At 49.7% G+C, this 143,241-nt stretch overlaps 1 protein-coding gene across 3 annotated transcripts; it reads right to left on the bottom strand.

Moving 5' to 3' along the window:
* Nucleotides 1–65,199: 65,199 nt before the first annotated feature.
* Nucleotides 65,200–137,887, bottom strand: LRFN5 (leucine rich repeat and fibronectin type III domain containing 5). Of its 3 annotated transcripts, none has more exons than XM_079989637.1 (4): nt 137,730–137,887; nt 86,570–87,989; nt 71,091–72,106; nt 65,200–65,696 (listed from the first exon to the last, which is right to left on the bottom strand). In XM_079989637.1, the coding sequence occupies exons 2-3, from the start codon at nt 87,967–87,969 to the stop codon at nt 71,101–71,103; spliced, it is 2,406 nt and encodes an 801-aa protein (XP_079845763.1). In that variant the 5' UTR covers nt 87,970–87,989; nt 137,730–137,887; the 3' UTR covers nt 65,200–65,696; nt 71,091–71,100. The 3 variants fall into 3 exon arrangements, with proteins under 3 accessions (XP_079845763.1, XP_079845764.1, XP_079845762.1); XM_079989638.1 differs by having other exon boundaries at nt 71,331–72,106; XM_079989636.1 differs by lacking the exon at nt 65,200–65,696 and having other exon boundaries at nt 70,478–72,106.
* Nucleotides 137,888–143,241: the final 5,354 nt, after the last annotated feature.

The following is a 143,241-nucleotide window of genomic DNA, read 5'->3' as shown; positions in this document are numbered from 1 at the left end:
ACCCCAACATCACCAGTATTCTACAAAACCTGACTCCTTTTTTGCACACTCACAATGCATAGGGAAGGAGCCTCCATTTTGTTCCTGACATATCCAACTCTTGCCCTTCTCTTCCACATATATTTTCACGGTATTCCATGCTGTGAGCTTTCTTCCGTGCCATCGGAAACCAGTTCTAATGCTAATGCAATTCTAGGCTGCATCAACAGAAGTCAAGAGTGGGGATGAACGGAGATGATAGTCCCACTCTATTCCACCTTGGACAGACCCCACCTGGAGCCCTGTGTCCAGTTCTGGGCACCCCAGTTTAAGGGACATATTGACAAGCTGGAAGGTGTGCAGAGGAGGGTGAGCAAGATGATCAAGGGTATAGAAACCAAGCCTTATGAGGAACGGTTGAAGGACATGGGTATGCTTAGCTTGGAGAAGAGAAGACAGAGAGGTGACTTGGTTGGTAGACATCTTCAAATATCTGAAGGACTGTCATGTGGGAAATGGAGCAAGTTAGTTTTCTGCTTCTGCAGAGGAGAAGACCTGAATCAGCCAACTCCAATGACAAAGAAGGAGATTTCACCTGAACTTTAGGAAGAACTTTCTGAGAGTAAGAGCTGTTTGACAGTGGAAAAGACTCCCTTGGGAAGTGGTGGACTCTCCTTCCTTGGAGGTTTTTAAGCAGAGACTGGATGGCCATCTCTCAGGGATTCTTGAGCTGTGCTTCCTGCAATGCAGGGGTTGGACTAGATGACCCTGGGGTTCCTTCCTTTTTTTCTTTTTTTTAATAAATATTTATTAGAATTTTCAATTTAATACAAAAAGCCAACAAAAAACAAAAAATACACAAGAAATAACAAAAATACAGAAATACACAATTAAAAACAAACAAACAAATATAATTCCCATTACTTATTTCCATTACCTTGCTTCTCGGACCTCCTCTCACCTCCCCCTTTTGTATTCCAATTCACATTCTTAACTCAGCAAATCCTTATTGTAACTTATTATAACTTATTTTAACTTATTGCTCAACCTTTGCATTACAGCTGGTAACCACTTAATTTCTGTCCAACATCATTCTAACATTCATTAATTTTACAATATTTCTGCAAGTAGTCTTTAAATTTCCTCCAGTCCTCTTCCCTGGTCTCGGATTCTGCCGGTCATTTCTGCCAATCCCATATAATCGATCATCTTCATCTGCCATTCTTCCAGAGTGGGTAAATCTTGTGTCTTCCAATATTTTGCGATAAGTATTCTTGCTGCTGTTGTCGCATACATAAAAAAAGTTCTGTCCTTCTTTGGCACCAATTGGCCAACCATGCCTAGGAGAAAGGCCTCTGGTTTCTTCAAGAAGGTATATTTAAATATCTTTTTCATTTCATTATAAATCATTTCCCAGAAAGCCTTAATCCTTGGGCATGTCCACCAAAGGTGAAAAAATGTACCTTCAGTCTCTTTGCATTTCCAACATTTATTATTGGGCAAATGATAAATTTTTGCAAGCTTGACTGGGGTCATGTACCACCTGTAAATCATTTTCATAATATTCTCTCTTAAGGCATTACATGCCGTAAATTTCAAACCGGTGGTCCATAATTGTTCCCAGTCAGCAAACATGATATTATGTCCAACATCCTGTGCCCATTTAATCATAGCAGACTTCACCGTTTCATCCTGGGTGTTCTATTTCAGCAGCAAGTTATACATCTTTGACAAAATCTTAGTTTTAGGTTCTAACAATTCTGTTTCTAATTTCGATTTTTCCACCTGGAATCCAATTTTCTTGTCCAATTTATAAGCCTCCATTATCTGATAATAATGAAGCCAGTCACGCACTTTGTTTTTTAGTTTCTCAAAACTCTGCAATTTCAATTTGTCTCCCTCTTGTTCTAAAATTTCCCAATATTTTGGCCATTTGGACTCCATATTAAGTCTTTTGAAAGCTTTCGTTTCCATCTTTTGAAAGCTTTCACTTCCATTGGTGACAACCACCTTGGGGTTTTATTTTCCAATAAATCTTTGTATCTTATCCTTTATGTACTTATCTTATGCTTTATGTACTTTAACCTTGTCGTACCACAAATATGCATGCCACCCAAAAGCATTATTAAATCCTTCTAAGTCCAAAATGTCTGTGTTCTCAAGAAGTAGCCAGTCTTTCAACCAGCAGAATGCTGCTGATTCATAATAGAGTTTAAGGTCTGGCAGGGCAAATCCACCCCTTTCCTTTACATCAGTTAATATCTTAAATTTTATTCTGGGCTTCTTGCCCTGCCAGACAAATCTAGAAATATCTTTCTGCCACTTCTTGAAACAGTCCATCTTGTCCACAATCTGCAAAGTTTGAAACAAAAACAGCATTCTAGGCAATACATTCATCTTTATGACTGCAATTTGGCCCAACAAGGAAAGCTTCAAGACCCTGGGGTTCCTTCCAGCTCTACAATTCGATGAGTCTATGAACACAGCTTGAACCGGACTATCTTCTCCCTAAATTGGCAGAGATCTGGGCTTGGGGACTCGCTGGTCCAGATCTGTGCTCACTGGAGCACCATTGCTGGAGAGATGTGCTAAAGGCAATGAACAAAGTCCACAGCTGGAGGTTGTTCCCTTTCCAGCAAATGGAACTCCCCAAGTGTGATCTCAGCTGCAGTTTGGGTTCCTCAGTCATTCTCTAATTCTCCAATTTGCTTTGGATCCAGACACTATTTGGGGGTGGGGGAGGGGAGAGATTTGGAACTGGCTTGGAACCAATTCCTATCAGTGCCAGATTGGATGGGGGGGGGGTGTCAAATGAGGGCAGTAATTGCTGGCACACACCTAAGGAGAATTCTCTCCTGCTGTCTCTGCTTTGCCCTGCCTCACCGAACTTGAAACCAAGCCAAACCTTTGTTCCTAGCCTCAGGCACATGTTGGGATTCTGATTTCTTTCAAAACACCAGAATCCATGAGTGTAGTCAGGGAGGGACAGCTGCCCCCATCAATAAAAATACACAGCTAACTGAGGTCCTGCCCCCCCCAACTAAAGGCCTACCTCCCTTAACAAAAGGCCTGCCCCCCCCCCCGCCTCAAATCCTGGCTACACACATGCCAGAATCCAGTGAGATTTCTTGGGGGGGATTTGAAAAGGTGATGCTGAGTCCTCCAGGGTTAAAACTGGGGATGGGGGAAAATAATTTGGGCACAGGAGTTTCCAAAATACCTGGTTTCTTAGGTGAAGAGGGGTGTGGGCTTGATAAGAGTGGCAGGTTTTTGGCAGCGTTTGGGAGCTCCTGGCTTCTTAACACCGTCAGCAGAACGTGGATCAGGGAAGATTGGCTTTTCCTCTTCTGTATATTGAAAGAGCATCTTGTCTGCTGGGAATAGTTCTCTCTGCCCTGACACATTTGGAAGAGTTTTGAACAAAATCACTTTGCATTTGAATGTATTCCAATACATATATATTTGTCATGTCTCCTAAGGAAACAGAAATGACGTGATTTTTGAGTAATATGTACTGCTTTTGTAGAGGCACGGGGGGGGGGGAGAGAAAAATGAAGCTCCACCCTCTGGCATCTGATATCTCCTCAGACATCATTGCCCTGTCTTGCACTCTTCCTCCTCCTTTCTCTTCTTCTTATCATGGAATCATAGAATGGGAGAGTTGGAAGGACTCTGGGGGTCTTCTGGTCTGACCCCCTGAAACTGAGGAGTGTGTACAGAGGAGGGTGACCAAGATGCTCAAGGGTCTGGAAACCAAGCCTTATGAGGAACAGTTGAGGGAGTTGGGTGTGTTTAGCCTGGAAAAGAGGAGAGGAGATAGGAGAGCCATCTTCAGATCTCCAGGGCTGCCACATGGAAGAGGGAGCAAGCTTGTTTTCTCCTGCTCTGGAGGATAGGACTCGAAGCCATGGCTTCAAGTTACAAGAAAGGAAATTCCGACTAACTATCAGGAGGAACTTCCAGGCAGTAAGAGCAGTTCAGCCGTGGAACAGACGTCTTTGGGAGGTGGTGGACTCTCCTTCCTTGGAGGTTTTCAAGCAAAGGTTGGGTGGCCATCTGTCATGGATGCTTGAGTTGAGATTCCTGCATTTCAGGGGGCTGGACTAGATGACTCTTAGGGACTTTCTAAACTCTACAATTTTATGATTCTGTGATCCATGACAGATGGCCATCCAACCTCTGCTTAATATCCTCTTCTTCTTGCCTTCTCCTCCTCTTCTTCCTCCCCTCCAAAGGTGTGTGTTTGTGTGTGGGAGATGTTTCAGAGAAACTCTCCATCTTCCTCTGAGAGATGCTGCTGGGATCCCCTTGTGCTGCTGGACCTCTGTGGCCCCTTGGAGTCCCCACTCCTGCTCACATCCTGATGCTCATTCAAAGAGGAAGGAAAGGTGCAGCTCCTGGGGGCAGAAGGAACAGAAGCCACCAACACCTGCCTGGTGCTAAAGCCTGGGCACACACACACACACACACACACCTTCTTGTCCATCCCTCAGTCCCAGATTACTTCCTGAATTGGCTTGGGAAAATTCACTCCTTGCTAAATGTGTCCAGTTTAGGACATCTCCATAGAAATGTGTGTAAAAATATGTTTGTGAAAGCAGATAATAATACCTATCAATGTTCACAGCAGGAATCACTGTCATAAAAATGCACATCTAGTTAGCAAATTGTTAAGAGGTGTGTTTTTTTTACTTATTCCTGCTAAAAGCAATAACCCAGAATGTCTCTGTGAATTGCATTACCCATGTTATCATGGCCTTAGCTTAGTGCTAATAAAAACCACATATAACAGCTCCTCTTTTTTCTAATCTGTTCGGATGCTCAGGACCTCCTTTGGCAGAACTTCTTTAAATATGAAATCCAGCATCCTGATCTCAGTGCCCAGATGCCTACAGGGAACTCGCAAGCAGGACCTGAGAGCAAGAGCAACGCTCCTCCGTTGTGATTCCCATCAACTGTATTGGGAGGCACTGAGAAGGTCCAACGTGGCCACAGTTGGCCACAGTTGGCCATCCATAGCTGTCTCCTCCTCCATGAAATGGTCTAATCCACTTTTAATATGTGACATTTTAGTGTACTTTTCATCTTTGTTGGAAGCCGCCCAGAGTGGCTGGGGAAACCCAGCCAGATGGGCGGGGTACAAATAATAAATTATTATTATTATTATTATTATTATTATTATTATTATTATTATTAAAGCCATCTAGGTGGGAGGCCAGATCCAGCACTCTTCTTAGGAAGAACCAGGAACCCCCTCCCACAGGAGGCACAGATGCCAAACATCACCTGGGAGGGCTTAAGAAGAGGATTCAACAATTTCATGTTGGAAGCAGCAGTGCTTTCGAATCTCAGTTGCTGGAAACCACAGGAGGGGACAGGTCTCTTTGTGGGAATGTGGAGGGTCTCAGGAAAGGATATACAGTGGTACCTTGGGTTAAGTACTTAATTTGTTCCAGAGGTCCGTTCTTAACCTGAAACTGTTCTTAACCTGAAGCATCACTTTAGCTAATGGGGCCTCCTGCTGCCGCCGCGCCGCCGCAGCACAATTTCTGTTCTCACCCTGAAGCAAAGTTCTGAACCTGAGGTACTATTTCTGGGTTAGCGAAGTCTGTAACCTGAGGTGTATGTAACCTGAAGTGTACGTAACCCAAGGTACCACTGTATTGTTTATTAATACCCTTCCTAACTTGCATTAGTAAGTTCCTTTACTTAGCAGAGTGCATTCCCCTTTACACAGCACAGCAGATAGCTGGTTGCAGGCTCGTGTGAGTCTCTCACTATTGTACAATTCAGCCTGTCTCAGACTGAATTGTACATTCCTGGTAAGTTCCCTTGAATCCCTCTTAAAATAATAAAGGCTTCACAATCTTATTCAAAGTCAATAAAAGAAGTTTACTTACATTGTACTATTTTATTGTTGTTAGCCGCCCTGAGCCTGGCTTCGGCTGGGGAGGGCGGGATATAAATAAAATTTATTATTATTATTATTATTATTATTATTATTATTATTATTATTATGGCAGCGCACAGTGTGACCCCTGAAGGCAGACTTAGTTACAAATATGTACATGTGGATCTGTCCCATATGAGGGATAGTCCCAGTGCTTCTGCTAGCTGAGAAGCCTTGCTAGAAGCTGGTCAAATGAAGAAGGAAGTCAAAAAGAGAGAGGTGCGCTGCGTGACTCATCCTTTTGTTACCTGGACAGGTAAGGTCACGCCCACCTTCTAGTCCCATGCAAGAGGAAGGATGCTCCAGGCCAGGAGGAACAGGAAGTTTTGACTGGCTGGACCAAACGTTCCCTCGCACGTCCACTCTAGCAAAACAAGGAATCTTGTACTTGACTGCCTCTCATGGATCACACCCCACACTCTTGTGCTCAGATCCTACTTGTGGGTTTCTCCTAATGGGCATCTGGTCGGCCACTGTGAAAACAGGTTGCGGAACTAGACACTTCTTATGTTCTTATGCACGAAAGTCAGAAGTTGGGCAAAAATCTTCTCGTGGCAAAGCTGCAAAAGATGGGGCTTGCGCAGTGAGCAAGCGAGGCCTCCTTGATCGCAGCTTGCCTTGGCAAAAAGCTCTGCCCGTCTCCTCTTGTTCCTCGGCCGTCTTCTGTTGCAGAGGCACCTGTGAAACCAATTAGGAGAAGGGGGCCTTTCAGCTGGCACAGCCAGTTCTGCAAGAGGCACTGATAGGCTTTGCATCTCGGAAAGCTCTGCTGGAGACGCTTCCCTGCAGAAGGGCAGATGGCAGCCACGCTCCCCTCTCCTCCCTTCAGCACCCCCTCCCCAGCCAGGGAGGCCCTCCCCTCCCAGGCTCTGCTACCTCCTGGGGGGAAGGTTGGCCTCTGCATCAATGCGCTCCCTTCCCCCCAGACAGCTCCAGCATCTACTTGCACCCGATGGTGCCTGTTCTTAAACATCTCTCCTTGTCCTTGAATTGCTGACTTTGTCCTTGTGTGACACCGGCTCTCAAATCATCCGCTTCCCCTGAGACCAAGAAGTTGGTCTTTTCTGAAAGGGGGGGGGGACACACATTTTTCATAGCATTTGCAGCATCTGAGCAGGAACAGGTGATGCTGGCAGGTCAGAGCCTGTCAGAGCCGCAGGTGCGGATTCCGAAAGACAGAGGGCATAAGGGGGAAGCCCACTCCCACCTCCCTTCTGTCTCCATCCCTCAATGGTGCGGGGGGGGGGGATCTGTTTCTTTCCCTTCTGTTTGCCATTTAGCACAGGTACAGGCAGATGAAAGGAATGACTTTTTCATGCAGCGCAGGCTCAAACTATGGAACTCCCTCCCACAGGAGGAGACTGTGGCTATCAGCCTTGTTGTTGTTTAGTCATAGAATCATAGAATCATAGAGTTGGAAGAGACCACAAGGGCCATCGAGTCCAACCCCCTGCCAAGCAGGAAACACCATCAGAGCACTCCTGACATATGGTTGTCAAGCCTCTGCTTAAAGACCTCCAAAGAAGGAGACTCCACCACACTCCTGGGCAGCAAATTCCACTGTCAAACAGCTCTTACTGTCAGGAAGTTCTTCCTAATGTTTAGGTGGAATCTTCTTTCTTGTAGTTTGGAGCCATTGCTCCGTGTCCGCTTCTCTGGAGCAGCAGAAAACAACCTTTCTCCCTCCTCTATGTGACATCCTTTTATATATTTGAACATGGCTATCATATCACCCCTTAACCTCCTCTTCTCCAGGCTAAACATGCCCAGCTCCCTTAGCCGTTCCTCATAAGGCATAGTTTCCAGGCCTTTGACCATTTTGGTTGCCCTCCTCTGGACACATTCCAGTTTGTCAGTGTCCTTCTTGAACTGTGGTGCCCAGAACTGGACACAGTACTCCAGGTGAGGTCTGACCAGAGCAGAATACAGTGGCACTATTACTTCCCTTGATCTAGATGCTATACTCCTATTGATGCAGCCCAGAATTGCATTGGTTTTTAAGCTGCCGCTAAAAAAGATTGATGTTTTAATGTATTTTTAACCTTATGTGGGAAGCCGCCCAGAGTGGCTGGGGAAACCCAGCCAGATGGGCAGGGTCAAAATAATAAAGGTAAAGGTAAAGGGACCCCTGACCATTAGGTCCAGTCGTGGACGACTCTGGGGTTGTGGCACGCATCTCACTTTACTGGCTGAGGGAGCCGGCGTACAGCTTCCGAGTCATGTGGCCAGCATGACTAAGCCACTTCTGGCCAACCAGAGCAGCACACGGAAATGCCATTTACCTTCCCACCAGAGTGGTACCTCTTTATCTGCTTGCATTTTGACGTGCTTTCGAACTGCTAGGTTGGCAGGAGCAGGGACCGAACAACAGGAGCTCACCCCGTCGCGGGGATTCGAACCGCCGACCTTCTGATCGGCAAGTCCTAGGCTCTGTGGTTTAAAACACAGCGCCACCTGCGTCCCTCGAAATAATAAATGATGATGATGATGCAAGTAGGAGTTGCCAAGTTCCAATTCTGGTGGGGCTCCTGTGCCTTTATGACAAGCATAGGCGCAAGAGCTAAGTGGAAAAATGCTCCGTTTTCTCCTGCCATGTGGCACTCAGGCAAGCTGCCCTTTCTGACCCCCCTCCTCAAGAAGACCTTTGCTCTGATCGTCTAAAGACTCCGCAAAGCTCAAGGCTAGGTTGTTCTTCTGAGCTTCACAGCTTGGCAAGGATTCTGGCTGTTGGAAAGCCCAGAAGAGGTTGGCTTGAGAGCCTGGCCAGACCAAAGTGTTTTTCATGCTGAGGAGCAAAAAGGGCATTGCTGACCTCCTCCTGGCAGGCAGGTGTCCCCCCCCCCCCCCCCGATCCCGCCAGCTGGGCCTTGACTTGCAATCATGGAATCAGACATTTGGAAGGGACCCCAAAGGGGCATCTAGTCCAGCCCACTTGGTCGCCAGTCCTCCTCAGTCCAGTGGTGGGTAAACGGGAGGCAGAGCAACTTCCCTCAAAGGGGTGTTTTTCTCTGCTCTGGAACACAGAAGAGGGTTTATGGGCTGTAACAAGGAATGAAAGAATCTGACATTTTTGGATTCTCCTGGTTTCTCTTTTTTCCCAGACTCCACCCCCCAAAAAACAAAAAAACACCATTTGCAGATCAATTTGTGATTATTAGTATTATTAAGTCCTCATGAAAATTCATCAGCATTTTCATAGAATTGTATTTTAGTCTGCATTTCTTCTAATATATGCATACATGGATGCAATACAGCCTATTTGTAAAGCAATGTCCACTGATATAATTATTTTATTTTAATTTTTTGGATGCAATATTGCCTATTAAACACATTTTGGCAAAGCAACTTCCACTGATACAATTATTTTATTATTATGAGATATCTTTACCTGCCACGTAATACTTCTAACTGTCTGTAAATCACTTACAAGACAACAATAATGTCTTTTTTGTGTGTTATTTGGACTAATATTTACATTCTGATGCACATTCTCCCCCTGCACACGCAGACCTGTACACGTCGCTTGGCTGGAGAAACTTCTTAGCGAAGTGGGAGGCGTGTGGCAGACTTTGGAGGGTGGTTCTGTGTTTAGGTTCTCCCTTCATTTCCGGAAAACGGGAATTAAGTAGGTGTGCCTTTGAATGTGAAGTGAATCGACTTTCTCCCCCGTCTCTCATCGTAACCTGTAATTTCAGAACTATTATCCGGAGACATGAAACTCGTCCCTGCCTCACAATTACGGACTTGCACAGGAAAATTCTGAATAGCGTGTTATTGATTAGAGGATGGCGATTATACTAACAACAACATTTCACTGGCATCCGATTAAAAGCAGGTTAAAACTTCAGTCTTCCGACGGAACAAGTGGTCCTCTGATGTCCACCTGTCTTTTTTTCTTTTTCTTTCTTGATTTACAGAAGTCTGTGTAATGTCTCTCTCTTGTATTTTTTCCATGTAACATTTTTACAAACCAGTTTCATTTGTTGAGACATTAGGAAGAAAAGGGGGAAGATGGGTGGGGTTGGGGTTGGGGTTGGGTGGCGATGTTTCGATTTTGCTTAATGTATGTGGGGTTTGGTGTCAGCGTTGCTTGTGCAGGTTCTCTGCTGTTCACTTGTGTTCCTTTCGTGGTGAGAGAGGTTGGGGCTGGCCTAGGGTGTGGTTATTCATTTGTGGTTGGCTGTGGTGATCTTTGTTTTCGTGTGTGAGTGGGGTGGGTGGGTGTTTTGGATCAGGTTAGCCATATTGATTTCTATGCTGTTGGTGGATTATTGTCTTTGTCTTATTGGGCTGTGTATGTGATAAAGGGAAGCCATACCGGGGTGTGTGGGATGTAAACACAGGAGCAGTCAATGACAACATTCCTAGAGTGTACATGTTAGAACATGGGGAGGGATGTCTGTCCAGCAAGCAGGTAAACTTCCTGGGGACGGACTTCCTCCGCATGTGACCAGAGGTGGGTATGGCCTCACCTGTGCAGGTAAATGATAAAAGCACAGGGCAGGCAGCCACTCTCTCTCTTCTCTCTGCCATCTTCCTTCGATGAGGAAACATCTAAGGATGCCCTCTTGGCTCTCAGCCAAGAGACGACAGTACTATCTTCCTATAAGATAGTTTCTAAATGTATGTAACCTTTTTAAGCCTGCCTACCTTCTGGGATCATATTGTGAACAGAACGTGAGTAAACTCTTTTATACTTTTATAAAGACTGTGTCGTGTCTTGCATTTTAAGAGGGAACAAAGGGGAAATTACCAGAGTAATTATTATAGAGGTTCTAGCGAACCTGTGCACACGTTACCGTTGCGAACTTAAAGGGGAATGTCTATAAACTCTGCTGATATTTTGGGAACTTGTTAGCACAAGTTGGATAAGGATATAATTAGCCAATATATCCTCTCCTGCACCCCAGAACATTCCCACAAAGGGTTATTGGCCCCAGTATTGCATATTTCTGCGTATTTTTGAAGGATTGCATTGGATTGTGATTTTAAGTTGAGTAGTATTTTTCTGAGTTAACTTCCTGGTAAGCACATGGTCCTTTGTTCCATTGTGCAGTGGGGATTAAGCAACCCCCCCCCTTCCCTCAGAGTTCACAGTGACCCAAGGCAGTGAAGAATTGTTTTGAATTTTGAGATTTTTGAGATTTTGATTTTAAAATTTTGAGAAATTTTCAAATTTTGAAGAATTTTCAAATTTTTGGATTTTATGATGGCTAGAGCAGCTTTTGATAGTGATGCAAAGCTAGGAATGCCTGTGCTGAATGAACACAATTTCATACACTGGAAGCAGCGCTTGATAGCATGTTTAGATTATAAGCACATTTTGGAAGCTTTAAACCCTCAGCCTACAGGATCGTCTGAGGTGGATTTAGCCAAGATAAATGCTTGGAAACGCATGAACAGCGAAGCTAGACACATAATTTTGAGTGGACTTCGTGATGAGCAGCTATCATTAATAAATAGTACAGATGATGCATCTCAAATCTTAAGAGATATTGAGCGCGTGTATGGAGAATCTAGCATAAACTGCTTCAGAAACTTGGTGTGTAAATTAACCAGAGTGAGGATGAATTCAAAAGAGGAATTCACAGAGCACATCAACAAGTTTACTGAGATTATTCAAAGAATTGATTTGACTCCCAAAGCTTTTGATGAAGATACAAAGATAGCATTTTTGTTATCATCACTTGGACCACGCTTTAGCGCATTTGTAAGTTTGATGGATCATAGACAAGTTCTGACTTTTAAAGACTTGATTGGTTATTTAAAAGAAGAATGTAGAGATAGAGCTGAATCTCCAGTGAGAAATGCTAGAAGCAAAGACAGCAGTTATGCATCTAGGCAATTTACAAAGTCGAAAGAGATGCCTAAGAAAGTGATTTGTTTCAATTGTAACAAAGAAGGACACATTGCAAAGAATTGCAGGGCTCCTAAAGCCAAGAAACCCCACCCCTTTCAGCCAAAAGGAGAAAAGAAGGGGAAATGTGAATGCACATGGCTACTGCAAGAAAGGAATTTAACTGTCCAGAATCGTGAAAATAGACGTAATAAATGGATAATTGATTCTGGAGCGAGTTCACATTTTTCATATAAAAAGGACTATTTTAATGAGATAAATGATGAAGAAGGATCTGAAATTGAGATTGCAGATGGCAACATTGTTAAAGCAAAAGGTGCAGGTTCCATGAGTCTGAAATGCAATATAAACAATGAATGCATTGAGAACACAATCTCTAGAGTTTTGTATGTTCCAGAGCTGAGCTGCAATTTAATCAGTGTGTCCACATTGGACAAGAAAGGTTTCCAGATCACATTTGGAAATGGAGAATGTAAAGTGACTAGAAATGGCAAAGTGTTTGCTCAAGCAAAGCTAATCGATGGTGTATATGAGCTTGATCTTTCAGAGAAACAGTCTGCAAAAGTGGCACATTCCAGCCAGAAGGATGAAGCAGATCTGGACCTGTGGCACAGAAGGCTTGGACATAGAGATACCAACGTCATTCTGGATCTACAGAAAAGAGATCTTGTAAGAGGTTTGCAGGTAAAGCAGAGCAACAAAGCTCCAGCAAAGTGCATAAGCTGTATTACTGAGAAGGCTGTAAAACCTTCATTTCCACGTTGTGCAGAACAAAGAAGCAACAAAGTGCTTGACATAGTGCACACTGACATATGTGGACCCATGAATGTTCCCTCACTGGGAAAGAATAGATACATTTTAATATTTCTGGATGACTTTTCAAGATTTTGTGTTGTATATTTCCTCAAAGAGAAGAGTGAGACAGTGGACAAGCTCCAAGAATACATTGCCATGGTCAAGAACAAATTCCAGAGAGCTCCAGCTGTGCTAATGAGCGACAATGGAGGTGAGTACTGCTCAAATGAAATGCAGGCTCTCCTGGCCAAGGAAGGAATTGCACACGTAACCACAATTCCTTACACTCCACAGCAGAATGCCATAGCTGAGAGAAAGTTTAGGTCCATTATGGACATGACAAGGTGCATGCTAAAGGATGCATGTTTGCCACAGAAGCTGTGGGCCGAAGGAGTGTACACGTCAGTCTATTTGCAGAATAGACTGCCAACTAAAGGTGCAGAGCGCACACCATTTGAACTTTGGCATGGGAAAGCTCCCAATCTGTCGCACATACGTGTGTTTGGAAGTCCGTGTTACTTCCACGTGCCCAAGGAACACAGACACAAGCTTGACTCCAGGGCAAAAGCAGGTATCCTTGTGGGATATGCCTCTGGAGGCAAAGGATACAGAATTATGGACTTACAAACTGGTAAGACAAATGCATACCATGCGGTTTATGTTGATGAATATGGAAAAGTAGACACTAAGAACACTGTTGTGGATTCTTCCGGTGAGTCAGAAAGGACTCAAGAGTTCGTATATTTCCCTTTTGAGACCCCACAAAGTAATAATCTGCCTTCAAGTGTTACAGCGCCCCCTACAGGCGACGCACCAGAAGACGCAGAGGACCAGAACCCTGGCGGCACCAGAGACGAAGATGAGGACTCAGATGGGGACATGCCTGCATTGGAGGAGGATGAGGAAGCTGATGAGGTCCCAGAACCAGAGGTCAGACGCTCGTCCAGAACCAACAGAGGTGTCCCACCATTACGGTTGTCCTACTTTGCAGGGTCGGCGTTTCCACAGGAACCTTCCACTTGGGAAGAGATACAGGAGATGCCAGCTGCAGAAGCCAGTCTCTGGAGGAAGGCCGCACAGGAGGAGATGGATGCACTGCATCAGAACAAGACCTGGACACTCACTGAGCTGCCTCCTGGTAAGAAGGCCATTGGCAGTAAATGGGTTTTCAAGGTTAAGAAGGGGTCAGAAGGAGAAGTGCAGCGCTACAAAGCTAGACTTGTAGCACAGGGATTTTCACAGCGTTTTGGTGAAGACTATGATGAAGTTTTTGCACCAACCGTGAGGTACAGCAGCGTAAGAATGCTTTTAAGCATTGCAGCCTCCAAGAAAATGAGAGTGAAACACATAGACATTGCATCCGCTTTTCTACATGGGCAGATTTCTGAGGAAATTTATATGAAACAGCCTAAAGGTTTTGTGAAACCACATGAGGCACATCTAGTGTGCAAACTCGAGAAAGGACTTTATGGACTTAAACAGGCTGCTAGAGCCTGGAACCAGAAGTTGCATAAAATGCTGACGCAACTTGGGTACAAGCAAGGCGACGCTGACAAGTGCTTGTACAGTAAGTCAAATAATGGACAATTCTCATATATCTTAGCATTTGTTGATGACCTGATTATTGCCACAGCAAGTGAGAAAGACTATACACAGATAGTAAAACACCTTAGCAAAGAGGTGGAGGTCAAGGAGCTAGGAGATGTCCAGTACTACCTCGGGATCCAGGTGGAAAGAGAAGAGGACGGCTCATTTCTTCTCAGCCAAAGACAGAAGATCCACGAGCTGATTGAGCACATGCAGATGCAAGACGCACATCCAGTTGCTACACCGATGGCTACTGACTTCCTGAAGAATCAGCAGGATTCGAAGCAGTTGCCAGACAACAATGACTACAGGTCGGCGATTGGTAAACTTTTGTATTTAGTTACCACATGTAGACCTGACTTAGCTAATGCTGTGGGGATTCTTAGCAGAAAAGTGAATTCTCCCACTGAGCATGATTGGGCAGGTGTAAAGAGGGTGGTGCGATATTTGAAGGGTACCATGAATTGTAAATTAAGGTTACCAGCCGTCAGAGACCCTAAGTTGGTTGGGTATACTGATGCGGATTGGGCTGGGGATAACGCTGATTATAAATCAACAAGTGGTCATGTTTTCATGTTTGGTGATGGACCTGTTTCATGGGGCAGTTATAAACAGAGCTGTGTAGCATTATCTTCCACAGAATCAGAATACGTTGCAGCAACAGAAGCCTGCAGAGAGATCGCCTGGCTTGATCAACTCATAAAGGACTTTGGGTTGGTGAGAAAAGGGCCTGTCAGCTTGCTAGAGGACAATCAAAGTTGCCTGAAGCTGACGCAGAGTGAGAAGTTCCTGGCCAGAACAAAGCACATTGGGGTTAAATACCACTACATACGCCAGATGATCCAGGATGGACTTGTGGAACTATCCTACTGCAGCACCCAAGAGATGACTGCTGACATCCTGACGAAACCCCTACCAAGAGAGAGTTTCCAGAATCTACGTGTCAAGCTGGGACTCTGGGTGGTTGAATAAAAGTTGTTTATGTTTTGTGTATGTTGTATTGCCTGAGAAGGGGTATGTGGGATGTAAACACAGGAGCAGTCAATGACAACATTCCTAGAGTGTACATGTTAGAACATGGGGAGGGATGTCTGTCCAGCAAGCAGGTAAACTTCCTGGGGACGGACTTCCTCCGCATGTGACCAGAGGTGGGTGTGGCCTCACCTGTGCAGGTAATGATAAAAGCACAGGGCAGGCAGCCACTCTCTCTCTTCTCTCTGCCATCTTCCTTCGATGAGGAAACATCTAAGGATGCCCTCTTGGCTCTCAGCCAAGAGACGACAGTACTATCTTCCTATAAGATAGTTTCTAAGTGCATGTAACCTTTTTAAGCCTGCCTACCTTCTGGGATCATATTGTGAACAGAACGTGAGTAAACTCTTTTATACTTTTATAAAGACTGTGTCGTGTCTTGCATTTTAAGAGGGAACAAAGGGGAAATTACCAGAGTAATTATTATAGAGGTTCTAGCGAACCTGTGCACACGTTACCGTTGCGAACTTAAAGGGGAATGTCTATAAACTCTGCTGATATTTTGGGAACTTGTTAGCACAAGTTGGATAAGGATATAATTAGCCAATATATCCTCTCCTGCACCCCAGAACATTCCCACAGGGTGAAGGCATCTTCTTCTGTTTGAGGTCCACCTTTCTGATGGTGAGAGCTGCTCATTCGACAGTGCAATGGGGCTCAGTGAAAACATCGTGGACTCTCCTTCCTTGGAGGTTTTTAAGCAGAGGTCGGGTGGCCATCTGGCATGGATGATCTTGTTGAGATTCCTGCATTGCGGGGGGGTTGGTCCCATCCAAGTCTGCAATTGTACGATTCTATGATTTTGTTTCATGGGAGGTTTTTAAGCATAAGTTGTTTGACTGCCTGTCAGGGATATACCTTAGCTGTGGTTCCTGAATCTGCTCACCCCCTCTGCCCCCCCATCTTGTTGTTCTTTAGTCATTTAGTCATGTCCGCCTCTTTGTGACCCCCTGGACCAGAGCACGCCAGGCCCTCCTGTCTTCCACTGCCTCCCGCAGCTTGGTCAAACTCATGCTGGTAGCTTTGAGAACACTGTCCAAGCATCTTGTCCTCTGTCGTCCCCTTCTCCTTGTGCCCTCTATCTTTCCCAACATCAGGGTCTTTTCCAGGGAGTCTTCTCTTCTCATGAGGTGGCCAAAGTCTTGGAGCCTCAGCTTCAGGATCTGTCCTTCCAGTGAGCATTCAGGGCTCATTTCCTTCAGAATGGAGAGGTTTGATCTTCTTGCAGTCCATGGGACTCTCCAGAGTCTCCTGCAGCACCAGAATTCAAAAGCATCCATTCTTCGGCGATCAGCCTTCTTTATGGTCCAGCTCTCACTTCCATACATCACTACTGGGAAAACCATGGCTTTAACTACACAGACCTTTGTCGGCAAGGTGATGTCTCTGCTTTTTAAGATGCCTCCCATCTTAGCGACCTTGTTTTGCATGAAGGAAGGAAAATGGGGTGCAGAATGAGGGCTCTGCCTCCAGCCACCCCCTCGGCTGCCCCGCCAGGCTCATCCTTCACTAGCCCCCCCCCCCATAAATAAATACTCAGCCCCACCACCTTGACAAGACTCAGCCAGGAGACTCTCTCTAGACTCACCGCAAAGTATTCCAAACACTTTGAAAGCAGTGCAAATTATTATGGATTATTGCAGATATTTCAAGTGCTGCGGGCGCTGATTTCCCGGGGGGGAAAGCTCTTCCAAGGAGGGGGAGGGAGGGGGAGAAACTCCTGGGAAATCCTGGACTGAGCTTCCTTCATCACCTTCTCTCCCCCCCCCCCCCCCCGCCGCGCCGCTTCTTGAAAAGGGGAAACACTGAGGGAAGCAGAAAAAGGATGAAAGGCGCCCCTTGTGACATAAAAAAAACCCGCTATTTCAGGGAAAATTTGAATAACAAAAGCATCCACAAATAGCTCTGGTGCTGAACTCCTTGCAGGTTAAAAGAATATCTGTTAATTGATTATCACTTTCTCTGCCCCAATTATCACTCTCTCCACCAGCACCCCTTGACTGGGGGGGGGGAGGCAGGGGGGGCAATGCGCTCGCTCTCCCTTCTCCTGAGTCATCTTCAGCTTCCCGGCTGGCTGCTCTTGGCTACCCGAAGCTGAAATGGAAAATGTGTTCCACGCAAAACGTTGTTGATGATGATGACGTGCGGCTTTGCCACTCGTGGCCCCATGCCTGCCCCATACGCGAAGCCATTTGGGTCGTCTGCCTCTGCCTGCAGCGGGTTGGACTAGATGACCCTTGGGGTTCCCCCCAACTCTACAATTCTATGCTCCTGAGACTCTTGAAGGTGGTGGACTCCCCTCATATGGATAGCTCAGCTGGTTGCAGCATGGGGCCGGTGATGCCAAGGCCGCTGTTGGATCCAGCTGCATATTCCTGCCCATAGCTGTCAACTTTTCCTTTTTCTTGCGAGGAATCCTATTTGGAATAAGGGAATTTCCTGTAAAAAGGGGGGGGGAAGAGTTAACAACTATGTTCCTGCCTTGCAGGCAGTTGGAGTGGGTGATTCCCAGGGCCCCTTCCAACTCTACAATCTATGATTCACTGGCAGTTTTTTCCCCATAGGCTGGGTGACTGCTCCCTCCAGAAGTGTTTGCACCAAAGATGCAAGGACATAAGAACACAGGAAGAGCAAGGCGGCTGGATCAGACCAAAGGGGACTCATCTCCACCCCCATCGTTCTGCCCGGACACCAAGGTCCAGCTCCGAGAACCTCCTGGCGGTTCCCTCACTGAGAGAAACGAGGTTACAGGGAACCAGGCAGAGGGCCTTCTTGGTGGTGGCGCCTGCCCTGTGGAACTCCCTCCCACCAGATGTCAAGGAAATAAACAACTATCTTACTTTTAAAAGACACCTGAAGGTGGCCCTGTTTAGGGAAGTTTTTAATGTTTGATGTTTTACCGTGCTTTTAATATTCTGTTGGGAGCCACCCAGAGTGGCTGGGGAAACCCAGCCAGATGGGCGGGGTATAAATATTATCATCATCATCATCCAGTCCTGCCTCCTTTTCCCACAGTGGCCAACCAGATGCCCCCAAGTAGCTGCCCTGCTCCCCCTCCCTGAACCTGAGTCCACATCCCACCTTGCAAGGCTGTCACAAGAAGAACCAAACGAATGGCACCTTCTTCAACCATTCACCTCCATGGGAGCCCACAAGCAGGAGCTGAGCCCCAAGCAGCCCTCCCCTCCTGAGATGCCCAGCATTGCTGCCTCCAATGGCACCAGCGACATACACCCGTCTTGGCTGTAATCTTGGCCATTGATAGCCTTATTCTCCACGGATTTGTCACCTAAATACCATTTTTATATATCATTTTGCCTTGTACACATTTTTGCAAGGGCTTCACCCTAACCCCAATCCTTTTTAAAAGACATCCAAGCAGGTGGCGCTCAGTTTGCTCTGCATGAAGAAGGATTTCCTTTTGCCTGGCCTGAATCTCCCAACATGCAGCTTCAGCACAGAATCCTCTGACTTAGAGATCTGCAGATTTGTTACTGGGCCAAGTTCAAAGCGTTACTGTTGCCACATAAAATCCTGGACAGTTGGCAAGATTGCTTCATCCCACATACTGTAAGACGGCTTCGATCTGTGGAACGGCCACCATCCTGGGTGCTGCATCAAGCATGTTTGGCGCTTGGAAGAAATCATTCTTTGAGTCTGGCAGCATCTAAATAAACACTTTGAAACTCCTTGCCTATTGACACCAGGCCGGTGCCTTCGCTGTATTCTTCCCAGTGCCTGCTTAAAACGCTTTTTGTTTCTGCAAGCATATCCAGACATGTGGTTTGTATGTGTTTTAATCCAGTTTTAATTTATTATGGACTCTTAATTCGTTCTTGAATATTTTTCCATGCCTGCTTTTAACTATCTTTTATTGATAATGCCAAGGTCTGGGTTTGTAAAGCAGTTTGAGGTTTTATGGCAATCATAAGGAAACAATAAAATCTATTTGCTTATAGATTTACTTATATACTTATAGACAGACCCAGGCAAATGGCAAGGGAGGAGATTCTTACTAAAGTGCAGGAAGAAATTTGTGACAGTCAGAGCTACTCGAAAGTGGAACCGTCTCCCTCAGGGGGTTGTGGACTCTCCTTCCTTGGGAGCTTTCAAGCAGAGGTTGGATAGTCATCAGTCAGGGATGCCTGAGCTGAGATTCCTGCATCGCAGGGGGCTGGACTAGATGACCCTCGGGGTCCCTTCCAGCTCTACAATTCTATGATTCTATAACAGCCCTCCTGCCCACCTAGCAGTTCGAAAGCACGTCAAAGTGCAAGTAGATAAACAGGAAGAAGAAGAAGAAGAAGAAGAAGAAGAAGAAGAAGAAGAAGAAGAAGAAGAAGAATAGTAGTAGTAGTAGTAGTAGTTTGGATTTGATATCCTGCCTTTCACTCCCTTTAAGGAGTCTCAAAGCGGCTCACATTCTCCTTTCCCTTCCTCCCTCTTTGAGGTGAGTGGGGCTGAGAGACTTCAGAGAAGTGTGTCTGGCCCAAGGTCACCCAGGAGCCGCATGTGGAGGAGCGGAGATGTGAATCCGGTTCACCAGATTACGAGTCCACCGCTCTTAACCACTACACTGTTGGGATTCGCAGGATACTGGATAAGTCTGCAGGCTTCAACAGGATGATGCAATACTCTGCTGGGTCGGAGTGACTCAGCAGGAGTGTGATTAGTGGGATTGGCTATCACCTGTTTTAAAAAGGAAAGCCTGTTTAACAGTGGGCGTGGTTGGTGTGGTGGTTGTGCTGTAGTGTAGTGGTGCTGTGGTGGAGAGTATTCGTTTGTAAGTACTCTGTATGGACTGTTTCTTTTGTAAATGCCTGTATATAGCTCACATTAAAAAGACTGCACTGGAAAAACCTGGAACTCTTAGTGTTTCGCTGAAAGCGCCGCGTGGAATATGCGACATACACCATACTGGCTCTCTGTGGTACCGCTCCGGCAGGAAGGTAAATGGCATTTCCGCGTGCTGCTCTGGTTTTTCCAGAAGCGGTTTAGTCCTGCTGGCCACATGACCCGGAAAAACTGTCTGCGGACAAACGCCGGCTCCCTCGGCCAGTAAAGCGAGATGAGCACCGCAACCCCAGAGTCGTCCACGACTGCACTTAACTGTCAGAGGTCCTTTACCTTTTTTACAATAGCCCTAAGAGGCAGATCATCAGCATTTCCTCTTTGCAGAGGGGAAGCTGAACATTTGAAGCCCCAGCAAAGCCATTTACACCAGAATATGGACGGTTGCAGCTCTCTATAAAAAGCAACACGAGGAACCATCCCAGCAGATATGAAGATGTTTCGGATTTGGAGGCAAGACGCCGTGAAGATGGAGGAAGCCAACTTCCTTTCACAATAAATTGATAAATAGGAGCAAGGTGAGGTATCGGTTAATAACCGGGAGAAAACAAATGTTAGGCAGATGAGAGGTGCTAAAGCTTCATTTGATGATGATGTGAGGCGCCTGACACACGCCAGCTTCCCAGAGAAGCATCAAGGAACAGATGGTCTTTGCAAGGGAGTCGGGCACGGCATTGATCTTCATTTAAGTGCTCAGGTTTAACAACCAGTTCTGCAAAGTCCATTAAAAGACCATCTTTTCCAGAAGCCCCCCCTCCCTCCCTCTCCACTTCACAGCACTATAATTAAACCTAATTCTCTATTAAGTTGGCAAAGAAATTGTTTATAAAGCATTTGAGGTACAGTTCTTGGTGAGATCTGCGGAGCTGTCCCAGTGGATGTTTGGGGCTGGGGATCCTGGTTCAAGGCCCGCCGGTTGCCTTACGTGGCCTTGGGAAATGCAGAAAGCACTCTTCGCATGCTCAAAAGAACATTTGGACTGTTTGCACGTGCGGAATGTGTGCAGAGGGAGGCAAGTTCAAGGCCTGGGAAGCAAGCCTCATGAGCAAGAGTTGAGGGAGTTGGGGATGCTTAGCCCGGGAAAGAGGAGACTGAGATATGAGAGCCATCTTCAAATATCTCAAGGGCTGTACCGTAGAAGAGGGAACAAGGTTTGGTTTCTCCTGCTCTGGAGGTTGGGACTCAAACCCATGGCTTCAAGTAACAAGAAAGAGATTCCAACTAAACATCAGGAAGAACTTCGTGACAGTAAAAGCCACTCAAGAGCGGAACGGAATCCTTTGGAAGGTAAGAGACTCTCCTTCCTAGGAGGTTTTTCTGCAAACCTTGGGTTGCTCTCTTTCAGGGATCCTGCAACTGAGATCCCTCTTTTGCAGGGGGTTGGACTCAATGACCCTTGGGATCCATTCCAAAACTACAGTTCTATGATTCTATGTGCTTGAGCCAAGCCCAGTCCCTGGAAATGAATTGGAAGGCTCTGCGTACATTCTCATTTCCCCTGCTTTCTACAAAACGTTTGTCTCCTTTGCCTGCTGCTGCTGTATGATTTTTAGGGTTTTTATTTCTGGCCCTGGAATCAAGACTTGAGGCCCTCGCTAAGCAGCTCAGAGACCTGGGAAAGTGGCCTGACATGGCAATTAAAACTTCCTTGCCTCAGAGGGCTGTGGCTGAGCTCAGTTTGGCAAGAGGCTCCGAGGGGAAGAGGCAGAGTGGAGCTTTGCAAGAACTCGGAAGGAGAGGAAAACTGCCCAGAAGGCACTGGCTTCCTCCAGCAGAGACATCAGGACATCAGAAGAGCCTGCTGGATGAGGCCAGTGGTCCACCTGCTCCAGCCTCCTGTTCTCACCGGGGCCAGCCAGATGCCCCCATGGGAACCCAGCAAGCAGAACAGGAACACCAGAGCAACTCTTCTTCCTGGCCCTTCCAGAGCCTTTTCCTCCTCCAAGAATTCCCTTTTCTCTAGTTCTCTTTTCAAGCCATCCAAGCTGGCAGCCCTCACGGCCTCCTGTGGCAGGGAGTTCCACAGTCTAACTCCACACCGCATGGAGGACTTTATCCGTCCTGCATCTTCCAACCTTCAGCCTCCTTGGATGTCCTCAAGTTCTAGTGTTGTGTGAGAGAGAAGGGAACTTTCTCTGCGCCAAGCATGAGTTTACAAACTCCTGTCACGCTCCCTCTTGCTTGCCTTTCCTCTCACAAAGCAGCCCCAAATGCTGCCACCTTTCCTCATAGGGGATTCACTTCACCCCCTGAACCATTTTAGAGGCCCATTCTGAACCTTTCCCCACGTACCTAAGGGACCGCCTCTCCTGGTCTGCCCCGCAGAGGACCTTAAGGTCCACAAATGACAACATTTTGGAGGTCCCAGGTCGCAAGGTGGTTAGATTGGTCTCAACTAGGGCCAGGGCCTTTTGAGTACTGGCCCCGACTTGGTGGAACGCTCTGTCACAAGAGAGTAGGGCCCTGCGGGACTTGACATCTTTCCACAGGGCCTGCAAGACAGAGCAGTTCTGCCTGGCCTTTGGTTTGGACTCAGTTTGACCCTTATGTTTCCCTCCCCTTAGGGTTTTGACTTTTAAAATGAGGCATTTTAACCTGTATTTTCCTATTATGTTTTTACTGTGATTTTACTGGTGTTAGCTGCCCTGACCCCAGTTCTGGCCGGGGAGGGCGGGTTATAAATAAATTATTATTATTATTATTATTATTATTATTATTATTATTATTATTATTATTATTATTATTATTCTGACTCTACAATATCCTTTTTGAGGTGAGTCAACCCAAACCGCACACGGTATTCTAAACGTGGTTGCCCCATCAGTTTGTATAATGACATTGCGATACCAGAATCAATACCAGGGAAGATTCTGGAGCAGATCATTAAGCAAACAGTCTGTGAGCACCTAGAAAGGAATGCTGTGATCACCAATAGTCAGCATGGATTTCTGAAAAATAAGTCATGTCAGACTAACCTGATCTCGTTTTTTGACAGAATTACAAGCCTGGTAGATGAAGGGAACACAGTGGATGTAGCCTACCTTGATTTCAGCAAGGCATTTGACAAGGTGCCCCATGATATTCTTGTAAAGAAGCTGGTAAAATGCAGACTTGACTATGCTACCACTCAGTGGATTTGTAACTGGCTGACTGACCGAACCCAAAGGGTGCTCATCAATGGTTCCTCTTCATCCTGGAGAAGAGTGACTAGTGGGGTGCCACAGGGTTCTGTCTTGGGCCCGGTCTTATTCAAGATCTTTATCAACGACTTGGATGATGGACTCAAGGGCATCCTGATCAAATTTGCAGATGACACCAAACTGGGAGGGGTGGCTAACACCCCAGAGGACAGGATCACACTTCAAAACGACCTTGACAGATTAGAGAACTGGGCCAAAACAAACAAGATGAATTTTAACAGGGAGAAATGTAAAGTATTGCACTTGGGCAAAAAAATGAGAGGCACAAATACAAGATGGGTGACACCTGGCTTGAGAGCAGTACATGTGAAAAGGATCTAGGAGTCTTGGTTGACCACAAACTTGACATGAGCCAACAGTGTGATGTGGCAGCTAAAAAAGCCAATGCAATTCTGGGCTGCATCAATAGGAGTATAGCATCTAGATCAAGGGAAGTAATAGTGCCACTGTATTCTGCTCTGGTCAGACCTCACCTGGAGTACTGTGTCCAGTTCTGGGCACCACAGTTCAAGAAGGACACTGACAAACTGGAATGTGTCCAGAGGAGGGCAACCAAAATGGTCAAAGGCCTGGAAACGATGCCTTATGAGGAACGGCTAAGGGAGGTGGGCATGTTTAGCCTGGAGAAGAGGAGGTTAAGGGGTGATATGATAGCCATCTTCAAATATATAAAAGGATGTCACATAGAGGAGGGAGAAAGGTTGTTTTCTGCTGCTCCAGAGAAGCGGACATGGAGCAATGGTTCCAAACTACAAGAAAGAAGATTCCACCTAAACATTAGGAAGAACTTCTTGACAGTAAGAGCTGTTTGACAGTGGAATTTGCTGCCAAGGAGTGTGGTGGAGTCTCCTTCTTTGGAGGTCTTTAAGCAGAGGCTTGACAACCATATGTCAGGAGTGCTTTGAGGGTGTTTCCTGCTTGGCAGGGGGTTGGACTCGATGGCCCTTGTGGTCTCTTCCAACTCTATGATTCTATGATTCTATGATTTTCAATTCCTTTCCCAATGATCCCTGGCGTGGAGCTGGCCTTTTCCGCCCCACACGATGGGGTGGGCCTGGTGGGCTGGAGACCCACGTTGGAGGCTGAGGAGGCTGTAGAGTGACAAGGCCGAGCCCAAGACTGCAGGCCACCCTCTCAGCTTCACAGGTTGTCATTCCAAATAGTGTCTTTCGTGGAGAGATTTGACAGGGACCCTGGAGACGATCTGAATGGATGTCGCAAGTGCAGATTAATACATTCGCTCGGCCAAATCCACCTGGGGATCTGAAACAGCTGCTCCAAGAGGCTTTGGTGAGTTGGCACTTTCCTGGAACAACTGCGGATGTGGCGTCTCTCTCCGCAGAAATGAAAGAGCAAGTCTGCAGCTGTCACAATGATGGAGAAAACCCCCCAAAGGCTGAGCAAAAGCAGGGAGTTCAGCTGGAAGATGCGGAGAGGGGGGAGCACGGTGGAAAAGGGGAGGGAAGCCCACCCCGCTTCATCATGGGGTCTTAGCTGCATCTCGAAGTGGGGAGGCAATAGGGGAAAGCTGTGGCCCCACATAGTCCATCAAGGAGGCTCCAGGAGCCGGCCAGCCAACATCTCTCCTGCATGCAAATGAAATTTGTTGGGAGGGAAGAGTCTGGGGTAATCTCTTTGGGCTGCATGCAAAGCGGCGAAGATTCCTCACCAAGGAAGAACCAGCATCTTCCTGGGGTGAATCTGGAGGAGAGAAGGTACAGAAAGGGGAGCGGATCGGGAGACTGGACCACACAGTTTAGACCTCTTGGCTTATTGAGTGCTGTGTGGCTTGGACACCAGGTCATAAACGCGCATCAAGCACTCAGATGGTCACCAACTTGGGTGGCTTTTAAAAGGGAGTAGACATATAGGAGGATAAGGCCATTGCTGACCCCCAGCCAGGATGGCTCTGCTCCGCTCTCCACAGATGGGACAGAAATTCTTCTGAGTCCCAGCTGCTGGAAACTGTAGGAGGGGAGAGTTGCTGCTGGGCTCAGATCCTGGCTGCAGGTTTGCCATCATGGTCTTCTGGTTGGCCACTGTGAGAACAGGATGCTGAGCAAAATAGGCCATGGGCCTGATTCAGGAGGCGGTTCCTCTGTTCCAGGGCCATGCATTCAGCCACACAAGCTCTCAGGGACCACCATTGCTTATGCCCTCTTCCCTTGCAGTGACCCTCCTGCTCTGGGCCTCCTCCTCCTCCTCCCTGCACCCCTCACCTGCAACTGCACAAAGTCCTTTCCCGTGAGCTCTAGCGCTTCATATCTCTCTCTCTCTCCCTCTCTCTCTCTCTCTCTCTCTCTCTCTCTCATTTGAGGAGAAGTGGCATCATGATGGTCCCCCTGCAGCTGCTATTTGTGTTCTTCACGCTACACCTGTGGCTCATTTGTCAAGGTGTTTTGCAAATGAAATTTCTGAGGGCAAGAGCTGTTTGGCAGTGGAACAGGTAACCTCCGAAGGCGGTCGGCTCTCCTTCCTTGGAGGTTTTCAGCGGGGATCAAACCTGTGACCATCGGCATAGCCAAGTTGGCTCAGGGAGGGGCAGCTGCCCTCCTAATCAATAAAAATCAATACAAATACATAGCAAACTGAGCTTCTGCCCCCCCCCCAGCAAAGATCCTGGTTATGCCTATGCCTGTGACCGTGGCATTATCAGCATCGTACTTGTCAGGGGTTCAGGAGCAGAGGCACAGGGAAGAGAGGAGATGGAGAGCGAAGGGGAAGAATCCGAGGGGAGCGTAGGAGGACAGTGGACCGAGGGATTCCATGAGCCTCTCCAGTGAATCGGAAGATTCACAGAAGGGGGCGCCAGTGGCCAGGGGTAGGGGGTTCCCAAGGGGAACGCCCCAGGAGCAAGGGGGCAGCAGGGACTCCCAGAGCAGTAGTTGGAAATCAGGACCAGCTTCCCCACCAGAGCAGAGTGGGGGGGGAAGAGTCCCAAGGATCGGGGCCAGTGCATTCCCCACCAGGGAGAGAAGATAAGGCAGGGCTGACCACACCTCCATCGGAGAGTCAGACAACGGAGGGGAGGTCAGATCCGGCCAGTATCCCGGAAGAGGGAAGCAGTGACAGAAGTAGTGTAACGGTCAGGAGGAAGGTCACTGGGTTGGCGCGAGAGGCAAGTTCAAATGTACAGGAGCGCGGGACAGCAGAGAATGAGGATTGGGAACCGGGTCCTAAAGCCCGCCGGAGGGAGGGGGAGGAGCTAAGCGACTCAGCGTCGGAAGAGTCCAGAAAGGGCAATGCCCCAGCGGGCAGGAGGACCCAGAGGAGGAGAGAGCAGCGTAAAAGGTGGAGCAGGGCTAGGATCTTAAACTGGTGTCAGAGGGGAGGAGATTCAGACGGTACTTCGCCGGTCTAGGGTGTAAGACGTAGAGCTGCGCGCTGCGGCTTTGAAATGGAAACTGAACCTCAATAAAGACTTTTGTACATAACGACAGCCTCGCGTTGGTCCTCTGTGAGCTGGGACCTAGGGGCAGCTCTGACAGTACTCTAACCAACCAAGTTGTCTATGAGAGGAGAGACTCTCTCTCTCTCTCCCTCTCTCTCTCTCTCTCTCTCTCTCTCTCTCTCTCTCTCTCTCTCACACACACACACACACACACACACACACTCTTCTCCATCAAGCTATTTCTCCAGCCCTCTTAGAAGTGGTGCTCTTCATTTCCATTTGCATACAGAAGCAACAATAGTGAGGTGCTTTTTCCTGCTAGAAGCACATACCCTGAAAGCAAATATTAAGGCCGTTCCTAGGCTCACTCCCTGACAAGGTGGCCAAGCAAGGAGCTCTGCTGATCATCTGACAGCCCTGAGACTTTCTTCTCAGCTGACACATCAACTGTCTCCAATACTTCTTCCTCTTTTTCCTCCTCTTCCTCACAGAGCAATAAGCTGTCATTGACAGCGAGACGTGAATGCTTTGCATTTAAAAGTCTTGCCAGCCAGCTGTTTCAATTCTTCCAGCAATTAAACGGATTACAGTGGGAAATTAGATGTAATATTTGTTCGAGGCAAAATAAGCCAGAAATTGGCAGGCTGTGCATTGCTGTGAAGCTGAAGTTGGCAGCGCAGAAGAACACGACGACGAAAGAAGGAAGTGCTCTTTCTGTGGAGAGGGAGAAAAGGGCCAGAATGAAGACTTGGCTTTTTCTTAACCAGCCCAAGAGCAGGACAGACCTTACTTAAGGCAAGTCCTCCTAAGCACATCAGAAGAGCACCTGCTGGATCCGGCCAATGGCCCACCTAGTCTAGCATCCTGTTCTCACAGTGGTCAGCCTGTGAGAAACCCACAACCGTGGGCTGGTGGATGACGGTATTGGGAATTGGGGTGAGGGACTGCATAGAATGCAGCATGGCCTCCGTGCCTCTTGTGCTGGACTCCGACAGGTTAAGGCTCTTTGTAAGCGATTGCGCCAGGCCATTTAAGCATCATAAATCCTGTTTATCTGGAGGTCGTCGTCCTGGTGTCGTTTTGGTGTCGAAGCAGCCGGCTCTGTTTCCGCGGGAGAGTGAGCTGCATACTGATGGGAAGAACACAAACAGGGAGGCAGGCAGGCATGGAGCGTCGCTCGTCTGCAGTGGATGTTTAATGGTTTGCTGACAAGAATTAAATATGGAAATTGTAATTAGTCACTTAGCCAAACAGAGCGGGGGCCAGGCTCTCCTCCCCAATAGGCCAGGAGGTCAGGAGGGCAGGCCCACTGAAGCTGGTGGGGAATGAATTAGCCAGGAGAGAACCCAAAAAACCTCAGCATGGCTGTCTCCGACTGTGGTGCCAGGGCAGAGCCATCCTGCCTGGGAGCCATCGGTAGCTCTCTCCTCCTCCAGGAATTTGTGCTTTATGTTTAATGTGTCTCCAATTAAAGGCGTACTGTCTCAAGTGTTCAGGTGAAGTGTGAGGTTATCAGAAAGGCTATACTGTATGTCTGCACTTTAGTTAGGAAGTATGGAGAAGGTTATGGCTCGTACACCCCAGGTAGTGTGGTTGCTGACCTTGAGCCAGACATCCTGGAGAGTGAAGTCAAATGGGCCTTAGAAAGCACTGCTAATAACAAGGGCAGTGATGGTATTCCAGCTGAACTATTTAAAATTTTAAACGATGATGCTGTTAAGGTGCTACACTCAATATGCCAGCAAATTTGGAAAACTCAGCAATGGCCAGAGGATTGGAGAAGATCAATCTACATCCCAGTTCCAAAGAAGGGCAATGCCAAAGGATGCTCCAACTACCGCACAATTGCACTCGTTTCACACGCTAGCAAGGTTATGCTTAAAATTCTACAAGGCAGACTTAAGCAGTATGTGGAACAAGAACTCCCAGAAGTGCAACAACAATATACAAATGGAGAGGGTCTTGGCTGAAGAAGCGCTCTGCTCCTTAGAGAACATGTCTGCGCATGTGCCGCTGTGCTAAGGCCAGGAGAACTTAGTGAAATGTGCCTGCTTCCACAGTGTTGTGTTTTCAAGAGAAACATGACATTATAGTGAAAGATAGGCTGGCACCGGAATATACGTATAGCTACAAAAATGAATAATTACGTTTGGCATTTTAAGATGGAATGTTTCAACGCTGCAATTGGGCTTACAGCTTGCTGGTCAAGGAAGAAACTGGCCCTAACTGTTTCTCTATGAAAAATTTCACTACATGCCACTGAAAGAGCTTCTTGGTGCCATTATGACTACTTTTAAGGGCGTATCTTAACGTTTTCCAACCCCTGCTGCTCCCTTCCTGAGGTTTTGGGACAGAAATTCAAATGAAAAGCTCCTCCTGGCCCCCCTGAGTGCTGCTGGCCTGGACTTTCTAGGCCATGAGTGAGCAAACTTTTTCAGTCCACTGTCCCTCAGACCTTGTGGGGGGCCAGACTATATTTTGGAAAATAAATATGAACGAATTCTTATGCCCCGCAAATAACCCAGAGATGCATTTTAAATAAAAGGGCACATTCTACTCATGTAAAAACAGGCTGATTCCCGGACCATCCACAGGCCGGATTGAGAAGGCGATTGGGCCGGATCCTGCCCCCGAGCCTTAGTTTGCCTACCCATGTTCTGAGCTCAGGACAGGCACTTTTTGCAAACCTCCCACCTTCTGGGAACAGAGATGCTGTTACGTCTCTTCTTCCAGCCCCTCGGAGGGGATTCCCCACACCATTTTGGCTTCTGCTGCTCCCTTTGTGGCAACTGCTCTGCTGTCACCTATAAACCATCGTTGCTCTGGGTGTGCAATTCACCTCCCCCTTCACTTTCTCAGAGAGAGAGAGAGAGAGAAAGAGAGATGGAAAAGGGTTCAATTAGTTCCTCCTGGCAATCGCTCTCTCGCTGGCTCCTTCTTCCTTAAGTGCTCTGCTCCCACTTTGCTTCCGTAATGGCACTTCAGATTCTCCACCAGCCTTTAGTCTTTCTAATGTATTTTCAAAATAAATTCTTGTTATTGGCTCTCATTGCTTTAGCTTCTCACTCCTCGCGTTCTCTCTCAGGCAGCTGCCTTATTGCATTTCACTCGCTGGAATTTATACTCTGGGATTGACTTTCTGCTATTTGGATCACCTTTCTAATTTTTCCTTTTTCGTTTTAATAGCTTTTCAAATCACTGCGCTTTAGTTTAGCACAATCCCTGGAAGATTCCTCTCCCTTCCTCTTTCTCCATTGGTGGGTTCACTAGAGAGTTCATTTGAATTTTCATAACATGCTTCTGCAAACACCTTATACACCCCACCACACCCCAAAAACCTGAGGTGGTTTACTGTGTCGTGGATGTGGGGGAAAGAGAAGAGACCTGTCTGATGCAGTATCTCAGCCCTTCTAACAAAGTGACAGGCAGGTGAGTTAGACCATTGTTTCCCAACCCTGGGTCTCCGGCAATTTTTGGACTACAAATACCATCACCCCTGACCATTGGTCCTTCTAGCTAGGGATGATGGGAGTTGTAGTCCAACAACAGCTGGAGACCCAAGTCTGGGTAACACTGAGTTAGACAGCTGGGTGAGTTCGGCAGCAGGATGGAAAGACCAGAGCAGGCAAAACCTTTCTCTTTGTGACCTCTAGACAAGGATAACAAGTATCTAGGTAGAGAGTCAGTCAGGGTATGGGGGGTCTGTCCAGTGTACTGTTGGGAGTTGGGGGGGTCAGTCTGTATAACTTCCTAAGTCTCTTTCAATTACTGGATTCCTGTACTTGTGGGGGTAGAAGGTTCTAGAGCAAGACTGCTCAACCAGCCCCTCTCTCGTGGCAAAGGTCTCTCACAGCTAGTCAAGCACCATGATTAGCATGACGAAAGAAGTTGGGAGAGGCAGAGACAGAGGCAGAGAGAGGAAGGAAGGAAGGAAGAAAGGAAGGAAGGAAGGAAGGAAGGAAGGAAGGAAGGAAGGAAGGAAGGAATAGGTGAGCTGGAAATAGGCTGGGAGTTGGAGCTGCAGAGACCTTGCTCTGTTCTGCATCCAAAGCTGTGTCTAATGGAGAAGCAAGATCTGTTGGGGGTCTTGATGCTGTGAGCCCCTCCATCTCTTGCTCAGGTTATACATATGTACAAATAATAATAATAATAATAATAATAATAATAATAATAATAATAATTTTTATTTATACCCCGCCCTCCCCGGCCAGAGCCAGGCTCAGGGCAGCCAACAACAGTAAAATTACAGTAAAAACATAATAGGAAAAGAAACCAATTTAAAATACAGGTTAAAATGCAATTTAAAATGCAGCCTCATCAAAACCGTAAGGGGAGGGAAACATAAGGGTCAGACCGAGTCCAAACCAAAGGCCAGGTGGGACAGCTCTGTCTTACAGGCCGTGCGGAAAGATGTCAAGTCCTGCAGGGCCCTAGTCTCTTGTGACAGAGCGTTCCACCAAGTCGGGGCCAGTACTGAGAAGGCCCTGGCCCTAGTTGAGAGCAACGTAGCCACCTTGTGACCTGGGACCTCCAAAATGTTGTCATTTGTGGACCTTAAGGTTCTCCACGGGACATACCAGGAGAGGAATGTTTTTTCCTGGCACATTTTTGAAGCTTTCCCAACTCTACATTGCCCTTTTTAAGGTGAAGCGGCCAGCAGGAGTGCAGTGCTGCTCATTGGTGCCCAGGGGGGTGCGCAGCACATTTGCCCTGGCCAACACCGCTGGGCAGGCGCTCACACACCGGGCAGGGGGCAGGGAGAGGTGAGTACTCTTCACCCTCTGCTCTCACCAAGGCCAGGCTGGGGGGGCTGGAGGGACTTGGTTCACCCCCCCCCCAAGATTCTGCGCCCAGAGACACAGCCCCCTTGCCCCCCATGCTATGCCACTAGTCACCAGAACTGTACACACTACTCCAAATGCGGCCACACCATAGATTTGTGCCATGGCATTATGATATCAGAAGTTTTATTTTCAATCGCTTTCTGGATGACCCTTAGAATGCATTTTGCCTTTTCCGCAGCAGCCGAACGCTGGGTTGACATCTTCACTGAGCTATCCAAAACCCTGAGGTCTTGCTCCTGGTCAGTCTCATCCAGTTCACCAGAATCAGGATGGAATCATACTTCCACTGCTTAATTATTATCATTTTTTAAAGGGTGTGGGTAGAAGAGTTTTTTTAATGCATTGCAAGGGGGAAGCTAAGAGGAGCTGAGTCTGCCTTGGGATCGAGGCCCCCTCCTCCAAAGGAGGAAAGAATCTGTCATGTTAGAAGTCACATTAAGTCTGAAACACTTTAAAGCTTCAACTTTCACAACGTTGCGTTTAATGACAGGGAAGAAAAAAAGAGGCGAAAGAGGTTGTCTGTCAATGGCTTAAAATTTGTGAAGAGCAATAAAAAGAAAATGAAGAGTTAGACTTCTCTGGCCAGAACAAGCGAGGCTGAGAGAGAGATGGGGGGGGGAGGGGTTGTTTCCTGGGAATTTGAAAAACAGTAATAGTATTCTTTTCCTCTGCTGCTGCAGACATTTTGCTCAGTTAGGGTTATTCCTCCCATCATGCTGGTTATTTTAAAACAAACCCATGCATATAAGTAAATTGGTGGAATGGACAGCACTTTCTATCGCACGAACATCTGGTCTTAATCTGAAGAGCTTCCACATCAGAGGCATGTCATTAAAACTGTTTTCACATTTAAAAATCAGCATAATTTTTTGGGTACAATCCAGCCAACGCAAAACACTTTTAAAACAGTTGAGGGATTTGGGTATGTTTAGCAAGGAGAAAAGGAGACTGAAAAGAGACATGGTAGCCGCCTTCCAATATCGGAAGGGCTGCCACATGGAGGATGGAGAAAGCTTGTTTTCTCCGGCTCCAGAGGGCAGGATCCAAACCCGTGGAGTCAAGTTACAAGGAGATCCCAATTACTTTCTGGTGGTTTGACAGTGGAAGGGTCTCTCTCAGAAGGTGGTGAACTCTCCTTCCTTGGAGGAATTTAAACAGAGCTCAGGGGAGCACCTGTCAAGGATTCTCCAGCTGTGATTCCTGCAGGGGGCTGGATGGCTTTTGGGGTCCCTCCCAATGCTAAAATTGTATGATTCTTTGGATGCTTTTAAAAAGAGGCTGGATGGCTGTCAGAGATTCTTTTGCTGCAATTCCTGCATTCCAAAATATGGGACTAGATGACCTTGATGGTCCCTTCCAGCTCTTCCATTCCATGATTCTATGATCTCACAGAAGCTGAGTTTCTGAGCCTTCATGAAATGTTGGGAGTGCATGTGTGGGCGGCGGGGGGGGGGGGGGGGCCTGCTTTCTCCCTCCCGGTAGAAAAGGGGCCACCAAGCATTTGCTTCTTCATTGGCAATTCCAAGAGACGAGGATGCGGAATCACAGTTTGAGTTTCACTTACTAATGCAAGTTTTGTGTTTTTTGGATGTTTTTATTGTTCTGCACAGAGAGGCTGGTGGGTCTCCAGTGTGCTGTTTGAGCAATGTAAAATGTGAACATTTATTAAAGACGACAATAAAAGCAATCCATGCAAAGAGAAGAACAGGCTTAAACAACACGCCAAGAGGACTCGGCTGCAAGTCATGGCAGTCTGCTCAGACAGCTCTACCACGGGGAGAACCCCCCCCCAAAAAAAACCCACACACCCTGCCCCCCAGAGGAGAGACAAGCAGGACGGCCCTTCCCCCCACCCAGTCACCCAGTGACTTGCACACAGACATATCTTCAAGAGGCCCAGAGCCCTGCCACCAAAATCTTAGAATCATAGAATGGAAGATTTGGAAGGGACCTTGAGGGTCATCCAGTCCAACCCCCCGCAATGCAGGAATCTCAGCTAAAGCATTCAGGACAGATGGCCACCCAACCTCTGCTAAAAACCTCCAAGGAAGGAGTGTCCACCATCTCCTGAGGGAGCCTGTTCCACCGTCAAACAGCTCTTACTGTCAGAAAGGTCTTCCTGATGTTGAGTCAGAATCTCCTTTCTTGAATCCTAGATTTTCAGATGCTCCTTGGATGTGAAAACACTGATTCTTACAGGTACAGTGGTACCTCGGGTTAAGAACTTAATTCGTTCCAGAGGTCCATTCTTAACCTGAAACCATTCTTAACCTGAGGTACCACTTTAGCTAATGGGGCCTCCCGCTGCTACCGTGCTGCCACCACCGCATGATTTCTGTTCTCATCCTGGGGCAAAGTTTTTAACCCAAGGTGTTGACTACTTCCAGGTTAGCGGAGTCTGTAACCCAAAGTGTTTGTAACCCGAGGTACCACTGTACTGGGTAGAGAATACTCCATAGATTGTTGAAAGGCGTCAGCAAGGTGGAATATTTAAAAGGTAAAAGGTAAAGGTAAAGGACCTCTGGATGGTTAGGTCCAGTCAAAGGCGACTGTGGGGTTGCGGCACTCATCTCACTTTCAGGCCAAGGGAGCCGGCGTTTGTCCGCAGATGGCTTTCCAGGTCATGTGGCCAGCAGGACTAAACTGCTTCTGATGCAACAGGTCACAGTGACAGAAACCAAAGTACACAGAAAGACCTTCCCGCCGCAGTGGTACCTATTTATCTACTTGCACTGGCATGCTTTCGAACTGCTAGGCTGGCAGGAGTTGGGACAGAGCAACAGGAGCTCATTCCTTCGCAGGGATTCGAACTGCCGACCCTCCGACTGGCAAGCCCAAGAGGCTCAGTGGTTGAGACCACAGCAGCACCCGCTTAGAATATTTAAAGTACAGTCAAACCAACAATTCCTGTTTTGCTAGACAGGCACATGATAGGGGCTGAAGCTCACAGAGTTTTCGTATAAACTTGCTAGAGAGATTTCTGAGAGAGACACTCCCACTGTGCCTTGACAAGGGGAGGGCAGAGCTATGTACTCTTCTGCCTGCCTGGGCACATCATGTCTTTTCGGCACTTTCCACCAAGCCAACAATGTGAGGACATTTGCATCTCTGATCTCCAGTGCTCAGACACCATTTTAAGCTAGACTTAGTATGTCTTTAGTATTGCCATTTTAAGCCTGGCTGAACAAAACTGCTGTATCTGTTACTCTTCAACAAGTATTCCAAGTGAGTAAATGTTTTTGTTTTACCTTTTAGAGGACTGTGTGGTTGTTGTTTTGAGGGGGAGAAAAGGGTAACATGCCAGGAGAATCCTGTCTGCCTTAAAGCATCCTGGATTACTTAAACCAGGGGTCAGCAAACTTTTTCTGCAGGGGGCCGGTCCACTATCCCTCAGACCTGTGGGGGGCCAGACTATATTTTATGGTGGGGGATCTCCCCCCGACTCTCCCCTCTCTTCTCCACAGCACTGGATGAGCCCCAGTGGTTGCTTACCTAGGCCTTGTGAGGTGTAGGGGCTGGTGGTGGCAGCGGCGGAGGGACGATGAGCGGTGCGAAAGGGCTGGCTCTGGAGATGGGCTGCTTAAAATGGCACTCAGCCAGCTCAGCCCAGCCCCCTTCCTCCTCTAGGCAGGACAGGGAGAAACCAGGAGGAGGGAGGGAGGAGGAGCCGCCAAGGTGTGTGTGAGGGAGAGGGGGGGAAATGGTGCAGCCCGAATGATCAGAATCCCCACGCCGATCCACGTGTGATTCCTGGACTGTCCATGGGCCAGATCCAGAAAGCAATTGGGTCGGATCCGGCCCCCGGGCCTTCGTTTGCCTACCCATGACTTAAACTAAATACAGTGGTATCTTGGGTTACATACGCTTCAGGTTACATACGCTTCAGGTTACTCCACTAACCCAGAAATAGTAGCTCGGGTTAAGAACTTTGCTTCAGGATAAGAACAGAAATCGTGCTCCGGCGGCGCGGCAGCAGCGGGAGGCCCCATTAGCTAAAGTGGTGCTTCAGGTTAAGAACAGTTTCAGGTTAAGAATGGACCTCCGGAACAAATTAAGTACTTAACCTGAGGTACCACTGTAGCTAAAACTAGCCATTCACATTCCACCAAGTACAGCATCCTCGTTCTGGTGCTGCCTGTTGAGTGGCCCCCTTCAGCACCCCTCCAGCATCAGTTCACCTTCGCTGTGGGTCCTTGCTCCTCTGAGACCTCCTGCTTGCTTAGAGCCCTGGGATGAAGAATGGGATGTAAGTACCAGGAGGGAACGAACCGAGCACCCAGGCAGCGTCACACGGCCCACCAGAAGTCCAGGTGCGCAGGTAGTGACAGACATGACCGGGAGGATGCAAAGAGTGGGACCAGGCCAGAAGAGGAGTGGCCACCTGTGTCATCTCCAGAATCTGAAGCACTTAGGAGTTGCTGCCTCGATCTCAATGGATAGCTGGCAACCAAATTCCATGCTAGCATCTCCAAATGGAATACCTTGCTCTTTGCTGTAACCCTGAATGCTGCTGCAGCTCTGGGTATTTCTGCAGGGAATATCCCTGCTTGCTTGTAGGCCCGTTACATCAAACTTTTGCAAAGTTATTGCATGGCTTTATTCAAAAAGTAAAGTCTCTTCTATGGACAACTGCCTCACATTTTTATATCCTTGTGTCTGTTATTACATTAATGTATGCTGGTTTTTTGGGGGGGTTTTGTGAGGTTGCCCTGGGAGGGGAAGCATATAACAAATAATAATGGTGGTGGTGTCAAAATTCATGGGATTGTTTTGGGCAGCAGATTAATTGAGCTCTAGAGCTTGTGGGCATTCAGTGAAGCTGAATGTTGGAAGAGTCAGCCCAGATAAAAAGGAAGGCCTTCTTTGTGCAGCACAGGAGGCAGTGATGTCCACCAAGCAAGATGGATTTAAAAGAGGGTTGGACGAATTCATGGAGGAGGAGAGGACTATTGATGGCTGCCCTGGGCGTCTCTGCTCTGCTCTCCACCGCTGGAAGCAGCCATGCTTCTGAGTACCAGTTCTTTGATGCCACAATGGGCTCCTGTTTGGCCCCTGTCAGAACAAGATGCTGGATTAGCTGGGCCATGGTCCTGATCCAGCCTTGCCTTTGGTCCTCACACCTGCCCTGCTCCCACAATGGGCTCCTGTTTGGCCCCTGTCAGAACAAGATGCTGGATTAGCTGGGCCATGGTCCTGATCCAGCCTTGCCTTTGGTCCTCACACCTGCCTGCCAAGGAAGTCTCAACCCCCAAGTCCACAACACCACTTGCTGTCTGCTTGGATCCTGCCCTGACCCTTGCCTGCCAGGACACCACCTTTTTCCTTTGACTACTGTACCCCCCCCCCAGAACTGCCACAGGGCACCGCAAGGAATATCTGTTTTTTGAGGGTGGGTAAAGAGATTGGAGGAGGCAGTGAGGTGGAGCCTAGAAATGCATTCGCGCAGATTATTCATTTCCCCTTTTACGGTCACTCCGATCTTTGCAGATGATGGACTGGGAACATAGAAGTGATATCATGAAATGCAAATGACTATTAACGGGAGTAAATCAGGCTGGAATTATGCACAGCGCTGGCTTGATAATTTAAACAAGAACCTGTGGTTCTCTTTGAGAAGACAAATGTTTTACATGCCCTTCTTCCATGGTGCAATTTGAGGGGAATGGCAGGATCCGGAATGCAAAATATTTACACTTACTTGAAACAAGAACCAAAAGGATGTTCGAAAGTGTTAACATGGCAAAGCCCTGCCTAAGGTGATTAACTTTGCAGTGCCCGCATAATTAACATGGGTCTCCACTGATTCAAATTTAAATTTATTTCCACAATATATTGAAGTTGTTGGCTCATGTATTAAAATGGAGCTGCCTTTGAGAATCACAGTTTTTGCTATCAATGCTAAAAGAGGGCTGGGGTGTGTTTGTGTTCTGTGCTATGTGGTGTCACCAATGCTTCCCATGCTCCAAACAGCTGATTATGGATCTGCCTGTGCCTGTGCCAAACCTCTGCCCACCCCAAAATAGCATGCCCAGAGAGGGGCATTCATGTGTGTCATGAACCACCCAAGATGCCTGCAGGGTCACCAAGGCCATTTTGAGAAGACAGGTGTCCATCACAAAATCCCTAACAAAAACAAGTACTCACAGGAATATGCTGAATGTCATGACTGTCATCTGACACGTCAAGAAGGATCATCTGACACTTCAAGAAGGAATTTATTCAAGAAGGAATAAATTCATTTGTTTGGAAATTGTTTTGCACCTGAAAACACAGGTTGCTTCCTATTGGAGCCCAGCCATCTAGACTAGCCCAAACCAAGACCTTGGATTTTGGACATCTTGATCTCCCTAGATGTGTGCCATGCAGGGGTGGGGAACAGTTGTGCCTCCCCCCCAGATCCTATGGGACTCAATTCCCAGCAGTCTCAACAGATGGAGATCAGCCACGGATACTGATGGGGTTTATAAGCAGCCCAGAAACATCTGAAGGGACACAGATGCACCCCACCGTTGGAGACACCTGGACACCATCTCTGTCCTTCTCTGCCCTTCCTCATTCTGCTCCCCAGGGCAACAGGGATGCCCTCCTGCTTCGCAGTTTGAGGACGAAAATGTAGGTAAGGATGGGAGTTCATAAAGCAGGAATCACAGCTAAAGAATCCCAATAGACAGTGATCCAGCCTCTATTTAGAAACCTCAAGTGAAGGAGAGTCCACAACCTCCCAAGGGAGACCATTCCGCTGTCAAATGGCTCTTACTGTCAGAAAGCTCTTCCTGATGTTTAGTAGGAATCTCCTTTCCTGTCACTGGAAGTCATGGGTTTGGTGTGGGAATGCTGAGGGTGGCAGGAGGAGATATATTGATTATTAATATCCTTCCTAACTTGCACTAGCAAGTTCCTTCACTTAGCAGAGTGCATTCCCCTTTTACGCAGCAGAAAACTGGTTGCAGACTTGTGTGAGTTTCTTAAGACAATAAGCAATTCACTCTGGCTTGTCCAGATTGAGATATGCTCTAATATTCCTGGTAAGACCCCTTTTGAATCCCTCCTAAAAGAATAAAGAGACCACAGTCTTTTTCATAAGTAACAAAAAGGAGTTTTACTCCCGATCAGGCAGATCGCAGTGTGATCCCTGAAGGCAGGCTTAAGGCTTAAAGTTACAAACATGTACAAACAGGTTTACCCCATACGGGAGACAACCTGGGGGACTGCTTGGCTGGCAGCCAGCAGTACAGGAAGTTTGCAGGACGAAAGGAAGACGGAAAAAAGAGAAAGTGGCTGCATGCCTTGGCCTTTTAGCAGGTCTGGAAAGATCACGCCCACCCCTTAGTCCCATGCAAGGAAGGATGCTCCAGGCCAGGAGAAACAGGAAGTTTCACCTGGCTGGACCAAACATTCCCTCGCATGTCCACTCTAGCAAAACAAGGAATGTTGTATTTGACTGCTCCCAGTGGATTACATCCCACATTTGGGTCGTACCCTCCAGAGAAGGAGAAAACAAGTATGTTCCCTCTTCCATGTGACAGCCCTTGAGATATCTGAAGATGGCTCTCATATGTCCTCTCGCTCTCCTCTTTTCCAGGCTAAGCGTCTCCAACTCCCTCAACTGCTCTTCACAAGGCTTGCTTCCCAGACCCTTGAGCATCTTGGTTGCCCTCCTCTGCACACCTTCCAGCTTCTCCATATCCTCCTCCAAGTGGGGTGCCCAGAGCTGGATGTAGGAATCCAGGAGGGGGCTGAGCAAGGCACCGTACTGTGGGGTCTTTTCTCTCACTCTGTGACCTCACAAATCCTGTGCCAGAACTGCATTGCAGGAGGTTGGACTAAATGAAGCTTTGGGTCCCTTCCAGCTCTGCCATTCTACGATTAATGCCTTCCTGGCTGGGGGCCACGGCAGACCCTTCTGTGAAGATGAAGCTGCGGCTTGTGGCAGACCGGCCACCCTCTCTAGCAAGTGCTCCTTCCATCTCCTGCCTTTCCGACTCCAAACCACTCAGAATGCCTGAACAGAATTGTGAGTGACTCTTTTTGAAATCTGAGGTCCCAGCTGAGCTTGGCTTAGAAAATTCAGTGACCCCCAGCTGTGTGAGAGTGTGTGACAGAGAGGACAGAGAGACAGCTCCTGAAAAACAAAACCAGGAATCAGCACACCCTCAAGGACTGGCTTACAGTTAATAAGGTGCGAGGATATTGTGAGAAAACAGAAAGGGTTTTCATTTTGCAACTCCCAAGTCTGAAAAGTTAAGCGGGATCCGTGCGTCTTTTGGCAGGACATGAAGGGACAAAACTCTTCAAAGCCCCTTTGCCTCCAGGCTGTTTTGCCCTTTGAATAGTGACATTATTTGGCAAGCCAGGAGGATACACAAAGACAACCTTTTCTGGGATGCTTCAGAAACCCACGGCACATTTCCAGCTGCATGCAGTTTTGCGCTCCAAAGAGACTGCGGTGCTTATTAAGTCAAATGGGCCCAGAAACCTGCCTGCCTTGGCAGAAATATGAACTTGGTCTTACTCTAGGAAATGAGCAAGATCCTGACTGCATCACCCTCCAGAGGGTCTAGCCTACAGATGGAGTGGGCCTCTGGGTGTCCATTGCTGAGCCAAAGCAGGGCAGAACTTAGAATCATGGAATCATAGCATTGCAGAGTTGGAAGGCCCAAGGGGTCCTCTAGCTGGAGCCCAAACTGGGGCCAGGGTCCCCTCTCCTTTCCCAGCTAGGAGTTTCTCTCCCTTGTCTGGGCTGCTAAGGAGGCAGCAATGCTTCTGAATTGGAAACTGGAAGAGCAGAGAGGACTCTTGTGCTTGGATCCTGCTTGTGGGTTTCTCGCAGGCATCTGGTTGGCCACTGTGAGGACAACATGCTAGACCAGATGGGGCCATTGGCCTGATCCAGCAGGCTCTTCTTGGGTCCACCACTCTTTCGACACACACCCAATCCTGTGTGAATTTGATGTTCGTTTGCCATTGAGCCAGGGCTGGATTTAGGTTTGATGCGGCCCTCAGCTACTGAAGGTAATGGGGCCCTTTATCTGTCCAGCTGTCCTTTGTCTACAACAAATGGTCACTGTTTGTTCTGTTGAATATATGCTATATGGTAATTGATGGACCTCATAGGTATCTCAAGCCATTTGCACATGTTGTCCTGCAACCAGTCCATGCAGAATATAGGCACCCTATATATAGAAAGGAGCAAACCAGTGGTATTTTAGGGAGCAGGCTAGTAGGGGGGCCCATTACTGACATCATAGGAGCCAACACAACACAAAACACTGTTGCTATATGTACCGTATTTTTCGCCCCATAAGACACACTTTTTCCCCTCCAAAAATGAAGGGGAAATCTGGGTGCGTCCTATGGGGCGAATGCAGGCTTTCGCTGAAGCTTGGAGAGCGAGAGGGGTCGGTGCACACCGACCCCTCTCGCTCTCCAGGCTTCAGGAAGACATCCGCAGCCTGGGCAGCCCTGCAGGAGGTCTGGCAGGGATGTCTAGGCTGCGGATAGCAGCCTGCTTCCCGCTGCGTCGGGCGCCCTGAAAGCAGAGCGCCCAGCGCTTTGGGAGCACATCCGCAGCCTGGGCAGCCCTGTGGGAGTTCCCCGCAGGGTTCCCCATGCTGCGGATAGCAGCCTGCCGCCCGGCGGGCGGGGCGCCCTGAAGCAGAGCGCCCCGCACGCGGGGCAGACATCCGCAGCGTGGGGAGCCCTGCAGGGGTTCCCCGCAGGGCTCCCCACGCTGCGGATAGCAGCCTGCCGCCTGAGGCAGACATTGGCCAGCCCCACAAGCTCAGGGAGGCGCAGCGCCATTCCTCGACCTGGTTTGGTTTCCCCGACCTGCTTTTGGGGGGGAAATAAAGGGAAAAAAATTTCCTTTATTTCCCCCCCAAAAAACTAGGTGCGTCCTATGGGATGGAGCGTCCTATGGGACAAAAAATACGGTAGGTTTTATTTTATTTGTTTTTTATCTTATATTTTGGAAATGTAAATCCAGGGTTTTCTTCTTTGAATTTCTTTGGGGGGGGCAAGAGAGTGGGGCCCTAAGCTATAGCTTATTTAGCTTATACGTAAATCTGGCACTGCATTGAGCAAAAAATGAGGGCTTCAAAGAATGGCAAGGAAGTGCCCTCTCCCCTGCCCAGTGACCTCCACCCAACCTATTCCCACTAGGTCCCCCGGGAGCCTCTCTCCCCTTCTTCGCATCCAAAACTTTCCCAACTCCTCGGGCTGATCTTACTATATAATTTTTTCTTCGCCCACCCTTTCAGGAGCATCACACCTCCGTGCTAGACTTCTATCAGACACTTAAAGGGCAATCTTGTTATTTCAGGCTCTGTAAGGCAAGGAAGGATTGCAGTGATAACAACCTCATTTAATGGTATTTATTTCTTAATACACCCGCGAAAGGAGTCACGGCCAGGCGGCAACAATGCAAAGGGCTGTAATCAGGGCTCTGGGTGAGGCTCGTGCTGTTTTGCAACCAAACTGTCTCCTGGAACTGGAAAGGTTTTGTGCAGGAGGAAAATCTTCCCTGGTGGAAATAAATGCACCTGATCTGCTCAGGATTCTTCCAGGCCAACACCACGATCCAGAAAGCAGTGCAACTCAGCTCCACCTCTCCAGTGGCAATTTAGCAGTGAAAATAAAAACAGATGGATCAGGCCAAAGGAGGCCCACCCAGTCCAGCCTCCTGCTCTCACCGTGGCCACGCAGATGCCCCAAACGGGAGACCCAAAGCAGGACCTTATAGCAAGAGTGGTTCTCCTCTCCTGTGGTTTCCAGCAACTGGGATAAAAACCACAACAACCTCACCTCAGAACCCTCAACCATCCTGATCTGAGCAGGACAGCCCAGAATTACAGAAGCCATCCTGGCTTCCAGCTGGATCCTGGAATGTCCCGGTTTTGGGACTGGCACTCTGGCATGAGTTTTCTGGATCACGCCAGAGTGCCAGACCAAAAGACGCCCCTTTTTTGTCTCGTGCTCTTGCAAAAGTAGGCTAGCTCCTGCGAGAGCTCAGGACCAAAAAGAAAGTGTCCTGATTTTGATCAGCGGGATGTTGGAGAACACACAACCTCCAAGAGTGGCAGTAGAACACAGCCATTGTGGCTAGGAGCCTTCTCCTCCACGAATGTGTCTGAATCCCTTTTGAAGCCATCCAAGTTGGTGGTGAAGCAAGGGAGACAAAAGGGAAATGGAGGGGATGAGGGAGAGAGGGAAAATGTGTGTTGATGAAAGGGGGAGGAATGGAGAAGGGAAAGGGAGGTGAGAGAGGGGAAGCATCGCTTGCTTTCCCTCTCCTCCTTCTCCACTTCTTCTCTCTCCTCCGCATTTCATGGCATCTTCCTTTCCCTTTCTTTCCACACCTCTATCAAACCCCTCGCCCACAGAGTCCTGCTCAAGTTCTGAGCTGTGCATGCAGCTGGCTCCTGAAGGGCAGCTGCCCAGCTTTGCAAGAGAGTAACTGCAGCCTCCAGACAGTAAGCCCGGGTACAAATAACAACAATAACAACAATAACAACAACAATAATAACAATAATAACAACAATAACAACAACAATAATAACAATAATAACAATAATAACAATAACAACAATAACAATAATAACAATAATAACAATAATAACAATAATAACAATTTATTATTTGTACCCCGCCCATCTGGCTGGGTTTCCCCAGCCACTCTGGGTGGCTTCCAACAAAGACCAAAATACACTAAAATGTCACGCATTAAAAACTTCCCTGAACATGGCTGCCTTCAGATGTCTTCTGATTGTCAGGTAGTTGTTTTTCTCTTTGACATCTGATGGGAGGGCATTCCACAGGGTGGGCGCCACTATTGAGAAGGCCCTCTGCCTGGTTCCCAGTAGCTTTGGTTCTTGCAAACTGCCAGAAGGCCCTCAGTAGTGGACCTCAAGGTCCGGGCAGAACAATGGGGGTGGAGAAGCTCCTTCAGGTATACAAAGGCGAGAGAGGATGGGTTTGAATGACAAGAAAGGAGATTACAGCGAAACATTAAGAAGAATTTTCTGGGGCTAAGAGGTGTTGGACAATGGAACAGACTGTTTGGAAAGGTGGTGGGCTCTCTCGACTTTGGGTGGCCATCTGTCAGGGATGCTTCAGCTGGGAATCCTGCACTGCAGGGGGTTGGACTAGATGACCCTCGGGGTCCCAACTCTACCATTCTATGAGTGCAGCTGAAGGGGAGAGGGAGACTGGAGGGAAAGGGGAGAGCGTTTTGGTGATGAGGCAGGCCCATTTCTCTCAATCTCTTGTCATAACTGAGTTTCCTCGTGTCCTAACAATGCAAAATTAGTTTAGAAGCCCACAAAAGAGATTCAGCCAGATGGAATAATTCCATCTCCTGCCCTTTGTGTGTTTCTGTCTTACCAGCTCACCAGGGGCTTGTTTGCTTCCCCAGATTTGAGCTCCGGCTCATTCATGCAAAAACAAAAATGACCTCGCAAAAACCTGGGGAGGGGGTGGGTTGTGTTGGAAGGAAGCCAGATCCGCTTCCGGTTGTTACAGTGAAACTGGGAGGCCGGGAGGAGGAATCTGTGGTTGTTGGCAGTGGGTTGCTGGGTCTCTCTTCGCTTGTTTTTCTCAATATCCGAAAGCTGCACTTTTACATAAAATAGCACAAGGCAGTCGGTACACAACCTGACAAGACAATACTGTAATAAGAACAATAAAACTGAGTTGATGGGGCTGTGGGGTGTGTGTGTGTGTGTGTGTGTGTGTGTGTGTGTGTGTGTGCCCATCCATCAACACTGGTTGCATAGCCAAGGAGAGAGAGGTTTTGCTCCCTCTCTCATGGCTCTGGGACTCCTTGACATCTCAGGAAGCTGAATGTTGGAAGGTTCAGGACAGACAAAGGACGTCCTTCTTCACACAGCATAGTCAAACCATGGGGTGTGGGGTTTGTGTCTGCACAGTTGGTATTCCTCAGGGAACATCTAGGAAGGAACTTGGAAAGCATACATTTGGGGGTCCCCCCTCTTTCCAGGTAACAGGCACACCTGTGATGCTAAAGGATGCTGAACTTGGACATTGAGGTCCACTTCCGAGGGTCTTTTGGTGGTTCCCTCAATGAGGGAAGCAAAGTTACAGGGAACTGGGCAGAGGGCCTTCTCATGGAGGTGCCCTCCCTGGGGAACGTCCTCCCTCAGATGTCAAGGAGATAGAGAACTACACAGCTTTTAGAAGACATCTGAAGGTAGCCCTGTATCAGGAAGTTTCTAATGTTTTATTATTTGTTTATATTTTGCTGGAAGCTTCACAGAGTGGTTGGGGAAATCCTGATGGGTGGGGTACAAATAATAAAAAACATTATTATTATTATTATTACTATTATTATTATTATTATTATTATTATTATTAAACATCTGAAGTTTATTCCTGCATTGCAGGGGTTGGACTAGATGAGCCTTGGGTTCCCTTCCAACTCTATGATTCTGTGATTCAGACCATTGGTGCCTTCAGTCTCTGAGTGATGAGAGATGCCAGGGGTTCCAGCACTTAGCCAGGGCAGATAAAATAAAGCTCTTTTTTGCACAGTGCATACTATGGAACTCCCTGCCACAGGAGGCAGTGGTGACCACCAACCTTGATGGCTTTAAAACAGGATTAGACAAATCCCTGGAGGAGGAGAGGGCTATTGAAGGCCACTAGCCCCAATAGCTATGCTTTGCCTCCATGGTGGTCAGAGGCAGCAGTGTTTCTGAATACCAGCTAGTGGAAACCCTGGGAGGAAAGAGGGCTCTTATGCTCAAATCCTGATTGCTGTTTCACATGAGATGCATTTTGTTGGCTCTGTGGGAACAGGATCCTAGATAGATCACTGAGCTTGATTCAGCAGGACTCTTCTTATGCTCTTATTCCCCTGTGCTCAGATCCTGCTCGTGGACTTCTTCCCATTGGGGTGCCTGGTTGGCAACTGGGAGGAGACAATAATGGACAGGCCATTGGCCCTGATCCAGCACAGTTCCTCTTATTTCCTGAAGGCAGCTGCCCTGCTCAGCCCTCTTCCAGGCTCTCTTCTGCCAGGGGGCGCAGGGATACTGGATGGTCAAAGGAGGCGCTCCAGGAAGACGTCTTCCTTTCCCTCCTGCCGGAGGAGGCGTCCACAACAGAGGCAGCCGCACCTGGGAACGTCTCCCAACACAATCACGCCTGACGCACGGAAGTTAAATATTTTCAAAACACTTATTTTTGGAAGCCACAAATGCTTCTGCTCTGCCTTGGAAAGGTTTTATCATAATTAATGAGGGAGGAACATTTGGAAGAATAGGCCAGGTGTACGATGAGCAAACAGGAAATCACGGAGCCCCGCTCAGACTGACATTTCGCTCTCGTCTCCTTCTCCGCTTCAATCTGCTCCTAATTGTTGGGTAATTAACGACTCCTTGTGCCGCCGAGAACTTTTTTCTCTCTCCCAGCGAGGCCCTGGTATTCTTGGCAAAGAGCCCTCCGCGCTGGCACACGCCTTTGTGCTTCGCCTTGTTGTCAAGCGCGATCCTTGCTCCACGCAAAGTGGCTCCTTTTCAAAGGGCTCCAGGCGCCCTTGAGGAAGCGGGGCGGGCGCGCAGGAGAAAGAGACAGGCCTCTTCCCCACTCTGGGAAAGGGATGGAAGGGGGCACGATCCAGCAGAGCTCTCATGGAGAGATGGGGGTACGGGGAGGGAGGGGAAAGAAAGAAAGAAAGAAAGAAAGAAAGAAAGAAAGAAAGAAAGAAAGAAAGAAAGAAAGAAAGAAAGAAAGAGGCTTTTCTCTATCGTTTGTCTGTGTTCAAAGGTATCATGGGTTTTGAAGACGCTCACACTCAGGACGAAAAGGAGAAACGTGCTAAGAGGAAGGCACGCTTGGCAAACCCTCGCCGTGATCAACTCCCGGCCAGGAACCAATGTCCCCACTGTGGAAGGACGTGTGGATCCAGAATTGGCCTCCACAGTCACTTATGGAATCACTGTTAAAACCGTGTTTATGGGAGACAATCTTACTCGGCTATGAGGGATCGCCAAAGAAGAAGAGTTTTCTGTGTGCAAAGAGGAGGTCACCTTTCTTGCCCTTAAGAACATAAGCTATGGTTTTCCACTAGTGACGTATGGAAGTGAGAGCTGGACCATCAAGAAGGCTGATAGCTGCAGAATTGATGCTTTTGAATTATGGTGCTGGAGGAGACTCTTGAGAGTCCCATGGACTGCGAGAAGATCAAACCTCTCCATTCGGAAGGAAACCAGCCCTGAGTGCTCACTGGAAGGACAGATTGTGAAGCTGAGGCTCCAAGACTTTGGCCACCTCATGAGAAGAGAAGACTCCCTGGAAAAGACCCTGATGCTGGGAAAGAAGGAGGGCACAAGGAGAAGGGGACGACAGAGGACGAGATGGTTGGACAGTGTTCTCGAAGCTACCAGCATGAGGGAGACAGTGGAAGACAGGAGTGCCTGGCGTGCTCTGGTCCAGGGGGTCACGAAGAGTCGGACACGACTAAACAACAACAACCAAGAACATCACATCACAAGGAGAGCCTGTTGGATCATGGTTGCTAGAAAACACAGGAGGAGACGAGATGGACCATTGACTGGCCTGGTCCAGGGGGCTCTTTGGGTGCCTTTATGGAGACCACAGGAGCAGAGAGTCCTCTTGTCTTCAGCTCCTGCTTGTCGGCTTCTCACGAGCTTACCCACCGTCAGAACAGGATGCTGCGCTAGATGGGCCGTTGAGCCTGATCCATCAACTCTTCTGATCTTCTTATGACTGGCAGGCGTCTGAGGACCCTGAGCGAATCTTCCCGGCTTCTGAGTGTCAGCGAAGCAAAGCCTCTTCCTCTCCCCAACAGATTCCCTGCAGGGGAGGAGTGCGGAGCTCCTTTTTCGGCATCAGCGCCCCCTCCCCCCCCCTCAATTCAGTGTGTGTGGATTCGCTCTCCCTCCGGAACTGCCCCAGTTTAGCTGACAAGGCGAGCAGATGTTGGTCTCTGCTTTGCAGCCCTTTCCCCGCCCACCTCCCCCGACAGATCCCAGCCTCCAAAATGGCACAGGCAAGCGGGCACTTTGCTGCGGGAATCCCCAGGAAAGCCCCCAACCCCCGCCCAGGGCCTGCTGAGGGTTAATGTGCAGACGCAGCAGGTTAACCCTTGCAACCCTAGCAGGAAACGAGCAGAGGCTCTTTTCTCTCTTCCTGGAACTCTAGGCTTCATTTACTGTGCCCCCCCCCGCCAGCATCCTCCAGCGACCCAGATGCTGCAGCCTCTGCTTCTGCTCCCTCTGGCAATCTTCGTCCTCTGCTGTGTGTGTAAAAGAGGGGGGGGGGCAGAGAGGCAGGTTCTGGGAGGGGGAGGGGAACCGAAAGAGAAATTGGCACCGCTTGCTGGTTTGCTAGAGGGCCCAGTTTAAGGAGTCACTATTAGTATGGAGTCACAGTTAGTATGGAGTTACAGTTTAAGGAGTCACCACTATTAGTATTAGGGACGCGGGTGGCGCTGTGGGTTAAACCACAGAGCCTAGGACTTGCCGATCAGAAGGGCGACAGGGTGAGCTCCCCTTGCTCGGTCCCTGCTCCTGCCAACCTAGCAGTATGAAAGCACGTCAAAGTGCAAGTAGATAAATAGGCACCGCTCTGGCGGGAAGGTAAATGGAGTTTCCGTGCGCTGCTCTGGTTCGCCAGAAGCGGCTTAGTCATGCTGGCCACATGACCCGGAAGCTGTATGCCGGCTCCCTCAGCCAATAAAGCGAGATGAGCGCCGCAACCCCAGAGTCGGCCACGACTGGACCTAATGGTCAGGGGTCCCTTTACCTTTTATTAGTATATAAAGCCCATAAACACTTGAGACCACTTCGCCTGAACCCACTGTGACCACTTTGATCAGCAGAATCAGCACTGTTACAAGAGCCACATAATAGCTGTACCATATTCGAAAGGATCGACCATTCAGTGTGGCAGCACCAACACTTTGCACCCTTTGCCTGTTGAGATCCAGCCAAAAGAAAAAAGAAAAGTCACAGTCCCACTCTCTTCTGCCTTGGTCAGACCCCACCCGGAGTCCTGTGTTCAGTCCTGGGCACCACAGTTTAAGAAGGATGTGGACAAGCTGGAAGGTTTGCAGAGGAGGGTGACCAAGATGATCCAGGGTCTGGAAACTAAGCCTGATGAGGAATGGTTGAAGGAGCTGAGTATGTTTAGTCTGGAAAAGAGGCTGAGAGGCAGGCCCCTCTTAAGCATATCTGGCGCCGTGGTGCAAGGATCCCTCCGGTGCCCCCCACCTCCACGTTCCCCTCTGGGCGGGCAGTGGCTGGAGGACAGCTCCTCTAGCGGCGAGGAGGCTCTGGGCGCAGCGCAGCATGGCGGAGGCGGGCAAGGGAGGCGAGCTGATGCCGGGAAGCGCCACATCCAGCCTCCGCCTCTTCCCTGGTGCCCTCCAGAACTTGGTGCCATTGCGCCCTGCACCACTTGCCCCTATGGGCAAGACGCCCCTGCTCAGAGGAACCACAAGAGCCAGATATCTCAAGGACTGTCACATGGAAGAGGGAAGAAGCTTGATTTCTCTTGTTCTGGAAGGGAGGACCTAAACCAGGACTCAGCAACCTTTTTCAGCAGGGGGCTGGTCCACTGTCCCTCAGACCTTGTGGGGGGGTAGACTATATTTGGGGGGGGGGATGAATGAATTCCTATGCCCCACAAATAACCCAGAGATGCATATTAAATAAAATGATGCATTCTACTCATGTAAAATCACGCTGATTCCTGGACCATCCGTGGGCCTCATTGAGGAGGCGATTGGGCTGGATCCGGCCCCCGGGCCTTAGGTTGCCTACCCCAGACCTAAACCAATGGCTTCAAGTTTCAAGAAAGGGGATTCCAACTGGATATCAGGAAGAACTTTCTGACAGTAAAAGCTGTTTGGCAGTGGAACTGATTCCCCCAGGAGGTTGTGGACTCTCCTTCCTTGGAGAGGAGAGGTTGGGTGGCCTTCTGTTATGGATGCTTTAGTTGAGATTCTTGCATTGCAGACGGTTGGACTAGATGACCATTGGGTCCCCTTCCAACTCTACAATCCCATCATTCTATAAGCAGTCCTCTCCCCTCCTGCGGTTTCCAGCAACTGGCATTTGGAAGCACTGCTGCTTCCAGCCATGTCTATGAGCCACCGACAGGCCTCTCTTCCCCCATGAACTTGTCTAACCCTCTTTTAAAGCCGTCCAGGTTGGTGGCCATCACAGCCTCCTGTAGCAGTGAGATCCAAAGCTTAGCTATGCATGGAGAAGGACTTCCTTCCACATCCTCATTCTCATCCCTGACCATTGGCTCTTCTGGCTGATGGGAGCTGGAGTCCAGCAACACCCAGAAGCAATCGTGTGTGTGTCTGTGTGTGTGTGTGTGTGTGTGTGTGTAGGCTGTCCTATGAACTATCAAATAACTTGAGCGCAGCTTGCATTTTCTCATGCAACGTGAATACCATCTGGCCTCAGCGGCTCATTATTTTTTCATTTGTCAGCTAAGTTCTGAAATGTCATCCTTTTGTCACCTCCACTTGAGAGGCCCTCTCCAAAAATAACGTTCCAAGCATGGGTCTCCTTTCAACGTCTTCTTCTTCCATGGCTGAAACCACAATTCGGCTTCCCTGCCGTGTTCCCCTCAATTATTCCTTCACTTCTCGGCTTTTTCCTTCCTTCTCTAATGGCCCCGCAGACCCTGTGGCTGGTTTCCTTCTCTGGCTGGTTTCAATTAACCTCTATTATTAGCTGTGGCGTATCAAGCAACCCCTGGCCAGGGCTCCCACGAGGCTCTCTGAGGCAGCTGCCTCAAGCGACACTCTGGGTTGGGTGGCAGATTTGCATCTGGGTTCAGCACCCCCCCTCCCTGCCACCTGTCTGCATGGAGACGCGTGTTGCCATATTTCAAAAACTAAAAACAAGGACACCCCAAAAGTTGTTATGCATTTTAGGAAGTCCCCTATTTTTCCTCCCACCAAAATTGTTGGAATTGTTTTCTTTAGGAAACCACCAAATAAGTGCATCCCCCCCCCCAACTGACTTGCCCAAGATCCAGGACAAAGTGCCACCTTTCTGGCATAGGGCAGCCCTAGAGAAGACTGAGAGGGGATAGGAGAGGCCTCTTCAAATATCTGAAGGGATCCCATATGGAAGATGAAGCCAGCTTTCCTTCTGCTGCTACAGAGGGGTGGGCCCAAACCAATTGAACTATAGCATTAGAAGAAGAAGAGTTTGGATTTGATATCCCGCCTTTCACTCCCCTTCAGGAGCCTCAAAGCGGCTAACAGTCTCCTTTCCCTCCCTCCCCCACAACAAACACTCTGTGAGGTGAGTGGGGCTGAGAGACTTCAGAGAAGTGTGACTGGCCCAAGGTCACCCAGCAGCTGCATGTGGAGGAGCGGAGACATGAACCCGGTTCCCCAGACTACGAGACTACCGCTCTTCACCACTACACCACACTGGCTCTCGTGGGACCTTGAGGGTCTTCTAGTCCAACCCCTCACAATGCAGGAATCTTTTTTCCCTGCAGCCTAGGGCTCAAACCCACAACCTTGAGATCAAGAGTGTCATGCTCTACCCACTGAGCTAACTAAAGCTTCCATGACAGATGGAAGTTCTACCTGATGTTTGCTCAGAATCTCCTTTCTTGAAGCTTGAATCCATTGGTTCAGATCCTAACCTCCAGAGGTTAGGGGAAAAACAAGTTTGTTCCATCTTCAAATTGTGGTGCCCAGAACTGGACACAGTATTCCAGATGTGGTCTGACCAAGCCAGAATACAGCGGCACTTTGACTTCCCTTGATGGCCCCTATACCTCTGTTGATGACAGTATACTTCTGTTGAGTCAAATGACAAGGAAGAAGATTCCCACAAAGTATTAGGAAGAACTGTCTGATGGTAAGAGGGGCTGGATGATGGAACTGACTCCCTTGGAAGTTGGTGGGCTTGACTTCCTTGGAGGTTTTTCAGCAGAGGTTGGATGGCCATCTAGCAGAGATTCTTTAGCTGTGATTCCTGCATTGCAGGGGGTTGGGCTAAAATGCAAGAAGGGCACTTGAAAGATGGACAGTTGGCCACAGGGTGGCAACTCCTCATATCCAGAGGTTGAAGAAGGCAAGATGGCTGGTTGGCATCTGTCTGTCTCAGGAGACAAGGGAGGAGTGTGCCTTTGGGGGTGAAATCAAAATGGTGGAGCATGGCAGTGCCTGCTGTGGCTGTAGAGACTGATATTGGAGAGACATGTTTCATTGCAGCTGGTGCAAATGAAGGCATCCAGTTGTGCTGCTGCAAAAGCACCACGGTGTTGTTTATCTGCACTCCTCCCAGTGGTCATTTTTCCTGTTCGCTGCCATAGATGCACAACCTGACTGTGTCTCCAGGCGCTGCGATCATCTGCAAGGGATCCCCACATGGCGGGGGTGATGCTACCAGGCTTCATGTCACGGTTGCACACATCTCTGCAACGCATTGCAACAAGAGACTGAGCTAACGCAAAGTGGCTGAGTGGCCGAGCTCCTCCCATGCCCAATCTTATTTAAATAAGCAGAAGCAGGGAGCCTCTCTGGATATATTGTTTATTAATATCCTTCCTAACTTGTGCTAGCAAGTTTCTTTACTTAGCAGAGTTTTACATTCCCCTTTTAAACGCACAACAGGTAGCTGGTTGCAGGCTTGTGTAAGCCTCTCACTATCAGGTTCCTGGTAAGTTCCCTTATATCCCTCTTAAAAGAATAAACACGCCACAATCTTGTGTAAAGTATATAAAAGTAGTTTACTCACATTCTGTTCACAGTTGGATCCCTGAAGGCAGACTTAGTTATAACGTATATACATGTGGATCTATTCCATATGGGGATAATCCCAGTGTCCTCTGCTGGATGGAAGCTAAAAAGCTGCTCCAATGACGGAGGAAGTCAAAGAGAGAGAGTGTGCTGCATGCCTTGACCTTTTGTTACCTGGACAGGTAAGGTCACGCCCACCTCTAGTCACATGCAAAGGAAGTATGTCCCAGCCAGAAGGAAACTGGAAGTTTTTGACTGGCTGGACCAAACATTCCCCCGCATGTCCACTCTAGGAAAACAAGGAATGTTGTACTTGACTGCTACTTATGTATCACATCCCACAAGCACCACCCTAAGGAAACGGGTGTCTGATGTCCGTGGGATGGGAGGAAGCAGACATCAAGGTGAGGAAGACCCTGCACAAAGTGAAAGTCCTTCACACGGTGCATAGTTAAACTATGGAACTCCCTCCCTCAATGGCTTTAAAAGAGAACTCAGTGGCTACTGATTCCGATGACTATGGTCTGCCTCCACAGGGCAATGCTTCTGAACCCCAGTTGCTGGAAGCCACAGGAGGGGAGAGCGGCTCTTGTGTTCAAATCCTGCCTGAAGATTTCCCACAGGCGTCTGGTGGGCCACTGTGAGAATGCTGGACTTGATGGGCCCCCATTGGCCAGATCCGGCAGGCTCTTCTTGTATTCTTCTTGCTTTTCAGCCATTCACTGTGAGCAAGAGAGGGCACTTCAGCGAGGTCACCTGTCCACATTTCTGCAAAGGGTGCAAAGATGTGCAAAAAGACTTTTTCAGCTCTGTTAGTGAAAACTGTCCCCAGTTTTAGTTCGCCTTTCAACAATCCAGTGTTGGGAGCTGAAAAAGCAAAGCTGAGAGTTCTTGTCTGACCTCCTGCCAAATCTCCTGGCCCCTCCCAGGGCCTCCCCCCCCCCACCCAGGAGAAACCTGGTCCACACCTCTGACTGGGAGAAGGATCCCAGGGAGCCCACACAGGCGCTCGGTCTCTGAGCTCCTCAGGGGTGGCAAAAACACATTTTAGAAGGTTCACAAGACCTTCAATAATGGTCCCCACAAGAGGCCATTAAGGACTCTTAATTCAGATGCTCTGTAATGAAGGGAGCGGAGCGAGTGGAAAGATTAAGCAGGAAGGAAACATTTAGCAGGGCAAGGATGCAATTATGTGTGGAGTTGAAGGACGGCAAGAGGGGCAGGAGGTGTTTGGGTTTTGCCATGGAAAGAGGCTATTAAGGGAAGGAGAATTTGCTAGGAAATGTTAACAAGCTCTGCGGGGGCCAGGCGGTGAAAGAGAGAGCCAAGTTTTCGGTAGGGAGCCCAGTTGATTTCCCCCCTCTCAGTGGCGTAGCGTGGGTTGTCAGCACCCGGGGCAAGGCAAGTAATTTGCGCCCCCTAACCCGTGGATTTGCGCCCCCTGACCCTAACCCCCAGATGTTGTGCCCGGTGCGGCCGGCCCCCTCTGCACCCCCCACGCTACGCCACTGCCCCCTCTCACTCACCTCTTGGTTGCCCTGGCAAAGGTTTCATTTAAAACTCTAGCGCTGCCTGTTATGACACACAGAAGAATTAGTCCTGTGTGTGCATCTCACTCAAGGGAAGGGAGGCAAATCTTTGCTTCTGAACACTGGTGGCTGGAAACCGCAGGGGGGGAACCCTGCTTCCTGGTTCCCTACAGAAACCTCCCTAAGTGTGAGCAGGAGACACCCCTTACTCCTGGGAGGAAGACATCCTCTGCAGATGAAAGGGTGGTCCAGGGAATCTCCAGCCCTGGGAATTGCCCCCCAAGGCAGTGTGGGTGGGGCATCAGAACACAGACTCCCCACTGCTCAGCAGCAGGCAAAAGATGTGCGCTTTCATTTTCAAAAGCTGAGTATGGAGGTCTCCTCCCCCTCCCCTGTGGCTCTCAGGCTCCTGACACCCCCTCAGGATGCCTGGATAAAGGAGAGGGTGAACATAAGAACATCAGAAGCTGGATCAGGCCAGGATCCTGTTCTCACAGAGGCCAACCAGATGCCCATATGGGGAATCCTCAAGCAGGATTTGAGCCCAAGAGCCCTCTTCCCTCTTTGGGTTTTCAGCCACTGGGGTTCGGAAGCATTGCTGCCCCATCTATAGGCCTCTCCTCCATTAGTTTGTCCATTGGCCAAAGCATCTGCAGCTGCCTAAGGAATTTCCCTCCACTGAGTGTCATGCAATCTCCAGGCCCTTCTGAAGGTCACCTGGAACAAGGGCCTCCTCTCCTCGCCGACAGGAAACCAACCTGCTCTTCCTGCCCGGTCACATCTGACCGTCTGGATGAAGGTGGCAAGTTCTCCCTCTGCTCTCCCTGCCATATCAGGAAGGAGAGAATCCGGAAGCACCTCTGCATAGTAAGCAGCAGCAACACACTCTCTCTCCCTCCTCAGACATGGCTCCAAAGGGGGCAGCTCCCACTGAAGGGGGCAAGGCTACATCCTGGGGTGGGCAGGATCCCTCTTCTCCCATGCCTTGAGCTGCACTCACAATGCCAGCCCTACTTCCTTGGATGCCAGGGAACTTGCACTGCGTTCTTCTAAAGCCAGTTCTGTCCTCACAGTGGCCAGCTAGATGCCCCAGTGGAAAACCAGCAGAACCAGTTGCTGGAAGCCACAGGGGTGGAGAGGAGACTCCCACTCGAATCCTGCCTGCAGGTTTCCCACAGTGAGAACTGGCTGGCAACTGTGATCACGGATCAGTATTTGGGGAGCTCATTCTCCTAGGTTCACAGAGTCACACCCCAGCAGCTGCCTCTGTGTGTGTCTCTGGTCCCTTCAGACATGCAAGGGCAACACACACACACACACACACACACACTTTACTCCTGTCTCTCATATCAAATGTGCTGTGTATGTGTGCAGAAGTGAGCAACACGGAGCCCAGTATCCCTTCTGCCACCCCTTCTCCTGCTAACTGGCAAAATGTTCAAATACCACACGCGAGTGCTGTGAAAATAACGTTGGGGGTATTTATAGATCCAGAGATAATGAAATGCAAATAGCAGTAGCTGCAATTTGGCAGGGACCGAGCCGCCTTTTCCACACACGCTCCGTGAGCAGGGATGACTTTGCAGTTGTGAATGGCTGCAGATATCCAGGGCTTCACGGCAGCCTCCTTCTGGCCGTGTGGTTTGCCAGGCAGAGCTTCTGCTTGGCATGCAGGAGGTCCCAGCTTCAACCTCTGCATGGACCAGCAATGGTCTAACTGGGCACTGGGCACTTCCCTACGTCCCTGAGCCCTCAAGCCTGGGAGAGTTTCCAGGCCTCTTGGAAAAGATGCTCTTAAGAACACAGGAAGCACCTCCTGGATCAGGCCAATGGCCCACCCAGCCCAGCATCCTTTTCCCACAGAGGCCAACCAGATGTCCCAGTGGGAAGTCCAAAAGCAGGACTCAAACACAAGAGCAGCCAGAGCAGAGCCATGGTGACCAGCAGCCACCGATACCTCTCTATGAAGATATCTGCCCATCATCTTATGACATTCAGCTTCCTTGGGTGAGCTCTAGTGTCATGAAAGAGGGAGGAAATCTTCCTGCTGTCCACTTTCTCCAGGCCATGCATAATTCTATAAATTTCAAAGATGGCACCTCTTAGCCTCCTTTTCTCTAAACTGAAAAGTCTCAAGCACTGCAGCCTTTCTTCAGAGGGGAGTCTCTCCACCCCCTTGGTCATTTTGGTGGCCCTTTCCTAAACCTTCTCCAACTCCACATTCTTCTTTATGAGGTGAGGCCACCAGAACTGGACACAGTGGATTCCCAAAGTTCCTGGGTGGTTCTTGCCCCGGAGATGCTCTTTTCTATTTCTAGAGAGGTATTTGTGTTCTTCAGAGACAGACGAGGAAAGACGTCAACCTGGAATCCAGAAAACACTTCTGGCAGAAATGCAAGATGAGAAGCATTGCTCTCCCCACCCCACTGGGTGTGTTGCTCTTAACCCCATGACCTCCCACTTGACACCCCCACACACGCACACCCCACAGCTCTACAGATCCCCAAGCACCATCTAAGGCCACCAGTTTCCTTGTGACGCTTACTGGTATGATTGGCAGCCTTCCTGCTCAGCTTCTCCCCCCGAGGTGTGGAGAAGTTCCAGCTGCCTTCACAACACGGATCTTGAATATTTACCAACAGCGGGTGACATCATCCTCTGCGGAGACACATCCCTCCCTCCCCCATTCCTCGCTAAACCTCTTCCCAGGGCAGAAAGCTGGTAGATAACACGTTTAATTAAACTTGTGAATTTGCCCGAAACCATCTTGTCTTGTTCTTGTGCTTCACTTGTCATTACATCCTTTCAGAGTGTGGAGAGATCAGCCAGCACCACAGACAGCTCCAGGCCCCACTTCCAGGCTGCCCTTTCAGATCCACAGCACTGGAGTCCCCACTGCACACAGATGGGTTACTGGGGGCGGAGGGAGGATAGCTCCTGACATTTATGTTCCCAGGACTGTTTCAAAGCAGAGGTAGAATCATAGAATTGTAGTGTTAGAAGGGACCACGAGGGTCTTCTAGTCCAACCCCCCTGCAATTCAGAAATCTTTTCCCCCTGCAACATAGGGCTCAAACCCACAACTTGGGATTAAGAGTCTCATGCTCTACCCACCGAGCTATCTCAGATTTTGCTACAGCACTGGGATGGCCTTCAAAGACATCCATGGGAAGAGGGTCCTGAGATGGAAAGGTATTGTTGCAACCTAGGGTAGAATCATCAAATTGTTGAGTTGGAAGGGACCCCAAGTGCCATCTAGTCCAACTCCCGAAGTGCAGGAATCACAGCTAGAGAATCATGGAGAAATGGCCACCCATCCTCTGTTGAAAAACATCCCATGAAGAAGAGTCCATCACCTTCTGAGGAAGTCCATTCCACTGTCCAACACCTCACCATCAGAAAGTTCTTCCAAAGGTTGAGCTGGAAACTCATTTCTTGTCACTTGAATCTAATGGTTCGGGTCCTACCCTGCAGAGCACGAGACAAGCTTGTTCCCTCTTCCATGTGACAGCCCTGTTGATATTTGAAGATGGCTATCATGCCCCCTCTCAGTCATTGCACAGCGTTGGACTAGATGACCATTGGGTTCCCTTCCAATTCTATGGTTCTATAATTCTATTTTCCAGGCTAAACAGACCTAACTCCTGCAACCATTCCTCATGACTTGGTTTCCAGACCCTTGATCATCTCAGTCACCCTCTTCTACACACCTTCCTGCTTGTCCTTATCCATAAATTGTGGTGTCCAGAAGTGGACACAGGACTCCAAGGCCAAAGAGAGCCTGGCCCTCTGAAGGCTTCAGGTCCCCACATGGCCACAAAGCTCACCAGTTGACCTTGGGGGCCAGTCACCACCTCTTCTCAGCCTAACCCTGCCTCACAGGGTTGTTGTGAAGATGAAACGGGATAAGCAGAGAACCACGGGTGCCACTCTGAGCTTCTGGGAGAAAAAGGTGGGCTATAAATGCCCAGCACCCAACAGGGCCTCCCCTCCCCTGCCCCAGTCAAGGTGCCCACAGGGGATCCCTCAAGGCCAGCCAAGTTATTTTGGCATCTAGGTGGAAAATCCCCAAAGTGCCTTCCCCACCCCCACCCCCAGCAATACAGAAAAGACCAGTCCTATTCCGTTCATTGTTGCTGTTGCTGTTTTCCAATGCTGTGCATCTTGTGCATTGTTCTCGTTTGAATTCTTTGCATTTAAATATATTCCTTATTGTAGTACGGTTTTAGAATTATTTTAAGCCTCCCTAATGCACCAGGAGGCGGGAGAGGGGGAGATGCAGGGGGGGGGGGATGAACCAAGATTAATAAACTGAATAACTGTTTGCTAGACAATTTCTGCCCTTTCTGGACATTTCTGAACAGATGGCTGGGGGCCTGCCTCCCTCTGCCTTATGGTGGGGCCAGCTCTGGCTCAGGGCAAGTCCCCCCCCCCAAGAGCCCACATCAGGAAGCAGAGGGGCAGAGCAGCTTCTCTGCAAAAGAAAAGCCCCTGATGCTTGCAGACCAGGTCCTGTCCCTGCATCAATAGGAGTATAGCATCTAGATCAAGGGAAGTAATAGTGCCACTGTACTCTGCTCTGGTCAGACCTCACCTGGAGTACTGTGTCCAGTTCTGGGCACCACAGTTCAAGAAGGACACGGACAAACTGGAACGTGTCCAGAGGAGGGCAACCAAAATGGTCAAAGGCCTGGAAACGATGCCTTATGAGGAACGGCTAAGGGAGCTGGGCATGTTTAGCCTGGAGAAGAGGAGGTTAAGGGGTGATATGATAGCCATGTTCAAATATATAAAAGGATGTCACATAGAGGAGGGAGAAAGGTTGTTTTCTGCTGCTCCAGAGAAGCAGACACGGAGCAATGGTTCCAAACTACAAGAAAAAAGATTCCACCTAAACATTAGGAAGAACCTCCTGACAGTAAGAGCTGTTCGACAGTGGAATTTGCTGCCAAGGTGTGTGGTGGAGTCTCCTTCTTTGGAGGTCTTTAAGCAGAGGCTTGACAACCATATGTCAGGAGTGCTCTGATGGTGTTTCCTGCTTGGCAGGGGGTTGGACTCGATGGCCCTTGTGGTCTCTTCCAACTCTATGATTCTATGATTCTATGATTCTTTGAAACACCTCCCTCCCTCCTTCTCTGTTTCCCAAGGAGCCACAGAATAGGGCTGCCAATAGTCCAGATTTTCCTGGATATCATTAGGATTTCAAAGGCAGAATTGACATGGGGGGGGGGGATTTGTCCTGGATATTAGGTAAGTCAATCAAAAAACTGCATGGTTTTTGGGGAGGTGTTTTTGTAAATAAAAGTTCAACAATTTTTTGGGGGGTCCTATTAAAAAGCTCAAGAATTCTGGGGTGCCCTGGCTTTTACTTTTTGAAACATGGCAGCCCTAACATAGAATGATAGAGCTGCAAGGCACCTCAGGGACATCTAGTCCAACCCCTGCAGTGCAGGACTCGGGGCTAAAGAATTCCTGAGCAATGGCCATCCAGCCGCTGCTTTAAAACCTCCCAGGGAGGAGAGTCCACCACCTTCTGATGGAGTTTGTTCCACTGCTGACCATCTCTTGTTGTCAGAAAGTTCTTCCTGATGTTCACTTGGAATCTCCTTCCCTGGAATTTGGATCCATTGAATCATCATACAATCACAGAATTAGCAGGGGCCCAAAGGGTCATCTTCTCCACCCCCTGCAGTGTAGGAATCCTTGATCTGGGTCCTCACCTTTGCAGCGGCGAAAACCAAGTTTGCTCCATCTTCCAGGTGACAGTCCTTCAGATATTTGGAGATGTTTATCCTTTCTCTTCTCCGTCTCCTCTTCTGCAGGCTGAGATTGAGAAAAAGGCACCAGATTTCACAGAATTAAAGAACTGCCTCCCTCTGCCTTGCAGTTGGGCCAGCTCTGGCTCAGAGGAAGCCTGCCCCACCATCAAAGTATTGAGGCACAGCAGCTTCTCTGCAAAAATAACATGAAATAAATGGAAGCCCTGCTGCTTGCAAATCTTCCCGGGGAGCTTTCTGGCTTGAAATGTCTCTCTGCAATCTCTCCAAGGCTGCCAGGGTGCAAGTGGGAGCATATGGCCTGATCCAGGCTCTGGGGAAGCCAGGTTTGGCAAGGAGACGTCTGCAGGGCAGAGAGAGCTCTGTCTGGCTGCCAAGGTGTTCAGGAGAAGCAGCTGGGCAGGAGAGGAGCATCTTCAGAGGCAAGGCTGGCTCTTGGCTGGCTCCCGTGAGGGGAAAGGCTCTTTCATTTCCCCTCATGGTTTGAGGTCCAACCAAATCACCCTTGTGGGGCACACCCATCATTGGGGTCGAGGGAAGTCTCGGGAGAGAGCCTGCGCACACCTGGTGCTGTCCTGACAGGCCAGCAGGAACCCGGGAAACCCCCCAATTGCAAGCTGTCTGTGATGGCCTGGGATTCGGACTCGGATGCTGAACCTGAGGGATCCCAGCCTGCACAGGAGTCCCCGCCTCCAGAACCAGCTGAGCTGGGGCTGGGGCCTGAGCCTGAAGGGTCCTCACCTGTGCTGGGTCCTCAGGTGCAGGCACCAGCTGAGTCTGCTCTGGCTCCTGAGGTGATGGAGGACCCATTGCCTGCAGGTGCTCCACTCTCAGCCCCGTCAGGGGAAGCAGAGGTTGCCTCTGGGTCCAATAACCCTCCAGCCTCTCCTGAGCTGCAGAGGCTCATGGTAGAGAGGCGGAGGGAACTGAGTTCCCACAGGAGGAGTGCTCGCCTCCAGGCCAGGAGAGGAGAGTCACCTGAGGATCAGGGCCGCCCTATGCCTCAGGGCAGATAAAAGCCGGCCAGCCCCAGTCCCAAGTTGCGGGAGCAACTTTGTTGGTTGACAGTTCTTGCCTGAACCCTGTCCTGCTCTTCTGCCAGAGTTCCTGACCTCCCTCAACACCCTGCCTTGGACCCCGCTTCAGCTTTGACAGACAGCCTCCATACCACACCCTCGACCTTGGACTGGACTCAGACCTCACCGCACGGTTAACCCTTGGGACCAGCACACTGTCCCTCTCCCAGGCCATGATGGGAAGGGGGGCTGGGATGGAGAGGCAGTCAGGAAAATGGGATTGTGTGTCCTTCCTCGCAGGGCTGTTGGGTTAGGCAGCCAAGGTGATGCAGGAAGATTCAGAACAGTTGAGGGAGTTGGGTATGTTTAGCTTGGAAAAGAGGAGACTGAGAGGAGAAATGAGAGCCATCTTCAAATATCCCAAGGGCTGTCAGATGCAAAATGGAGCAAGCAAGTTCTCCCCTGTTACTCCTAGAAGCTGTCAACAGGCAACAGATCAAGGGAAGTATTTGGTTCCACTTTCTTCTGCCTTGGTCAGACCACACTTGGAATACTGTGTCCAATTCCAGGCACCACAATTTAAGAAGGATGTTGAAAAGCTGGAAGGTTTGCAGAGCAGGGTACACAAGATGATCCAGGGTCTGGAAACTAAGCCTTATGAAGAATGGTTGAAGGAGCTGGCTATGTTTAACATGGAAAAGAGGAGATATGAAAGCCATCTTCAAATATCTCAAGGGCTGTCCCATGGAAGATGGAGCAAGCTTGTTTTCTGCTGCTCTGGAGGGGAGGATTCCAACCAATTGCTTCAAGTTTCAAGAGGTTCCAACTAAACATTGGGAATAATTTTCTGATGGCAAGAGCTGTCTGACAGCAGAACAGACTCCCTCTGAAGCTGGTGGACTCTCCTTCATCGGAGGGTTTTTAAGCAGAAGTTGGTTTCTTTCGCTTTGGTTCTTGCATTGCAGGGACTAGATGACCCTTAGGATCCCTCGCAACCCTTCGATCCTATGATTATATGCGAAGAACATTTTCTTTGCAAATTAAAAGAGCTCTCAAATGTAGCAGGAGCTTGTATCACTTTTAATTAAGGTTGTGAGGGATAATGCTGCCTTGGCTCACTAATGGAGGAGGGCAAATGAACTGAAGCTCAGTCCAGATAAGATGGAGGCACTGCTAGAGGGTGGTTCCCTGGAGCAGATGGCTGGGAGGTGGCCTGTTCTGGGTGGGGCTACACTCCCTCTGAAGGAGCAGGTACATAGCTTGGGGGTCTTCTTGGATCCTTTGCTGTCGTTTGAGGCTCAGGTGGCCTCAGTGGTGGTGAGGATCTTCCATCAGTTTTAACAGGGATAGCCTAACTTCTGTCATCTATGCTCTAATAACATCCAGGTTAGATTACCACAACACATTATACAGGGGGCTGCCTCTGAAGACAGCTGTGCAGAATTTGGCGGCCAAGTTCCTCTCCCGGACAAGATGGTTTGGTGGATTAAACAGTCTATGGTCTTCAAAACTGAGCAAGAAGGCTCATTGTTGTGTTTGTTATGATGTTACATTATTGTGCTTTCATGTTGTAAACTGCCCTATGATCTTTGGAGAAAAGTGGTGGTATATAACTTAAACTTTTATCATAAATAATGTTAACTGTTCTCTGGCTCAAGGGCAAAAGGGAAAGCAGCTCTTCTTGGGACCTTCTTCAAAGGAGGCTACGAAGGCTACTCTGGAAAGGCCCAACCCTGTGGGGAACCAGCAAGCAGGATCCAAGCAGAAGAGCAGCCCTCCCCTCTGGTGGGTTCCAGCAACTGGGATTCAGAAGAAGCTTAGCTGCCTCCCGTTGAGAAGGTGGTGATACAAGGACGACTGCAATCGACACAAGGTAATATCCCCAAGGCAACTATCTGTAAACAAACAATAAATGTCCATAAAAATGGCAAAAGTAGTTTCTTTCCCAAATAGGTTTTATCTTAAACCATTGCAAACGCAGTAAATAAAGAGATCGCTTGTAATATGTCAGTGGTTCAGTGCTCATTGCTTCTCTTTCCAAAATAGATTTTATCTTGAACAATTGCAAACACAATAATAAAGAGCCCGCTTGTGATATTCCAGGGGTTCAGTGCTCGGACGTCATTCCAGTTATCTGACGTTTCATCGCTAAAGATCTTAGTCACCAAGCTGTCAAAATCAACTGTAATAGAATTGCACTGAATTAAGAAGTAGAATAGAATAAGGAAAATTAAAATTAAAAATACATTGAGAATGCATAATTAAGACACGCCTTTAATTTTCCTTATTCTACTTGTTTCCCATTGAGAAAGGCAGACCATAACTATCTTGGCCAGCAGCCATGAAGGAGCTCTGCTCCTGGAATTTGCCTAAACTTCCTTTATAGCCATTCAAGCTAGTTCCCCCCAGCGGGAGTGAGCTCCAGAGTTGGCCTATGCATGAAGCACTTTCTTTTCTCTGTCCTGGATCTTCCACTGTTCAGCTTCACTGGCTGACCATGAGTGTTCCAGTGTTAGGAGAGAGGGAGAAGAATGTCTCTCTGTCCTCTTGCCCCTGGCCTTGTGCTTCCTTCCCTCATAGCCATGGCTTCTGAGAGGTCCACAAGGTGCCCCCAAGGACTCAGAGAGAGGCCTGCCTGCCTTTGGCCGGATCCTCAAAGGCGCCTCCCATTTGGGCAGGATGGAGCAGGTGTGGCCCCAGCAGCCAATCCCTTGGGGAGGGCGCAAGGCACACTCTCTTCCTTTTTACCAAGCACAAACACACCTTTTGCGCCCCTGCAAAATGCTTGGCAGAAACCCAGAAGATGCGTCTCCAGCGCCATCCTCTCTCTGTGACCTGGCATCTAGGAAGGCAGGCCCACCCCCCCAAAATGGTGGTAACATCCCAAGAGGAGGCCACCCCCGGGCAGTGCCAAAGAACGGCCCCGTCTGATTCACGAGGCAGATTGCTGAACTGAATAGGCCAAAGCAAAAGGCTCCTTAGTCACGCTCCAGTGTGGAGTCCAGAATCCTGATGTCCTTCTTGCCCACTGGGCTGCCTGCCTGCAACTTTCTCTGTGCCATTCCAGAGAGCCAGTGTGCGGCAGCGGATGTGCTGGACGGTTGTTGTAGCTCAGTAAGAGACTGGATCAGAGCCAACAAACTGAGGCTCAATCTGGATAAAACAGAGGCACTCTAGTGGCCAGTTCCCTTAGACTGGAGTGATGGGGGGGGGGTTGCCTGCTCTACATGGGGTTACACTTCCTCTGGAGGAGCAGGAGCGTAACTCAGGGTTCCTTCTGAATCCCTTGCTGTCACTTGTGGCTCAGGTGGCCTCGATGGCACGGAGTACCTTCCATCACCATCAGCTGGTGGCCCAGCTGTGCCCCTATCTGGACAGGGACAGCCTAACGTCTGTTGTCTATGATCTGGTAACCTCTGGGTTAGATTGCTGCAAAGCATTATATGTGGGGCTGCCTCTGAAGATGGTTCGGAAGCTTCAGCTGGTGCAGAATTTGGTGGTCAGGCAAGACGGGCAAGATAGTTTGAGAATATTACACTAATCCTGGCCCAACTGCACTGGCTTCCCATTCATTTCCTGGCCCAATTAAAGGGCTGGTTTTGACCTATAAAGCCTTAAAACACCTCAGGACCACAATACCTCAAGGACCATATGAACCTACCCAGACCCTGAGATAATCTTCTGAGGTCCTTCTTCGTGTGCCTCCGGAGGGTGGCAATACAAAAACAGGGCCTGCTCTGCAGTGGCTCCCCATTTGTGGGATGATCTCCCCAGGGAAATTTGCCTGGCGCCTTCATTATATACCTTTAGGCACCAGGTGAAAACGTTCCTCTTTAACGAGGCCTTTGGCTGATTGACATCCTTTGTCCTTTCAAATGTGTTTGTAGAAGGGCGAGGGTTATTGTTCTGTTTCTGTTTCAGTTCTTGTTTTATTATGTATGTTGTCTTTTTAACTTGTATTTTTTATGGTGTGAACCACCCTGAGATCCACAAGTGAAGAGTTGTAAACAAATTTAAATAATAATAATAATAATAATAATAATAATAATAATAATAAAAAAAAAAAAATAGTTCTTAGCATTGGACTAGAACCTGGGAAAACAGGGTTTAATCTCCCTACTCAGCCATGCAGTTCACTGGCTGTAACTTTGGGGAGCAATTGGTGCCTCTTAGCCTGCCTACCTCACACGGTTGTTGTGAGGATGAAGTGGGGAGAAGGGAGAGTCATGAACCCCTCCCCCCTTGAGCTCCTTTGAGGAAAAGGTGGGGTGTGCATGATGGTCACCAGACTTTCCACACCACTGTGTTCCCTCCCGAAATCTGCCCCGCTGACTCAACATGATCCTCCTGGATAGGGTCTCGTGACCCCCTGGCCCTCCAGGCTGCCAGACCCTTTTACAGAACAAGGCAAGAGCTTCGTTTACAGCTGGGAAGGAGCTGGATTCAGAAGACGACACACTTAATTCTGTTCCAGTCTCGGTCAGCAGGGAGTGAGCTGGACCTCCTCCCAGCCCCCCGGAAGCTTCTCCAAGATGTTGCAGGATGTGTCTCAAAGACGCCCCCCACCCGCCCGCCCGCCCACCCGCCTGCCCTCCCCACTCCTGTCAATGAACCAGTGGGGAAACGCTCATATTAAAACATTTATTTCCAGGGGTGGTGTGACATAATGGAGAATCAGTCATACAGTCTGTGAATTCAACCACCACCAACCAGGAACCATGAAGAGGAAGAGTGGAGGTCACGCTGGGCCCAGATCCCTCTCCCTGTTAATTCTTTGCTGTACAAAAGAAAAATAAAGTCCTGAAGGCCAGAAGAAGACACTTGCAATGCCTGGGCAGGGTTTCCTGGGGGTGGGGTGGGGCGAAAGGGGGGTGGAGGAGGGGAGACAGGGGAGACCATCCATCCCTCCAGCATCTCCAGTCTCCGTGGGTTCCCAACACAGGCCTGAGGCACCGGGGGTGTGACGTCCCTGCTGGTGGCGCAGAATTTGGCCCTATTCTCAGTCTCCGGTGAGTTGGAACCGAATGGATTTTTGTCGGGTGCAAACGTGGGCAGCCACGTTTTCAGGAGGAGGAAGAGGAGGAGAAGGAGGGTGGCAAGCACTCTTCAGGCTGCTGCCAGCTTCTGTGTGGGGGAAAGAGAAACAGAAAGAGAGAGAGAGAGAGATCTATAACGCCCGGCTTGGCTCAGCTCCTCAACAAAAGCAGAACCAACCTGGAAGGGGAGAACTTCCACCAGATCCCTCCCTCCCTGCCGCCCACCTGCCCATCTAAGCATCTTCCACTCAGGAGAGATGGAGCCAGGTCTGCACAACGCCACACCCCCAGGGACTCCAGACCCAGGAAAGAAAAGGCTTCGACACACAGTGCCTGGCTGAACTGTGGAACTCACTGCCACCAGAGGCAGAGATGGCCAGAAACCTAGATGGCCTTCTAAGAGGATGAGACAAATTCCTGGGAGAGGAGAGGGCTTTCCATGGGCGCAAGACATGTGGCTCTGCTCTGTCTTCACAGCTGGAGGCCAGTTGCTGGGAACCAGAGGAGGGGAGAAAGTGCTCTTGCGCTTGAATCTTCCATGAATGTGCCTTATTGTCTTTTCAAGCCATCTCTGCCTCCTGCTGGATGAGGCCAGTGGTCCATCTGCTCCAGCCTCCTGTTCTCACCGGGGCCAGCCAGATGCCCGCATGGGAACCCAGCAAGCAGAACAGGAGCACCACAGCAACTCTCCCTTCCTGGCCCTTCCAGAGCCTTTTCCTCCTCCAAGAATTCCCTTTTCTCTAGTTCTCTTTTCAAGCCATCCAAGCTGGCAGCCCTCACGGCCTCCTGTGGCAGGGAGTTCCACAGTCTAACTCCACACTGCATGGAGGACTTTATCTGTCCTGCATCTTCCAACCTTCAGCCTCCTTGGATGTCCTCAAGTTCTAGTGTTGTGTGAGAGAGAAGGGAACTTCTCTCTACCTCCTTTCTCTGCGCCAAGCATGAGTTTACAAACTCCTGTCACGCTCCCTCTTGCTTGCCTTTCCTCTCACAAAGCAGCCCCAAATGCTGCCACCTTTCCTCATAGGGGGTTCACTCATGGGGGGTTCCCCATTGGCACTTGTTTGGCCGCTACAAGAAGATTTCAGTGATGGTGGCCTGACTGGCATTCTCTTCCCGGGGAGACACATAAGAAAATTCAAAGAGTCCTGCTGGATCAGGCCCATGCTCCATCTGGTCCAGCCTCCGGTTCTCACATAGGCCAGCCAGATGCCTCCATGGGAAACTGGATCCAATCCCCGCCACAACTCTTCCCTCCTTCCCTTCCAGCAACTGGGGTTCAGAAGCACCACTGCTCCCGACTGTGGAGGAAAGGCATCAGCCCCTGGGGCGAGGAGCCATCGACAGAGCCTGGTGCTCTTCCATGAATGTGCCTCATCCTCTTTTCAAACCATCTCTCCCTCCTGTGGCAGGGAGTTCCGCCGTTCATCCTTGCACTGCATGAAGAACTAGATGTCTTTCCAGCTATGGTGAGCTGGAAGCCAAGGCGTTCTATAATTAGCCTTTTAGTTATAGCTGCTAAAAAAAACCCAGGTCCTGTTATGTGTGGTTTTCTATTGATTCTTAAATGTTTTCTCCTTCCCGGGCTGTTTGCACCTAGTTCTGCACCGGCCCTTTTATCATGTTGGCTCCAGCCAGATTTATCGCCTCCCTGCATTTCATTCTTGGAAGCTGCCTTGAAGGCAGGCTGGCGAAGAACAGGAAAAGTCAAGCATTAGGACACAAGAAAGGACTGCTGCTGCTGCTGCTGCTGCTGCTCAACAGAGAGGGCTCCTTTTTGAAGATAGTTTATATTTTTTATCTTTGCCATTTTAAATTGTTATTGAGATTAATGTTGTATTTTTAGTTTTAGATTGTATGATTTATGTGGAAATGGTTTTCCATTTGGTTGTGTACCTTTTGATGTGTTTTATTGATTGTTTATGACTTTTGTTATGTTATGTAATTACGCACCGTATTTTTCGCTCCATAAGACGCACCCGACCATAAGACGCATCTAGTTTTTAGAGGAGGAAAACAAGAAAAATAATAATATTCTGAATCAAATGTTGCTGAAGAGGCTTTGTGCGGCTATCCCTGAAGCCAGAACAGCAAGAGGGATAGCTGCGCAGCCTACATTCGCTCCATAAGACGCACACACACTTCCCCTTACTTTTTAGGAGGGAAAAAGTGTGTCTTATAGAGTGAAAAATACGGTAAATCTTGTCGTGATGTAAGCCGCCTTGAGCATTGTTTTAACTATGGAAAGGCGCCATACAAATAAAATGATGATGATGATGATGAATAACCCAGTTTGGTTGTAATGACAAACCATTGCTTAGCAGAATGGGATCCAGGAAGCATTGAGTCGGTCCCTGCCTGTCCCCTGTCCGCCAAATGAGTTTGGAAGCATCTGCCTCATGCTTTGAACTCACCACAGTTTATTGTGATGCATGAAAATGACAAACCACAGTTTGCTAGGAAAGTTCAGCACCAAACCATTGTTTTTGTTTCCAACCCGCCAGCCCCAAGCAGCATGGGCCAGAAGGCGGAAGAGAAAGGGAAGCTCTCGTCCCTGTGGAGAAACGTCCGGCACCTGAGGTGGGGGTGGGGTGGAGAGAGCATCACAAAATATATGGCCCACCATGGGCTCAGGGTAAACGGTGACCTAAAGAACATATGTGCATTTTGCAAAGTTGATGCATTTTTAAAAATCTGCCTATTTAGCTTAGAATGTATACTTTTAACTGTGAATTTTATTCCTTCTGCTTTTCTACAAACTTAAGAATTGTGGAGTTGGAAGGGACAGTGGTGGAGGAACCCTCTCCGGCACCTGGGGCGGTGCAGCCCATATGGACTGCGCATGTGTGGCATCCCACACATGCGCACTCTGTACGGAATGTCGCACATGTGCTGTGCGTATGGGCTGCCGCTCATGCGCGGTGGCTGTATGGGCGTCGTGCGTGAGCGGCACCCCTATGGACGCCATGCAAGCAGCAGCCCATATGGACTGCGCATGTGCAGTGACTGTATGGGATGCCACACATGCGCAGTCCATACGGGATGCCGCTGGCGAGCATTGGCTGTATGTGCTGCCGCTTTCACGGTGACCATACAGGCTGCCGTGCAAGTGGCATCCCGTATGGACAGCATGTGAGTGGTGCCCATATGGACTGCGCACACCCTCTACAGCTGGGGGGAGGCAGGGGCCATCTTGTCACCCCTCCCAAAGTGGTACCCGGGGAGGCCCGCCCCCTCCGCTGCCCCCTTCCTACGCCCCTGGGAAGGGACATCTAGCCCAACCCCCACTTGCTTTTAATGTTGCTTTTTTATTTTAATGTATCTTTTGCATTCTTTTAAAGCATATTTTATGTGCTTTGCAAACAGCTAGTACTTTTGTTTTCAGGAAAGCTGCACGTACATTTTGCTAAAAATAACAGTGGCGCACATTCACACACGTTGTTCTTTGTGCGCAGAGTAAGGCAGCCTTTAGTCTAGCAAAACGGGATCAACGTCTCCTCGGGAGAGTTACTTACTACGAGAATTACTTTTCAACTATTGTCTTTGTGACATTTTTAGCTTTCTGCATTCCCTCTGTGTCGTTCAAATTTGCATGTGGGAATAATAATAATAATAATAATAATAATAATAATAATAATAATGTTGCAAGCTGCCTTGGATGGACTTGGCCAGAGAAGTGACTTTTTAAAATGCCATTCACGGAGCCTTGAGTACATATCAGGGGGAATAATAAATATCATGGGGGGGGGAATAAATAAAATATAGAATTAATAGATAAATGAAAGAGAGTTGGGGGGAGGGGAGGCCTTACAAACAAGAGGAGCAGACTCCGGAGGGAGAAAATGCAAGAGGCATTTTGGGGCTCATTGAGGCCCCAAAGTAACCCCAAAGGGAGGACCCAGAAACCAGGCAAGACCAAGGGAAGCACCCAAGGGTGGGGGGGGGGTGATGTGATTAGTTGGGGGCATTCATCTCTGAATTGGCACGGGCACACTTTGAGTTTCAGTTGTTGGATTTTTTCTTTTCCCCACACAAGTTCTCAAAACGGAGAAGCCAACCGAGCCCATTTTTGCATATGCATTAATTCTATCACAGAAGAAATGAAGAAGGGATCTTAACGCAATTGTGAAATCACGCCGAGATCCCTCTTTGCACCGCGACTGAGTGCATGCAATTCCTTCCCTGGGATCCATCGGCAACCTGGGGCGAAAAGCATGCAGCCAAACAGTGAGCAGCTTCTAGGATTCGTCCAGGAGAACAAGGGATTGATCCAGCACCGGGGCATCTCCAGAAACAAGATTAAGCCATTTGGAACCCCTTGAAGGAATTTGCAGGAGCCTCGAGAGATCTCCCGGGCGAACATGGCAGAGGTCTTACAGCTGCTCTGTTTCAGGGTGTTATAACTGCTTTTTATCAGTAATATGGCATTGCAACAGGCCGTCTTTTCTGCCTGGAAAGCTGACTCATAGCCTTGCACAAATAGAAGGAACAAAAGAGCGAAATTGGCACAAATATAAATGCTGCTGACTCAGCCTGGAGAAATCTCCCTGCTGCCAACAAGACCCACGGAAAGCAAGGCTGGCCGGCCTGCAGCACCGCTGACCCACTTTCTCTGGTGCGAGAGACCCCAGGCTCCTGCTCACGGCTACCAAGAGAGAGATGGACAGGCTCTCTGACCAGACACACTTCCAGCCCGGCTCTGTCCTGCCTCCTACAGCAGACGAGCTCCGCCCATTGGGCAGCCTGGCCAGGGGGCAGGGGCAGAGACCTCCTCCTTCCCCCTCTCCCCATTGGCCATCCGGATAGGGCGCCCCCAGCACCCCTGAACCAAGGAGGGTCATTCCAAGGGCATCGCCCGGCCACACCGGCTGAAGGTATTGAAGGAATATTTTATTTTACACAACGTAGCAACACAGAGTTGATGGGTTTTGTACAGCATTGGCCCAGAAAGGAAGGCAGGGCCAAAGTCACAGGGGGAAAGAGGGCAGAGAAGACACTCGGCTCGATTTAGAAATGCTCCCTCTCCCTTTTTTTGTCTACTGATCCATCAGAAAAGCAGCCTTCCGTTGGCACAGAGGAAAGAGCAACGAGGCCCTTCTACAAGCGGCTCTTTCTTTCCCCCAGGCCAAGGCTCCTTCTCTCTTTCCTGGGTCCTCGATCGCCTAAGGTGGGACCCGGGTGCCGATCCTAGCAGAGGCGGAGACCCCGCTCGACTTTTGTGCTTTCCCCTTAAATCTTAGTTTCCTCGCCAATATTTCCCTCCGGTTGTTAGATTAAACGGAAACCCCAAGAGAGGAAAGGTGGTGTGAAGGGGTGCTCCACGGTGGTCCACGCCTTGCTCTGGGCGGAGAGGCGAGAGGGGCAGGAAAAAGCCAGCCACTGCCCCCACCCGGAGACGAGTTCTCGGACAGTGTTTGGAGGGCGGGGGAACCCTCCGTCCTTTTTTAGGCCTGGCAAAATAAAAAAAAGAAAAGCCACACACCCCCAGCGGCTCACACCGTGCTTTCCAATATCCACTCCGAACTGGAGAAAGTTGCTTGACCACTATCCGCCTCGGAGGAGTCTGTCTGCAAGAGCATCCCGTTCATGGACAGGCTCCGCTTAGACCAAAATCCGCCCGGGTTCGGGGAGTTAAGGTAACAGTGGTATTCCATGATCTCTCCGTTCAGGGAGTACCTGCGCTTGGCGCGGGACGGGTCGGCGGGCAAGGTGAGGAACTTACTTGGCTTGGCTGGCGCTCTCTTGTAGGCGGGGGCCGCCCCCGGGGAAGAGTCCGCCGGCCGGGTGGCCAGCTGCAGCGCCGTGGAGTTGTTGCGGTTCGTGTTCTGTGACTCGAGGCCGCCGGACGCGGAGGAGCAGGAGGCGCCTTCGCCGGGGACGGCGTCGTGGCTGCTGGACTTTGGCGTGGGCTTGCGCTTCAGCTTTTGGGAAGCGGGGGGCCCCGGAGTCCACGTGGGCGGCAGAGCGGAGGTAGCGCCGGCCCCGGCGGAAGCGGAGCAGGAGTCCTGGCCGGGAAAGGCGTCCGCCGGCCGCGCTGAGCCCTCGCCGCCCACCTTGCAGCACTGCAGGCTCTCCTCGCGCCCCATGGCCTGCTTGGAGCCCGACGGCGGCAGGGCAGCGCCGGCGCCGCCAAACCCTGGCTGCTGGGCCTGCTGGGCCCCGTTGGTCTGGGAGTAAACGTTGCTGACCTTGGCGGCCTTTGGGTGCCCGCCGTTGTTGCACACCTTGTAGCGGATCATGAGGATGATGATGAAGACCAGCACGGAGGCCACGATGATGCCCCCGATGATGATGATCATGGTGCCCCCCAGGAACTGGGACTGCATGAAGTGGCAGCGCACGTAGTCCTGCTCCGTCGTGAACTGGATGCAGCCCACCACGCGGGTGGCCGTCAGGGAGGTGATGCCGTCATCGTAGATGGCCAGGACGCACAGGTCGTAGACCGTCCCCGCCGCCAGGTTGTTGACCAGGAAGGTCTTGCTCGTGGGGGGAATCATTCTGCGGAGGGACAGAAAGAAAAAAGGCGTCACTGGGCTGGACCGGGAGGACCAACCTCAGAATCTTAGAAGAGCTATATAAAGGTAAAGGGACCCCTGACCATTAGGTCCATTTGCGGACGACTCTGGGGTTGCGGAGCTCATCTCACTCTATAGGCCGAGGGAGCCGGCGTACAGCTTCTGGGTCATGTGGCCAGCATGACTAAGCCACTTCTGGCGAACCAGAGCAGTGCATGGAAATGCCGTTTACCTTCCCGCTGGAGTGGTACCTATTTATCTACTTGCACTTGATGTGCTTTTGAATTGCTAGGTGGGCAGGAGCTGGGACCGAACAACTAGAGCTCACCCTGTCATGGGGATTCAAACCACTGACCTTCTGACTGGCAAGCCCTAGGCTCTGTGGACCACAGTGCCACCCGCGTCCCAGAAGAGCTATGTGGGTGGTTGAGATAGATAGATATATACACACATATACACATATATATACATATACATACATATATATATATAGTCCAGTAGCACCTTAGAGACCAACTAAGTTTGTTCTTGGTATACGCTTTCGTGTGCATGCACACTTCTTCAGATACATTCATATGCACACGGAAGAATATAACAAGAACAAACTTAGTTGGTCTCTAAGGTGCTACTGGAGAATTTTTAATTTTTTTCTGATATATTTCAACTGCATCAGACCAACACGGCTACCTACCTGAATCTATATAGGTGGTATTTAACACCAACTAAACTTGCCAAAATGTATAAGGTAAAAAATAAGGAATTTTGGAAATGTAAAGAAAAGGAAGGAAATTTCTATCATATGTGGTGGACTTGCAGTAAAGTCAAAGTCTTCTGGGAAATGATATATAATGAGTTAAAGAAAATGTACAAAAGTACATTTGCTAAAAAACCAGAAGCCTCTTTACTGGGCATAGTAGGGGAAGAAATTACAAAGAGACCAAGAATAGTTTATGCATGCAACAACAACAGCAAGGACTCTATTAGCCCCAAAATGGAAACAACTGGAATGAGCAACGATTGAAGACTGGCAGGTGAAGATGATGGAATATGCACAACTGGCAAAGCTGAAAATCCGAAACCAGCGTGATGAAGCTTTCCCAAAAGAAAGTAAATTTATACAATATTTGAAGGATGATTGCAGACAATTAACAACATTGGCAGGATTGACTTAAGAAGACTTGTAATGTTTATGATTTATACCTTTTTATATTTATTTAAAATGTAAAAAATGGAAATGGATGAAATGTAGGGAGGAAGAGGTACAAATGCGATGAAATAGATAGGAATTATGGTAACCACAAATCAAGCCATTGGCCCATCTTGCCCAGAACCCTGTTCTCACAGCCAGGTGCCTGTTGTGGGCAGCCCCAAAGCAGGATTCGAACACAAGACCCCTCTCCCCTCCTGAGGTTTACAGTAACTGGGATTCAGAAGCATGGCTGCCTCTGACCGTGGAGGCAGAGCTGAGCAGGGTAGATCACAATCAGGATTTTAAATAAATAAATTTAAAAAATTGGATATTTTTTATTTAAATAGTTTTGTAAAAAAATTAAATTGGATTATTTATTTTTTTTTAAAAAAAAAGCTTTTGGAGGAAAAATATTTCTAAAGATTTTCTATTTAAGTTACATTGGAGTCCAAAGGCTATTCATCAGGAAATAAGGATTTGTTTAAGTTTTTCATGTGTGCTAAAACTCAGTCTAAGGTTTTTTAATAAAAAAAAAAATGTTGAACCACATCAGTTAACAAACATGGATACATATGCTATAATGTTATTGTTTTAGTTAAATAAATGGTTTAAATTGTTATGAAGGAAATGGTTATTTTAATCCTTCCAATAAAGTACAGCAGAAAAGTTCTCCAAATATAAACAGTTCACTTATTAAACCTCACAATAATTTCATAATTATCGGTCTTTGTATTTCTGATAGTAGAACCAAATTCGTAATTTTTGGTAGAACTGTAGAAACTACTCTGAAAATTTGTTAGTCCAAAAACGAAACCTTCATCTGGTTGTAAATATTAAGATGATACCAGCAAGAATGAGTCTTTCTGTAAAAAAAAATGATTTAAATCAAGTCTTACTGACTAGTGATTTAAATTGTGATTTAAATCGGTTTTGGTCTGAAGCTAAAGAAGAGAAGGCTGAGTTTAAGGCAGAAGCAAGGCCTTCTCTCATCTGTACTGGACAAGGGCAAGGAAATGGGCGCAATGAAGACCTGATATTGCAGCCGAGACCCTGAAGGATATTGCCCTATTGCGAAAACTAAGGAAAAGGGACATGAGAAGCTAAGAAGAACCTGCTGGATCAGGCCATCTAGTCCAGCCTCCTCTTCTCATGGTGGCCAGAAGAAGCCTCTTCTGGGAAGCCAGCAAGCAGATTTCAAGGACAAGAGCAACTCTCCCCTCCCTGTGGTTTCTGGAAAGTGGAAATCGGAAGAGTTGCTGCCTTTGACCATGGAGGAACAGCACCGTCTAGCCATCCTGGCTGGGAGTCACTGATCGTCTTTTATCCCTCATTAAAAGCCATCTAGGCTGGTGGCCAGGGCCGTCTTTACCCGGGGGTGCAAGGGGTGCGGGGCAGCCGGGCGCCAAATTCTGGGGGGCGCCAAAGGTATACCTAGCGTCAAATATTCCCGACAATTCAAGAAACAAAAGCAGTTATTTCCGCTGCCTTGTTGTTACAGGCGAGCGATTTTCCTCCCCCAAAAAAGCTCAATAACTTTGAGTTCGCCCCCCCTAAAAAATATGGGGGTGGCTAAACTTGGGGGCGCTGGGCGGATCTTTGCACCCCGGCAAAGCATATGCTAAAGATGGCCCTGTTGGTGGCCATTGCTCCTTCCCTCTTGTGGCAGTGAGTTCCATAGTTTAACTATGCACTGCATGAAGGAGGATCGAATCTCCCCACATTCATTCATTCATTGAATGTCCACGAGGTCTAGTGTCTCCTCAAAACTAAAAAGTCCCAAACGCAATCACCTTTCTTTGTAGAGAAGCTGCTCCAGCCCCTCAATCATTTCAGGGGCCCTTTTCTCATCCCTTTCATTTTTATCCAAGTAGGACCAATTCAGCCAGCTAGCCCGGGTGATTATCTAATGTTTATTAGATGGATTTCCCCTAAATTGATTTCTGAACTTTGAATTTTATTGTTATTCATGTTTTTATACTTTATTTTATGCTGCTTTTACCATTAAGTGTTTTAAATTTGTTGCTAGTTGCCCCGAGCCTGGTTTATGAACTGGGAAGGGCGGGGTATAAATATATTATTATTATTATTATTATTATTATTATTATCATCATCATCATCATCATCCTTCTTGACGTGAGGCACCCAAAACTGCACGCAGGACTCTAGATGCAGTTGCGCCATAGATCTGGGCAGAGGCATTCGGATACTGGCAGTTTTGCTTCCCATTTCTTTCCTAATTATCCCTAGCATGGAATTTGCCTTTTCCCTGGCTGCTGCACACAGGGGCAGCAATTTCATTACCTGTTTGGCTTGGTTTTATTTCATTTGCAAGCAGGAAGGAGCCTGACCTGGAAGCCCCCTCAGTCCACGAGCGAATAAGACCAGTACAGTGACTCAGGGCCTCCAAATACTTTCAGTCACTTTCCCTGGACGTTTTCCAACCCTGTTTGGTCTAACCTCAATATCTATGCCAGAAATAGTTCCAGTTGTGTGTTTTTTTATACATAATATTTATTGAAATTTTAAAGGTTACAAAAAGAAAGAATAGAAACACCATATCAAACAAAAACAAAACAAGGCATCACAATAAGGAAGAAGAAGAAAAAGAGGAAAAAACAAAAAAACCACAAAAAACTACAGCTAATCTTCCCATAACTTGTCTTTCATTTGCTTGTTTCCTTGACCTCCTCACACCTCCCTTTTTTGTATTCTAGTTCAGTTGACTATTTCAGCAAATCCTTTCCATCTTTTCCACTTTTTGTTCTGTACAGAAATAGTTCCAGTTGCTGCATTTGACGCATCCATGCACCTGTGGTTTATTTCCTTTGGTTTTGTTTCTCGTCTGACCTTGCTCAACAGTGATCCATCATTCTATTTATTTAGTTATTAAAAATATGTGTATACCCCTGCATCGTAAAAATCGTAGCAGAGCAGTTTACAGCAATATAAAACCGTGCAGCTGGTGCTTGCACAGGGACTATGCGAATTGTCAGCCGATCCTGTCTGATCAGGCCACATTTTGCAGAATTTGGTATAACCTTTGCAGAAACAATTCAACAGACTTTAAGAAGAAGACAAAGGAAAGAAACAAACGCTTCTCGCTGTGCCAAGGAGAGTCAAACAACGGACAAGAAAGACTCAGAAGCAGCACCAGGGGACACAGAAAGGGGCGTCCCCAAACTCAGAGAGGAAGCTGTGAGCAAAGAGATATGGCCTGTCCTGCTCCCAGCATAACGTGGGATTTGTTCTCTTTTTGAACGTAAGCCGTTGAACCTCCAGCATACCCTCCAACACTCCTCAAATGAAAATAGGGACATTTCTCACTTCCCTCCAACTGACCCTCCTGCCCCCCCTTTATTCCCCACCATCACAGAGCATTTCCACCACCAACGGGACGCAGCACTCGTGCCCTCCCTACTCCTGAGAAAAGCCCTGAATCCCAATTTTATTTTATTGCATTCTTTGGTAGATTTACAAAAAGAAAAACACACACCAATATATATACTTTAAAGAGGGGTGAGATTAGATGCACAATGCATATATTTTTTAAAAAAATCAAGAGTCCTCCTGCTCCGCTCTTTCCCCCCTTTCTTCTTGCCCAGGGTGGCCCTGCCCTCTGCCTGCCCCCCAGAGCCAGGGGGTCATGTGGGGCTGGGCCTTGCCAGCCACAGCCTCTCCTCGCCCGCTCTCCAGCCGCCGCCAAGAGATGCCCAAGAGATGCTCCTTTTCAGCTGCTGCTCAGGACAAACGCCCTTTCAGCCTCCCCCCCCCCCAAGTTCAGGGGTGGCAGCACCAGCTGGTGGCGGGCAAAATGACATTTCAGGATCCAATCCAAAGCCAGGAGGGCTTTCATAATTCCTGGAAAATCGGGAGACTTGGAGGGTATGCTAAAGGCAGAGCCTCGTAAGACAAGGCCAACGTTCTCAATGTTTAAAGTTACATTGTAAACCAGAGGTTCCCAAATGTTTGGGGGCCATCATTGCTGCCCCATCCCCAAGTTCCATAAATTCATCCCCAGTTCCCCCTTCCTTATAAAAACCATTATCCAGAAGAGCAGTTTGCAGGACTCACTAAGGAAGATGGTACAGCAATGCAATTCAAATCAGCAGCCAAATAACTACACATTTGTTCAAACCCCAATTAAAACTACTCACTTCAATGAAGTCTACAAAGCAGATGAACTGCATCTGGTGCTGACGGACACCTCCAGCGTGCCCCCCCCCCGTGCCCCCTCACCTCTTGGCATCCCCCTAGGGAATCCCTTTCCCCACCCACTTTGGGAACCACTGTTGTTATCCAGCTTGGAGGCTCCATGATGCTTGTCCCTAGCAAAAGATGAAGCCATTTTCTGCCTCCCACCTGGAGAGAAGCCTCATGGGGTGGGGGTGGGGCGCATAATAATAATAATAATAATAATAATAATAATAATAATAATATCTATTTATAACCCACCCATCTGGGCGGCTTTCAACAGAATATTAAAAACAGAATAAAACTTCAAATGTTAGAAACTTCCCTAAACAGGGCTGCCTTCAGATGTCTTCTAAATGTCAGATACAGTGGTACCTTGGGTTACAGATGCTTCAGGTTACGACTCCGCTAACCCAGAAATAGTACCTCGGGTTAAGAACTTTGCTTCAGGATGAGAACAGAAATCCTGATCCAGCAGCAGCGGGAGGCCCCATTAGCTAAAGTGGTGCTTCTGGTTAAGAACAGTTTCAGGTTAAGAACGGACCTCCGGAACGAATTAAGTTCTTAACCTGAGTAGTAACCACTGTAGTTGTTATTTCCTGGACATCTGATGGGAGGGCGGTCCACGGGGCGGGTGCCACTACCGAGAAGGCCCTCTGCCTGGTTCCCTGTAACCTCACTTCTTGCAGGGAAGGAACCGCCAAAAGGCCCTCAGGAGAGGGACCCTGGTGTCTGGGCTGAGCAATGGGGGGGGGGGTATACTGGGCCGAGGTCATTGAGGGCACCCAGCCGCCTCTTTCTCAGTAGTGCAGAAGCCAGAGGAGAAGGGGGCTTTGTTGCAAATACCCCATGGCAAAAAGACAGGCTCCCCAACACACAGAGGGGTGGGTAAAGGAATCATACCCCCATGTCCTCTTCTGGTGGGGGCTGCTCCTTAGTCTCAAGTCTTCTTCTTTCTTTATTTCCTGCATTTATACCCCAGATTTTTCTCCCCAAGGAGCTCAAGGACCCTTACATGGTTCTCACCCCCTCCTCTTTTAATCCCCTGTCCTGCAGGCGGGCCGGTCTGAGAGAAGGCAGCGACCGGCCCAAGGCCTCTTTTCACAGATGAGAATGGAGAAGAGACCAAAATTTGGCTTTTCCAGAACAGCATGTGAACTGAAACACACGGCCACCCTTCAGAAACCCGCAGTTCTCCAGATTTTGCAATGTGGTTCTGCAAAGCGGCTCTTGCAAGGGCAAATGCTCACATCAAGGCAAGAATGGAGGAAAATGGCAAAGAAAGAGGCATCTTATTATGGAAAGTTGTTTTGCAAAAAAATGTCTTTATCAAGCAAAATTGCAAACAGGTGTGTCCATTTGGAGGAAATCACACTAAAATGTTGTGGGGTAACAGCAACAATAATGGTGGCAAACTGCTGTGAAAATGGGGAGCCGTGAGCTTAGGACTGCTGTGGGGTTGTAGCTCAGTGGTTAGAGCAGGCATCCCCAGACTCGGCCCTCCAGATGTTTTGGGACTACAATTCCCATCATCCCTGACCACCAGTCCTGTTAGCTAGGGATGATGGGAGTAGTTGTCCCAAAACATCTGGAGGGCCAAGTTTGGGGGTGCCTGGCTTAGAGCATCTCCCTGCCCGAACCCCTGGAAAGTGTGTGCTAGCTAGACCAGCAGGTCTGACTTTGTATCGAGGAACCTTGCTGGCTGCCTAAGGCTGCAGAAAGAAGCAAATAATTTTATTTATGACGCTCCCTTCATCCGAAGGTCCCAAGGAAGACGGCAGCAGGAAAGCAACGTCATAAACCACAGTCACGAAAATAGGGTGGGTTGTAAATCTAGGGGAAACGAGAAAGCAAAGTGGAGAGGCGAGCCAGCCAGCTGCCCACCACAAGTTGGCCTCAATTGGCCTGGAATTGGGGACAAGGAGTCCAAGGGCCCAGACACAACCTGAGACGCCTCCGAAGACCCAGGACTGCCCTGGCTGAGCATCCTCTCTCGGGACGGACTCCGTCCTGCCGCATCCTCTCCACCTCAGGCTTCTAGTCCCTGTGAGCAGCCCCAAAACCACAGACACACACAGCCCTCCCCACAGCCCCCAAGGGGAGTCCCCGGCAAACGCTCTCTCGCCCGATGCAGTAACGGCAAGGAAACCTGCCGGCATCCTGGGAGAGTCCGTGGGTGGCTTTGATCTGCAGGATCCTGCTCCCTCCCCAAGGAGGTGGCTTTGAAAAGTGGGGGAGAAAAAGGGAATAATTTATGACAAATGGGTTTGGAAAGGTGTGACTGCTCCATTAGGAGGCTTCAAAGCAAATCCACTTAGCAAATCCACCACCTTGTCCACACGCTCTTCCGTCATTCATCCATGGGTATATATAAATAAAAAATAATTTATGGATATCCTTTTCCCCTGTCGTTCCCTCCCCCAAACAGAGGGTGTTAGTGTCTCCTGAGCAGGGCTAACTTTCCAATCCTTGCACTAATCAGATTACCTCAAAGGATTAAAGGTCAGCGGGGATGAGCCAAAAATAAAGCACAAATCAAACCTGATGGCTGCAAAAGGCCTTTGCTTTCCTCCTGCCTGGAGGCTGGTTGGTGCTGGTGGAGAATCAAAGAGCTGCAGAGTTGGAAGGGAACCCCAAAGGTCCTCTAGTCCAGCCCCCTGCAATGCAGGCATCACGGCTCAAGGGTCCCTGACAGGCGACTGCCCAACCTGTGTTTGAAAACCTCCAAGGAAAGAGAGTCCACCACCTGCCAAGGGATTCCGTCCCGCCATCGAACAGCTCTCACCAGTGCCGGATTCACGTATAAGCTGAACAAGCTCTAGCTTAGGGCCCCACTCTCTTGGGGGCCCCAAAAAACTTAAGGAAAAAAGCCTGGATGCACATTTCCAAAATACAGTGGTACCTCAGGTTAAGAACTTAATTGAGTCTGGAGGTCCGTTCTTAACCTGAAACTGTTCTTAATCTGAAGCACCACTTTAGCTACTTAGCTGTTCTCATCCTGAAGCAAAGTTCTTAACCCGAGGTATTATTTCTGGCTTAGCGGAGTCTGTAACCTGAAGTGTCCGTAACCTGAAGCATCTGTAACCCAAGGTACCACTGAGGCATCTGATCAAGGCCTGTATTTTAAAATGAGCTTAAAGATATATTTGCAAATGTTTGTATGTTTCATGCCAGGCAGAAACCAGCTGGCTAAGTACTTTGGCAGTTGTTTATCTTCCTGCTCTCCTGAACAAGGGCCCCCCTGATTTATAGCAGTAGCAGGAGACAAGTTTCTCAAAGTTGTAAAAGGGAATTACATGCTGGGAGCAAAGGTTACACTGACCCTACATATTACAGAATACAATCAAGCTGCAAAAATACTAATTAAGAGTTGGTAAATAGTAAGATTTATTGTTTAACAGAAAATAATACCATGTGCCTCCCATCAGACTCTAGCCATATTTTCCTAAGGTTTAAGGTATTCTGAGAGAGTTAAAGGGCAATAAATTTTGGGAAGAGCTAATGGGAAAAGCAGCTGGCTGGGAAAGGGGGGTGTAAACTGAAGAGGCTTCTTTTGAAGCTGTTTTTTACTGAGTTCCTTTTTTACTTTGCAAAGGCCTTTTCTTCTAAAAAGCTGTCTATGTTATGTATGAGATTTGTTGGCTTAATGTCATTAGGCAAAGGATTTAGAAAGTAAGAAATGTTAGATTCTTATGTTAGATTCTTATTTCATTGATGGTGTGTGAGAATGTGAACCCAAGATCTCTGTTTAGATAGAATTTAATACCACGAGCCATTTGTTTTAGCCATTTGTTTTGGAATGCAGGGGCAACAGGGGCAAAAGGTGATCTGGTAATTAAGGTGCCTTGTCGAGGCAAATGTAAGATATATGGCTACTTGTCTGCCATTTATGGATAGAAGGAAATATAGCTCTTTGTCTCCCATAAAAGGTAATAGGAAATGGGTGTATCTTTTATGATTGGTTCTAGCAAACAGCCAATAGGAATTTCAACCAGGCTGATTGGACAGAGGCAGCCAAAGGAGGAGCAAGGGGGATGAGCTGAGGAAATATAAGTGCTGACCATCAGGGCTGGAAGGGGCAGAGCTTTGATAACCATATACCATTGTGCCTATCATTTGTTTGTCTGACAAATAAATTATTATTTTAATTTCTCTATTGCTGCGTTGAATATTTCATTCCAGCTAAGCGTTAACCACAAGCAGGGTGCTACACCACTGTATAAGATATAAAACAAATAAAATAAAACCGACCTACAGCAACAATGTTTTGTATTGTGTAGGCTCCTATGAAGTAAGAAATGAGCTCCGCCTGCTCCCTCAAATATCCCTGGTTTGCTCCTTTCTATATACAGTGGTACCTCGGGTTAAGTACTTAATTCGTTCCGGAGGTCCGTTCTTAACCTGAAACTGTTCTTAACCTGAAGCACCACTTTAGCCAATGGGGCCTCCTGCTGCCACCGCGCTGCTGGAGCACGATTTCTGTTCTTATCCTGAAGCAGAGTTCTTAACCCAAGGTACTATTTCTGGGTTAGCGGAGTCTGTAACCTGAAGCGTCTGTAACCTGAAGCATATGTAACCCGAGGTACCACTGTAGACGGTGCCTACATTCTGCATGTGCAAATGGTTTTAGATACCTATTAGTTCCATCAATTACCATATAGCAGGGGTGGCGAACTCCCAAGAGGCTGCGATCTACTCACTGGCAGTGATCTACCCCCTTTTTGGGGCTTCAGGTCAAAATTGTTGAGCTTTGTTTTAGGGAGGAGGAAAGCCCTGTTTTTTAGGTTGGTGAGCTTCTTTGCGGGGAGCCAGTGAACTACCAGTGATCTACCACAGTCATCCAGTGATCTACGTGTTGGACATGCCATATAGCAGTTACAGATAGGTAGCCGTGTTGGTCTGCCATGGTCAAAACAAAATAAAAAAATTCCTTCCAGTAGCACCTGGTATCTGAAGAAGTGTGCATGCACACGAAAGCTCATACCAAGAACTAACTTAGTTGGTCTTTAAGGTGCTACTGGAAGGATTTTTTTTATTTTGTTTTATGCCATATAGCATATATTCAACACACAAGAACAGCAACAATTTGCTGTTGACAAAGGACAGCTGGACATATCAAGGGCCCCATTAGCTTCAGGAGCTGAGGGCCTCATCCAACCTCAATCCGGTCCTGGCTCTCTATGTCGGAAAGGTCTACCTAGTGTTTTGTCGGAATCTAACCCTGGGAGAGCTCGTGATTTCTATCATTCCTGAATTTACTGACCTGCTCTGCACTTCCTATAAGATGTTTTGAACGGTGATCGCCAGCCTCTTTGGCCACAGGCTCATTGTGGCAAAGGGACTTCTGCACAATTAATTCAAACCAATTCTAGAAGTTTATCTGACTCCCTCAGCCCTCACCTCTCTGATTTTGTACATTACATATTTATTCAGACTCAGCCTTTTCCCCTGATGGGACTCAAGGCAACGTACAAATAGCCATTCCCCTCTTTGAGGCCTGCCAGATGTTGATGGTGTGTTTTTTAAAAAAATATATAAGCTATTTGACTTTGTTGATCAATTCAGCCCTTTTATATTTTTTCTGTATTGTGGCATTTTATATATTCTGACTCACTGTTATTTTTATTGATTATAATCTAGTAATGATTTATTGCAATTGTTGAGGGTGAATTTCTATTTCATTATTAGGTGCTATTACATTCTAAATGCATTATTTGCTAATTCTTTATTTGATATAGGTTGTTTATGTGAAGGCCATATTCTTATCTGCATTGGATCAGATTGCTTTGATGTCACATAGAGGAGGGGAAAAGGTTGTTTTCTGCTGCTCCAGAGAAGCGGACACGGAGCAATGGATCCAAACTACAAGAAAGAAGATTCCACCTAAACATTAGGAAGAACTTCCTGACAGTAAGAGCTGTTTGACAGTGGAATTTGCTGCCAAGGAGTGTGGTGGAGTCTCCTTCTTTGGAGGTCTTTAAGCAGAGGCTTGACAACCATATGTCAGGAGTGCTCTGAAGGTGTTTCCTGCTTGGCAGGGGGTTGGACTCGATGGCCCTTGTGGTCTCTTCCAACTCTAGGATTCTATGATTCTACTCTATTCTATGATTCTATGCTTTGAGATGTCTGATCTTTGCTGCTTATTTTGTTTCTTTCTGCTGCTTGCAAGCATCTCGTGTGCAGAGATACAGAAAGGCAGTATGCAAATAAAAATTGAAATGAACTACGTTTCCCACCATCAGACATCTTATTTATGAAGAATATTTGTACTGCTGTGTCATACAAAATATCAAAGTGGTTTACACCAATAAAACCATAAAACCGCCCCATAAAAACCACAACAAAATAAAAGAAAAAGTCAGACATCAACAAAATATTGTGGAAGGTTGCAGTTTTAATGGCCTGCAGAGGCCTAGAGGAATAGAATAGGAAGGTTTTCAGCAGGCTTTTAGAAGTTGGCACAGAAGGTCCCTGCTGAGTCTCCAGTGGCAGAGAGTCCCAGAGGACTGGGCTGAGAACATGGAACATATTTCAGGTATGTGCATATTTGGCTTCTCTTTCACCTCACTTTCCTAACTCCCCACAAAACTCCCTGAAATGCAACAAGACTTGGACCAGCAGTGGAGACTTCCAGAAGGCTGATCCCCAGAGAGAACTTGTTGCAAGACAGACCCAAAAGAGAAAATAACAGAACACCACTAGTTACCATATACAGCTCCCAAGTTAAAACAGTTCAACGCATCATCAGAGATCTACAACCTCTCCTAGACAACGACAGTTCTCTTTCTCAAGCTCTGGGAGGAAGACCTTTCGTTGCCTACAGACAGCCACCCAATCTTAAACAACTCCTCACCCACAATAATACAGCAACCAAACTTAACATGGACACTGGTCCCAGAGCCTGCAATAAACCCAGATGCCAACTTTGCTGCCACAGACACCCAGACAACACCATCACTGAACCCAACAACATCCAACATACCATCTCAGGCCTATTGAATGGCTCATCTCCTAACATTCTGTATGCCATCAAATGCCAACAGTGCCCCTCAGTTCTCTATATTGGACAAACAGGCCAAACCCTATGCCAAAGGATAAATGGACATAAATCTGACATCAGGAATCACAAGACAGAGAAGCCAGTAGGAGAAGACTTCAGTCTCCCAGGACATTCAATACAGGATCTCCAAGCAGCTGTCTTATTACAAAAGAATTTCAGAAATAGACTTGAAAGAGAAGTTGCTGAATTACAACTTATCACTAAACTGAAAACTATGGAGAGACCTGGTCTTAATAGAGATACTGGATTCCTGTCTCATTATATATGCTAATCATCTGCATAGTATCCCTTGCTTTTTCCTGTAGGACTAATTGCAGTCATTAACAGTCACAGGTTTACCACACCCATTGAGTCAATCACCCATCTCCTACTGCCCTCCTGAGAAAAACCCCTCCCCACCCTCCCACTATAGAAGTCTAGTGACTTCTGTTTCAGTGTATCTGAAGAAGTGTGCATGCTGCCAGCCTCCTCGGGAGTAAGGCTATGGGAGCCAGCTGCAGAGCAGCTACCTCTCCCTTGCCTTGAAGCCAGGCTCCTCGGAGGGCAGCTAAACCAGGGCCAGAAACGTTACTGTTGGTTAACTCCTGTCTTGCCGTGTCTCCATGTACCTACGCCCAGATTGCCTTTTCGGAATGGTAATATTGACTTTATTCTCCATTTGCTCAGACTGCCTTCTGTCATTTTTTAATCAACTTCCATAAACTGCATTTTGTATACTTGCACTTCCAGTGCTCTGCACTTCGACGTTTTCAGGTGGCATACAGATAAAAATAAAGACTTCTAAAAGCACAAGGTGGAAAGCAATCCTTAAAAAACAATTAAACACTGCTAGCGTTAAAACTAAGCGCATAGATAACACCGATGGAAGCCATAGCAGTAATTACAATTAAACTGGCACAGCACCAGCCTTTTTGTTAAAAGCAGTCTGTTCCCAAATGCCTGTGGGGAGAAGTCTTGCAAGACCGGGGTAGACTTGGGCAGAGGTGCAGCGGGCGGGGGGGGGGAGATGCTCTGGGTCATGCATCTCTCCTGGGGGTGACGAAGGGCTTGAGTGCCTGCAGGCTCCATTCTGCCCCAGACGGCACTGTGGGGCTTGTGTCTGCTCACCACCTCCCCCTCAGCCACCCTACAGCTGAGGGGGAGCTGGGGGGCAGAGCCCAGGGAGGTTCCGTGCAGCACACCCTGCTGTAGCTCATCCCACCCCAGGCACAGGGCCCCTGAGTGGCTAGCTATGCCACTGGACTTTGGTAATCTTTTGTAATATGGCTCTCTTGTGTGAGGCCAAAATTTGCCCCCTCCACCAATGGATCCTCTCAGTTATGGATCTTCTGGATTTTGTGTCCCCTTGGCTCAGCGCCCTGTGCAGGGAAGCCACCTGCTGCCAGGCGTCAAGGAATCTGATCCCCCACGGCAGGCTGGCAGGAAAAGATAAAACCAGGAAGCTCTTACCAATGTCTTTTATTCAATATTCACAGAGGGAGGCTTAGAAATGATATCTCTTGGAGCAATGGTGTTGCTCTGAGCAATCTCCACCCCCCCCCTTCTCTCCTCAGTTGGCAACAGCACCACCCACCTTACAGTTGCCACTTAAGGCCATTTGGTTACCAGCTTTTGCTCTCCTACTTTCACTGCCCGCCGGGTTCTGGAAGAAGGGGGGCGTGGAATGCTGTCTAGTGATAATGTGTCATCCAGCCTCTCCCATTATTTCCTAACCTTGCTCTTCGTCTCCCCCTGAGCCATGACCTTCCTCAAACTACTGCTGTAAATCTATACTGTCTTCCTCTTCTCTGGAAGACTCAGGAGGGCGAGGCCGTCTCCATCATCCCTCCTTTGTCCAGTCCCACACTGTCCTGTATTTGGCGCTGGCAAGACCTGAATTAAGAGGGTTTCTCCCCATCTCCTGCTGAGCCCACCTGGCCCCCCAAGAGCCAAGAAGAGGGGAAAGGAAAAGGGTTCCCCTAGTGAAGGGAGCAGGTGACGGGCCAAACTTGTCTGGGGCTCCTTACCTGTAAACAAGTGAGTCGTCATACGTCCCATTGTACTGGATTTGGAACATGCGTATTCCGGGGATATTCCTTTGGAAGTTGAACTTGAGGAGGGCGGTGGAGGACGTGGCCTCGGCCACCACCACCTTCTTGTCGGGGCTGACCTTGGCCTCCCCGTTGCTGCTGCTGCTGCTGCTGCTGGCGTTGGAGCCGGACTTGGTGGAGGTGGAGATGTCCGAGGACCCGGGGTCCGGCTCGTGGATGTGGTTGGTGCTGTTGACGATGTGGGGCAGCTTGATGATGTGCAGGTCCACCGACTGCGTGGCCTCCCCGGCCGGGTTGGAGGCAATGCAGGTGAAGGACCCCGTGTCCTTCATGGTGGTGATGTGGATGTCGAGGGTCCCGTTGTCGTAGACCAGCGAGCGCGTGGCGTTGGAGATCAGCTTGCCCTCGGGCGAGATCCAGTGGATGGCCGGCTCGGGGTCCCCACGGGCCTTGCACCTCAGGATGGCCCTCTGCCCCTCCAGCACCCTCAGCTCATGGGTGTGCCTCGTGATGAGCGGCGGCTCGCACAGAAACTCCTCCTCGGGGACCGACCAGAAATAGCGGCCCGAGAGGAGCGGCGGGGAGGCGCAGGTCTCCAGGTCGTCCTCCCTGGAGAGGCGCCGCAGCCATAGCAGCTCGCAGTTGCAGTGCAAGGGGTTCCCGCCAAAGCTGAGGGCGAAGGTGGAGGGGCTGATGATCCCTGAGGTGGCCAAGACCTGGGCCCTCTGGAAGAGGGGGTCGGGGGGCAGCTTGTGCAGCTTGTTGGAGGTGACGTCCAGGCGGGTCATCTTGTGGAGGTGGGAGAAGGTCCCCTTGGGGATGCTGTCGATCATGTTGTGGTCCAGGCTGAGGGTATGCAAGCTGACCATCTTCTCCACGGCGTCCCAGGGGATGGTCTCCAGGTTGTTGTAGGAAAGGTCCAGCTCCTCGAGCGCCAGGACGTCGTCGAAGGCCGTGGCGGAGATCAGCGTCAGCTGGTTGTTGTTGAGGATCAGGTGGTGCAGGTTGAGGAGCCCGCTCAGCATGTCGTGGGTGATCTTGGTCAGCCGGTTGCTGTTCAGGTGCAGGGCCCTCAGGTTGCGCAGGTCAGCGAAGGCGTGCGGGGTGACGAAGCTGATGGTGTTCCGCGAGAGGGTCAGGTCCACCAGGCTGGTCATGTTGGCAAAATCCTTGCGCTTGATGCTGGTGACAAAGTTGTCGGCCAGCCGCAGCTCCACGGTCCTCCGGTCGATGTTGGGGGGCACAAAGAGGAGGCCCTTCTTGGCGCAAAGGGTGGCGAGGTTGGGGGACAAGATCTGGCAGACGCAGCGCTTGGGACAGATCTGAGCCTTCGCCGCTATGCCAATGAAGAGCAGATACAGAAGCAGTTTTTCCATTGTAGAGCGGGGTCAGGATGCTGAGAGAGGGGGAGAGAGAGAGGGGGGGTTACATGGGGAGCACCGGCTTCAAGTCCCACACACAGCCCCACCGATGCAATTCATTTCGTAGAGGTGTGGAATTGTTGGAAGCGAACCCCCAGGGCCATCTGGACCTCCCCCCTGAACACAGCTAAAGAATCCATATCAGGGGGTCGTCTGACCGCTGCATAAAAACCTCCGGCAAAGGAGAGTCCAAGGTGGTCTCTTCCACTATGGAACAGCTATTTGTGTATTTATTATTTCATAAATTGTATACACCACTTAATTGCAACCCCCCCCCAAAAAAAAACTACAATGACCTCATACTGGTTTACAAGCTGAATACGACAATAACATTATCAGGGTTTTTTAAAAAACACCTCTTTAAAACTTTCAAGAAATAAGATCAGAACTTGGGTTGCCACATTTTGAAGAGCAAAAAAGAGGCTGCTATGACAACTCTCCTTTTATATGTAGGCTATAGAAGCTGTGAAATATTGCTGAGGGGGCAGGAGAAGGGAAGAGGAAAGCAAGCCTTCAGCCACCAGTTGTGTCTATGTCTCCTCCAGAAAGTATAGCCAGAGACACTTTGGTAAATTTTAAAAATCCACCCAGGCAGAGATTTTACTCCTTAAAAGGGGACATGTCCTGGAAAAAGAGGACACATGGCAACCCCCACTAGAATCTCCTTTCTTGCCACTGAAATCCAGTGTGTCCTCCCGTGTGGAGCAGCAGAAAACAAGCTGGCTCCCCCTTCCCTGCGCAAAAGGTCCCAGCTTCACCCCCCCCCCACAGCATCTCCAGCCAAGACCCCCACCTGAACCCCCGGAAAGGTCCTGCCAGTCCAGTTTTCCGGGTGCCCTCTTGCATTATTGCAGCCCCACTTCACCCCAAGGTGGGAGGGACACCTGTCAGGGATGCTTGAGCTGAGATGCCAGCATTGCAGGGGTTGGACTAGAGGACCTTCAAGGTCCCTTCCAACTCTACAGTGCTATGATTCTTTGATGTTTTATTGTATTTTTACTATTTTGTTGGGAGCCGCCCAGAGTGGCTGAGGAGGCCCAGCCGGATGGGCCGAGTATAAATCAATCAATCAATCAATCAATCAATCAATCAATCATCATCTTCATATAACTCTGCCCATCCCATTGTCTGTGTCCCATCCACAAATCCCACCTTCCCCTGCGGCAAAAGTTAGTTGCATTATGACACCAGCCAGGCCACCATAATGTCCTCCCCCCCCCCATAGAATCATAGAATTTAACGCTTTTGTGTTAGGGCTGTGATTGCTGTTCTAGACCACTGCTTAAATCCACGCACAAAGTCACAACAGGAACGCAGGCATTAGGGCATCTGCAGAACCAAAGAAGGCAAGCACAGCTCTGCAGGATCAGGCCAAAGGGGACCATCCAGCCCAGCAACCTGTTCTCACAAAGGTCTACCAGATGCCCATTATGGGAAACCAGCTCCCCTCCTGAGGTTTCCAGCAACGGGAAATTGGGGGTGGCTCCATCGCAAAGAATCTGTGTGTTTTGCAAAGGTGCTCTTGTGCTGTAGCACATTAAAAGCAGGACGACCAAGAACACCAAAAGAACTGGAGCATTTGCAGCAGGAAAGTTTCAGGAGTTTAGCAGGAAACTAGGAGGCAGGCACGAGTGGCAGCTGAAGAAATATTGTGGCAGTGGCCCAAAGGGCCAGCATAAATGTGATAATGTGTACCCCTGTTGCTTTATGAAACTGGTGATTTTGCAAGTTGTCTCCCCCCAATATTGGGGCAGGAATACAGCTAATTCAGGCATCAGCAACCTTTTTCAGCAGGAGGCTGGTCCACTGTCCCTCAGACTTTGTGGGGGGCCAGACTATATTTTGAAGAAGAAAAATGAATGAATTCCTATGCCCCACAAATAACCCAGAGATGCATTTTAAATAAAAGGACACATTCTACTCATGTAAAAACATGCTGATTCCCAGACCATCCGTGGGCCGGATTGAGAAGGTGATTGGGCCAGATCAGGCCCCCAGGCCTTAGTTTGCCTACCCATGTAATATGTGAATCAAAAAGATACAGCTCAAAGCTAGAACATAAGTTGTTACATTGTGCAAATGTCTGCACGTAACACGGATTCCCAACATGCGTATTAACACAATGTAACAGATCCTGGTGGGAATCAACACTGAATCAGCAAAATTTCCAGTGTTTACTGTGCATGTGTATTAACCCTGAAATGAGGTAATGATGTACATGATTGGTGAAAATTGAAATGCTTTGTCTGAAACTTTATAAATACCACTGCCTGGACCACTGGCGAGGTTGCAGTTTTGCGGAACAATCCGACTGTAACCTATTGCTTTGCAATAAACCACGATGGACTCCTAACTCCTCATGTTTCTGGGTTTTATTGGCATAAATTCAGGAGATAAGCCATTTCTGGCTTACAACAATATGACCACCCAAAACCCTTTGAGGTGCACAGGCTGAGGAAAGTGCCACCGAAGGCCCTATACAACCACCCCAGTGGCATCACCAATCACAAAGACGGCACAATGGAAAGGATGCCAGGGAATGCTAAGAAATACCAAACGCCGCAACATTTCTTCATGCCGAAGTGACTGCCCTCAAGGTCATAGAATCATAGAATCATAGAGTTGGAAGAGACCATAAGGGCCATCGAGTCCAACCCCCTGCCAAGCAGGAAACACCATCAGAGCACTCCTGACATATGGTTGTCAAGCCTCTGCTTAAAGACCTCCAAAGAAGGAGACTCCACCACACTCCTTGGCAGCAAATTCCACTGTCGAACAGCTCTTACTGTCAGGAAGTTCTTCCTAATGTTTAGGTGGAATCTTCTTTCTTGTAGTTTGGAACCATTGCTCCGTGTCCGCTTCTCTGGAGCAGCAGAAAACAACCTTTCTCCCTCCTCTATGTGACATCCTTTTATATATTTGAACATGGCTATCATATCACCCCTTAACCTCCTCTTCTCCAGGCTAAACATGCCCAGCTCCCTTAGCCGTTCTTCTTCAAGGTCACCCCTTGAAGAAGTGGGTATTTGAACCCAAGTCTCCCAGGCCCTAGTCTGACACTCTAACCAGTGCACCACACTGTCCCACAATGCAAGGTGTCATAGGACAGCATTAGGATGTCAGAAGTTTTATTTTTGACCCCTTTCCCAATGATTCCTCGCATGAACTTTTGCCTTTGGGGAGCTGGTGTCTCCATGGCCTCTGACAGGGAACTGCGATCATAAACTCAAAGTCTCCTTCTGGTCCGTCACCACCAGCTCAGACCACATCAGAGTAGATATGTGAAATTCAGTTTATTTGCCCCAATGGCTCACCGCTTGGCCCAGGCTGGCACTGAACCGTGCTTTGGGGCTTCCATACGTTCAGGATTTGTCCATTGGAAATAACGTCTTGGTGAAATTTCAAAAAATCAGTAAAAATGTCCTTATAGACCCAGACATATGGCAACCCATGTCAGAAGGGTTGAATTTTTTGGCAACTTTCCTTAAAAATAGCTCAACAACTTTGCCTCCCCCCCCCAAAAAAAAAGTTCAACTTCTGTGTCCGGATTTGTGTTCAGCAACCCTTCCATTTTTGCTGGTTTATTTGCTGGTTTATTGCCCATTCCTCAATTTTGGAGAGGCCCCTGTGGAGTTCAGTCCTTTTTTTCTTTTCATAGAATCATAGAATTGAAGATTTAGAAGGGACCCTCAGGACCATTGAGATGACCCCCTGCAATGTTTTTGCCATCATCCCAAACTCGTGTCTCCCGGCAGCTCCTGGCTCCCCCTCAACCATCCGCAGAGGTGAAACAGCTTTGACCCCCGCCTTCCAGGGGGTTGGACTAGATGACCGTTGGGGTCCCTCCCAATTCTGCAATCCTAGGAGCACATGTCTGAAACCACAGGCAAGATGAAGATCCAAGCCGTGCAATCGCCCTTCCCCCCCAGATAAATTTCCTTGGCTCCAACTTCACTTTCCTTCCAAGTTAAAACTATTTTATTGGAAGGAGATTGTGCTTTTTTCTTTACGATGGCTGAAGATTACTTTGCTGCTGATTTTCTTCTGCCTCCGTTTAATTATTTCCATCCCGCATGGTTCTGTGCACTTAACATTAGCCACCTTGCAAACTGTTTTGTTGAAAAGGCAGGATATAAAACATATTAAAATGCTCTCTGTGGTTTAGGAAATGTCAGCCCCCAGACAAGGACCCCCATGGCCTGCCCTGATGGGGGACAGTCTGCCCCTGCCCCACATCCTGAGGGTGTCAGGAGCCCAGAGGCCGAGCAATGCCACTGATGGGTCTTTTGCTGCCTCCATCACAGACGCCCAGGAGACTCTTATGTCCACTGGACAAAGGGAAAAAGCTTACAGAAACAAATTCATTTTTATAGGCAGCTGAGAGGGTAATCTCTTCTCTGCAGAATCCAATATTGCTCCAATTTATACGTTGCGTTGGAAAGAAAGTGGCTGGGCTCCTTCGCGGAGAGCCAGGCAGTCCAGGACTATAAATGTACCAATTAAACTTGTTCCCTTTCCCCAGCAGCCCTGAACATTGAGGGAGGCAGGTCGTTCTGGGAAGGAACCATAAATTTTTGGAATAAAACCATTTACGCCTTTCCGCGGAGAATATTCTTTTGCATTAATTCGGACTTCCAAGGGTGATGTTGAAGCGCATGCTTGAGGAAAAGGCCCCCAATTTCTCTGACCCTGGGGAAGGCGGGCCATTGGCAGCGAGGCTCCAGACACAGAAACAGGAGGCTGGACTGGACGGGCACTGGCCGGATCCAGGAAACTCTTCTTACATTCATAAATGCTTTTGTCCTCAGGAAGAGTATTGTGTGCATTTGGGAAGAGTGACCTTATTTTACCGGGGGGGGGGGGGAGAGAGAGATGTTCGGATTTTACCCCAGATTTCTATAAGCTGCATTCTATAAGCTGCCTTGGGAGTCCTTTCTGGCCAGAAGGTGGCATGGAAATAAAGTCCAGCTAACTATCCTTTTCCTGTTCCCTACACAACTCCTTGCAAGCAGATTCCAGACAGGAGCACTTGCTCTTCCTCCCAGCAGCAGATGGGAGAGAGTCCCCCCCCCACCCAGTGGCCCCTGAGGAACAGACGCCACATGCCAGGGACAGGAGGCCAGGCTGGCTCAGGGAATGCGAGCGCAGGACCATCACGTCAGGCAACTGGCACCAGGAAATGCGCAGGAAAGAATCTCACTTGTGCATGACGCTGCCTCTGAATGCCAAGAGGCTAAAGCAATGGCCCGTCTAGTCCGCCATGCTGCTCTTGCAGCAGCAGAGAAGATCTCCCAGAGGGAAATCTGCAAGCAGGATCCCAGCCCAAGGGACCTGCCCCCCCCCCCCCCGGATTCAGAAGCACTGCTGTCTCCGACTGTGGAGGCAGAGCTTAGCCCTCTCCTCCAGGGATCGTGGCCAGGGATAATATTATTATGAATAATAATACAGTGGTACCTTGGTTCCCAAACACCAAAAACCCAGAAGGAAGTGTTCTGGTTTTCAAACCTTTTTCAGAAGCCAAACATCCGATGGCTATTGGGCACCTGCACCAATCAAAAGCTGCCCCTTGGTTTTCGAACATTTCGGAAGTCAAACGGACTTCCAGAACGGATTACGTTCGAGAACCAAGGTACCACTGTATTTGGCGCTTTTGGTTTTTCTATTTATTTTGCGTTTTTCTTTTTGAGGCTTTTTCGGTTAATTTGTTTTTGTGACGGTGTGGAACCCAGTTCAGCTGATTGACAGATTGTGTGACTGCGGAAATAGATAAAAGTCCCCCCTCCAAACAATAACTATCATCAGAGCAAGGAAGAAAATAATAATAATTTAATTTTCATCGTCTACAATACTGTCTTATTTATTTTATAGTTCAGTACATTGATTATTGCTTTTATTTATGAATCAATGGTCTCTTTAGGTAGTAAAATTCATGTTAAATTGCTGTTTTAGTGGTTGTTTCTAAAAGTCTGGAACGGATTAATCCATTTTGCATTACTTTATATGGGAAAACGGGCCTCGGTTTTGGAACGCTTTGGTTTTGGAACAGACTTGTGGAACGGATTAAGTTTGAGAACCAAGGTACCACTGTAACCAAGAAAAACCTGTTGCCTGTTCCCCCCCTTTGATGAGGTTCCTGCTTCCTGCTAGCAGCTCAACTCCTCTGCAAGATTGTTTGCATTTCTAATTGAAACCTAAAGGTTTAGTTGCTTGATTCGTTTATTTGCACAACTCATTAATTGCTTCGTATTAGAAAGGTCAAAGTGGTGTACAAAAGGGAGGAGGGGAATACTTAAAATAACAATTAGAACACGTTAGTTAGGGGAATTTGAGACATCTGAGGACAGCAGAGCGGACAGGCGTCTCCTGTCAGGCAGCCAGAAGAAGAGGAGGAAACTCTCCTGAAACAGATGACTGAACTTTTGCAGATAAGAACTGTAGTGATGGGGGCTTTCAGCTATCCTGGCATCTGCTGGAAATCTAACTCTGCCGGGAGCAGATCACCCCATAAATCCATAACTTGCTGACAACCTCATCTCTCAAGCTGAGGAGGAAAGAATGAACACTTGGAACTCTGCTATCCTGCACTTGCATCCACGGAGGAAGTGGCGGGTGAAGGGTCAGGCGCAGAATCATAGACCATAGAGTTGGAAGGGACACGAAGGGTCATCCAGTCCAACCCCCTGCAAGGCAGCGAAAGCATCCCTGACAGGTGACCATCCAGCCTCTGCTTAGAAACCTCCAAGGAAGGAGTCCACAACCTCCCGAGGGAAACCCTTCCACTATAGAACAGCTCCTGCTGTCAGAAGGTTCTTCCTGATGTTTAGTCAGAATCTCTGTTCTTGGAACTTAAATCCATTCCCTCAAGTCCTACCCTCCAGAGCAGGAGATAGTTGAAGATGGCTCTCCTATCTCCTTTCAGTCTCCTCTTTTCCAGGCAAAACATACCCAGCTCATTCAACCATTCCTCATCAGGCTTGGTTTCCAGACCCTTGATCTTCTTGGTCGCCCTCCTCTGCACACCTTCCAGCTTCTTAGATTCTGGTGCCCAGAACTGGACACAGTATCCCAGGTGTGGCCTGACCAGGGCAGAATAGAGCGGTACTATTGCTTCTGTTGATCGGGACACTAGAATCATAGAATTGTATTGTTTGAAGGAAGCCTGGGGGTTATCTATTCCAACCTCCTGCTGATGAAGCCTAGAATAGCAGATGTCAGGGGCTCAGGAGCAGAGGCACAGGGGAGACAGGAAATGGAGAGCGAAGGGGAAGAATCTGAGGGCAGCGTAGGGGAGTATGACAGTGGCACGAGAGATTCCATGAGCTTCTCCAGTGAATCAGAAGATTCCCAGAGGGGGGCGCCGAGGGCCAGGGCAAGGGGGGTCAAAGGGGGGATGCACCAGAAGCAAGGGGCCAGCGGGAACTCCCAAAGCAGCAGCGGGAGATCAGGACCAGCTCCCCCACCAGAGCATAGTGGGGGGGAAGAGTCCCATGTATCAGGGCCAGCGTCTCCTCCAGCAGGGAGAGAAGATGAGTCAGGACTGACCACGCCTCTATCGGAGAGTGAGGGAACGGAGGGGAAGTCAGGTCCAGCTAGCCTCCCCGAAGGGGGAAGCAGTGACAGGAGCAGTGTAACGGTCAGGAGAAAGGTTGCCGGCTGGGCGCGCGCGCCAAGATCAGTGCTCACACCCTACAAGGAACCCCACAGGTTTCAGGCGCCAGGGAACGCACCAGACCCACTCAGCAAATCGCCAACAAGGGGGGGGTCACCGAGGGCGGCGCCACTCAACGAGGTCACGGAGATTTTAGACTCGAGATGGGGGGAAGAGGGGGTTGAATATCTCCTCGCCAGGGAAGGTACCACGGCCAGCGCCAACAGGTGGGTACCGTACTATGCCGTGGAGGAGCACTACCTCAAAGACGAGTTCCATGCACTCTTCCCACACAGACCTATGCCGGCAGATTATTTCGACGACTATCTTTTCACACCCACACTTTCAGCCAGCACATTCCAGGGGTTCTCATCAGCTGAGGAAACGGCGCCAGAAACAAGCTCCCCAGAGGGATCACTCTCAGGGTTTGTCACAGACCGCTCTTATTGGTGGGACAATCAACCGGAGGTGGGGTGGAGCAGGGAACTGCTGAGGGGGCCCTTACACGCAGCATCACCCGAGGCAACAGGGGGAGAGAGGGACATGGACGTGTTGGGGGAGGATCCTGGGTTCGAGCACAGCTGCAGAGAGATGGAAGCAGAGGAGATCGACGTCGACGAGCCCATTACGGACTGGCCAGATCCAGCGGGCCGGCTGCACACCAGGGGGGAAGAACTGTATCCCGCACTCACCCCCACAGCACTGGAGCACCCGGACCCAGAGGAGGAAAGAGCAAAGGAAGAAGTGGAGCAAGGCTAGAGTCTTAAACTGGTGTCTGGGGGGAGGAGATTCAGACGGAGCTTCAGCGGTCTAGAGTTTGAGACGTAGAGCTGCGCGCCGCGGCTTTGAAATCGAAACTGAACTTCAATAAAGACTTGTATATAACAACGAACTGGCGTTGGTCCTTTGTGAGCGGGGACCTCGGGCAGCTCTGACAGCAGACTACAATGTCCAGCCTGAGGCTCTCACAGAGACCTACCAGAAGCCCCCACGGAGAACCCAAAAGCAAGGAGGGCCCGAGTGCGAGAGCAGCAGCAGCCCTGTCTTCCCAGAAGGAACTGAGATTGGCAAGGGGCATAGAAAACAATAGAAATGGGTTTCCCCAGCTCTGTGTGGAGTAAGGAGGAGGATGTCAATGGAAGGTGAAGTTTGACGCTTATGGGAAAACGGCAAAATGTTAACGGATGACAGGAAAAAGTCAGAAACGCTTACAGATTTGACAGAGATCGAAAATGATGTTGACAGGCTGGAAGGCTGGGCCAACACTAGGGAGATGACATCCTCCCTTTAAAATAAACTCTGGACCTCGGTCCCAAGAGCCAAAGGCCCCATTGCTGGAAGCAGAAGCTGCGAGCTCAGCAAGCAGGAGGTGCCAGGAGGGTCTTTGACCTGAGCAGGTCACCAGGAGGTGGCTGAAAGGACAAAGGCAACCCAAGGCTGCTTGGGTGGGAATAGAGTCTCCAGCAGACAGACACACACAGTCTTCTACGCTGACCAGGCTGGTCTGGAGTCCGAGACACACAGAAATCCACATTATAAGGAGCAGGCAGACCAGGACGGAGGCTGGAGGAGCTGGGGAGGTCCAGAGTGGAGAAGATTCTTGACCCCCAGTCCTGCCTTGCGAGCCTCTTGAGATACCTGGCAAGGGAGGGCTCTGGGGCCCTGACAGATGGTGGCTGGACCGACAGACGGACTGATTCCAGCTAGAGGAGCTGAGGCTTCCACAGAGGCCCTCTTACTTGTGAGCCCGGAACGACCTTCTTCTCAGGATGCCTGCAGACTCTTGGGGTGGGGTGTTGTTTAGGGTGTTTTCTTGGGGTCAAGACTGAACTCTGGAGATGTTAATTTCACTGCTATTGGTATTATTATTTTTTGCATCTGTATTTTTCAATCCTTTTACGACTTACGTGGGGAGTGTTTTAATTTTGCTGTGTTTGTTTTGATTCATTTGTTTTGAATCTCTCCATTTTGAAAGGATTTAGCTATGGAAAGGCAGCTCACAAATAAACAATGGTGATGATTCAGGTGAAGGTGAAAAGGGGACCTGGCAGCTGCCCTGGAAGAGCTGAAGAGGGAGCAGGATCCTGCTCTCCATTGCTCCAAAGGTCAGGCCTGACCCCAAACCGGTGGGTCTTGCAACAGGGAAGCAAATGTCAACTCCTCCCAATACGAGATGCTCAGCTATGGAAGAGCCTGTCCCAATAATAATAATAATAATAAATTTTATTTATATCCTGCCCTCCCCAGCCGAAGCCAGGCTCAGGGCGGCTAACAACAATAAAACAGTACAACACAACACAACACTCTAAAATCATTCATTATAAAATTGATTCAAATCAAACCAATGGCAACCATTGAGCCAGAGCTCCGGAAGACTGCCGAAGGAGGGAGTCAGGCTGCGCCCTGACCAAAGGCCAGGTGGAACAACTCTGTCTTGCAGGGCCCTAGTCTCTTGTGGCAGAGCATTCCACCAGATCGGAGCCACAGCCGAAAAATCCCTGGCTCTGGTTGAGGCCAGCCTAACCTCTCTATGGCCTGAGGCCTTCACGGTGTTTTTATTTGAAGACTGTAAGTTCCTCTGTGGGACATACCAGGAGAGGCGGTCCCCTAGGTATGAGGGTCCTAGGCCATATAGGGCTTTAAAGGTTAAAACTAGACCTTGAACCTGATCCTGTACTCCACCGGGAGCCAGCGCAGCTGGTATAGCACCGGGTGAATGTGATCTCGCAGCGAGGACCCCGTAAGGACAAGACCCCAAGAACAAGAGGCTGGCCAATCTCTTGCCAGGGATAAGAAGTGCCTGCAGGATCAGGCCCACGGCTCACTTAGTCTAGCATCCTGTTCTTACAGCGGCCAGCCAGTTGCCTCAAGCCACAAGCAGGACTTGAACCCAAGAGCAGCTCTCCCCTCCTCTGGCTTCCAGCAACTGGTATTTAGAGCATTGCTGCCTCCAGTTGTGAGCCAAAGCAGAACATCCTGGCTGGTGGCCATCAATAGCCCTCTCCTTCTCCTCCATGAATTTGCCCAATGTTCTTTCCAAGCCACCCAGGTTGGTGGCCACCCGTCTCCTGTGGGAGGGAGTTCCACAGTTGAACTCTGTGAAGAAGGACTTCCCTTCCTCTCTCCTGAATCTTCCAATGTTCAGCTTCATTGGGCTCTCTCCCTCCTTCGCACCCTCACAGCTAAGACACGGGAATTGAACTGTACAGTACAACTCCTCAATGCTACTTGCTCCTTTCAGCTTTTTCATTTTATTTTCACCTTGTAAGCTTAATTAAAATGTTGAGCAGCCAGTTGCTCTCATTACTGCAGCCAAGACAGCTCAAAAGGATGGCAGGCGCCAATTTGCTTGGAGGCCCCCCTCCTGGTCTGCCCTTTCAGAGCCACAAGTCGGGGAGCAAAGGAAAAGGCAGGTGAGGCTGACAGGGTGAGCTGCCTGCGACCACAGAATAGCCTGTCTTCGGGGGGGGGGGGAGGCTTAATTAAAATGGAAAGGGATTCTGAGAATGAACCTAAGAGCACCAGAAGAGCCTGTTGGATCAGGCCAAAGGGGGCCCATCCAGTCCAGGGTCCTGGGCTCACAGTAGCCATCCAGATGCCCCAAGGGAAACCTGCAAGCGGAATCCGAGCCCATGAGAATCCCTCTCCCCTCCGGTGGTTTCCTCTAACCCGTGTACAGTGGTCCCTTGGTTCTCAAATGCCTTGGTACTCAAACAACTTGGAACCCCAAAACTGCAAACCCAGAAGTAAGTGTTTCAGTTTGCAAACTTTTTTGGGAAGCTGAATGTGCTCCATTTTGAATGTTACGCTTCCATTTTGAGTGTTACGCTGAGGTTTGTCTGTTTTTGCTATTTATTTTGTGTTTTTGTTTTTTGTGCCCCCCCCTTCTTTTTTTGTTCTTGTGACTGTGTGGAACCCAGTTCAGCTACTGACTGGTTGATTGTGTGGCTGCAGTACATTGTTTATTGCTTTCATTTTATGGATCAATGGTCTCGTTAGATAGTAAAATTCATGTTAAATTGCTGTTTTAGGGGTTGTTTTTAAAAGTCTGGCGTTACTTTCTATGGGAAAGTGCACCTTGGTTTTGGAATGCTTTGGTTTTGGAACGGACTTCCAGAACAGATTAAGTTTGAGAAGCAAGGTGCCACTGTATTCAGAACCATTGACTTGTCTCCAACTGCAGAGCAGAGCTATCCTGGATCGGGGCCACTGTTAGCCCTCTCCTCCTCCTCTTCCTCCTCCTCTTCCTCCATGAATCTGTCCACACCTGGGAGCACATTCCAGGGTTTAACCCTGCACCATGGGAATCACAGCACTGCAGAGTTGGAAGGTACCCCACGAGTCATCTAGTCCACCCCCCCCCCCCATCACAACTCAAGCATCCCTTACAGAGGACTCTGGCCATCGTTGGGATCTGGAGTGAGGAGAGAGCCTTGGTGCTTCTTTTAGCTCCCTCTGCATCTCAGTGAAGCCAGACTCCTTTACTCTGTGGAGACCTTGAGGAGAATCGCTGCTCAGAGTCTCTTCTTGGAGGGGTTTGTATGTGAGAGAGGAGAAAGAGCAGATCATTCCTTCCCCGTCTCCGGAAAAGACATCTTTGTTTCAGAAGAGGGGTGGGCGGCTCTCTCCCTGGACCTCCACGTATATTTATCCTGCTGCTTGTGTATTGTTTTAATTATCCAGTGTTAATATTTTATGGACACTTATCATGAGCTGCCTTGAGAATCCTTTAGTAGCAAGACCAAAGATGGAAGAGATCAATAGGCACACAAGTTCCATGCAAGCTTGGAAGCAAAGTGGCTCAGAGATGCCACCCCCACCTTTCCTGGAAAGCTCCGAGAAAAGTTGCAAGCCATCCATCAACTCCTGAATTGCTCCACGTTGGATTAACCCCTGCACTGCCGTCCCTTCTTACGCCGCACCATCAATGCACAGGGCCTCTCCCTCTAAGGCTCACCCCAGGCTTCACTGAGAAGATATGTCTGTGTTTGTTTGCCCAGCCCAGCCTCCATTCTCCCAAGGGAGAAGCCCAGAGGAAGAGACCAGAGCTCAGTGGCAGAAGGCATGGTTGGCTTGCGGATCCAAAGGGGGACAGGTGATGGAAAGAATTCTGTAGCTGTGATTCCTGCATTGCAGGTGCTTGGAAGAGATGAGCATTGGGGTCCCTTCCAACTCCTCCCCCCCCCCAAGAGCCTGTGTCAGGGAGCTGGACCCAGAGCCTGGTCTGGTCTGATAAGGCAGATTCCCACAGGCCTAATCTAAATCATATTGGGAGGGGGCGATCCAGGGAACAGAGACCAAGGCAAGTCTCACAGGGGTTGAAGGTGGGCTCCCTCTCTTTGCAAGGGCATTGGGGGGGGGGTGAGAGAGAGAGAAGAGAGGGGAAGAAGAAACATTTCCAGAAAGCTCTGAAGGACAGCTTGGTAGGAGCCGAGTCACAAGGAGTGGGGAAAGGGAAGTGTCCTCCCTCTCTCCAAACACGGAGAACTCCTGGACATCCCATGAAGCTGAACATTGGAGGAGTCAGGGCAAATAAAAGGAGGGACTTCTTCATGCAGCACAGAATTAAACTGTGGCACTTGCCCCCACAGGGAATACTAGTTGGAATGGCTTAAAAGAGGACTGGACAAATTCACAGAGGAGGAGAGGGCTCTGCAAGGCTACCAGGCTCCAGCTCCAGCCTTCTGGTCGGCCACTGCAAGAACAGGATGCTGGACAAGCTGGGCCATTGGCCTGATCCAGCAGGCTCTTCAATCTTCTTCTGCGGGTGCAAAAGTCACGCTTCCTCCTGCATCAACGCCTCTCGAAGCTCTGCCTTTTTATCGGGCTCTCCAAGCTCCAAGCCCATATGCTTCCAGCGAAGCCTCCCAAGGCTGGGGTGCAAATGAAGAGGAGACCCCCGTGGCAACATGTGGAGGCTGGAAGGGAGGAGAGCAGAAGCCGCAGCCTTTCCTTTTGCCAGAGAGAGAGAGAAGCGCCAGGTCAGCTGCTTCGCAGGAGCCGCTGCAGCACCTCCAGGATGCGGCTCTCGGGTTCCTGACATCTCTCCTCTCTCCTCTAATGGATGCAGCCGGAGAGTCTTGGTGGAGCCACAGCAGCAGCAGCAGCCTGTGAATTATTGATGGGGGAGCAATAATGCGCAGGGAGCAGGTGGGGGGAGAGGACCCCACCCACCCCTCTCCTCTCAGCAAGCCTCCCCAGCCGGTGCAAGGAGGAAGAGGCCAGGCCTGCACCTCCCCTTCTCTCCCTGCTCCAAGGAGAGCTCAGTTCAACCGTGGAACTCTCCCCCACAGAAGGCAAAGATGGTGCAGAAGAGGATTGGACAAATTCACAGAGGAGGAGGGTAAGGCCAGGGTTGCTCTGCTCTGTCTCCACAGCAGGAGGCAGCAGTCCTTCTGAATGCCAGTTGCCGGAAATCCAGAAAGAGGAGAGCGCAGAGATGGACAAGCTGACTTTGCAGATAAGAGAAAGAATTTTTTTGAAAAAGATTGTAACATATTCAAACAATATTTGAAAGACCGTGATGGGGAAATCGAAATTTTGACCGGTTTAGAAAAACTTCTGTAAGAAAAACAATACTAAAATATAGTAGAAAAAACAGGAAAACAAACTCTCAGATGTGTTAAGAGAGGCATTCAAAGAAGTAAAACTGAGGACCCAAGTAAGAAGGGGAGGGAAGTCAAGTATAAAAGGAATACGAATGAATCAAGCAATTAAGCACAAATTTTTATTTTTGTTTTCTTTATTCTTATTTAGAAATACATGTTTAGCCGTAGGAGAACTGAGATGTTAAAATGTGATTCTATGAATATAAATTAAAGGAAACCAATAAAGATGATTTGCAAAAGAAGAGGAGGAGGAGAGCGCTGTGACACTTGGGGGTGTCCCATTGGGGGCATCTGGCCAACCAAGAGGATGCTGAACTAGGTGGACCATTGGCCTGATCCAGCAGGCTCTTCTCACATTCTTGTGGCAGTGATAGCACCCCCCCCTCTGCTGGGCATTCCTCCAGCACCACTGCTTGGGAACAGCGTGTGGCCCCTGGTCCAGTGTGTGTGGCGGATCAGGAGGGAAAGTGCTGGACTTGAGTCTTGGCGCAGAGGGGCAAGAGATACCAGCCATTCAGAAGCCCCTCTGTTTCTTGCAGAAGCCCCTGGCAGCATCTCCAGCTGGGGGGTGGGGAGGCTGGGAAGGGTTCCATGCCTGAAACTAGACCTGCTTGTTGGTTCAATTTCTGACCTGCCTGTTCCTGTCCCTGCCTTAAGGAAACAAGAACCTAAGACTATCCTAATGTCAGGTTCTGGACTTAGACGGGAAGAACCAGATGCAGAAATATAGGATGGGGGGCACTTGGCTTACTAGCAGTACATGTGAAGAGGATCTAGTGGTCTTGGTGGACCACAAGCTGAACATGAGTCCACAGTGTGATGCAGCTGCAAAAAAACTCATGCTATGCTATGAGAAGTGAGAGCTGGACCATCAAGAAGGCTGATCGCCAAAGAATTGATGCTTTTGATTCTGGTGCTGGAGGAGACTCTTGAGAGTCCCATGGACTGCAAGAAGATCAAACCTCTCCATTCTGAAGGAAATCAGCCCTGAGTGCTCACTGGAAGGAGAGATCCTGAAGCTGAGGCTCCTCATGAGAAGAGAAGACTCCCTGGAAAAGACCCTGATGTTGGGAAAGATGGAGGGCACAAGGAGAAGGGGCGACAGAGGATGAGATGGTGGGACAGTGTTCTTGAAGCTACCAGCATGAGGGAGGCAGTGGAGGACAGGAGTGCCTGGCGTGCTCTGGTCCAGGGGGTCACGAAGAGGCGGACACGACTAAACAATGACAAATGACTAAACAACAACATGCTATGCTGTATCAACAGAAGTGTAAGTCTTCTCCAGAAGACTGTGAGCACCCGATTCTCCTTTCACTCGTGCTGCAGGGCAGGGGGTGAATTCCGCCTTCCCCACCATGAGCCCACCTCTCCCACTTCCAGGTCATCTCCTTGCTTTGCTGGGTAGGGGTCCTGCCTTGACTCCCACCTGCCTCAGAGGCGAGTGAGATGCTGCTTCTCTTTGGCGACACCCTCAAGCAGGCGGAGTGGGGGCGAAGACTCTTCCTCCTGACTCAGCCTCCATCCTCAGAGCAGAGAAGGGTTGTCCACCTTCCGTGGAGAGCAGGGCTGGTGGCCTGGACCAGCTCTCTGTTCCGCCTGGGAAGCCTGTTGTGCCTTGTGTGGCCAGCAGAGGACGCTGGTGGTGCCTGCTCTGCCACCAGCCAATCCCGGGGGGGGGGGCGGCAGTGGGTGTGGGCTAGGGAACAAAGCAGAGGGGAGCCTTCTCAGTCCCTTCTTCCAGTGCGGTCCCCTCTTGGGGCATTTAAGGAGGCTGCGGCAGAACCTGACAGCTCAGTTGGAGTTGGATCTTGCCTGAAGGAGCCCTGCTCGCCTCCAAGGATGTGGGGTGCCTCGTTAAAGGGGTCCGGGGAGAGGGGCTTCTGCCCAGATGCCCAGTCAGAGTTCAGTGGGTCACAGCACACCTTCAGAGGGCAATCCTGTGGGGTCAGCCTTATTCATAGGGAGAGCCTTAACCCAGCTGGGCTGGAAGATTCAGGATCCAGTCCACCCAAACCTACTGACATCTGTGATCAATGAAATGTGGCCTGTTGACTCCCAAGTCCTGCGTTTGAGGCATCTCTCCACAGCCCCCACCAGCAGACGGCTCGCTGGCCCCCGCATACAATCCTTTCAACTGACTGCTGGTCCTTGAGAAATAGTATCCTAATTCAGGGCAGCAGGAAGGAGGAAGAGATGCCTCCTTCCCTTCCAAATTGAGAACTCCAAGCACAACAGCAAAACCTGAAGCTCTGGAGGACATCTGTGCAAATCCCTTTTGTGCCTTTTAGCCAGGACAGGTCTGGACGCCCCACCAGAACTGCTCTCCAGGCCTCAGGTGCCCTTTCTAAATCAGTACAAGAACCAAAATGCAGCCTCCCCTTTGGAATTTGCAGCTCTCCGGATTCCTCCAACCAAGCAAGGGGTACAAAAGTGCATGTCTGGAGTATTAGGCGGGGGGGGGGGGGTTGCATGCATTTGTGGGGAAAATGCTTTGCATTGGGGGAAATTGCTTGCAGAAAAGTATGTTTACCAGGAGAACTCTGCACTGAAATGCTGATGAATTTTCATGAGGACTTAAAAAAACCCCAAACTGACAGATCCACCCACCCCAAGATGATGTCCTCCTCCATCAGGATTGTGCAGTGTGTGCAGCGCCCCCCCTCCTGCTGCCTTTGGACAGAGTCCAGCTCAGGGCTGGGCTTCTCCTCCTTCCAATCCCACATTTCGGGTGCCCCAAACAGGCAGCAGATTGTGCTGGCCCAGTTTCATTGTTCTTTTAGTAAACCAGACTCGGAAGGTGACCGGTGGGAAGAATATAATTGCAAAATTCCCTAAACCTAGAAAACATGCAAGGAAGGGTCTTGGGGTGCTGGAGCAGAGAGCCCCGCCCCCCCTGACTGATTGACGGACGTCAGCTGCCAATACTGAGGCTGCCAGGGAGACCGGAGACCAGCTTCTTTTCATATCTTTATTTTGAGAACTTATTATGACTTATGTGGGGATTGTTTAATTTTGTTGTGTACATTTTGATATGAGACCCCTTATTGCTTATGACTGCTTTTGTTCTATTTTTGTAAATATGCAAATTGTTTCGTGTTGCGAGCCACCTTGAGGCTTTTAACGATGGAAAGGCAGCATGAAAATAAACTAAGATGATGTGCAAGATCTCCTTAGGTTTCTGTCTCATGCAACTAATTGGCCGTGTCTGAAAACATTTACAAGAACTCGCATATTAATTTCCAAGGAAAGGGATAAATCTACTGAAAATTACTTGGAAGCCAGATTAAGGCTGTGATCCTATAGACACTTCCATGAGAATAAGTGCCATAAAACTCAACAAGACTTCCTTTTGAAAAGATGCACATAGAATTTTACTGTTAAGTGCATTGGAGAGATGCTTTCTCCTTAATCAAATATTTCAGTTATAGTTAACTGCTATTTTTGGGAGGAGGGGCATTTTGAGCAGGTCAAATGGGGGGTGGTGCACTTGTTCAGTCAACGAAACTGAAAAAATCAAACATCGTAACTCAGATCCCAATTTGTTTAGGTCAGCACAAGCATTTCAGAAAACTGCATCACTGCTCATGACAGTAACCTCGAAATTCCTAGCAGATTGTTGACATGGATTTATTTTCCATTTTATTAATTGCATCATGACCAGATTCCGTATCACCCATCCAACAAGCAGAGGTTTCCAACACCGACAGTCAGAAGGATTCCTGCCTCCAACTGTGGAGGCAGAGATGAGCCACTGAGACTAGTCATCATCAAAAGCCTTCTCCTTGGTGAATTTAGCTCTAATTTGGTGGTCACCCCTGCCTCCTGTGGGAGGGAGTTCCACAGTTTAACTCTGTGCTGCACAAAGAAGAGCGAGGATTAGGGCTGGGAAATATTTCAATCCATCGCCCAAAACTGCCTTGAGATCATGATACAGGGTTCATAATTTTTGACCTGGCAAAATATCGCAAATCATGATGCGTGTTTGTGTGTGCTATGCAAAAATCAATGTGGGGGGGAACACGGAGGGAGTCGATCCTTCTCTCGAGTCGGCTGACTCTGCTGGCTGAGTTCTTCCCTGCCTCCTGCAGGGAACACTGAATCCCGAGAGCAGCAGCTGGCAAAAATCACGATGGAGGAAAAACTGCAAAGCCAGCCGATGCCTCTACATAGCTCCACCCTTATTTCAGATATCGTGATATATCAACATACTGCGGCGTTTAGCTGGTGATATATCATGGGGACGACAGAGGACGAGATGGTGGGACAGTGTTCTCGAAGCTACCAGCATGAGTTTGACCAACCTGCGGGAGGCAGTGGAAGACAGGAGTGCCTGGTGTGCTCTGGCCCAGGGGGTCACGAAGAGGCAGACACGACTAAACGACTAAACAACAACAACATATCATGGACCACTTATAAAGGCCATCTCCAACTCCTTGAAAGATTCCATCAATGGTGCTCAAAAAATTCTACACATCACTTGGGAAGACAGGCAAACTAATGCAAGTGTACTGGAAGAAGCAAATGTCACCAGTGTTGAAGCAATGATTCTTCAACATCAACTTCATTGGACTGGTCATGTTGTGCGGATGCCTGATTATCATCTTCCAAAGCAACTACTCTATTCTGAACTTAAAAGGGAAAGCATAATGCTGGTGGTCAACAAAAGAGGTTTAAAGACTCTCTCAAGGCAAATCTAAAAAACTGTGGTATAAGCACTGATAACTGGGAAACACTGGCCTGAAAGTGCTCCTGTCAGGGGCTCAGGAGCAGAAGCACAGGGAAGAGGGGAGATGGAGAGCGAAGGGGAAGAATCTGAGGGCAGTGTAGGAGAAGATGACAGTGGCCCGAGAGATTCCATGAGCCTCTCCAGCGAATCGGAAGATTCACAGAAGGGGGCGCCAGTGGCCAGGGCAAGGGGGGTCCCAAGGGGGACACTCCAGAAGCAAGGGGCCAGCGGGGACTCCCAGAGCAGCAGTTGGAGATCAGGACCAGCTTCCCCACCTGAGCATAGTGGGGGGAAAGAGTCCCAGGTATCGGGGGGTAGCGTCTCCCCCAGCAGGGAGAGAAGAGGAGTCAGGGCTGACCACGCCTCCATCGGAGAGTCAGGCAACGGAGGGGAGGTCAGGTCCAGCTAGCATCCCGGAAGAGGGAAGCAGTGACAGAAGCAGTGTAACGGTCAGGAGGAAGGTCACTGGGTTGGCGCGAGAGCCAAGTTCAAAAGTGCAGGCGCGCAGGGCAGCAGGGAACGAGGATTGTGAACCGGGTCCTAAAGCCCGCCGGAGACAGGGGGAGGAGTCAGGGGACTCAGTGTCAGAAGAGTCCAGAAAGAGGAATGCCCCAGCGGACAGGAGGACCCAGAGGAGAAGAGAGCAGAGGAAGAAGTGGAGCAGGGCTAGAATCTTAAACTGGTGTCAGGGGGGAGGAGATTCAGACGGAACTTCGGCGGTCTAGGGGTTAAGACGTAGAGCTGCGCGCTACGGCTTTGGAATGGAAACTGAACTTCAATAAAGACTTTTGTATATAACGACGACCTGGCGTTGGTCCTCTGTGAGCTGGGACCTTGGGCAGCTCTGACAGCTCCAATTAGAGAACAGCCTTGACCAAAGGTGTTCTGGTTTTGAAGACGCTCAAACTCAGGACGCAAGGGAGAAACGTGCTAAGAGGAAGGCACGCTTGGCAAATCCACACCGTGATCAACTCCCACCCGGGAACCAATGTCCCCACTGTGGAAGGACGTGTGGATCCAGAATTGGCCTCCACAGTCACTTATGGATTTACTGTTAAGACCGTGCTCATGGAAGACAATCTTACTCAGCTACAAGGGATTGCCAAAGAAGAAGATGTTGAAAAGCAGACATTGCCCAGCCCTAGCAAAGATGCATTTTTGAGGACACAAACATGGGATAAGAGTCATCCTGCTGGATGAGGCCAATGAGTCTCTTGCTGCTCCCTTCCTGCGCATGACAGCTTCCGGGTGAGCTACCTGCAAAACGCTCTGGAACCCGGGAGGTGGGAGAAGCTCCCGCCTGCTCCACGGGATGAGTGTGTCTCCCAGCCGGCCTCCCCTTCAGAGATTGCCACCTGCTCTTCCTCGAGGCGAGACAGTTGTCCCCTGAGTGGCCTAATTCTGCCTAAGCCGTGGTCCGATGACACGTAAGACCCGGCAAAGCCCCAGGGTCTGCAGGGACAAAGCTGGAGTGTGCAGAGCATCTGCGGGGTGTAATCCAGTTATGCTAAGTCACTCAGAGCATCCTGCACATTACACCATGAGACCCACGTGGGGCTATTCATGGCCGGCAGGCTCAGAAATAGCACCAGGCAGCATGGCACAGACCAGGGGGGCGGGGACGAGGGGCTTCTTTTCCAGCCCGGGAGGCTGAAGGGCTCAAGGGCAACATCTCAGCCTCTCTGGCAAGGGGTGAGGGGATCAAGCCCTCCTCCAGATGAGAGGCAAGAGGCCCACATAACAGGCTGCTCCTTCTCACCTGGACCATCTTTCACTTCTGAAGCTGCAACCCTCGAGCCAAGAGCAGCATAGGATCACAGGACTGACTGAAGGGACCCCAAGGGTCCTCTAGTCTGACCCCCTGCAATTGGGGGATCTCAGCTAGAGTCTCCATGATAGATAACCCCCCACCCAAATCTGCTTAAAGGCCTCCAAGGAAGGAGAGTCCACTCCCTTATGATTTCTCCAATTGGAGAACAGCCTTGACCAAAGGTGTCCTGAGCTTTGAAGACACTCGAACTCAGGACGCAAGGGAGAGACATGCTAAGAGGAAGGCACGCTTGGCAAACCCTCACTGTGATCAACTCCGGAAACCAATGTTCCCACTGTGGAAGGACGTGTGGATCCAGAATTGGCCTCCACAGTCACTTAAGGACTCATTGTTAAAACCATGTTCATGGAAGACAATCTTACTCAGCTTCAAGGGACTGCCAAAGAAGAGGAAGGATATCATAAGATCAGAGAATTGTGACATTTGGCTGGAACCATGATCATTTAGCCTGATGCCCTGCAATGCAGGAATCTCAGCTCAAGCATCCCTGACAGATGGCCCCCAACCTCTGTTTATAGGCCTCCATGGAAGAAGATCCTCCACCGTCCAATGGAGACGGCTGCACTGTCGATTAGCTCTTACTGACTGTCAGAATAAATGGGGGGGGGGGGGTTAGTCCATCTTCCTGTTCCCACAATGGCCAACTAGGCGCCCACAAGTAGCTGCCCTGCTCCCCCTCCCTGGGCCTGAGTCTACATTCTACCTCGCAAGGCTGTCACAAGTAGAATCCAATCAGCATTTGGGTTCATAATGGAAGCTTCTTGCAGGACTTGAATTCACATACCCAAACACGAAATCCAATGCAAGGGGCGGGGAATTGAAGTGCCCAAAGCTCTCCTTCCTCTCCCCAACCCCCTCACCCCCCCCCAATACAGCAGCATTTCCCCTGGCTCTCCTTCCTTGCACACACACCCCCCCACTGCAGAGGCAGAGAGTGGGGCAGTCAGGCCCACCTGACTGTAGTTAAATTGTCAGGTTTCAGCCAATCTGATTTAAAATGCTATTAATGCCTCTCGGTTTTCAAGTTGTCCAATTTGAATTCAGATTAGTGATTAGCATAATAGTGTTAATTCCAGATACCAGCACACACCACTGATTTGATATTAATTTGCTGTGGCCTATGAATTTTTTATGCCTTCTCGGTTTTATTTTTCATTTGTAATTGCGGCGGTGCGGAACGGCGTTGCACGCCTGCAATAAAGAGCATCTTGGAGCCCCCAGAGGGGGCAGCTGAGCTCTGGAGACTCTTCTCCAGGCAGCCAAAGAGCAGCAGGTGAGGAGGGGCGGATCCATGGGTCCTCCTGGCCAGAAGGATCAGCCCCAGAGCAACCTTTCTGGATTTTTCAGAAGAGATCCATGAGCCACTAGGAGAAGTCACTTCTGAGCCACAGCTTCTCCTGGGGATTGGGGGGGGGCATTTATATCACCACTTTACTTGTTTTCTACTCATAATAGTTTTATCTATGCTATAACCCCATTTGGAAGACTCTCCAGTCCTGGTTGCCTTACGTCAAGAATTTTGTAGCTTTGGAAAAGTTTGGAAATGGGAAACCAAAACAACGGAGGGGGTGGTATGTTTGGGGCTTTTCAGTTTAGAGAACATGCAACATGATATAAGTTTATAAAATTACGCATGTCAAGGAGAAAGAGAAGTTTTTTATTCCTCTCCCGTGAACATTCAATGATGGGGTTATGGTTTTTGCTTTTAACTATTTATTTTGTGCTTTTGTCCTTTATTTTTATCTTGTGAACTGCCCTGAAATCTTTAGATGAAAGGCAGTATATCAATTTAATATCATCCTCACCATCACCATCTGAATGTTGAGAGATTCAGGACAGATAAAAGGAAGTCCTTCATACAGCACATAGTTATCCTGTGGAACTCCCTGCCACAGGAAGTCATGATGGCTTTAAGAGGGGATTTAGAGACATTAATGGAGAAGGCTCTCGGGTCCTGCTTGTGGATGGGCATCTGGTTGGCCACCATGAGAACAGGAGGCTGGATGAGACCGGGGCCCCATTGGCCTGATCCAAGAGCCTCATCTCACGTTCTTGCGCTCAGCATGTGGTCGGGGGCAGTGAAGGACTAACATGGCAGAAGGCAGTTGCGCAAGGGCTCCACAAGATACTCAAGTCACCCAGCAAATCCCACTGCCAAAGTGCGGTTTCCAAGCCAATGCCATGGCAACCCCACCCCAGCAACAGCTGCCTCCTTCTCCAACCTGCTCAGGAGGAGCTGCCTCACTGCCAACACACCTCCTCCCACCTCCATCATCTCCCACTCAGTCAAAGGAGGACCACCCCAAAAATGGGGACGCAGAACTCGTGTCTCTTCTGTTCACCACATACAGTCACTGAAGCACAGTGAGGAATCCAAAGAGATTTCTACCCTAATAAAGGGAGGATGGTTCAGGGGGGTGGAGAAAAGGCCAAGAATGGACCTTTTCTGATATGTATAGAATCACAGAAGTGTCGAGTTGGAAGAGACGTCAAGAGTCATCTAGTACAATGAGGGAATCTCAACTAAAGCATCCCTTACAGATGGCCTCCAACAAAGGTGAGTGGTGGTTTTTGCTTTTATTTGTAGACTCACAGAATTGTAGGGACCCAAAGAGTCAACTAGTTCAACCCCCTGCAATGCAGGAATCTCAACTAAAATATAAGAGGTAAAGGACCCCTGGAAGGTTAAGTCCAGTCAAAGGCAACTCTGGGGTTGTGGCGCTCATCTCGCTTTCAGGCCAAGGGAGCCGGTGTTTGTCTACAGACAGCTTTCTGGGTCATGTGGCCAGCAGGACTAAAGCGCTTCTGGCGCAACGGGACACTGTGACGGATGCCAGAGGTCACGGAGACACCTCCATCACAGGTGACCAACCAACTTCTGCTAAAAACCTCCAAAGAAGGAGAGTCCACCACCTTCCGAGGGAGATCGTTCCACTTTAGAACAGCTCTTACCATCAGAAAGTTCTTTCTCCTTTCCTGTAATTTGAATCCACCAGTAAACTGGCAGCTGCCACTGGAAAATCTAGCTGGCTGCTCTGGGAAAGGACACAGGATGCTACCTCTGAACCAAGAGGGCTCATGTCTTTACCCAAGACAAGAGATATGGAAGACCCAATGGTCAAGCAGGCTTGCTCTGCACCAATCAGCATCCGCGTCATCCAAAATCCTCTCCAAACCTGAGACCTTCCATCCACTCACTAGGAGACCCAAGAGGGGACCTCCTAAAACTAGCCAAAAGGGGCTTCCCAAAAGCCTCCTTACATGGAGTGCAGCTTTACACACATCCCACTCCAGGTGGGGAATCATCTCAGGATTTTCTAAATGAACCACAAACACAGTTCTGGAGAGAGATGGTCAAATTTGTTTGGAATGACTATGACAGGCGGTGGGATTGTGAGGAGCTCTAGACTATGACCAGGATATTTGGACCAGAGCAGACAGCCGAATGGAAACCTTGAGCCAGTGGGGGAAACTGGGGCTTTCCATGTTAGGAATCCTTAGGAGGAGGACTCAGGATAACCCTGTCAGCATCCTAACACCATTCTACAAATGTGTACATTTGCAGCCCTCTCACCTCAAAAAGGATCCTGTAGGTATTGGTGGCTGCAGAAAAGGGAAAGAAAAATGATGCAGCGGACCCAACAGTGCTCCTCTGAGGGGGGAAATACAATATTTGGGGCTTTTTAGCACGGGGGGAAAGGAGAGGAGAAGCAGCGCAGTGGAAGTGTGTAAGATTTAAAAAGGCATGGAGAAAACGGAAGGGGAGAACTTCTCCCTCTCGCCTAACCCTGGAACTTGGGAGCATCTATGGACACTGAAGGTGGGAATATTCAGGAAAGACAATTTAAACTACAGAACTCTCTTCCACAGGAGGCAGGGGTGGGCACCCATTTGGATGGCTTCAAAAGACCAATTCATGGAGGGTAGCATAGGAACGTGCTGGATCAGGCCAACGGCCCATCTAGTCCAGCATCCAGTTCTCAGCCAGACAGCAGCGGACACTTGAGATGCCCACGATTGACCCCAGGACCATCGACATGAAAAGCATCTTCTAGCCTCCATTGTAACATAGAAGATGTGAAAATTCATACAGCCTTCCAGTTTGCTGTTTGAGAATCTGAATCAAGCTCTCAGCATCCCCATGTTCAATGAATAATCAGTGGAATAATTTGCTGTTCCCCATCCCCTCCCAACCGTCACCAGAAGGAAAAGCTTTCTGAATAACTCTCTTGCCCAGAAGGGAGCAAAGGAAAACCAGATTCCAGATTCTTCTCCTTAATGCCTGAGATTTTATAGAGATGCTCAAGCAGGGAGTCAGGCAGAGGGCCTTTTTGGTGGTGGCGCCCGCCCTGTGGAATGCCCTCCCATTAGAGGTCAAGGAAATCAACAACTATCTGACTTTTAGAAGACATCTGAAGGCAGCCCTGTTTAGGGAAGTTTTTAATGACTGATGTTTTATTGTGCTTTTAATATTCTGTTGGGAGCCTCCCAAAGTGGCTGGGGAAACTCAGCCAGGTGGGAGGAGTAATAATAATAATAATAATAATAATAATAATAATAATAATTGTTATTGCTACTGTTGTTGTTAATAATAATAATAATAACAACAACAACACCAACAGTAGCAATAACTATTATTATTATTATTATTATTATTATTATTATTATTATTATTATCTAGCACTTCCAGGGACACAAATGGGATGCTGCAGGGTTCTCTGTCCTGGGCCGTTGTTGTTCAATGTCTTTATAAATGACTTGGATGAAGGAATTGAGGGATGCTCATCAGATTTGCAGATGACACCAAACTGGGAAGGGTAGATAATGTCACAGAAGACAGAATCAGAATTCAAAATGACCTTAACAGATTGGAGAACTGGGCGCAGGCTAACAAAATGAGTTTCCATAGGGACAAATGTCAGGTTCTGCATTAGGCAGGAAGAACCAGGTGCACAAATATAGGATGGGGGACACTTGGCTTACTAGCAGGACATGTGCAAAGGATCTCTGGGTCTTGGTAGATCACAAGCTGAACATGAGTCAACAATATGATGCAGCAGCAAAAAAAAGTGAATGCTATTCTAGGTTGCAACAACAGAAGTCTAGTGTCCAGATCAAGGGAAGTTGAAGTCCCACTCTATTCTGCCTTGGTCAGACCATGCTTGGAATACTGTGTCCAATTCTGGCCACCACAATTTAAGAAGGGTGTTGACAAGTTGGAAGGTGAGCAGAGGAGGGCGACCAAGGGGCTGGAAACCAAGCCATATGAGGAACGGTTGAGGGAGTTGGGTACGCTTAACCTGGAGAAGAGGAACCTGAGAGGTGATATGATGGCCATCTTCAAATATCTGAAGAGTTGCTTCATGGAAGATGGAGCGACTAAAGAGCCCTAAATGTTTAAACGTTTTCTCATCAAAGAATTCAATCCCCCTTGGCACTGGCACCAAATCAAGGGTACAATATTGTCCTCCCTGCATGGATAGAGCTTTCGTATCATTTTTTCACTAGGCGGCACTGTACTTAATTGTATCTGGGTGGAGTTAGGCCTGTCCTGCTTAAGAGACAAAGTTCATGACTAGTTTGTTGTCTAAGTCTTCTGTGGCACAGTCCTACTCGGGAGTAAGCTCCCTTGAGCCCAGAAGGACTGAACTTTGGAGGAACCCTGCAGAGCGTCACCCCAGCTGATTCAGCCCATCTGACCAGGAGGCTGCAAGGGGAATCAAGACAAGATTTTCTGCTAATTAGCTGATGGCACAAAGATTACAATAAACAAGTTTGAATCATCCCTTTTCACTTTTAGTCACCGAGCTTCACTCAATTTTAATTCACATGCTTAATCTAAGTAGAGAGTGGATGACTGAGCAGAGCAGAACTCAAGGAGGCCTCCATCTCGGCTGACCAAACATTCTTCCTCATTCTCGGCCTCGAAGCTGATTCACACAACCATCTGGACGCCAAATGGCAATGCAAAATCGCAAAGCAACTTGGACCTCTGCCCACCATGAGCTGGTGAAGGGCAGGTGGAGTGCCACCACCTCACATGTGACTCTCCTCTCAGCGAAATGATGCACACACCCCAATGAGCAAAGTATTGGCGCCTGCGCGGGACGGGCGGGGAAAGGAAGTGCACTCAGGGGGCTCAAGCAATGCACAGAGAAGTTTATCAAAGGATACATGGCATGGAGAGAGTGGGAAAAGAAACGCCCTTTTCCCTCTCTCCTAACACTAGAACTTGTAGATGTCCCGTGAACCTGGAAGACTCAAGGTAGATTAAAGTCCTTTGCCATGCAGGTAAAGATAAAGGTAAAGGACCCCTGGATGGTTAAGTCCAGTCAAAGGCAACTCTGGGGTTGTGGCGCTCATCTCACTTTCATGCCAAGGAAGCCAGTGTTTGTCCACAGACAGCTTTCTGGGTCATGGGGCCAGAAGGACTAAACCGCTTCTGGCGCAATGGAACACCGTGACAGAAACCAGAGCGCACAGAAACGCCATTTACCTTCCTGCCTGTTTATCTACATGCTTTTCAACTGCTAGGCTGGCAGGAGCTGGGACAGAGCAACGGGAGCTCACCCTGTCACGGGGATTCGAATCGTCAACCTTCTGATCAGCAAGTCCAAGAGGCTCAGTGGTTGAGACCACAGCGCCACCTGCGTCCCTTGCAGAGCATAGTGAAACTGTGGAACGCCCTCCCACAAGAGGCAGGGATGGCCGCCAACCTGGATGGCTTATAAAAGGCAGGTTTATGGAGTAGAATAAGGCTCCTGATGGCTCTGCTGGGTCTCCACAGGCAGCAGTGCATCTGGAGGAGGTTGCTGGACAGCACAGCAGGGAGGGTCTGGGATTCCCAGAAGAGGCGTCTAGCTGGCTACAGTGGGAACAGGATGCTGGCCTGATCCAGCAGGCTATAACCATGGGCTTAAATATTTTGATGAATTGTTTAGTGGCTTTTTCATGATTTGATATCTTGATACAGTGGTCCCTTGGTTCTGAAATGCCTTGGTACTCAAACAACTTGGAACCCAAAAACTGCAAATCCGGAAGCAAGTGTTCCAGTTTCCGAACTTTTTCCAGAAGCCGAACATGCTCTGTTTTGAGTGCCACACTTCCATTTTGAGTGTTACGCTGAGGTCTGTCTGTTTTGGCTATTTATTTTGCGTTTTTGTTTTTGCGGCTCTTTTTTGTGACTGTGTGAAACCCAGTTCAGATACTGATTGATTGATTGATTGATTGATTTTGTGACTGCAGTACATCGTTTATTGCTTTCATTTTATGGATCGATGGTCTCGTTAGATAGTAAAGTTCATGTTAAATTGCTGTTTTAGGGGTTGTTTTTAAAAATCTGGAATGGATTAATCCATTTTGCATTACTTCCTATGGGAAAGCGCCTTGGTTTTGGAACACTTTGGTTTTGGAACGGACTCCCGGAACCAAGGTACCACTGTATTTATGTTATAACCTTAATGAGGTTTACCAAGTTGTTCTATATATTAAGATACAGTAAATTCTTCTTGCTGTTTTATTTTTTAAAAAAATACCACTGTATTCTTCCATTTTGATTTTAGGTGTTTTGAGTGCTTTATTCATGGAAAAGTGAGACCTAAACAGAGACTTGGAGCCCTTCTGAAGTCCCACCCCACCCTCCCCATTGCTTCCAAGAGTCTCCCTGAGCTGAGACGGTCCCTGTTCTTCTCCAGAGGGGAGCCAAGGAGTTCTTGGTGGGAAAAGACCTGCCCTCCCCCCAGGGGAGACCCCTCCTGCATCTCCCCATTTCTCGTCTCCACTACAGAAACCTCTTCCTGGCAGGGAAAGGGCTTTCGCCCCTCCAGGTCCCCCTTTCTGGAGCTTTTCCAGCTCTGCCATGTCCTCTTTGGAGCAGACCAACCAGAACTGCCCAGAGTAGGAGGCAGAATGTCTTCATGGGAGCTTTTTAAGCAGAAGTGGGGTGTCCACCTGTCAGGGATCCCTTAGCTGTATTTTCTAGATTACGGGGGTGGGACTAGATGACCCCTAGGTCCCCACCAACTCTACAACCTTATGATTCTTTGAGTATTTAAAGGGTGGCTCTGCTACGGATTTCAAGAGAGGCCTCATGAATCACGCCACATTCCCAGCTTCAGACTTCCCGTCTTCCTGGCTTTCTTAGGTTTTTAATTACTATTTACATTAATATTTTGTCAATTTTTAATTCTGTCAACTGGTGCGAAATGTATATTTTAAGAAAATCAGGACAGATATATTTTTGACACCTTTGCTGTATTTTAAAAATCATAGGACGACAGGGCGTTTTAAAAAATAAAAATAAAAAATACTGTTCCTAATGGTCTCTAACAAGGAAATCTTCTTTCCTTTTTTATGATTCTATAAAAGGAGATTCTGACTAAGAAAGGAGAGCTGTTTTTACTGACAATGTCATTGTCTTCTTCCCTTTGTAAACCACTTTGAGGGTGTTGTTGCTTCACAGTCAGGTGAATAAATGATTGTGAAATAAATAAATGCAGAGATGCAGGCAGAGCTGTTGGGCAGGAAGAGGATGAGACTCGCCTTCCCTGGAGGCCAGAGGGCCATTGGTCGGAGATCCTTTAGGTGACCCTTCGGGTCCCTTAATTGACCTTGTATCCCACTTTTCCTCAAATGTTGGTGGCACATACGGTTTTCATCTTCCTGTTTTATCCTCACAACACCCCTGAGAGGTAGGCTGGGCTAAAGACAGTGACTGGCCTCTGAGGTAACGCAGCCAAGGGGGGGATTTGAACCCTGGTTTCTGCCTGGTCCGAGTCCTGCACTCTAACCACTAGGCCACCCTTCCACAATGCGCATTGTTCCAGAAACAGGCACCAGACTTCTAAGGCTGCTGCAAGGACAGAAGAGAAAATTGATGGCTCCGTGCAGAGCAGACACAATCTGGGTCTTATTGTGCGAGAACAAGAGCGTCTCTTTCAGCCCTTTAAGAAGCAAGATTTATTTGCAGCCTTTCCCACTAACGGATGCTCTATCCGTATGAAAGTGAGATAAAGCTAATCCAACATGTTCCAGGACACTGCAGAGAGGCAGAGGCTTCCTCCGACTATCTTCAACGGGGGAAAAGAACGTGATTTGGATCTCTCGGAGACACAACGTCCTTATCATCTCAAGGAATATTCACGCCGCAGAAGATGGGGATAATCATAATGACTTCTAAAAAAGGACAAGCCCTGCAACGGAAACAAATTTCCTCCAGGAACCAAGAATGGTAAATGATTTATGTGCACTTATTTTAATTTATTTTTTGGGCTATGTACAATTCATCCTGCGGACATGAAAAATTCATCAAGCAAAGAGAGAAGAGTTTTAATAAACTCATCCAGAGGTGCATCAAACTCATCGCCAGCAGGAGAAGAACTCCAGCTCATCCCAGGATGGCCGACGTCTGCTGTGGGGCGGCAGCTAAGCCCTGGCACCGCCTTCTCTGGGTCTCCTAGAATCATAAAACTATAAAGTTGGAAGGGACTCCAAGGCTCATCTAGCTCAACCCCCTTGCAATGCTAAAGAATCCCTGGCAGGTGGCCTTCCAAGAGTCCACCACCTTCCAAGGTCATCCGCTGTTGAACAGCTCTTGCCATCAGGGAGCTCTTCCTGATCTTCAGTCTCCTCAGCTACCACCACAACCAGCTTCTACGCAGAGAAGAGACTGCTCAGCTAGATCAGGGCAAAGATGCACCAGGCCCCTCACACCACCATGAAGTCCCACCAGAGCTGCTCCCAGCAGCAAGAGCCAGCCAGCCAGAGGCCTCTGCAAAGGCCACAAGCAGGGCATGGAAACAGGAGAGGCCACACAGATACTCTACGAGGAAGATCTATTCAGCAGTCTTGGATACTGTCTGTTATAGAATCCTAGAATTGTAAAGTGAGAAGGGAGGAGAAGAGTTATTTAGTCCAACCCCCTATAATGCAGGAATCTCAGATATCTCTGAAGATGGCTCTCATATCTCTTCCCAGTCTTCTCTTTTCCAGGCTAAACATACCCAGCTCCTTCAAGCACACCTCACAAGGCTTGGTCTCCAAAACCCTTGATCATCTTGGTTGCCCTCCTTGGCACACCTTCCAGCTTTTCCATATCCTCCTCCAACTGGGGTGCTGAGAACTGGACACAGGACTCCAGGTGGGGCTTGACCAAGGCGGAATATTCAATGGATCCAAATGAGAAGAAAGGAGATCCCAGCTAAACATTAGGAAGAACTTTCTGCTGGCAAGAGCTATTTAACTGTAGAATGGACTCCCTCGGATGGTGGCGGACTGAGGTTTTCCAGCAGAGGTTGGACGGCCATCTGTCAGGGATTCTTGAGACGTGATTCCTGCATTGCAGGGAGTTGGACTAGATGACCCTCAGGTCCCTTCCAATGACTCCATGGAAAAGGCACCTCACCATGAAGAGGCTTGAAATCCAAAACAAGCATTTGGGAAAATTGCAGATAAGGGAGAAGGCTTCAAACTTCCTCTGGGGAATGTTTGATTGCATGTCTGGGGCAGACAAACACTCAGAAACATGGTCTCTCAACAGTTAATCATAGAAATGTAGCCTTGAAAGGGACTCTGAGGGTCATTGAATCCATCTCCCTGCAGTACACAAAATCTCATTTCTTGTCATTTGAACCCACTGACTTAGGTTCTCCCCTCCAGAGCAGGAGAAAACAAGCTTGCTCCCTCTTCCATATGACAGCCTACAAGATATTTGAAGATATCTTTTGTGTCCCCTCTCTGTTTCCTCTTCTCCAGGCTAAACACACCCAACTCCTTCAACTGTTCCTCACAAGGCTTGCTTCCTAGACCCTTCATCTTCTTGGTCGCCCATCATCTTGGATGAAGCTGTATCATGACAAAGCAGCAACTGGTCCCCATCCCCTTGCCTGCCTCTTTAAAGGGGTCTCCCCAGGCTGAATGGCTTGTGAATTTGATTAAACATTAGGAAGAACTTTCTGATGGAAAGTAGTGCACTCTCCTTCTTCAGAGGTTTTTAAGCAGAGGTTGGACGGCCATCTGTCAGGGATTCTTGAGATGTGATTCCTGCATTGTGGGGGCTGGGAGAATCCCTTCCAACTCTACAAGTCTGGGATTCTATGAACAAGGTGCAGAGATGGGGATTCTAATCATCACACAACACAACATGGAGACGAGAGGGCTTCCATGTTCCTGGCAGGGTTCCCTTACTCACCCCAGGGGAGCCACTAGCAGCATTAAGCCCCCCCCCCCATAAGTTGGGCTCAGAGACTCAAGGGGTGTCCTGCCCTCTCCCCACCCAGAACAGCCCCCGTCAGACCTCAGATAAGATGGCAGCCCAGCCCAGACCCTGTCTGGAGATTACAGAACAGAACAAGGATCATCATTGCAGAACTTTAATCTCAGATCCAATTACATTTTTTAAAAAAACAAGTTTGATTCAACCTAATTATTATTAGGCCCATTTTAATCAATCCCAGCACCCTGAAGGAATCTATCTCCCCCTGTCCTTTTTTCAAAGAGGCAGATCAAACATCCGAGCTGCCAGACCACAAAGGGCTTTGAAAAATAAGCAGCCTTTTCTGGAAAAGGCAGAAAACAGAGAAGGGGCTGGGCGGGGGACGCGAAAACCTTCCACTGATGTTGAAAAGCCCTTTCCCAGGAAAAGTATTAGTTGCTCCAAAGGGGCTTGTTGGTTGATTGATTGATGATGCTTCCATGCTGTTTTCCCAAAGTGGCTTACAAACAATAAATAACCATAAGAGAACAAGATAAAGAGTACAGCATAAATCATATAATATAATTAACAAATCATCAGTAAAACAACTGCAATCTACAAAATGCTATTAAACAAACCAGCAACTTAAAAACAGGACAAACATCACAACCGAAGCATTAACTCATATTTTATTATTAACAAACCATGTTTTTAACCTCCCCAACAAGACTGTTGGCTCCCATTGTCCCCACCCCCTCTAACACTCTCACTGCATGAAAGAAGCAAGTCGAGATTTGTATCTTGAGGCAGATCAAGGTCCTCCTTGCAGAAGGCGGCCTCTGTTTGTGTGTTTGTGTTTCTCTCGCCTGGCCTTTATGGGCCTCCTGGTTCTAATGTTCTTAACTCAGCACTCTCTTCATCTGAGCCTTTGAGACAGGAGACACACTCGCAGCTCTGGCACAGAGACGAAATCTGGTGGGGGGCAATGTTCAGGCCAAGTTTTGCTAAGGGCTGACTTTGCGGTGGGACCCTTGGTGGGGGCTCCAGCTAAATGGGCCTTTCCCTCCCACCCAAAGGCCAAGGGTCCAAGCAACACTGGCTGAAGCAGCTCCCAGTTCAAACAGGGATCCACGGAAGACCACTTCCAGTTGCAGGGATCAAGCCTGCCCAGTGCTCAGAAGGCATCTCAAGGCTGAGGGGGCAGCCTAAGAATGTAATCAAAGCCCTCCTGGATGAGGCCCATGGCCCATCTAGTCCAGCATCCACTTCCCACAGGGGCCAACCAGATGCCTCAGTGGGAAACCCAAAGCAGGATTCGAACACAAGAGCAGCGCTCTCCTCCTGCAGTTCCAGCAACTGACCTTCAGAAGCATGGCTGCCTCTGACTGTGGAGGCAGAGCAGAACCACCCTAGCTAGGAGCCATCAATGGCCATCCACAAATTTGTTTCATCCAATTTTGAATCCTTCTAGGTTGGCAGCCATCACTGCCTCCCGCGGAGTGAATTCCTCAATTTAACCAGGCACTGCATGAAGAAGGACTTTTTCTTTCACAAGCTCTGGGGGTTTTGCTAGCCATCCTCTAAGTGTCTGACCGCAAATGGGCAGCTTCTGCCGGTGCTCAGTCAAGATTCTGAATTGCTTCCCCCAAACACAGACATACACACTAACAATAACAATAACAATAGTAATAGTAAAATAGCCCACCCATCTGACTGGGATGCCCCAACCACTCTGGGCTACTAACTGTTACCCAGGTATGCCAGAGATTTTAAAGATTGCTGGAATGGGATGGCCAGTTGTGCTGTGTGCACAGACACACTATTTAGAGCCCAAAGCAAAAATGAAGTGCAGATTCAGTGCCAAGACAGCTTTCTTTTTACCAGCCCCACCCCAGGCTCTTGCTTTGGTGAACCTTCCGACTGATGAAGGTATTTTGTGGCATTAGATGTGACTTAGGACAGCCTCAAATCCATTCTGGAGAGTTCATCAAATCACAGAATGGTGGGGTTGGGAGGGTTGCAGGAATCTCCAGCATCCACGACAGAGGACCTTCCAGCCCCAAGGAAGGAGACTCCACCACCTTCTGAAGGTGTTCACTCTGTGGGGAAGCCAAGGACAGACTTGTGAGGGAGCCACGGGGGGAATCCTTGCTCTGACAGGATGTTCCAGTGCTGGGACAAAATAAAAGAGTTGGGAGATTTTCCAAAACAAGAGTGGCCATCAAACCCCCAACCATGTGGGCGAAGGGAACCCTTTTCTCTGTTTCACTTATTTGGAGGGTTTTTCTCTGGGGCAGAAAAGCTTTTGGGGGGCACAAGGAGGGCTGGCAAGCATCATCCTGGGAGACAAGGCCTTTGTCCCCTACTGGGGCAGTGCCTGGTCCCTGGACCACTAGCTCTTGACTCCAGAGCCACTTGAAGAAAGAGGAGGAGGAGGAAGAGGAGAATTCAGGAAGCTGCAGCTCTCAATTCTGGCTTCCGGCCTTCCTTGGCCAGATGGCCGGACAGGGCAGGGTGTGGGTGAGTGGCCCAGTTCCTTTATTTATCTAGGAAACTTACACAACCCTCAGCTTTGCCTGGAGATAAATTCAGGCACTAAGTCACTGCCTGCAGCACAAACACAAAGGGCACAGCTAGGCTACACATCCGCCAGCCCAGCCGCCCAGAGGTGGTTTGCTGAGACGCCACCCCCTCCTGGCTTCGCCTTCGTGATTCCGCTACAATTCTTGGCTCAAAACCAGAGGGAGATCTGCTCAAAGCCAACCGCCAAACCAGGAGCATCATGGGTCCAAGATGCCTTTTCCTGCATCCGCCCAGAGGCCTGCTCATCACAAGCAGGTGTCAAAAGTGTGACCCACATGGGACCCACTCTGGACTCGGGAAAACGTTTGGTGGGCAACTCTAAACTCATTGCAGTTAAGGTATCCAAAGCCCCTTTTATCCTGATTTTTTGGAAGGGTGTTCATAGGTGGTGGGGTGGTTTGAGAGGAGTCAGCCCACCCATACTTTGCAGGACAGCGTGTGCCAAGGCCTGCAAGGGAGGGGAAATCACGAATCATTGGTGCTTGCCACATGGAACGCCAACAAGGCAGCTTCTCAACATCTCTTGTGACAATTCCCACCAAGCCACACAAATTCCCCAGTTGTTGTTGTTGTTGTTGTTTTTAAAAACACACAACCCTTTTTTACTTGCTTGCCTTGGGTCTCCTTGCTTTCTCATTCTGCCTAGGAGCACAGAACTCTCAAGGTGCCACACACCTCGAGTCAGATTTCCAAACAGGGGTTGAAACCAAGATGTGATTAAGGGGCAGACATGCCAGCACCACTTGGCACCAAGCCCTTTCCTTCAGCACGGAGGCTGCTCACTCTTGGGCCCGATCCTTTCCCCCTCCTGCTGGGTGATTCCTTTGTGGGAGGAAGGGAGGGAACAGACTCCAGCCAGCTTTCCATTTTCCAAAAGGTGGGCTGGGTGGGGGATGTGCTGGAGAAGGGCTCTTATGCTCAGCTCCTGCCTGTGGGCTTCTCCCTGGGGCATCCGACGGCCAGGGCAAGAACGGGATGCCCTACGAGGTAGTGCCCATTGGCCTGATCCAGCAGGCTTTTCCGATGCTCTGATGAAGAGCAGCCTGCATCTCCCCAGCCTGCTGCCAGAATAGCTTTCTCCATCTGTCATTCACTAGGACCTGCTCTTGCTGTTGCTACCAAGAAGGCTGCTTCCTCGAGCGCGTTGAAGAGCATGACGGCATTTCCCTTGCATAACAGCACCAGAAGAGCCTGCTCTTCTGTGTTTCCATGAGAATCATAGAACCCTAGAATGGTAGAGTTGGAAGGGACCCCAAGAGTCATCTAGTCCAGCCCCCTGCAATGCAGGAGTCTCCAGGACAGATGACCATCCAACCTCTGCTCTCCAAGGAAGGAGAGTGAGCTTCAGAAGAGCCTGCTGAAATAGGCCAGTAGTTCACCTGGGTCCTCATCCTGCTCTCACAATGGCTGAACAGTTGCCTGTGGGAAACCAGCAAGCAGGATCCGAGCACAAGAGCCCTCTTCCCTAGCTAGGAGCCCTTGATAGCCCTCTCCCTTAGCCCTGCCCCTCCCTGCAGGCCAAGAGACAACCAGGAGAAGTTGGCACCATTGAAGAAGCTTTCTCCCTTGCTTGGGGGGGCATGAAATTGTGCCATGTGCCCCTTTCCAGGTGGGAGTGCCCAGCACATCACTCTCAAGGATGACCAGGGATCCCTGAGGCCCACCATGTCAGTGTGATGTGGTGGTTAGAATGTCAGACTAGGAGTGAACTGTGTTCAAATCCCACCCAGCCTGAAGCTCATTGGGTGACCCTGGCTCAGTCACTGCCTCTCTGCCTAACCCTACCTCACAGGGTTGCTATGAGGATCAAAGGAGGAGGAGGAGAGCCATGTACACCACTCTGAGCTCCTTGGAGAAAACGGTGGAATATATATGCATTCAATCAATCAATCAATATAATGATATATCTGCAATTAGCCTTTAAGGTGCCGTAAGACTAACTCTGGGAGGCAATTTATACACACATGTTCTCTGCTGCGAAATTCAAAAGCCTTCTAACATCTGCCAGGCAGAAATCTCTTTTAAATTCTGTTTTTGAACCCCTTGTAAAGTCAGAAGTTGAAATCAGGCTCATGGATTACCTTAAAGGGGTAGAGGACAGTTAGGGGTGTCACCCCATGCTCGGGGTTCTTACTCCTAGGGGGAGCTGTTGCGCAACAATAAAGATGGTGGTCTACTGACTGCTGTTTTGCTCCTATATTTGGCTGGAACTTCCTTCCTTTCTGACTGTATAGACCCACAGGCTCTGCCTGATGAGCTGGGCTGTTGAGTATCCTCTCAACCCAGAATTTTCCTTAACATGGCTTACCAGCAGTACATGTAGAAAAGGTCTGTGAGTCTTGGTGGACCACAAGCCTCACCTGAGCCCACAGTGTGATACAGCAGCAGAAGAAAGCGAATGCTATTCTAGGCTGCATCAAGAGAAGTCCAGTGTCCAGACCAAGTCATGGTAGCCTCTCTTCTGCCTTGATCAGACCACACCTGGAATATTGTGTCCAGTTCTGGGCACCACCCAGGACCCACAAGCTGCCCTTGCCGCCTGCCTTCCCTGCTGTGTCAGGCGCTGGCCTTCGTGAGGTGGGGCCTCACTCTGGCTCTCAGGAGCCATTTTGTCCATCAGTGCCCGTGAGGTTGCCTTTCCTGGAACAGTCATGAGCTTCTCCTTTGGAATGCAAGACTCCACAGATGACATCAACCTGGCAGGTGGGCTGTGGCTGCCGTGGGTCCCTCCCCACAGGTCTGAGTCACTCTTCCTGGCTTCTCTTTGAGGGAATGGGAAGCGAATGCCATAACCTCCTTTCTGCACGGCGTCCACCTGTCTTTGTGGGGAGGGGTCTACAAGGGTTACACAAGTTCAACATTAGGTCACTTTCTCAGACACCTTTTCCAACACCTCTCAAGTATCTCCGAAAGAACAATGAAACTCTTGACATCTCCTTGCCCTCAGGACTTATCTGGAGGTGGGCTTTCAGAACACCTGAGTTGCTCAGCTGCCTCTGTAGATGTCCATTGTTGCCCCCTTGGTCACTCCCTGGGTGGGGGGCTCCCTGGGGTGTCTGTGCTCTCACTCTTGGGGAATTATGGCGGGATGCCCTCTTCCTGCTGCCTACATGACTTCCTGCTTCTTGGTTCATGGTTCATGGAGGGAGGTGGAGCCCAAATTCACCTTTCTTTAAGGCTTAAAATGGCGTTGGAATGAGGAGAGTTGGTTAAAGAATGGATTTTCTACAAATTTATAAAGCTAGGTATCTTCCCTGAGCTGTCAAGTCAAAAGGATACATTCAGGCATAATATTTGTAACAACTTTAAAGATGGGGGGGGCATGTCATTTCCATAACAGCCAAGTATCTTCTATGTGCACAACTGGTTCTTCCTGCTTGAGTGTAAAAACTTGCACTTCTCCCTCCTGAAATCCACTTTGTTAGTTTGGCCCAGTTCTCCATGACATGCAGCTTTTTATAAACATCTATCATGCTGCCTCTCACTTGCCTTTTCTCTAAAACTAAAGAGTCCCCAATGCTAGGAGAGGGTGTTACGAACCACCGGCCCCAGCTGGCTATTGGAGCCATGAGACAAACAGGCTGCAGGATGGCAGCAGCCAAAGACCCACCGAGGCCACGACTCCGGGGCTCAAGATTAGAGACTTTGCCACCAGCTTCCAAGAGCAAGCCCACATCCCTAGGGCCACCCACCTGAACTCCTCTCTGCTTCCCTGATCTCCTCCATGCACTGCCAAGAGAGGACCATCTCAGGATGGCCAGAGGAAGCTGCAACAACCGTTCATCTCCTGCTGCAAGCCCCAATGGGAACTGGCCTTTCGTGGGCGCCCCCAATGCCATCTCCCTGCGACCTGATATTTATCAGAACGAAATCCTGATGCTCTTCTTCCTCACCAGCACAAAACTCCGGCCAGTGACCAGGAAAGAGATTGGAAAGGTAGAAAGTTGCAAGGCAGCAGACACTCCTTCATTGGAGGTTGCTGAGCAAAGGTTGGCTGGACTAGATGACCCTTGGAGTACCTTCCAAATTCACAGATTCTCTGTGGAACAGCATCTGAACTTACAATTTCATATTCAAGGTAAGCAGTGAAGGAAGAAAGCTGAGGCTGAGCAGGCAGCCGAGTGTGGAGGATGCAGCAGTGGGTCTTGATCCTCTGGGATAAAAAATAAAAATCCCATTCTCGGGCCTAACTCAAGGGTTACAAAATAGTCTATAAATATGGGGAATAAATCCCATTTAAAGGGACCTAAGAAGAGCCTGCTGGATCCTGGCAATGGCTCACCTACTCCAGCATCCTGATCTCCCAGGGGTCAAGCAGATGGCATTATGGAAACCCACCAGGAGAATTCAAGCCCAAGAGCCACCTTCCCTCTTGCAGCTTCCAGCGGTGGGTATTCAGAAGCATTTGCTGCCCCCACAATGAAAACAGAGCAGAGCCATCAATATCCCTCTACTCCTCCTCCTCCTCCTCCTCCATGAATTGGTCTGATCCTCTTTTAAAGGCATCTCAGTTGGTGACCATCACGGCCTCCTTTGGGAGTAAGCTCCATAGTTTAACTCTGCTACATGAATAAGTCATTTCTTGATATATTTGTCTGGAATCTTCCAGCTTCATGGGATGTCCGTGAGTTTCAGTGTTATGCGAGAGGAAGTCCATGCTGTGCACAATTTTACAAACCTCTATCCTCTTACTTGCCTTTTCTCAGTTTAAGATTAAGTCCCAAACTCTGCAGCCTTTCTCCACCCCCATGATCATTCTGGTGGCCCTTCTCTGGACCTTTCCCAACTCTACAATCTCCTCTTTGAGGTGAGGAAACCAGAACTGGACACAGCATCCCAGATCTGGTTGCACCATAGATTTGCAGAATAGCATTCTGATATCGACAGATTTATTTCCAATTCCTTTCCTAGTGATCCCTGGCATGGAATTTGCCCTTTTCGTAGCTGGGTTGACATGCTGAATTTCTTGTCACTCCGACAATCCTTGGTTTCTCCTCCTGGCCTGCCCGGACTTGGGAGAGCAAGACCACAAGATTTGGGTTCAGGTGACCTTTCTCAGGTGAGAGGGGAAGGAGGAGAATTGGGGTGTGAGCAAAGCAGCCAGGTCCTCCTCTCTGGAGGTCTGCATAGTGTGGGGGCTGTTAAGGTGCAACCCAGACCCTCTCCAACATCCTTTTATAACCACAGCTGGCATGAAGAATTAGGAGTCAGAGGAACACTGAGCCGACCATCCAGCAAGACAATTCAAAGCACAATTTAACTACGGTTCAGGGGTTCCCAAAACCTTTGGGGGCCCCACCCACTTGGTTCCACAAACTCATCCTCGACTGCACCCTACAAAAAACATTATTCATAATAGCAGTTTGCACAACACACTAAGGAAGGCAATAACACGACAAAACTCAAAACAGTAACCAATTAATGCAACAAAATGGATGAACTTCATCTGTCAGCTTTTCAAATCTGGTGGCCATTTACACCCCAAGCTTCCCCCTGCTGCCCCCTTGACTCTCAGTGCCCCCCACTCATGTCCCATCACCCACTTTGGGAGCCACAGCTCTAGAACAAGCCATGCGCCTCACGAGGTCAGTGGGAGGACTGCGGCATGCGCACCAAGGATGAGCATGTTTGCTGACAAATCCTGCTGAATCCAGCATGACCACAAATGCACAGACAGACACATCCCTGCTTGACTGCAGAACCAGGGCGAGGGCCCCCCAGAAATCACAGGAGAATCACAGATCACTGGTGATTATGCCTGCCTAGATATTATTCTGACGGATAAGAGGAGCCACCCAAGATGGATAATCCCTTCCTTCGCTCTCACAGCACAAAAGTATCAAAAAATGGAATTACGATGTGTTTAATAATAATAATAATAATAATGCACCCAAACAAAAAGAAATAAGCAGAAATATCTTTTCTATTTCCCCTTTCAGCTATTAAGAGTGTATTGGTAAAATACACCCTGGAAAGTAATTCAGCAATGCACAATGACTGCTGCAACAGTAGCGGTGGGGGGGGGGGGCGCAATTCTGCAGATTTGCCATTTCACACAATATTTGCAGGTAAGAGATGAGATTCTCCCCATTTCACGGGCTTTAGATTTACTAAGGAAACAGATGATATTGTAAACAATCCATTTTCCCGAGGAGGATAAACTCAGAAAAGAGGCTTCAGAGAATGCAGGCACCAGAGATATTTCCATTCATTTCTTGATCTGTGGAGCCCCCATGGTGCTGCCCTTACAGCGTCAAGGAACATTTCTTTTCAGCCGACAGGGCTCCTCTGGGCCCCCATCTCCCCACTGCTGCCCTCCCCAGATGCCCTGCAAAACATAGGCCAAGGGAGGAAAGTGTCAGCAGTGGAGGAATGTGCATGCACCGGATGAAGAAACTGCTTGTGGCCCTCCCCTCTGCCCTTCTCTGTACTGCCAGTCATTGGGGATGCCAGTGGGGGGCTGGGGTCCAGCAACATCAGCCCCCCACTGGCCACTCTGCTGGGGGGGCTGACAAGGAGACCAGAAACCCATGCAGTGCCCTGGGGTCCCCACCACTTGAGCTAGACCAGGGGTCAGCAAACTTTTTCAGCAGGGGGCAGGTCCACTGTCCCTCAGACTTTGTGGGGACCGGACTATATTTTGGAAAAAGAACGAATTCCTATGCCCCACAAATAACCCAGAGGTGCATTTTAAATAAAAGGACACATTCTACTCACGTAAAAACACGCTGATTCCCGGACCGTCCGTGGGCCGGATTGAGAAGGCACTTGGGCCAGATCCAGCCCCCAGGCCTTAGTTTGCCAACCCATGATCTAGACTGTTGTGCGATTCAGGCAGCCAGGAAGTGCAAAAGAACACAAGAACAGCCTGCTGGATCCAGCCATCTAGTCTAGCGTGCCTCCTGTTCTCGGTGAATTCAGGATTAGGCCTGGTTGGCACCATCGTTCATTCGTCTCGTCCAGGCACCAAGTGAATTTGGGGTGTGAGTGGCTCTTAGTGGAAGTTGTGGTGTCTGAGCTGCATGCCTAGAGGTTCAGAACATGAGAAGAGCCCTGGTGGAGCAGACCGGGGTCCAACTAGCCGAGCATCCTGTTCTCACAAGGGCCAACCAGATGCCCATTATGGGAAACCCGCAAGCAGGATCCAAGCCCAAGAGCTCCTCTCTCCTCTCCTGGGGTTTCCAGCAAGTGGTATTTGAATGAATGAAATGTATTATGGTCCCAGACCAGATTCACAAACCGTACTAAAAAAGGTAAAGGTACCCCTGCCCGTACGGGCCAGTCTTGACAGACTCTGGGGTTGTGCGCCCATCTCACTTAAGAGGCCAGGGGCCAGCGCTGTCCGGAGACACTTCCGGGTCACGTGGCCAGCGTGACATCGCTGCTCTGGCCAGAGCCAGAGCCAGAGCCAGAGCCGCACACGGAAACGCCGTTTACCTTCCCGCTGGTAAGCAGTCCCTATTTATCTACTTGCACCCGGAGGTGCTTTCGAACTGCTAGGTTGGCAGACGCTGGGACCGAGCAGCGGGAGCGCACCCCGCCGCAGGGATTCGAACCGCCGACCTTTCGATCGGCAAGCCCTAGGCGCTGAGGCTTTAACCCACAGCGCCACCTGCATCCCAGTACAAACCGTACTAAGCGAACATAAAACACAATAGAATTAAGTCTGAATTAAGAATCGGCTATGACAATAAACAATATGAATATGACAGCCATTAGAAATGTGGTTTAGGTCTTAGTCTCTAAAATATTATCTAGAGTTTGCAGCTGAGACCTTAGTCTTTGTAATAGCACAGCTTGTTCCCTGAGTTTTATGGCAGCCACACAAAATTTGCCCCCCCCCCTTAGCGTGACATCTGGATCCTTATCCTCTAGCAGGGATTTTAAGCACTGAGGTTCAGACCCACTTGGAATTTTCTGTATAACAAGGGTGATCAAGACTGAGCGTCATATCCTCATAAAAATGACATCGTAGCAAGACATGAGAGACGGTTTCCACCTCTGTCAGGCCGCAGGGGCAGACTCGTTCCACAAACAGTTCACCCACAGATCTGCCCTGCAATAAGGCAGATGGCAGCACGTTGAATCTAGCAAGGGTGAACGACTGTCTATATTTAGATATTTGTAATTTTGACAGCTAAATTGCTGGGGTAAAACCGTCTTTGACTGCTGGGTGCTTATTCATCTCACTCAGATGACACTGAAATTTTAGGTCCCAAATTCGTTGGTGAATTGAGCAACTGGAATTTGGCAGCCTTGTTGCCTCTTTGATAACTTTGGTGGCCCCTTCCTGAAACTTTTCCAACTCTACAGTGTCCTTTTTGAGAGGAGGCAACCAGAACAGCACAGTATTCCAAAGCCAGTCACACCACCGATTTGTACAATGGCCCTATATTGGATTTTGCCACTGGTTATTAGATTTCACATGGTTGATTTTTGTGGTTTTTACAGTTTACGTTATATTGGCATCTTTATGGATTGCAACCTGCCCTGAGATCATTTGATACAGCGCAGGCTAGAAATGCAGTAGCAGCAGCTGACGTTATTAATAAATATAAGCTGCATTTTTTGCGCTCAGGTACCTCAAGGTGATTTCTTTCAGAGCAAACACAACGGAGACGCTGAAATCAGATAAAAACAGCAAAGAACAAAAACTAAAATCCTCTTCCAGCAAGACATTTCAAGGGGGCAAGTCTTCCCTGCCCCCATGTGAAGAATGAGCCCCATGAAGCCACAGAGGAGGATGAAGAGGATTAAACAAAGGGGGTGGAGACCCCCTTGAATGAGCAGCAAGGAAAGGAGCAACACATGGCCAGAGGTGAATTGGGGAGAGGCCCAGGGAGACGGGTAGGGGAGCCCTCACAGGGCAGGGTGCACAACTGTGGCATGCAGTCCTGTTGGGAAGACTGCCACCCCCAGGTTAGAGGGCAAAGAGGCTCAGGCCAGGAAGGCAGCTTTGCTGAAAAAGATGGAGGGGTGCTCAGATCCTGCTTGTTGGTTTCCCATTTAGGGCATCTGTTTGGCCACTGTGAGAAGAGGAGGCTGGACTAGATGGGCCTGATCCAGAAAGCTCTTCTGATGTTCTTCAATCTGGTACCTGCTTTCACATGAGTCACTAAGGAGCACTGGCGGAGGAACAGGGGTGCGGGGGGAGCGCACCGTCCCTGGCGGCACGATCCTGGTGGGGTACCATCATGGCTCCCCCCTCCCGTGCTGGGCGCCACGCCCCGAGGATGTGCGCCACGCCCCTGAGGGTGGCCCACCACGCCCCCGGGATGCGTGCCAGCCATGCCCCCGCCTGCTCTCTGCCCGCCCCCCGCCGGAGCTTGAAGCTCCGCCACTGCTAGGGAGGTGGAGGGGAGCTACTCGATTTAGACAGATAATCTCTGTGAGGTTTATTGGCATAGGAAGAACATAATAAAGGTGGAGAGAAGGAAGGGACCATGGTGGGCTCAAGCCGATTGTTCTGTTCCATTACAAAATATCAATTGGCTGGAAGGATCCCCAGCCCTGGCATCAATTCCGGCTCCTTCTCCCTCAGGCCAGCAGCCTGGCCCTCCAAGCCAAAGAAGACCTTGGAATCTACAGGGATTTCTGGTTGGGAAGGGGCTCAGGGCCCAGAGTCAGGAGGGGGGTAGGAGGCCAAGGAGAGAGGGAGGCTGGAGCCAAAGAGGGAAGCACGGGCACAACGCAACACTGAGTGGCAGGGGAGGGTCTGGGGGACCCACCACGGGGCATCTGCCTTGCCACACCAACCCTGCCTGGTACCCTGATCAGAGATTCTCTAGCTAAGATCCCTGCACTGGACGCGGTTGGAACAGATGACCCTTGGGATCCCTTCCAACTCTCTGATTCTATGGCTGTTTTGAATATGCATCATTTGGATGTGCATTATTCTGTATTTGTATCATCGTGTTTGTACGTATTTGCTTCTAACGCCTTATGAATTTACTGTATGGTTTTGTGTTTTTATATTGTTGCAAACTGCTGTGATATATTTTTATGAAATAGTGGTATATAAATGTGTGTGTGTGTGTGTGTGTGTGTGTGTGTGTGTGTGTGAAGAATGTATCTGTTTGGTCCTGGGAGTTGCCCTGGGAGTCTTTTGGCGGAAAAGCAGCGTATAAATAAACAGTAACATAACCTAACAAACCATAGCTTCGCATGGACCCACAAAGCCATGGCCTCTGGAGAGGAGATGGCGACTGTCTCCTTCCTCCTCAGGTTCTGTTGCACCACTGGGAGCTAAGCCATGGTTTGCTTTCATGTCACCTGCTTTTGGTTTGTCTGGAATCTGTCAACCCACAAGCCCAGATTCAGGGGACAAGTTCTGCCAAACCATGACTTAGCTCTCAGCTGCAAAGTGGGCACATTCTCCTCTCTGAGAGACCACACCTGCATGCCCACATGAAGCCATGGTTGGGCTTAGCATGACAAACTGGGTTGGCATCTCTTGACTGTTTATGTGGTGCAGGAAGCTGAGGCAGGTGCCTCAACTTCTAATGCTCGTGCTTTGGGGAGGACCAGCGGATCTGTAGCAGCCCTAATTCTTCAGCAAAAGGGTCCTTTTGATCCAAGAACAAATACCTTGTACTGCTGTAGTCCAGAGACATCCATCAACAACCAGGATAACAAATTGAAACAAGCACCTGCTCTCGTGTAGCTTCTCCCTTATTTATGCTTCAAGATCTGCTCCTCTCCCATAAATGGAAAAGAAAAACAGTGAAGAGGAGGAGGCCAGGGATTTTGGCAGGCTGAACTGAGCTCTCTGGGTTGTCTGGGAGGCTCAGCAGGACAAGCCTGTGACCCAGGACTGCTCTGTGACCTCCTCTCTGGCTGGAATGTTTGCTGAAATTCCTGCAGTGCATAGACTAGACAAACCAACTCTACAATTCTATGAACCTCTTATCTCCTCCAGCTCTCCCATGCCAACTCCCACAGGCACTGTCCAGGACAGACCACCACCTCCCGTCTGTGAAACATTTCAGGCAGTGGGCAGGACCAGAGAAGTGGGGGCCTCAGGACACCCCCACAGCCCAAGGATGCTCTTTAACTCATTTGATCCTTCCAGTTCTCCACAGAGCCTTTGCTCAATTCCTCATCAGCCAAACAGAAATCCAAAATGGCAGCTTCCATAGCCCCCCCCCCCCCGGGAACTCAGCCTTGTAGGGCCACCAAAATGCCCAAGAGCCTTGGGCTGTCTTCCCCTCCAAGCCACAAACTAGGACTCCACCAGTTGAAAAGGGAAATGCTCCAGTATTTGAAAGGGGCTTCTTTCGAGCTCTGATCTTCAGCTGGTGGGGCAAGAACCACTAGCAGGTCATGGACTGATTTGAGCAGCAGCTCAAACAGGAGCACGGCCACCATGGAAATAGATGGGGAAGGTTAAGAAATGGGTCCCCCAATGCATGTTTGGGGGCACTGGGTTTTTTGAAGCTGAGGTTGGACAGACATCTGTCATGGATGCTTTAGTTGTGATTCCTGAACTGCAAGGGGTTGGACTAGATGACTCTGATTCTATGCAAAGTGCCTCCTGGGTCTGAAAAGGCTGAAGGCTGGAGCTTTAGAGGCTGCTTCCAAGCGTGATGTTGGAACTGGCTAGTCCACAAAACTGGCAAGATCCACGCTGGCAGGAACCAAGGTCTGAGGTCTCTCCCTCGCTCTGTCCAATTGTGTGTCAAAACCTTGCACACGTGACCCATAGAGGGGAGAGGCTCAGAAGCATTTCGTCTCCCTTGAAATCGGCCTCAGGTGCCCAGAGCACAGCCCCCTTTCCACTCATTCTCTCCCTCTCTCACACACAGGTGCACCTCTGGGGCCAAATCCTGCCCCTCGCCTCCCCCCCCCACCCCCGCCCACCGCGTGTGGTGCTTCTACAACCGCTGCACCTTTTGAAAAGACGCACGTGGAGCTGCGAGGCCAGCACAATCCTGCAAGGCTTGTTGTTTTGTTCTGGAGTAGCATCTATTTCAGGCTCAAGGGCACGGGAGACACCGAGAGGAGAAAGCAGCCGCCGCTAGGAAGGCAGCCTTTGGTCCTGCTGGGCTGAATCGCTCCTCTGACAACCGCTGCCTGCCTGCCTCCTCCCCTCAGCTTCAAGTGGTGATGGTCACATCTGGGTATTCACATGTGGGCCTGAGCACACACACCCCCCCACCCACAAGTGCCCTGAGCTATTTGGCAGTTGGCCCTCCAAAGGCAGCCAAACACTCTCCAGGCAAATTCCCCTGGAAAGGACTGAACCATGTCCATATTTCAATTTCTTCTGGGGAGGTGGGGGCAGGGAAGACCTCCTTGCTAGGCCTTGTCCCTCTGCCCTACCTGGATCAGCACAAGCTGCTCACACCTGCTTCAAATGACACCCACCCACCCACCCCGCCGGCAACCGCCATGGCTTCTCCACAAGGGGCGAGCTCTCCTTGCCAGCAGACCTCGCCTACTTAGCTGGGGCTCGGCTCAGCCTGCTAAAGACAAAGCTAGTCTAACGATTTTCCCGAGCAGAATGTTTGCTCTGATAGCATCCCCAAAGATTTTCCTATAAAACCAGCCCTGTTATCAAGCCCTCGAGCAGAAGGAGTATCGATCCCCTGGGGGAGAGGGAGGGCAAGCAATTGCAGCCCAGGAGACTTGCCCACATCCAGCTCTCCTTGCCCAGAAGGAGAAGAAAAGCTGGACTCCCCCTTGAAGGTTTCCTTGGTCAGGAGGAAGGATGGGGCTTTGGGGGTCTCCTCCTCCACAACCGCCTTGGGGCTCCTTGGGCAAGTGGAGGTTGGTGGGGGCTGGAATGTGGGTGCCAGCCTTGCGGTCAGTGTCCTCCCTCTGATGCCAGAGGCAGGAAACTCTGGAGGCTGCCTTCTCCTGAGTCAGACCACTGGGTCCATCTACCTTGGTCTCGTCTACCTCGGCTGCCAGTGATGGCTCTCCAGGGGTCCAGGCCAGGGACATTCCCACACCCAGCTGGATACACTTGGGATTGAACCTTCGGCTTTCAAGGCAGATGCTCCACCACGGGGACCCTCAGGAGGCCCCCAAATGAGACCACATCCTGGGGAGCACCAGTGGAGAGAGAGTGCTGCTGCTGCTGAGGTTGCTCTCAGGTCCTGCTTGCAGGTGGGGAGACCAGGATGCCCGACTAGGCCTCCGCTTTGGTCTGATCCAGCAGCCAGGCTCTTCCAGTACACTGCTAAAATGGCAAGTAGCAAAGCCTTTATGCCTTAGGCCCTAAAATGAAGCAGCTGTCCTCATGCATTATCAGAGCAATTCTTGCAACAGACCTGTAAGAGGCCACCTTTCCTATCCAAATCACAGCTGGGGGCCAAGGAAATACAGGCTTCCTAAGGCCACCTCATACAGCCAAGGTGACATTTGGACAGAGGACTGGCCTGTCTTCCACCTTCCAACCAGTTGCTACTCAGGGAGTTGCTTATGTGGGATCCAGGCCAACCAGCCATGGAGCTCTGTAGCATCTACACTGCCTGGCAGCAGACTCTCCAGGGGTCCAGGGTCTCCCTCAGCCCCTACTTGGAACCTTTTTCAGGAAAAGGAGGCACTCGTCCCTTGAGCTCTGGCCTTTCCTCTGAGAATGTTCCCCTCCACCAATCTGTGCATCTGTCCTCTGGGGCAAATAAAAGGGGCAAAGAGAAAGTCGAACTGGGTCTGAGTGTGGCCAGGATGAGCTCCAGGGCTCAGAGAAGAGTCTCAACTGGGACAGGCCAGGAGGCTCCTCTGGCCAAGCACATATCCCCAGGCCAGGAAGAAACTGGCTGGACGTGAGGCTAAAACAATGTCCAGAGATACTGAGTACCCTTCCCCCACATGGGGGAGGCTCCTTGCCCTCCACCCCCCCCAACTTGCTCCAGAGCTCTGCAAAGACCTCAGACCTGCTCTCAGGGCCTGGAGGGAGAAGGAAGCTCCCACCAGCTAACCATTAAGGGTGCCCCCTGCCCCATTCCCCTGAAAGCCCCACACCAGCAGCCAGGATGAAGAGACCCGAGCCCGACAAGCACAATTCACAAGGGCCTTACGGAAAGATGCCCCTCTCCACCCCCACCCCCAAAAGGGGGACAAGTTGCAGCAGCAGTTTAGGTCCCCAACGTCAAAGAAACAGGAGGGCAACTTAACAGCTGGAAACCTCTTTCCTCAGAGACGCGCCCCCTCCCCCCTGCCCCTCCTCCAGGGAGCCTGCCATTTCCATGCCCATCGACGCGGGGGGGGGAGGGATACAGACCCCACCATTGCCTGGGCTCTGTCCACATCCTCCTCCTCCCACCCCAGCCCCCAAAAAACCTGCCATTCTCCCTGCCCAACTCCCAGCATCACGCCTTTCCAGGAGGCGCCCCACACCTTCGGAGAGCACCAGCAGGAGGGGGGCAGGAGCGGGGAGATCCAAAGCGCGGGGGGAGGGGCAGCCCGAAGACCCTCTCGCCTAGAAACCAGCAGGGACACTCCCCCCCCCCCCCGCTGCTGCGGAGAAAAAAAATCTGCGCAGGCAAGAAGCGGAGCGAGTCCCCCGAGGGATCCAGGCTTTTGGGGGGAGAGCCTAGATTCGGCAGCACGAACGGTGCTCCCCCCACCCCGGAGAAATCCCACCCACTCGGCGCCAGGCCCTTGGTTCTACGTGCGGGGAATCGGGGGCTGTCGGCTGACTGCTTCCCCCCGGTGCGGGGGGGGGGGTGCCGCTCCCGCATCCAGACCCTTCAAAACCGACCCTGGAGCTCCCCCAACCTGCCAGAGCCGCAGCGGCAGGCAAGCGGAGAAGCGAGTTCCGGAGCCCCGAAAACGGGGGAGGATTTGGCAGGTGGGGGGAGGGAGTGCTTTGCAGGAACCTCCATTCTCTCCCTGAACAGGACGGGGAGGGCGGGGGCGTCCTTCTGCTATAGAACCGGGAAGAAATAAGGAGGGGCAGCGCTCACCCCCTCGTCGCGCAGGAAAACCGGGAGAAGGGCGCAGCAGCCACACCTGGCCGTGCCCAGCGGGACCTTCCCCTCCCTCCGACGGGGAGGGCGCGAGGAAACAGGCCCCCCGTTGGGAAGAGGTAGCTCGCCCCCTCCCCTCCCCCCGTCTCCCAACCCCCTCCCCCCTCCCCGCGCGGGGGCTGCAATGCAGAGAGCGCGAGCCAAGGCGCTTACCTGCTGCCTCCCGGGGAATCCGACCGGCCGCCCGGGGCGCTCCGTCTCCGGCGGCCGCCTTCCTCCTGCTGCTGCTGCTGCTGGCCGCCTTCCTCGTCGTCGTCCGCCCGCTCCCTGCTCCGGTGCGCCGCTCACCAGGCGCCGCGGCAGGCGCCGCATCCTAGAGGCAAGAGGCGGCGGCGGCCCCGGGCGGCGGCGGCGGCGGCGCAAGAGCGGCTGCGCTCGGGGCCGGAGCGCCCGGCTCGGCGGGCGCGCTCAAGCCGCCGAGCTCGCCCCATGGGAAGCGCGCGGGCGGCGGGATGCGGTTCCACCGGCCCGGGGGTGACCTTGCCCGGCCCCGACGCCCTGCGCGCCGCCTTGCCCGCCGCTCCCGCGATGCGCAAAGATCCCTCCGGGCGCGCCGCGCCCTTGCTGGCCCCGGGCCCCTCCGCCCCAGCGCCGCCGCCCCGGCCGCCGATCACATCCCCGCCGCCGTGGTAGCCGCCGCCGCCGCCAGGCACGAAGGAAAGAGCGCGAGCGAGAGGAGCGGGCGCGCCGGAGCCTCGGCCGGGCGCCGTTCAGTGGCGGCGGCGCGGGGACAGTGGCAGCCGAGCGCCGCCCGCCTGGGCTCCTCCGAGCGCGCCGAACCGAGCCTCTCCTTCGCCGCCGCCGCCGCCGCTGCCGCCCGCCGCGGCCAGCTCCATCCCCGGCGCCGCACCACCAGAAGCCCCGGAAGGAGGCGGCTGCCGCCCGGCCGAACCCCGCTCGCCTCGCTGCCGCATGAAGCCTTGTGGCGGCGGCGGCGGCGGCGGCGTCTCCTCCGCAGTCCAAAGCGCGCCCGAGTGGCGGAGACGGGAAGCGTCCGGCGGCGCGGAGGGGCGGGCAAGCGGGCGGGCGGGGAGGGGGCGGCGCCGGCGCAGGAGCTGCGAGGCGGCGCCCGCCTAGCCCGGCCTCCAATAAAGGCGCCCGCCGCCCAGACGCCCCTCCACTCGGCGGCGGCCGGGGCTGAGCCGGGACGCACCGCCGAGGCCGTCGGGGAGGGGGCTGCCCTGTCTGCGCCCCCCACCCCCGGTCTCTTCCTCCGGGCGGTGCCCGCCGGTTCTACCGCGACCACCGCTTCTTTTCTCCTCCCCGCCCCCACCAACAAAGAGACGGGGCGCAGGGTCTCGGCTCCGTCGGGGGCTGCTCCCTCTCGGATGGCAAGGACGGCGACGGCGGAGCTGCCGGGGCGCGGGAGAAGGTCCGCGGCGCCGCGCTCCCAAGCGACGAATGGAACGCCGGCCGGACACCCCGTCGGAAGAGGATGGAGTTTGTGGGGTGCCCGGCGTGGGGCGTGGGCGCAGGGCCAACAGCACGAGGGCCAGCGGTTCTGCGACGTGCTGCTGCCCTCCGGAGCGGGCCCGAGGGCAGCTAGCTGAGCCGAGAAGGGAAGCGCTCCTCCCGACGGGGCTCGCGCTTTGCCGGCCTCTCTCCAGCTCCGCTCCAGGGCGCGGCGCGGGCGCTTCTTCCGACGGCGGGGAGGCTGGACGGGAGCTCCGCTCGGTGGCGGAGGTGGCGAAGGGGTGCTGCTTCGCTTTCACCGGGCAACGGGGCCGAGGCGATCTGCCTGCGTGGAGGGAAAGCGAGCAGCAGGCCGGACTCTTAGCTGACAGCGGCGACATCCATTTAAATGTGTTTGTGGGAGTGGGGGGGGGGTATTGATTTGTTCTTGTTTTTATGATGTGTGTTTTGTTCTCATTTTGTATTTCTAAGTTGCAAACCACCCTGTGATCTTCAGATGAAGGGTGGCATACAGGTTTAATAAATAATGATAATGATAATAAAGTTCATGGGCTTGTAGGAGTACTGAGGGGGCTTGGAAGTTCTTTCAGAGCACAATCCTTTGGAAGTCACTGGTGGGGTTGATGGCCCTGCATTGAAGGGGGTTGGACTAGAGGACCTTTTGGGTGTCCCTTCCACCTCTGCAATTCTGTGATAATGATTCTGTGCAGGAACTGAGCGTCTCTCAGGCTGAGCTCCAGAGCCTCTGCCCAGCCCTCATCCCTGCCTGCTTGGCTGGCCTGAGGCAGCTGCCTGCTCTCTCTCCAAGGAACATGCTGGCTGAAACCACTAGGCCAGCCACTCTCCCTGCAGTGTTGTCCCCTCATTTGACAGCTCAGGGCAGGGCTTGCATTGAAGGCCAGGACACCCAGGTCAAGGGTGACCCCCAAACAGGGCAGCAAATGGTGGCCTGAGGTCCAGGAAGATCCTTCCACTTCCCCACATCCCCCTGAGATGGTCTGCTGTCGCTGGTGATGGTCCTGTGGAGCAGCCTGGAGAGGAGAAGGCAGCTCCGTGCACACAGTCAAGTCCTCCTTGGCAGGGTAAGGTAGAAAGTCCAGAGGTGTGGAGGAGCTCATCCTGGAATTCTGCTGTAGCCTCTCCAGGGCTGAAGGGAGTCGCCTTCCCGGGGGGGGGGGGTGAATACCTCTTGAGGCAGGAAATGGCTGGCTTGAAACTTGCCTCTGCCAAGAGGCCTCAAGTCTCTTAGACCTGGCCTCCTCTGACCTACCTTACAAGGTTGTTCCAGTTGATATGAAGCACTATGAACACTCAAAAGCACCCGAGGGACACTGAGGAGCTACATGCACCTTGCAAGCAGGTGACTCACCCTCTGCTCCCTGAGTAAGTGGGAGATCCTGGAATAAGAGCCGGAAAGTGGGTGACCTCCTTCTCTGAGAAATGGAGGGGACCTATTGGCAACAGCAGATCCTAATGCAGTAGGCCAGGCAGGACTCCCTGTGGACCAGTGGGGGAGCCAGTGTGGTGTAGTGGTTAGAGCAGGCATGGCCAAACTTGGCCCTCCAGATGCTTTGGGACTACAATTCCCATCATCCCTGACCACTGGCCCTGTTAGCTGGGGATGATGGGAGTTGTAGTCCCAAAACATCTGGAGGGCCAAGTTTGGCCATGCCTGGGTTACAGTGTTTGTCTAGGACCTGGGACACCATCGTTTGAATCTCCACCCACCAAGTCAGCCATGAAGCTCAGCCTAAGCTACCTTGTAGGTTGTTGGGGGGATCAAATGAGGAGGGGAAGAACCATGTGTGCCACCTTGATCTCCCTGATTTCCCAGGTCCTAATCCAACACTCTCTTCACTGAATCTCCAAACTCCCTGTTCGAGCAGTTACAATATAAGTTCTCCTCTTCCATGCAGAGAGATGCCGGCTTCTTAATTAGTTGGGAATAGCGAGTTTTTAATTATTTGGCTTGGAATCGGCCTCTGTCCAACTCTTAATGCTTGTCTGTATTCTGAGCTGAAGGGAAGCCATGCACCCTGTGCCAAGACCCAAATTTATTCTTCAACTCAAGATGTAAAAGGAGGTTCTGCAGTCCACAAGGAGCCCACCAGGCTCCTGAGCCGCTTAGTGAAATTTAGCTGCTGGGAAATCATAGAATTGTATAGTTTAAAGGCACCCCAAGGGTCATCTAGTCCAACCTTATGTAATGAGGGAATCAATGGCCCCTGACAGATGACCATCCAACCTCTGCTGAGAAACCTCCAAGGAAGGAGAGTCCACCATCTTCTGAGGGAGACGGTTCCACTGTTAAACAGCTCTTAGCATCAAAAAGTTCTTTCTGACTGTTTAGCTGGAATCTCCTTCCTTGTCATTCAAATTTGTTGGTTCAGATCCTCCCCTCAGGAGCAGGAGTAAGTAAGCAATCTTGCTCCATCTTCCATGTGACAGCCCTGGAGATATTTGAAAATGAAATGATAGCCCAGAACATCCAGATGGACCCCAAATGTATGAAAAATCATAAAAGTGTCAACAAATAAATACCAAAACGGCCTGAGCCGTAGAACTGCTGCATTTTCATTCACTGCATCCCTTGTGCCTAGAGGCACCATTAGACGAAGAGCAACTGATAGACAGATTCTCCTGGCCAGACCTTTTGTGAAAGGATGACCCCGACTTCACATACACGCCGATATAGAGAAAAGAGCCAGCAGAGACTAACGGGGAAATGGATTTGGGGGTCACAGTGGGCAGCTCAATGAAAGTATTCCCCCATGTGGGGTGTGGCAGCTGCAGAAAGGCAGGTTCTGTGTTGGGGGTTGTCAGGGGAGGGGGCTGGGAGGAAAACCTTTCGGTGCCGTAACGCCCTGATGTGCATCAATGGTGTGACTCCACTTGGAATGGCGTGTGCTGCTCTCTGGCTCCCTGGCCTGAGGAAGGGATGGCAGAAGTGAAAAAAGTGAGTGGCCTCAGGATCAGAATGCAGGGGGGGGCTTCCCCCGTCAGAGCAGGCAACTGGGTCAGCCCTTAGGAGCCCACCTAGTCCAGCACTCTATCCTTGCAATGGCCAAAGGTGAGGAAGATGGAAATGTTTGGGCCTTTTCAATTTGGAGGAAGCGACATGCAAGTTACCGGGGAAACAAAAGAGAGGGATGTGAAATAATACACAGCGGGGCTTTCCACATCATTTGTTGTTGTTTAGTCATTTAGTCGTGTCCGACTCTTTGTGACCCCCTGGACCAGAGCACGCCAGGCACTCCTGTCTTCCACTGCTTCCCGCAATTTGGTCAGACTCATGCTGGTAGCTTCGAGAACACTGTCCCACCATCCCGTCCTCTGTCGTCCCCTTCTCCTTGTGCCTTCCATCTTTCCCAATGTCATGGTCTTTTCCAGGGAGTCTTCTCTTCTCATGAGGTGGCCAAAGTCTTGGAGCCTCAGCATGGGTTGAGTCAAAACTCCAGGACTGAGCTGCTCTTTTTATTGGCCCCAATTGCCCAGCTTCCTCTTTCATCCCTTGGGTAAACGCATAAGCACAAAATCCCGCTGGATCAGGCCAAGGACCCATGTCGCCCTGCGTCCTGCTCTCACAGTCTCCAGCCAGGTGCCCCCAGGGGCATCCCCCAAGCAGGACTCAAGCACAAGAGTGCCCTCTCCCCACCCGCAGTTTCCATAAAGACACTAGAAGAGCCTTCTGGATCAGGCCAAAGGGGGCCTCTCTAGTCCCGTGCCCTCTTCTCCTCCCAGAGCCTGGCACCTGGGACCTTCCTCCTGGAAAGCAGGTGCCTCACCCCAAGGAGTGAGTTTGGACCTGGGCCAGGGCTGATTCCAAGGGACCACGTAATCCACATCCACCCAGGACGCCTGACGTTGCATTGCAGAGCAGGAGGACCAGACAGGCTCCACTCCATAGACCAGGGTGAATTTTGCCAGGAATCTATGGGCTCTCCATCCCTCACGCTGCCTGTAACTTGCAGAAGAGAAGTCATTGTGAGCCTCAAGGAGACAGTCTATGGAGGCTGCTTTGCTGTTTGGGGGATACAGTCCCACCCCCATAGAACACCTGCTCTGCATGCAGAAGGTCCCTGGTATGATAGGAAACGCCCCCCTGCCTGAAACCCTGGAAAGCTCTTGCTGCCAGCCAGTGTTGGCAATACTGAGCCAGATGCACCAAGGCAGTTTCCTGTGTTCCTGCTGCCTGCTGTGGCAGCCATCTGCCTCTCCATGGCAAGCGGCTCCTGCTGTGTGCAGAATGACT

This window comes from Podarcis cretensis (assembly GCF_951804945.1).
Source record: "Podarcis cretensis genome assembly, chromosome: 1".
Lineage (NCBI taxonomy): Eukaryota > Metazoa > Chordata > Lepidosauria > Squamata > Lacertidae > Podarcis > Podarcis cretensis.
This window is presented reverse-complemented; position numbering and strand designations above follow the sequence as displayed.

Excerpts from the sequence above, each read along its gene's own strand:
- LRFN5 (XM_079989637.1), bottom strand. The coding sequence starts at position 87,969 with ATGGAAAAACTGCTTCTGTATCTGCTCTTCATTGGCATAGCGGCGAAG. Across the intron at positions 72,107-86,569 it reads GACGACTCACTTGTTTACAG|AATGATTCCCCCCACGAGCA; the intron begins GTAAGGAGCCCC and ends GTCCCTCCGCAG.